Below are 117,781 nucleotides of genomic sequence, written 5' to 3'. Positions count from 1 at the left end.
TTGCATAAGTCGACTGACTTTCTTTTCAGTAGGGGCGGGACGTAGCCCAGTGGTACAGCGTTCGCTCGATGCGCGGTCGGTGTAGGATCGATCCCCGTCGGTGGGCCCATTGGGCTATTTCTCGTTCCAGCCAGTGCACCACGACTGGTATATCAAAGGCCGTGGTATGTACTACCCTGTCTGTGGATGGTGCATATAAAAGATCCCTTGCTGCTAATCGGAAAGAGTAACCCATGAAATGTGGACACAGCGGGTTTCCTCTCTCAATATCTGTAACCATATGTCTGACGCCATATAACCGTAAATAAAATGTGTTGAGTGCGTCGTTAAATAAAACATGCTTTTTATTTTCCTTTTCAATAAGTATTTAATATTTGAAAAATGCGATATTTACACCTAGGACGTACGATGTTAACACTTTTATTATTACATTCTGGTCCATCCCGTGTCCTAACGTCGGTACTTAAAATAATATTTAATTTAAATGATGTTTTTAAATTAACAACAACTAATGCAACTAAAATGGGTTAACAATCGAACCATAACATATTTCGCTATCTAGTTTCCTAAAAAAAATATTTGCGTTAATCACAAGTGATTATTTGAAGTTACTTTGAACTAATTAATTAAAGAAAGAAGAAGTTTTACAGTTGACGACAATACAATTTTACCGATCAAAATAAATCTGACGAATTACACGAATTTCCTAATTCATCGCTGATATCAAATCTGAACACTATTTCTTGTCATTGTATTGTTCATTTGTTTCTATTGATTGTCAAAGTTCACAAATTGTGTTTATAACCCTTTTGCTTAACGCTTCTTCGACTTGTTCTTGTAATACATCAGCTAAAATGGCGGCAGCTGTCAAAGTAAGAAAGTAACTATAAATGAATGCCGGCGATTCTGCAGTAATACCATGTGCTAGAAAACTGGCGAAATATATCTGTAAATAAGATTAATCATTGATGTATTGTTACTTTGTCAATTACCAAAACGTCTATCAAAAACATCGCTAACAATACAGTGAACGATGTTTAGTCCGTCCTATCATCCTACAAAAATATTTTTGTTTGTAAATTATTTCAGTTTAATTTCACGTAAGAAGAAAATTAAAAGTGTTTTGGAAAAAAAAGAGTATTGTTTTGTTATTTCCAAAACACTTTTAGTTTTCTTCTTACGCAAACCAAACTGCAATTATTTACAAAGAACAACAAACAAACAAACAAACAAACAAACAAACAAACAAAAACAACAACGTCTTCGTAGATTGGTGGCGCGGACTATAGGTGTGGCCACTACAAAATCAATCTGATTAAAATTAGCTCTACTGGTCTACCAGTAGATCTAACAACACTGCATGGACTCCCATGTTCAGGTGACATTTCATCTATAAATAACAATTTAAATATCGACCAATTACACTTCGCCTTTTATAGCGTTATTCGGGAGCATACAAATTCTAAAAATATTGGGCGAGACTATTTATGCAATAGGCGAACTTGTTGGTCTATTTAAACATTGAAAAAACAGTGGGGAAAAGTGCAGTAATAAACTCTGGATTGTACACTAGTCTAAACAGATTTTATGGCTATACCATCACGGGTTTTGGGGGGGGGGGGGGGGGGGGTTCGTTTTGAAACGAATTTTACATAAAATTTTATATTGAAATTAGTTTCCGGCATACTTCGTAGTTCACCCGAATCATTTCGTATACCCTCGGCATAATCCCGAATGTTTTAAAATTCTTTTCAAATCACTGGCATGATTTTGCAAGTAAGGTTTTGATTGGTCGAACGGGCTGCTGTTAGATCCACATGTAATAGTGGAGCTAATTTTAATTAGATTGTTACAAAATAATATTATATGCATATATATGGCGCTGTTCAACAATTATGTAACGCTTTAAAGTCCGAACCATGTTGTTAACAATTACAATAAATTACTCTCCTACTTTTAAGTACCAATCTATAGGCCTATTCCTCACACCTGCCTACACAGAAATCGCGGGGAAAACATTACAGTGACACAGATTCCACATACCAGATTGTAACCATGACATGTCATCTATATCGACTTCGCCGAGATCTCCTAGGACAAAAAACATGTAATTTCTCGCCATCTGCCATTTTATTGCATTATGCAATACTCTTCAAGAGAGTACGTAAATAATGTGACGTTATCACGATTGCATTATATCATAATCATCCTTCCATTCCGCCGTTCAATAGTTACGTAACGCTCGAAAGTTCAAACGTCATTGTTAACAACTACGATCAATTACTGACCTACATTTAATTACTGTTAGATTTCCCCCGCATTTTGTCCAGACATAAATCTTGAAAAAACTGATAATGACACAGATTTCACAGAATACTTTTCAAGAGGGGTGGAAGCCTCCGAACAGTGTGACGTAATTAATATAAAGAGTATGCGCATAACTCGTTCCGTCGGGTGGTACTAACTAATCACCCATACACCAGGAACCGAAAGTCCGTGGACAAATAAACACACACACACAACACACACACACACACACACGCACACACACGTAGGCTATTTATACAACGTATTTAATTTGTCTCTCATGTGCTCGCCTTTTGGTTTCACCTAGTTAATATTAAAATTATAATACAGATCATATGATTGGTCATAAAGCCAATCGTCTCTAACCATCTGGAGTTTGATAAACAGCAGGTAGATGTCCGACTGGTGCCAATGTTGAACAAGGAATCACCATCTCCAGACACAGTTTTATAGCTGACACAGCGCAGATGAGCAGCCTTACAAAGGACATGCTCAGACAGGTGCGGTTGTAAACATTATTGCTAGTCTTGTCTGTACCAAGCTCTGTCAACAGAACATTACTAAATAATGTAAGACAAAAAGTAATCTGATAATTGACAGGGGTGGTTCTACTGATGATGATGACGCTGTTGATGATGTCGAAAGCGTCAATGGAGGTTGAAATTGTAGCTTGCAAATGTCTATAGCTTCAGAATAATACAATATATATTTACATTATAATGTCTGACATTATCCAGAACATTTATGAAGTAGTCGCTGCATTTTGTATTGCAAAACTTAATATTTGAAACAACTTAAATACAAAAATTCCTCTCTCATCTTAGATCTCTGTATATGTTCCGGTTAAACATACAGCTAGATTATTTCTTTGATCTTTAATATATATTATATATAACTATAAATGTTAGAAATATGGGGGAATGTTTTAGTTCACGACACCTAAACACCCACCCACCCATCTCTTCCACTCCCTAAACGGCTATCTGGTGTTCATGGTAGTCTAACAAGTGTTATTGAAATGGTGAGAGGACACCCGCCTCCTTCGCACGACTGGTATATCAAAGGCCGTGGTATGTGCTATCCTGTCTATGGGATGGTGCATATAAAATATCCCTTGCTGCTAATCGAAAAGAGTAGCCCATGAAAAGGAGACAGCGGGTTTCCTCTCTCAATATCTGCGTGGTCCTTAACCATATGTCCGACGCCATATAACTGTAAATAAAATATGTTGAGTGCTTCGTTAAATAAACATTGTTTTCCTTCCGCTGCCTTCACACACATTACTTCTATCAAACAGCTGTGCCCAATGGATTTTCGTGATGCCCGTCCCGAAAGAAAGAGCAGTACATACCACGGGATAAATGTTTGTCGTTAGTAGCCTGCGTGACAGAAGCGGGTTTCCTATTTTTCTCTCCATCAACGAAATGTGAAAACTAGACAACCATCATTTAAATGGTGCATTAGTTGTCCGTAAACAATATTTGGTATTCGTCATAAGGCATCCATCAGAGGTGGATCTGGGGGGGGGGGGGGGCAGGGGTCCGTCCCCCTAAATTTTGCGATAGTCATAATTTTATTATATATTAATTTTCTTCTTTTTTTTACGATCCCCCTCCAAACCTCCCCCAAAGTTCCCTTGGCATTCCACCTCTTGTCACTGCCCCCCCCCCCCCCCCAATGGATGTTCTGGATCCGCCACTGTCCATGGTGTACATGTGTACATGTGTATAGAGACATGTGTACAGGTGTATAGAGACATAGAATCTTCTATTTTTGTGGATTTTCTGGATCCGCCACTGTCCATGGTGTACATGTGTACGTGTGTATAGAGACATGTGTACATGTGTATAGAGACATAGAATCTTCTATTTTTGTGCATATTTCCCCCCCCCCCCCCCCCCCCCTGAGAATATCACTTTTTTTTACTCCAGAAATTAGCATACATATCTCAGGGTTTAATTTGTAGTGTTTCATTTGTTTATAAAAAGTAGTTGCCCCCCCCCCCCCCAGGATTTTGATAAGCGTACGGCCCTGATTATAGAGAAAACAAATCACGCTAGGTTTACAAATTTCTGTTCGTGTGTAATTTTTAAATATAGGCGTACGGGCTCCCATTTGTGTAAGGGGGGGGGGGGGGGAGGGAGGGGGCATGCTGGCGTTTGCCGAATAAAACGAAAACTAGATAACAACATTTATTCATATTATCATTTTTACCAAACAGCTATATATAAGGTTGCAAACGAATCACTACGCATTTGTACATGGCTTATAACTATTTTTAAGTGTAGAATGATGGACATACATGGTAAAAAAAAGTCTCAGGTTAGAACATTTTCTCCGAATATCGATATAATGTTTGCCCGAATTTGAGGTTTTGCCCCTGCCTTGTACGCTTATGTTTTTAAATGCCCTATAATGTTTAATTAAAACATTTTTATGAATGTCAAGCACCCCTATGTTGATCAGTAAGATTCGTAGAATGTATTCAGCCTGGAAAACTGATTTTAACATTCAAATGACGACATTCGGCTGTTTGGCTGGTTCGCTAACTACTAACATAACATGAATGAGATAAAACCTATTACTGATTACTCTTATTTTTAGCATGCTTGGGTGAAGTTCCTCTCGGAAACGTATCCCAACAAAGAGGTATTTGTGTTTGTGTCCACCACTGGACTAAGAAGTGTGCTGTCATGTCTGGACGTGTACGAGCTGTCCTCCAAGGTTGGATCGCTTCTGAGAAAGGCGGGGATTAAGCCAGGAGATATCGTCTGCGACACACTTCCCAATTCTCCCGAAATGGTCGTTTGTGATTTTGGCATCTTAGCAGCAGGTGGAGTGATTCTCAACAAAATTGCTTATCACTCTGACGGACGTGATCTCTGTCATATGTTGAACACTTCAAAATGTAAAGTGGTCATAGCAGATCAAAACCAGTCACCTTGCGTCTGGGAGATCCTTAAAAAGCAAACTGATGAGATATCCAGTGATGGCCTGCTACAGTCTGAAAAGCTTCCATTCCTAGAGCATGTTATATTTGCTCCCATAACTAATGGGAACAACGAATTTATTAAGAGAATTAAAACAGAAGAAAATTACTTTTACACGTCTGGCTCGCCATCTGACGCGGGAATCATCTGGATGACGTCTGGAACAACAGGTCTACCGTTACTGGTCGTACGTTCACACGAAGCTCTGCTAATCAATGCTCGCATCTTTGCATCAATAACCAATGAGAGTTTCAGCACCGTACATTACAACGATAATGCAATGGGACACGCATCTTCGTTTGCAAATTCCTTTTTGGCATCGTGTGCGAAACGTGTTTTCATAGATCATAGATTCCAACTTCCAATAGACAAAGAAATGTGTATTTGGGAACTGGTGTGCTCAGAAAAAATGCACAACAGCCTTGATGCCACCTTTTGTCTTTAGAGGAATTTTAAGGAAACCAGAGCTGCTTAAAAAACAAAATTACCTTTGGATCTTCTGTGTGCCGCTGGACAACCCGAGGACAAAGACTGATTGGAGATACTGGGTAAAATAACGCGGTCTGCTTGTTTTGCATATGGCTTATCTGAAATGGGCTACTGTTGCTCACAAGTGTGTGTGACGTCATCGGACGTGCTTCCCTATGTTGTTGGTTATCCGTCAGCAGAAGGCATAGAGGTGAAGGTCGTAGATGAGAATCAACAAGAAACACCACCAAATACGCATGGCGAACTATTGGTGCATGCTCCTTGGATGTTTGATGGCTATTTGGTAATGAAGAGAAAGGCAAATCAAAATTCACTCAGGATGGATGGTTTAAAACTGACGACCTGGCCTACAAGGACAAAGACGGGTGTCTCTTTGTCATGTGTCGAAGATCTGACGCCATTGCCAGGGGAGTGTACACGTGTATCTGTCATACTTTGAAACGCCCATACGGTCATTGTCAGTCAGTGCTGATGTTATCATCGTTCCTGTTCCAGATAAGGACAGGTTTCAAGAAATGTGCGAATGCATCCGTCTGTGTAAAGGAATTGCCCTTAATGAGAAAGAGGTAGCTGATATGTGATTCGTTGTTTGTTGAAGGCTCCGACATGCCTGCGCCAAAGTATTACATGGTAATGGAGAACTTCCCGTACTTGTCATCAGACAAGCCTGACAAAACCAAACTGATCAGTTTGGCGAAAGAAAAGTTTAACCTCAATTAATAAACAGTTATAGGCAGAGAGATGATCAAGGAAACCAACGTAATTATAGGTTTAATCAGAACAAATATAGAAATCTGACGAGAATTTTTTTTGTTGTTACATCTGTTTGAGATGTTTTGCGACACCACTGCAGGACGCGACAGCTGATCAAAGAAATAATCTAGCTGTATGTTTAACCGGAACATATACAGAGATCTGAGATGAGAGAAGAATTTTTGTATTTCAGTTGTTTCAAATATCAAGTTTTGCAATGCAAAATGCAGTGACTACTTCACAAATGTTCTACATAATGGCGGACATTATGAAGTAAATATATATTGTATTATTCAGAAGGTATAGACATTTGCAAGCTTCAACCACCATTGACACTATGGACATCATCAACAGCATCATGATCATCACAAGAACTACCCCTGTCAATTATCATATTACTTTTTGACTTACATTATTTAGTAATGTTCTGTTGACAGAGCTTGGTACAGACAAGACTAGCAATAGTGTCTACAACCGCACTTGTCTGAGCAATCTTTTATTTCTTCCAATGCTTTAATAACTGCCCAAACTTGAGCACTCATGGAAAGTATTGTGTCTGATGGGAAAAACTGTAGCACAAGCCACATAATTCCCATCCCGTGATCCGTTTGTATACACAGGAATGTAATCGCGGTACTTGTCTTGAATTTCCATGAAAAATTGCTTGTGCACAACAGCATCTGTACGATCTTTCTTCAGATGCGAAAGATCAAACACAGTTTTAGGTGGTGTAATACACCAAGGTGGCAAAACAAAATATGAAGGAGTTTCCAAAGTGTCAGTTAAATCAATGTTGGAAAGCGACAAAAAGCGCTGAATGCGAAGACCAAATGTACGAATAGCATTTGGCCTTGCATCAAACAACTTCATATATTTGTTATCAAACACCGCATCATGTGTAGAATATTTCGGTAAACATTTAATTATGGTAGCATACTGCAGAGAAAGCTTGCAAGTCTAGCACCCAAACAAGGTTCGTGTGCATCAACGTACGGTTCGGGATCGAACCCCGTCGGTGGGTCCATTTGGTTATTTCTCGTTCCAGCCAGTGCACCACGACTGGTATATCAAAGGCCTTGGTATGTGCTATTTTGTCTGTGGGATAATGCATATAAAAGATTCCTTGCTACTAATAGAAAAATGTGGCGATTTTCCTCTCTAAGACTGTCAAAATTACCAAATGGTTGACATCTAACAGTTTTATCTTAATCATGTTATGTTAGTAGTTTTATATCAACAATTTGGACATAGCGAACCAGCCAAACAGTCAAATGTCGTCATTTGAATGTTAAAATCAGTTTTCCAGGCTGAATACATTCTACGAATATTACATAGGGGTGCTTGACATTCGTAAAAATGTTTAAGTAAACATTATATGGCGTTTAAAAACATAAGCGTACGAGGTAGGGGCAAAACCTCAAATTCGGGCAAACATTATACAGATATTCTGGCAAAATGTTCTAACCTGAGACGTTTTTTACCATGTATGTCCATCATTCTACACTCAAAATTAGTTGTAATCCATGTACAAATGCACAGTGATTCGTTTGTAACTTTATATATAGCTGTTTGGTAGTAATGCTAATATGAATAATTGTTGTTATCCAGATTAGGGCGTTTTCGTTTAATTCGGGCAAAAGCCAGCCTGCCCCCTATAAAAATGTGAGCTCGTACGCCTATGTTCAACAAGTACACACGAACAGACATTTTTAAACCTGGCGTGATTTGTGTTGACTATCATCAGGGCCGTACCTTGATCAAACTCCTAGAGGTGTGTGTGTGGGGAGGGGGGGGGCACTACTCAGTTCGATACCAACCATTGTTCTTTGTACTTTTGGATCTGTGGAAGGTACTGATTGAGGACCTGAAGAGTAGAAACTTGGCCCACTTTACCATTTTGAAATATTAAAGATGGCGTCCACGATGGCTGCCAGAACATAGAACTGAAAATATATCTGATACTTGGAATCACCAATGCCAAAACTGTCGCCTATGACTGGGTTTTAGGATTAAGAAATGCATTTTGACCTACTCCCAGCTCAGACCAAAATCACAGCATATCTTAAATCTGTATGCTATGAAGCCTATTGTTCATTAGTAATTTTGAAAATCTTCATGGAGCTAAAAATGCTTACGTGCATTTTTTTTTATACAAAAACAAAAGGGCATATGAAACTTTAGGGGTAAAATTTGGGGGGGGGGGGGGGCGTGTTGGATTGAAGGTTCCATAAACAAATGTGAAAACTAGAAGTAGATTGGCACAGTACAAGTAGTGGAAGCTCAGAATGAGACTCATTCGTGTACTGAAAAAAGTGAAGAGAACAATGAAACAGATCATATCAAGCACGGATCACTAATTACTGGAACATAACCAGAAGAATACTACATGTTTAAATGTAGCGCTAAAACAACGTTAGTACGCACTGAAACTAACGCGTGGGGTGCTACATACAGGGTCTACATTGTAGTGCTGAAGGGACTGTTATTTTGCAGAGGTGGGAGACCTAAAGTATACAGTAATACGCGGAAAACAGGCAATTGTTTTAGGTACAGTCTGTCATGAACATTTGCAGCAACATCAAAAGTGAAAATAGCCAGTTTTCCTCAAGCTACGATGAACACCAGATATTATATTGCAGTGTGTTGATATGTGTTACTTTGTTTGCAATGAATGTGTGTACCTGTAATAAATTGTGTACTGAGGAGTCGTTCATCATAAAAGTGAAGTTTAACTGGCTGCATACATCCCGGTAGAAAACTCCATTTCGTTGACAAAAATAAAACATAAATGGAGAATTATCCTGTCGAGCAAACGAAAGCACGTGCAATGTGCACAGGCGAAACGTGCACACATCTTGCCGCGGCGAGCTCCAGGTTGGGAAATAAATACAGAGACCAGTTTTATCAGTATATTACTGTCTCAATATATTTTGTTCATTATATACCATTTAGTGAAACATCTTAAAATATCAGTGAAATAAAAGTGTTATTAACCTGTATCCTAACCGGCCGCGTGCGACTCGAGCGATGCGAGCGATTATTTTAGAAACCATTGATTTCAATTGCCACATCCTAACCACACGCGTGCGTGCGTGCGACGCGACATAGAAATCTGTCGCGTCGCGCGCGTGGCGTTAGTATGCGGCAGTGGAAATATCAGTGAAATGCGGCGATGGAAATCAATGGTTTATAAAATAATCGCTCGCGTCGCACGCGTCTGGTTAGGATGGGACTTTAGTCACTCAGTGACGATCATACATTTCAGAGTGAAAATGTCACTATTTCACTCTAAAATGTGTTATCGTCACTGTAGAAAGTGTTATCTTCACTGTCAGAAAACCGGAGCTATTTTGCTGCTGGCATTTTAAAGATAAAGGTAAATTGCCAAAAGGTATATAACAAATAGAAATGTCCATGGTTTTTTGTCAAATATGATTTATATCTCATCTCGTGAAGTTTTGCAATCATATCACACACACCGGCCTCGGTGGCGTCGTGGCAGGCCATCGGTCTACAGGCTGGTAGGTACTGGGTTCGGATCCCAGTCGAGGCATGGGATTTTTAATCCAGATACCGACTCCAAACCCTGAGTGAGTGCTCCGCAAGGCTCAATGGGTAGGTGTAAACCACTTGCACCGACCAGTGATCCATAACTGGTTCAACAAAGGTGCTATCCTGCCTGTGGGAAGTGCAAATAAAAGATCCCTTGCTGCTAATCGGAAGAGTAGCCCATGTAGTGGCGACAGCGGGTTTCCTCTCCAAATCTGTGTGGCCCTTAACCATATGTCTGACGCCATATAACCGTAAATAAAATGTGTTGAGTGCGTCGTTAAATAAAACATTTCTTTCTTTCTTTCATATCACACACGTCGCACAAGCGCGACTCGTGAGATATGATTGCAAACTTCACTCGATGAGATATAGATCATATTTGACAATAAAACATGAAATATCTTCTATGTCTCAATACACATGTGAACCATGGACAGTGGCGGATCCAGAAAATCCATTGGGGGGGGAGGGGTGGCCAGTGACATGAGGTGGAATGCCACGGGAACTTTAGGGGAGGTTTGGAGGGGGATCGTAAAAAAAAAACTATCGCAAAATTTAGGGGGGGGCGGACCCCTGCCCCCCTAGATCCACCTCTGATGGATGCCTTATGACGAATATCAAATATTGTTTACCGACCATTTAAATTATGGCTGTCTAGTTTCTAGCATATGGTTGTTTCGACATTTCGTTGATGGAGCGAAAAATAGGAAACCCGCTTCTGTCACGCAGGCTACTCCTAACAACAAACATTTATCTCGTGGTATATACTGCTCTTTCTCTTGGGACGGGCATCACGAAAATCCATTGGGCACAGCTGTTTGATAGAAGTAATGTGTGTGAAGGCAGCGGAAGGAAAAAAAATGTTTATTTAACGACGCACTCAACATATTTTATTTACAGTAATATGGCGTCGGACATATGGTTAAGGACCACGCAGATATTGACAGAGGAAACCCGCTGTCGCCCTTTCATGGGCTACTCTTTTCGATTAGCAGCAAGGGATATTTTATATGCACCATCCCATAGACAGGATAGCACATACCACGGCATTTGATATACCAATCGTGCGAAGGATGCTGGTGTCCTCTCACCATTTAGACGTTTTATTACAATAACACTTGTTAGACTACCATGAACACCAGATAGCCGTTTAGGGAGTGGAAGAGATGTGTGGGTGGGTGTTTAGGTGTCGTTAAATAAAACATTCCCCCATATTTCTAAATATTTAAAGTTATATATAATCACATTTTACTCCAACTCACCCCTACCCACGATAGTCATCCCCGTATGATTAAAGATTACGATTGTGCTTACGTTATCAATCTACTTCGAGTCCTGGCTCTTCAGTTGATCTGTGAATGCTGTTCGGGTAATGTATTCCAGTACACATTTTATAGAGGCCGTACGTGTTGGTGAATCACGTCGAAGAAGACCGTCAAAGTTTCTTTCTTTTAACGACACCGTTAGACGCAGTTCGAGCACATTGGATAATTAGTCATAGTAATTTAAAACCCTCACATTTTCCCATGAGCACCAGACCGAATAGCACATACTACGGTTTTTAACAAACCAGACGTGGGCCGCTGATTCGCTAAACGTTCTGATGAATGAAACACCTCGAGCGAGCGCTAAATCAACTGAGCTAGACCACTACTACTACTATTACTACTACTACCCCTACTACTACTACTACTACTACCACTATCACTACTACCACTACCACTACTACTACCACTACAACTACTACTACCACTACCACCACTACTACTACTACTACTACTACTACCACTAATACTACTACTACTACTACTACTACTAATAATAATAATAATATGTAGTGGTTAAGCCATTGGACATAAGGCTGGTAGATATTGGGTTCGGATCCCGGTACCGGCTCCAATTCAGAGTGAGTTTAACTACTCAAAGGGTAGGTGTAAAGTCACTGCACTGACTTCTCTCTCATTAAAGCTGTATCCTAACCAGCTTATATCAGTTTTATTAGAAAACATTGTCAGCAATAGGAATTGATTTGGTACAACAAACAGGATAGAATGTACCACGGCATTTGATATACCAGTTGTTGTGCACTGGCTGGAACGAAAAATAACCCAACGATCCCACTTACGGGGATCGATCCCAAACCGACCGCGCATTAATCGAGCGCTTGGCTAAACTTACTCCAAATGTTCGCTTTTATTCCTACCTTAATAGCCTTAAATCGATTACTAAGGTGCGTAACCAAGGTAGAGAAATGATTGGCGGCGATTCGAAATCGAATCAATGCTTTGAAAACCGGATGAGTCCTCTTTTAAATACTCTGTTAACGTTTTTCTTTTATATATATTTATAAAATTATAATACAGATCATATGCTTGGTCATAAAGCCAATCGTCCCCAACCATCTGGAGCTTGATAAACAACAGGTAGATGTCCGACTGGTGCCAATGTTGAACAAGGAATCACCATCTCCAGATACAGTTTTATAGCTGACACAGCGCAGATGAGCAGCCTTACAAAGGACATGCTCAGACAGGTGCGGTTGTAGACACTATTGCTAGTCTTGTCTGTACCAAGCTCTGTCAACAGAACATTACTAAATAATGTAAGACAAAACGTAATCTGATAAATGATAGGGGTGGTTCTACTGATGATCATGACGCTGTTGATGATGTCGATAACGTCAACGGTGATTGAAACTGTAGCTTGCAAATGTCTATAGCTTCAGAATAATACAATATATATTTACATTATAATGTCTGCCATTATCAAGAACATTTATGAAGTAGTCGCTGCATTTTGTATTGCAAAACTTGATATTTGAAACAACTTAAATACAAAAATTCCTCTCTCATCTTAGATCTCTGTATATGTTCCGGTTAAACATACAGCTAGATTATTTCTTTGATCAGCTGTCGTGTCCAGCAGTGGCGTCGCAAAACATTTCAAACAGATGTAACTACAAACATTTATCTCGTCAGATTTCTATATTTGATCTGATTAAACCTATGATTACGTTGGTTTCCTGATCATCTCTCTGTCTATAACTGTTTATTAACTGAGGTTAAACTTTTCTTTCGTCATGCTGATCAGTTTGGTTTTGTCAGGTTTGTCTGATGACAAGTACGGGAAGTTCTCCATTACCATGTAATACTTTGGCGCAGGCATGTCGGAGTCTTCAACAAACAACGAACCACACATATCAGCTACCTCTTTCTCATTAAGGGCAATTCCTTTACACAGACGGATGCATGCGCAGATTTCTTGGAACCTGTTCTTATCTGGAACAGGAACGATGATAACATCAGCAATGACTTACAATGACCGTATGGGCGTTTCAAAGTATGACGGATACACCGTGTACACCCCCCTGGCAATGGCGTCAGATCTTCGACACATGACAAAGAGACACCCGTCTTTGTCCTTGTAGGCCAGGTCGTCACTTTTAAACCATCCATCCTGAGATAATTTTGATTTGCTTTTCTCTTCATTTCCCAAATAGCCATCAAACATCCAAGGAGCACGCACCAATAGTTCGCCATGCGTACTTGGTGATGTTTCTTGTTGATTCTCATCTACGACCTTCACCTCTATCCCTTCTGCTGACGGATAACCAGCAACATAGGGAAGCACGTCCGATGACGTCACACACAGTTGTGAGCAACCGTGGCCTATTTCAGATAAGCCATATGCAAAACAAGCCGACCGCGTTATTTTCCCCAGTATCTCCGACCAGTCTTTGCTCACGGGTTGTCCAGCGGCACACAGAAGATCCAAAAGATAATTTCGTTTTTCAAGTAGCTCTGGCTTCCTTAAAATTCCTTTGAAGACAAAAGGTGGCATCAAGGCCGTTGTGCATTTTTCAGTACAAACCAGTTCCCAAATAAAAATATCTTTCTCTACGGGAAGTTGGAATCTGTCATCTATGAAAACACGTTTCACACACGATGCCAAAAAAGAATTTGCAAACGAAGATGCGTGTCCCATTGAGTTATCGTTGTAATGTAAGGTGCTGAAACTCTCACTGGTTACTGATGCAAAGATGCGAGCATTCATTAGCACAGCTTCGTGTGAACGTACGATCAGTTTCGGTAGACCTGTTGTTCCAGCAAGATGATTCCAGCGTCAGATGGCGAGCTAGAAGTGTAAAAGTAATTTTCTTCTGTTTTAATTCTCTTAATAAATTCGTTGTTCCCATTGGTTATAGGAGCAAATATAACATACTCTAGGAATGGAAGCTGTTCGGACTTGACCAGGCCATCACTGGATATCTCATCAATTTGCTTTTTAAGGATCTCTCAGACGCAAGGTGACTGGTTTTGATCTGCTATGACTACTTTGCATTTTGAAGTGTTCAACATATGACAGAGATCACTTCCGTCAGAGCGATAAGCAGTTTTGTTCAGAATCACGCCACCTGCTGCTAATATGCCAAAATCACAAATGACCATTTCGGGAGAATTGGGATGTGTGTCGCAGACGACATCTCCTGGCTTAATTCCCGCCTTTTTCAGAAGCGATCCAACCTTGGAGGACAGCTCGTACACGTCCAGACATGACAGCGCACTTCGTAGTCCAGTGGTGGACACAAACACAAACACCTCTTTGTTGGGATACGTTTCCGCGAGGAACTTCACCCGAGCTTGAATTGTGGTTTGCATGCTGAAAATAAAGAGTATTCAGTAATAGGTTTTATTTAAATCATGTTATGTTAGTTTTATATCAACAATTTGGACATAGCGAACCAGCCAAATAGTCGAAAGTCGTCATTTGAATGTTAAAAGCAGTTTTCTAGGCTGAATATATTCTACGAATCTTACTAATCAACATAGGGGTGCTTGACATTCGCAAAAATGTTTTAATTAAACAATATAGGGCATTTAAAAACATAAGCGTACGAGACAGGGGGCAGGGCCAAAACCTCAAATTTGGGCAAAAATGATATCGATATTCGGGCAAAATGTTCTAACCTGAGACTTTTTCACCATGTATGTCCATCATTCTACACTCAAAATTAGTTGTAATCCATGTACAAATGTGTAGTGATTCGTTTGCAACCTCATATATAGCTGTTTGGTAGTAATGCTAATAGGAATAAATGTTGTTATGTACATTCGGGCGTTCTAATTTAATTCGGGCAAAAACCAGCCTGCCCAGCCCCCCCCCCCCCCCCCCCACCCCTACAAAAATGGAAGCCCGTACGTCTATGTTTAAAAAGTACACACGAACAGAAATTTGAAAAACCTGGCGCGATCTGTGTTATCTATAATATTTCCTGAACTAGATGAGAGATCAACAACAAAAAGTAACTAGATGTAAACTACACACAAAAGCTTTTTTTAAAAAGCTGATGAATATTTGATTTCAAAATATACACAAAAATACAAGATTTGTTCAATGATTTATGCCAATTACGAGACCTTCTCAATTAAAATTGTCTAGTTTAGCATAAACGGGAAAACCCGAAAGTGAAATACCATGTTCGTTCTTACACCATAATGTTTGCGTTCCATTACCTTAAATCACCTGTAATAAGCATTATTCGGAACGTACATTTGTTTTATACCTCAATAAATTACTTACCAATTGAAACGTAGCATGCCGTTGACATATATTTGGTCGGGGGGGGGGGGGGTAATGGGGGATTTCTCATATCTATCCCTTTATTCTGCATAAAAAGTGTATTTACCCGTTACTGTAACATGGATTTTAAAAATCTCGATCTGTTGGTCTCGCTACAACTTAAGTCCAATTCGAGGCGTAAAGTGTTACAAATTGACCCAAAGTGTCAAAATTTGTTCGGTCAATACAGCTGTTTTAGGGGGCTGCATTTTATAGTAACGGTCAAGGTCAGGTCAAGTTCAAAAGTGTTTCCATGTCAATAATGTCACAAAATTGAAACGTAACCTGCCGATTGTACCGTAGATCTATAAAGAATATCTTAATGTCTGAAATACCAACCATCGCGTAATAGCCGTAATGTTTGATTTCATCAAAATTATCCCGAGATAATGAAGGAAAATTCTGCTTGATCAGTATTTAAGATGTCGAATTTGTTTTAATGACATATTTACGATTTCTTTGTATATTTGCGGTATTTATGGCATATTAGGTTAATATATAGTGTGGTGGCTTAAGTCCAAGTTTGGGCGATATTGTGACACATTGACCCAAAGTGCCACATTTGGCACATTTATACATTCGGACAATACAGCTGTTTTCAGAGGGGGCTACCCGATTTTAGAGGTAACGGTCAAGGTCAGGTCAAGTTCAAAAGTCAAATTTAGATAATGTCAATAAAGGCACGTTTAAAGGACTAACCTGCGCACGATTGTACCTTAAGATCATAAAGAATAGCTGAGATGTTAGTCAGCCGAGGGCACTGAACTTTGCGGTTCGATACCAACCATTCGTCGCGTAAGAGCCAGAACGACTAAGTGCATCAAAATTCATTTTTAAAAAGCCGAGATAATGAAGGAAAACTGTTTTCCTTGATCAGTATTTAAGATGTCGAATTTGTTTTAATGACAATGAAGGCTGAACATATTTACGATTTCTTTGTATATTTGCGGTATTTATGGCATATTAGGTGTTTTAGTTATTTGCTTAAATAGTTGTAGTTACGACAATTATTCATGATTAAATTAAATGCGTCATTTACGACCAACAGTATATCAAGTAAATTTAAATATTTATTCTGAAAGAACCATCACTTCTAAAATATTTCAGTTTTGCAAATCACATATTTATTTTTAAAAAGGAGAAAGCTTGTAAATAGAAAATATTTAGAAGCAAACATTCAAAAAGGAATACAAGTAGAAGTACGTATTAATAAAATCACGGCTTAAAGAAAATATTACGTGAAAAAAGTTATTTTACTTTTGTTAATAATAATACGATAAATAAAATCACCAATTGAGTAAAATAATAATGTGAAAAAAAATTACCCTGACTCGTGAAATCCGTGTTTTCTTTGACCCACCCTTGATTTTGTGTGACCTTATCTGGTGCAGGGTTTCTGCCAGAGGGTAAAATTGGTATGGTACGATACAAATATTTTTGCAGAATTTTGTTTTTTAAGTTAACTTTTTGACAAAATGAATTACTCTTATCATTACTGTATGATTTTCTTAATCCTAACCCAAAATTTAACCCATTTTCTTTCTGAGGGAGGACCACCCATATCTCTATTGACTGTGGTTGCATTCAGTTCCATAGAGCCATACTCAAAAATTGTCTATCTGGCAGAAACACTGTGGTGGTAGTGATCCATGTTCGTTGTTTGATGATGGTGCATCAGAATCGGATGACTTGTCCATACAAAACTTCTTTTTCTAGGCAAGTATTCGTTCCTGATGAGTCATTAGAAAAGCTGATGTCATGTTGTGTGCAGTGTTCGTTCTGTGTTCTTTGCACCATGACAGTCCTTTTGCAGATAGTTCCTGGTTCTGCTGCCTCAGGGTGTACTTCACTAGTTTCAAGAATACCTGGTTTATCAGCTAGTGCAACAGACAGACCAGAATAGTTAAGCAAACTAAAACTGGTATCCTTTAATGAAGAAACTATGTTTAGCAGCTTATTGATTTGGGATACACCTGGTTCAAGTGAAGCTCATTCAAAGGATATAGGGTTTACGTTTCCAATGAGGGTGTGTACTGAATTTCAAATCCATGTTCACCTGTTGAGTATGCAGGATTCTCTCCAGGTTATATTGAGTGAACAGTAAACCCTAAGGCTTCTGCTGTGCGTTGGGTGTACTTTCCGGGTTCTGTTGTGTGTTCAGTGCACACTCCTGGTTTTGTTGTGTATTTGGTGATCTCTCCGGGTTCTGTTGTGTGTCCAGTAATCTCTCCAGGTTATAATGTGTGTTCAGTGATCTCTTCAGATTCTGTTGTGTGTCCAGTGATCTCTCCAGGTTCTATTGTGTGTTCAGTGATCTCTCCAGGTTCCGTTGTATGTCCGGTGATCTCTCCAAGTTCTGTTGTGTGTTCAGTGATCTCTCCAAGTTCTGTTGTGTGTCCAGTGATCTCTCCAGGTCATATCGTGTGTTCGGTGATCAATCCAGGTTATGATGTGTGTTGTGTGATCTCTCGAGTTCTGTTGTGTGTTCAGTGATCTCTCCAGGTTCTATTGTGTATTCGGTGATCTCTCCAGGTTCTGTTGTGTATTCGGTGATCTCTCCAGGTTCTATTGTGTTGTTCAGTGATCTCTTCAGGTTCTACTGTGTTCAGAGATCTCTCCAGGTTATGTATGATCTGTGTTCAGTGATATCTCCAGACTATGCCCGTGTTCTCTTCGTGTTTTGTTGAGTGTTAAGTGATCAATCCTCCGGTTTCTGTTGTGTGTGCTAAATTATTTTCTGCATCTGTTGTGAGTGATATGTCATGTTCAAGTTCTCTTGTGTGTACTATGTCATGATCATGGTATGTTGTATGTGTGTTCTGTCATGTTCTTCTTCAGGTTCTGTTGTGTGTATTATGTCACGTTCAGTTCTGTTGTGTGTGCCACGTCATGTTCAGGTTTTGTTGTGAGTTCTCTATTATGTTCAGGTTCTGTTGTGAGTGCTATGTCATGACTGGATAAAGGTCGTGGTATGTGCTGTCCTGTCTGTGGGGAAGTGCATATAAAAGATACCTCGCTGCATTAGGAAACATGTAATGGGTTTCCTCTGATGATTATGAGTCATAATTACCAAATGTTTGACATCCAATAGCCGATGATTAATTAATCAATGTGCACTAGTGGTGTTATTAAACAAAACAAACAAACTGTCGCAAGTGCTATGTCACGTTCATTTTCTATGGTGATTATTTTCTGTTGAGTTTATGTTGTCCTGTTGAGTGAGCTATGTTATGTTCATGTCCTAGTGTGTGTGCCATGTCATGTTCAGCTTATGTTGTGTGTGCCATGTCATGTTCAGCTTCTGTTGTGCGTGCTATGTTGTGCTAATGTTTTGATGTGTGTGTTGTGTCATGTTCACGTTCAACATTCTGTTGCTTAGCTTAGCTTAGTAACTGGTTTAACGTGTCCATAGTCCATATACCACTAGGGTTTCGAACACGCCTATCCCGAGTCCGGCCTCCGATAGGATCGGGTGTCTGACTCAAGACAGGGACATGGGCGGATCCAGGACATATTTTGTTTTTGTTGGGGGGGGGGGGGGGTAAGAAAAAAGGGGCACATTGGCTTGTTAAAAGTTTTAATATTTGCAGTTAATATGAATGCGTTTGTGTATATATCACAGTGTACGAACGGAAGTGTACACCAAATGACTAGCTGCGATTTTCTGTAGCGCTAGTTACATTAATAAAGATTATTATATGAGCGTTGAGGTCCGTTAGAGCATTTTTTAAAGTGGGGTGCGCTAATGATCAGGGTCGTTTCAGGGAAATTTTTAAAACTGGATGGCTTTAAACGCCTTTTCTTGGCATCTGAATTGCAAAATAACAATAATTTAAAAATTATTTTAAGCATTATTTTGCATAGTATTATAATCCAAGAATGTGGTTTTTTCCCTTGGCATCTTGATAGCAAAATTACCCATTTTCAGACAGTAAAGTTTTATAACCCAAAAATTATTATTTAGAATTGTTCAAACCCGTTACACTTAGATCTCAATCACTAAATCGTGAATTTTAGCGTTGATAGGGGGCGGGAGAATGGGGACGGGGGCCCGGGGGCCCGGGAAAAAACCATAGAATCAACTTTGCTTCGTATCATGGCTATCATATATTTCATTGTGATGTGAGTTTGATAACGTTTTTTCAAGGGCACTATTCTAGTGACGGATCTGTCTAGGTAGGGCAGATATAGCCTATAAACACACCCCCCCCCCCCCCCCCCCCCCCCAAGAAAAAAAAACCGATACAAAGGGGCACTTGTAAACACTTTCAAATTAAATCTTTAAAAGGCACTATTCTAGGGACGGATCGGTCTAGGTAGGTTATACATAAAAAGATACAAAGGAGCGCTTGAAAATTATAACTTTAACTGGACCTATTCTAGGGACGGCTCTGTCTAGGTAGGACTGATATATATAAACAACGATACAGAAGGGGCATTTGTAAATTATAGCTGTAAAGGGCACTATTCTAGAGACAGCTGTCTAGGTAGGGAAGATATTCATAAAAATGACAGAGGCTACTATTCATTAGTAATTTTGAAAATCTATATAATTTCAAAGCAAACTATTAGGCTATAATTAGGCAATTTTGATCACGCAACTTTAAGGCGCTCATTACTCACGTTTGAAAATGTGGTGAACCCCATTGAGACTCATTTCTCGCTCCAGCCAGTGCACGACTGGTACATCAAAGGCCGTGGTATGTGCTATCCTGTCTACGGGATGGTGCATATAAATGATCCCTTGCTGCCAATCGAAAAAACTAGCCCATGAAGTGACGACAGCGGGTTTCCTCCTTCAATATCTGTGTGGCCCTTAGCCATATGTCTGACGCTATATAACCGTAAATAAAATGTGTTGAGTGCGTCGTTAAATAAAATATTTTCTTCCTTCCCTTCCATCGAGACTCGGTAACACAGACACGCATCTGCAAGATTGCGCATACACGCACAACTTAACTTGATGCAGCTAAAAATGCTTACGTGCAACTTTTTTATACAAACAAAAAGGGCACTTGAAAATTTTGAGGGCACTTGAAAAATTTGGGGGCGCGTCCACCTGGTTTTCCCCCAAAGGATCCGCCTCTGGCGGTAACTCGTGGGAAAGCTAATATTCAGTGTGCATACGACTTGTACCAGTTTTCCTGTGACAATCTCCAGGAACCACAATGAAATAAATTCAGACGTCGTATACTGAGATATGTTGAAAGTATCCCGAGAAATAAAGTTCAGAGTTTACAAGGCTATTCGTAAAAATCGGAAGATTCATCAAGTTAGAGCAACGGCGAATTCAAAGCAGCTACTTATCAGGAGCTTGAAATGTTACATATGCGACAGTTGTAATGAAGGTTCCATAAACAAATGTAAAACCCAGAAGACGATTGGCACAGTACAAACAGCGGAAGCTCTGTTAGTGGAATCATTGGACTATTTCTCGTTCGAGCTAGTGCTTCACAACTGGTGTTACAGACCATGATAATGCAATGGGACACGCTCTTCGTTTGCAAATTCCTGTTGCATCGTGTGCGAAACGTGTTTCATAGATCATAGATTCCAACTTCCAATAGACAAAGAAATGGTATTTGGGAAAATGTGTGCTCAGAAAAAATGCCACAACATCCTTGATCCACCTTTGTTTTAGAGGAATGTAAGGAAACCAGGAGCTGCTAAAAAACAAAATTAACTTTGGATTTCTGTGTGTGCCGCTGGACAACCCGAGGGACAAAAGGACTGATTGGAGGATTACTGGGTAAAATAACGCGGTCTGCTTGTTTGCATAGGATATCTGAAAGGGCTACTGTTTGTCACAAGTGTGTGTGACGTCATCGGACGTGCTTCCCTATGTTGTGGTTATCCGGTGCAGCAGAAGGATAGAGGTGAAGGTCGTAGATGAGAACAAACACGAGAAACACCACCAAATAGGCATGGCGAACTAGTGGTGCATGCTCCTTGGATGTTTGATGGCTATTTGGTTAATGAAGAGAAAGCAAATCAAAATTCCACTCGGATGGATGGTTTAAACGGACGACCTGGCGACAAGGACAAAGACGGGGTGTCTCTTTTATGTTCGAAGATCCTGACGCCATGCCAGGCAAAAACAAAACAAAAAAAAAGGAGGTTACACGTGTTATCTGTCATACTTTGAAACGCCCATACGGTCATTGTAGTCAGTGCTGATGTTATCATCGTTTCCTGTTCCAGATAAGGACAGGTTTCAAGAACGTCCGAATGCATCCGTCTGTGAAAGGAATTGCCCTTATGAGGAAAGAGGTAGCTGATAGGTGATCGTTGTTTGTTAAGGCGCCGACATGCCTGCGCCCCAAAGTATTACAGGTAAGGAGAACTCCCGATCTTGTAATCAGACAAGCCTGACAAAACCAAATGATCAGTTTGGCGAAAGAAAAGTTAACCTCCATAAACACAGTTATAGGCAGAGAGATGATCAAGGGAAACCAACGTAATTATAGGTTTAATCAGAACAAATATAGAAATACTGACGAGAATTTTTTTGTTGTTACATCGTTTGAGATGTTTTGCGACACCACTGCAGGACGCGACAGCTGATCAAAGAAATAATCTAGCTGTAGTTTAACCGGAAATATACAGAGATTGAGATGAGAAGAAGAATTTTTGTATTTCAGTTGTTTCAAATATCAAGTTTTGCATGCAAAATGCAGTGACTACTTCACAAATGTTCTACATAATGGCGGACATATGAAGTAAATATATATGTATTATTCAGAATGTATAGACATTTGCAAGCTTCAACCACCACCATTGACACTATGGACATCATCAACAGCATCATGATCATCACAAGAACTACCCCTGTCAATTATCATATTATTTTTGACTTACATTATTTAGTAATGTTCTGTTGACAGAGCTTGGTACAGACAAGACTAGCAATAGTGTCTACAACCGCACTTGTCTGAGCAATCTTTTATTTCTTCCAATGCTTTAATAACTGCCCAAACTTGAGCACTCATGAAAGTATTGGTCTGATGGGAAAAACTGTAGCACAAGCCACATAATTCCCATCCCGTGATCCGTTTGTATACACAGGAATGTAATCGCGGTACTTGTCTTGAATTCCATGAAAAATTTGCTTGTGCACAACAGCATCTGTACGATCTTTCTTCAGATGCGAAAGATCAAACACAGTTTTAGGTGGTGTAATACACCAAGGTGGCAAAACAAAATATGAAGGAGTTTCCAAAGGTCAGTTAAATCAATGTTGGAAAGCGACAAAAAGCGCTGAATGCGAAGACCAAATGTACGAATAGCATTTGGCCTGCATCAAACAATCATATATTTTTATCAAACACCGCATCATGTGTAGAATATTTCGGTAAAGATTTAATTATGGTAGCATACTGCAGAGAAAGCTTGCAAGTCTAGCACCCAAACAAGGTTCGTGTGCATCAACGTACGGTTCGGGATCGAACCCCGTCGGTGGGTCCATTTGGTTATTTCTCGTTCCAGCCAGTGCACCACGACTGGTATATCAAGGCCTTGGTATGTGCTATTTTGTCTGTGGGATAAGCATATAAAAGATTCCTTGCTACGAATAGAAAAATGTGGCGATTTTTCCTCTCTAAGACTGTCAAAAATTACCAAATGGTGAAACATCTAACAGTTTTATCTTAATCATGTTATGTTAGTAGTTTTTTATATCAACAATTGGACATAGCGAACCAGCCCAAACAGTCAAATGTCGTCATTTGAATGTTAAAATCAGTTTTCCAGGCTGAATACATTCTACGAATATTACATAGGGGGCTTGACATTCGTAAAAATGTTAAGTAAACATTATATGGCGTTAAAAACATAAGCGTACGAGGTTTGGGGCAAAACCTCAAATTCGGGCAAAACATTATACAGATATTCTGGCAAAATGTCTAACCTGAGACGTTTTTTACCATGTAGTCCATCATTCTACACTCAAAATTAGTTGTAATCCATGTACAAATGCACAGTGATTCGTTTGTAACTTTATATATAGCTGTTTGGTAGTAATGCTAATATGAATAATTGTTGTTGCCAGATTAGGGCGTTTTTCGTTTAATTCGGGCAAAAGCAAGCTGCCCCTATCAAAAAGTGAGCTCGTACGCCTAGGTTCAACAAGTACACACAACAGACATTTTTAAACCTGGCGTGATTTGTGTTGACTATCATCAGGGCCGGCCGTACCTGATCAAACTCCTAGAGGTGTGTGTGTGGGGAGGGGGGGGGGCACTACTCAGTTCGATACCAACCATTGTTCTTTGTACTTTTGGATCTGTGTGAAGGTTACTGATTGAGGACCGAAGAGTAGAAACTTGGCCCACTTTACCATTTTGAAATATTAAAGATGGCGTCCACGATGGCTGCCAGAACATAGAACTGAAAATATATCTGATACTGGAATCACCAATGCCAAAACTGTCGCCTATGACTGGGTTTTAGGATTAAGAAATGCATCTGGCATTTTAAAAATAAAGGTAAATTGCCTCGTCGCACAAGCGCGACTCGTGAGATATGATTGCAAACTTCACTCGATGAGATATAGATCATATTTGACCAAACAAAAACATGAAATATCTTCTATTTCTCAATACACATGTACACTATGGACAGTGGCGGATCCAGAAAATCTATAAAAAAAATTCGGGGGGGGGGGGGAGGGAGTGACATGAGGTGAATGCTAAGGGAACTTTGGGGGAGGTTTGGAAAGGGATCGTAAAAAAAATTTAAAATTAATATATAATAAAATTATAACTATCGCAAAATTTAGGTGGGGCCGGGCCCCTGCCCCCTCCCCTAGATCTGCCTCTGATAGATGCCTTATGACGAATACCAAATGTTGTTTACCGACATCACAGCACCATTTAAATTATGGCTGTCTAGTGTCTAGCATACGATTGTTTCGACATTACGTTGATGGAGTGAAAAATAGGAAACCCGCTTCTGTCACGCAGGCTACTCCTAACGACAAACATGTATCCCGTGGTATGTACTGCCCTTTCTTTTGGGACGGGCATCACGAAAATCCATTGGGCACAGCTGTTTGATAGAAGTAATGTGTGTGAAGGCAGCGGAAGGAAGGAAAATGTTTATTTAACGACGCACTCAACACTTTTTATTTACAGTTATATGGCGTCGGACATATGGTTAAGGACCACGCAGATATTGAGATAGGAAACCCGCTGTCGCCCTTTCATGGGCTACTCTTTTCGATTAGCAGCAAGGGATATTTTATATGCACTATCCCATAGACAGGATAGCACATACCACGATCTTTGATGTACCAGTCGATCGAAGGCAGCGGGTGTCCTCTCACCATTTAGACGTTTTATTACAATAGCACTTGTTAGACTACCATGAACACCAGATAGCCGTTTATTATTAATTAATTTTATAATATTAGGTTTTTAGATCAGCCCGATTGAAAAATATATATGCACCTACTAAATATTAATAATAAATAATAGCCTGTATACTTTTAACTGGTGCCTTAATTTTATTATTTTAAAAAGAGAATAATATAAGTTTAGCCCCCCATTTATTTTTCTTTAGGGATAAGTGGTCCTACCACGTTTTGAAATGGTCCCCAACATATTACCACACCTCCCACTTCCCTCCCCCCCCCCCCCCCCCCCCCCCCGCCCCGGAATTGGTCACTGGCGAAGTCAGAGGCTAAATCCGGGGTGGGCGTGCCTGAACCCTTGTGGATAGGGGCACGTAAATAGAGTTCCCATTCCCATTCCCAGATAGCCGTTTAGGGAGTGGAAGAGATGGGTGGGTGGGTGTTTATGTGTTGTGAACTAAAACATTCCCCCATATTTCTAAAACTTAAAGTTATATATAATCACATTTTACTCCAACTTACCCCTACCCACCACAGCCACCCCCATATGATTAAAGACTACGATTCTACTTACGCTATCAACAGATGGGACCTCTATCTACTTCGCGTCTCGGCTCTTCTGTTGTTTGTGAATGCTGTTCGGGTAATGTATTCCAGTACACGTTTTATAGAGGCCAGCAGACCGAATAGCACATACGCGGACCGCTGATTCGCTACACGTTCTGACGAATCGAACACCTCGGGCGAGCGCTAAATCAACTAACCTAGACCACGCCCCGAACTACTACTATTACTACTACCTCTACTACTACTACTACCACTACCACTACCACTGCTACTACCACTACTGCTGCTGCTGCTACTACTACTGCTAATAATATGTTCTGGTTATGCCATTGGGCATAAGGCTGGTAGATATTGTGTTCGCATCCCGGTTCTGGCTGCAATCCAGAGTGAGTTTATCACAGATAGATACTGACTTTTACTCAAAATTTTCATTTGTGCTGTATTGGCCATTCTCAAAGAGAATGTTACACCCCTGCACTACGGTGAGGTTACAACACGCGCAGGGGCGGATGCGAGCAATGCGATATTTGTGTCTCAACCAGCTTATATCAGTTTTATTAGTAAACATTATTGGCAATAGGAATTGATTTGGTACAACAAAACCGTATCAACACGGACACTGTCCAGACATTCTTCCAGCCGGATTTTCACTAAACGTTTGAAGACTAAATCCCGAAGTGGTCATTCGGTTTTAATGTGTAGGTAAAAACCAGTGTATCAAGCGTTAGACAAAAACTAAACTGGCTAAACTTAAAAGATGGTTTTGTTTAACAACACGACTAGAGCATATTGATTTATTAATCATCAGCTATTGGATGTCAAACTTTTGGTAATTTTGACAGTATTAGAGAGGAACCTCGCTACATTTTTTTTCTATTAGTAGCAAGGGATCTTTTATATGGACTATCCCACAAACAGGATAGCACATACCACGGCCTTTGATATACCAGTCGTGGTGCACTGGCTGGAACGAGAAATAACCAAACGGGCCCACCTACGGGGATCGATCCCAAACCAACCGCTTGGCTAAACTTGCCCCAAATGTTCGCATTTATTCCTACCTTAATAGCCTTAAATCGATTACTACGGTGCGTAACCAAGGTGATGAAATGTTTGGCGGCGATTCAAAACCGTATGAGTCTTTTTTTTATTCTTTTTTTTAAAAATGGTATTATATACTCTATTAACGTTTTTTTTTTATATATATATATACTGAACAAAAAAAGAAACTTCCGATTTGTACATATAGTATTTGTTGTGTTAAAGAATTCATTGTGTAATGAAATTATATAGGTAGTATTAGCCTTGAGCTGTATTATCAGGATTCATGAATTTTATCGGTTATTTTTGTACTGTTAATCGTCGACAACGTGAAATTCAATTTGCACGTGCATGCATGGTTCGACATGTCCCGTGTAGTATTCGGTCAATTTGTTTTACTTGTCTTACTGACATTGTTGTCAAGTGAACGAAAACGCTTCAAAATTTGTAAAAAAAACTTAACGTTTTTTACATTGTAGCATTTTTAGTCTGCCAAGAATACCCAATAATTAACGCGAACGGGCGATTGGCATGCTTGATGCTGGCATGTCGACAGAAGACGTTGCAAGGCATGTTGGGAGTTCTAGTCGAGCGATACGAAATCTTCGCGTAAGATTTCGAACGACGACGTCCTTACGTCGGATGCGTTTTAACGCAACGTCATCGTCTAAATCGTCTTAATTGGGCACGTGTACACACTCGTTGGATACGGCGACGCTGGAATACTGTTAATTTTTCGGATGAATCCAGATTTTCTTTACAACGTGGTGATGGCAGGGTGCGCGTCTACCGTAGGAGAAATGAACGCTATGCTGATTGTTGTGTTCTTGAACGAGATCGTTTCGGGGGTGGGGATTGTATCATGGTCTGGGCAGCCATTGCCCATGGTTATCGTTCACCACTAGTCGTCATTGATGGCAATTTAAATGCTCAACGTTACCGCGATAACATTCTCGCTCGTCACGTCATTCCTCTGTTCCATAACAACGCCAACATCTCGATTTTTCAACATGATAATGCCACCTCTCATACAGCTAGAGACACTGTAAATTTTCTTAGGACAAATAACACTGATTTCATTGATGACTGGTCCGCTAAAAGTCCTGATCTCAACCCCATCAAGCATGTCTGGGATAGTCTCGACAGACGATTGAGGCGCCGTCCCAACCCACCCGCTAACGTCAACGAACTTCGTCAAGCGCTCATTCAGGAATGGAACAGTATTCCCCAGGCAGAAATCTTTAGTCAATTCTATGCGCCTGCGATGCACTGCAGTGGTCAATTCAACAGGTGGCCATACCCGTTATTAAGTGGGTGTTTTTATTTTTAACCCCTACCACACTTGGTCAAAATGTCTCCCAGTTTCTGTTAACCTATGGCCATGATTTTTGCACCAAACGATGCATCATGGAACACTCTTTAAACGCATATATAACAATTATTCCCCCGGTTTGTTTTCATCAAGTTATGTTCAAGCAAAGTTAGCGGAAGTTTCTTATTTTGTTCAGTATATTTATAGCGAGCGCTTATGACACGGTCAAATAACCTAAACAGACTGACTTCCATATGTAAGGCTTAGAAAATTTTGTCGAAATGTCAAAACGAAAGTGAAATCGCGATAAAAAAAAAAGAGAGAAAGAAATGTTTTATTTAATGACGCACTCGACACATTTTTTATTTACGGTTATATTGCGTCAGACATATGGATAAGGACCACATACATATTGAGATGAAACTCGCTGTCGCCACTATATGGGCTACTCTTTCCGATTAGCAGCAAGGGATCTTTTATTTGCGCTTCCTACAGGCAGGATAGCACAAACCATGGCCTTTGTTGAACCAGTTGATGGTCGTATACCCTCAGGATAATTTGGAATGTTTTCAAATTATTTTTAAATCACTGGCAGGATTCTGCAAGTAAGGTTTTGATTGGTGGACATGAGCTCCAACTGGCTGGTGTTAGATCCACATGTAATAGTGGAGCTAATTTTAATTAGATTGCAAAACTTGATATTTGAAACAACTAAAATACAAAAATTCCTCTCTCATCTCAGATCTCTGCATATGTTTCGGTTAAACATACAGCTAGATTATTTCTTTGATCATCTGTCGTGTCCAGCAGTGGCGTCGCAAACCATTTGAAACATATGCAACTACAAACATTTATCTCGTCAGATTTCTATATTTGTTCTGATTAAACCTATAATCACGTTGGTTTCCTTGATCATCTCTCGTCTATAACTGTTTATTAATTGAGGTTAAACTTTTCTTTCGCCATGCTGATCAGTTTGGTTTTGTCAGGTTTGTCTGATGACAAGTACGTGAAGTTCTCCATTACCATGTAATACTTTGGCGCAGGCATGTCGGAGCCTTCAACAAACAACGAATCACACATATCAGCTACCTCTTTCTCATTAAGGGCAATTCCTTTACACAGACGTATGCATGCGCAAATTTCTTGGAATGTGTCCTTATCTGGAACAGGAACGATGATAACATCAGCAATGACTGACAATGACCGTATGGGCGTTTCAAAGTATGACGGATACACAGTGCGCACTCCCCAGGCAATGGCGTCAGATCGTCGACACATGACAAAGAGACACCCGTCTTTGTCCTTGTAGCCAAGGTCATCCGTTTTAAGCCATCCATCCTGAGTGAATTTTGATTTGCTTTTCTCTTCATTTCCCAAATAGCCATCAAACATCCAAGGAGCACGCACCAATAGCTCGCCATGCGTATTTGGGGATGTTTCTTGCTGATTCTCATCTACGACCTTTACCTCTATGCCTTCTGCTGACGGATGACCAGCAACATAGGGAAGCACGTCCGATGACGTCGCACACAGTTGTGAGCAACAGTAGCCTACTTCAGATAAGCCATATGCAAAACAAGCAGATCGCGTTATTTTACCCAGCATCTCCGACCAGTCTTTGTCCACGGGTTGTCCAGCGGCACACAGAAAATCCAAAAGATAATTTCGTTTTTCTAGTAGCTCTGGTTTCCTTAAAATTCCTCTAAAGACAAAAGGTTGCATCAAGGCCGTTGTGCATTTTTCAGAGGACACCAGTTCCCAAATAAACATTTCTTTGTCTACGGGAAGTTGGAATCTATGATCTATGAAAACACGTTTCGCACACGATGCCAAAAAGGAATTTGCAAACGAAGATGCGTGTCCCATTGAGATATCGTTGTAATGTACGGTGCTGAAACTCTCATTGGTTATTGATGCAAAGATCCGAGCATTGATCAGCACAGCTTCGTGTGAACGTACGATCAGTTTCGGTAGACCTGTTGTTCCAGACGTCATCCAGATGATTCCCGCGTCAGATGGCGAGCTAGAAGTGTAAAAGTAATTTTCTTCTGTTTTAATTCTCTTAATAAATTCGTTGTTCCCATTGGTTATGGGAGCAAATATAACACGCTCTAGGAATGGAAGCTTTTCAGACCGGACCAGGCCATCACTGGATATCTCATCAATTTGCTTTTTAAGGATCTCCCAGACGCAAGGTGACTGGTTTTGATCTGCTATGACCACTTTGCATTTTGAAGTGTTCAACATATGGCAGAGATCACTTCCGTCAGAGCGATAAGCAGTTTTGTTCAGAATCACTCCACCTGCTGCTAATATGCCAAAATCACAAATGACCATTTCGGGAGAATTGGGAAGTGTGTCGCAGATGACATCTCCTGGCTTAATTCCCGCTTTTCTCAGAAGCCATCCAACCTTGGAAGACAGCTCGTACACGTCCAGACATGACAGCGCACTTCGTAGTCCAGTGGTGGACACAAACACAAACACCTCTTTGTTGGAATACGTTTCCGCGAGGAACTTCACCCGAGCTTGAATTGTGGTTTGCATGCTGAAAATAAAGAGTATTCAGTAATAAGTTTTATCCGAATCATGTTATGTTAGTAGTTTTATATCAACAATATTTATTACAAGACTCTATGGTTTTAAATAAATATTAAATTCAAGTAAGTATTGTATTATAAGAATATAATACTGAAGCAAACATATATCAATATAATCAAATCAAATACCAGTACATTGTAGTCAAAATGGCTTACCTAAAAACAAGAACAAGAGATGAGTCACTGTGGGTCCACCGTTTATTTCTGTCAGATGTGTGTGTCTGGATCTGAGCTGTACCCGGTTTATATGAGACCCGACTCAAATCGGTTACGTATGAATTAAGTATGTTATAGGTTTTAATTGCCTACTATTTCTTTATGCCGTAATAGTTTAATTAGCTTCTGGCAGGTTTGTCACGTATTATATTGCTTATTGTTGTTGGTAGATCGGATTTGCCCTTAAAACCTATTGTAAATTATATTCTGTATCCCATTTATTAGCTGGTTCAGATGATGCTGGCAGGTTTTAATGTTTAGTCGTCCTTCTTAGCAGGTTTTATGTTTAAACTGTAATTAGTGTCATTCATGCTTAATCGTAGCCAGCAGGATGTAACATCTCGCGAAATGCGATTTTAAGCTACGCCCTTTTTTCGTAAGCCACGCCCCCAGCCACAAAGGAGTCTAATGTTTCCGCGGGAAATAAACATAAATATGAACGAGTAGGCCTAATTCCCTACTATATTGGTAAATTATGCCAAATATAGAGCTGTGTTATTGTAACGAGCATTTATTAAAATATTAAGTAATACAAATCAGTTTTATAACTGAGCGTTTTTCGATGTGGTTTTTTTCTTCTAATCTGTATTTCCGATGTTTTGACGTACCTACGTAGTCCGATACACCTGCCGCCAACTCAGCAACTGGGTTTATGACAGATGTATCGGACTACAAACAACGCTGCATAGTTAATCATTTGTAAACGTGACACAATATTAATGATACGTGAATAATATAATATATCGCATAGTTGTAAGAGAGCTAGACGGACATTTGGATATAAATACGCTCTCATTACAGTCAGAGACCAAGCTATGTAATTTTTTTGGCAATCGCCGACCACCAAAAAGTAGTCAAAGATTTCCGCTCTAATACCACAACAATCCTATGTTTGACGTCAAATACATTTACATCGACCATTTTCGAGTTCCTTGATTTAAAAAAAATCAGATATTAATCACTAATACACACACAACAGAAAGAAACCCGACAGCACCCACATTCAGCTAAGCTTAGGTACACTCAAGACAGCAGAATTCTACGTTCGCCGACCTATATCGTGACGTTGCGTCACATGATCGTCCACTCAGCCATTCCGTCTTCTAGGGGCCGTCTCATACAATAATACGACAAGTGCCCGACAATCACCAAAAAAAATGTTTGTTTTGTGTAACGACACCACTAGAGCACATTGATTCATTAATCATCGGCTATTGGATGTCAAATATTTGGTAATTTTATCATTGTGTTAGAGAGGAAACCCGCTACATTTTATCATTAGTAGCAAGTGATCTTTTATATGCACCATCCCACAGACAGGACGGCACATACCACGGCCTTTGATATACCAGTCGAGAGCGTATTTATGTCCAAATGTCCGGATTGTGGTGGGCTGTAAACTGTCTGACAAGATTGAATCCTAGGTGCCAGACCGCATGACACGCTAATGACACATGCTAGCTCTAAGTGTTTACATCCAGCGATGGTGTTTTATTTAAACTATCTCTGGCTGGATGTTTTGGCTTACAAAGAAATAGCAGGTAGCTAGAATTAATTGTTTACGCTACACGATGACCAGTCTGTTGGTGATAATCTGAGATGGGCTGCAGACAATGGGGGGGGGGGGGGGGGGGGCTGGAAGTGTTTAGTTCTTAGACATCTGGAATGTGGTAAATGTGAGTTAACTAGTTGCTGAATAAATGTCGGTTATGTAAATAGTTTAATTAGAAGTGATTGCAGAGTTCATTTATCTCTACAGAAGAAACACGCAGTTGAGAAAATATTAACTGAACAGAGACATAGAGAAACTAGTTAAAAAGGAAAGTTATTTTCCCTTATTTAGTTTGAATAGTTACTATGTGTATTAGAGAAAAAATAATATGACTAAATTAATTTGCCGGGGGCAGGATGTAGCCCAGTAGTAAAGTTCTGGCCTGATGTGCAGTCAGTCTAGGATCGATCCCTGTTAGTGGAATCATTGGACTACTTCTCATTCCAGCCAGTGCTTCACAACTGGTGTTACAGACCATGCTATGTACTATCCTGTCTGTGGGATGATGCATGTATTAAAGATCCCTTGGTGCTAATTAAAAAAAAATAGTTGCCCATAGTTTCCTCTCTAAAATATATTTATGGTCATTAACCACATGTCTGACACCACATACCTGTAGTTGTGTTGATTGTGTCATTAAATATAAAATTGTTTTCTTTCTTTCTTTCTTTCTGTTTTTTAAACATGGCTCCCATACACAACAACCTTAGTTAAAAATTATGAACTAGCTATGTCTGTATTGCGTAGACAATGTGAATATTATATGTAAAAAATAAAAATAAGGATGCTGGCCCAAAGATGGTAAATATTTTATGACTACGCAATAAAATATTTTAATTTACTTAGCATAGAGGGAAATTAGTTTATATTATTTCGAAGGCATTAACACAGGATTTTAACTTTTCTAGTCATTGTATATTTTATAGACATTATATAATATTTGACACATACTGTAAAACGGGTATTATTCGCGGCAGTAAATTTTCGCGATATCAAAAATGCAGGCAGTTTGCGGTTTTTAATTTTCGCGGTGTTATGGTTTTTGTTTTTTTCTTTTTTGTTTGTTTGTTTTTTAAATTACTAACACGTACAAAACTATACTTTGGTACATAACATTAAATCGATACTAGAGTGGTCAACAGAGGTATACGTAATATTATCCCTTTCTGAGCGACTCCGCTAAGTGCTGCAGCCACATGTCCAGCGGCGACCACACTGTGTATACAATTAATGAAATTAATCCAGGATGTGGTTCAATCAAATCTCCAGAAAGTGTGAAATAAAGACAAACACTTGTACTAGTAATCTTGTTTTAATGTATAAACATCGGTTGTTAAAAACGTCTCACCTCTTTTGTTTTTGTCACTTGTCGACGACGTTTTCCCGGAAGTTTACAAAACCATTTGTGTCCCTTATTTTGATTGGCCAATTAAAAATGGCTCATTATACTAATTTCTAAATGTTTATTCATAGCTTAACAATACCAGTAAGAATGTCTGTTCCAAAAATCAACTACATTTAGCGTTATGGCAGGTTCAGTTTTGCAGTGGTTAAAAAAAGCTCGGACAAACCTGAAATACATATAGTAGTTGAAAATGAATTAGTAGATAAAGGTCAAGCATTTTTCTTTAAATTAGAGTCCGTTCATATTATAACTAATTGGTTAGAAGAAGCGACCCCTTTATGTAAATGACATAACATAAATATGCATAGTACTAATAAATATTGTTCATTGTAGTAGTTGAAATGTATGCACATTCATATTTTCTGGGCTAAAATATCTAGATATTACTACACTAATTGGAATAATTGTAACATTTCAGATGTTCCAATGATGGGGGATCTCTGGTCATTATAACAAAGTGGTTACTGCTATAGTGTGTTTAAATAAATAGTGTGTGTGTACATGATTATCATTGTACGAGCGCATTAGACAAACATTATACTTAATCACGCACCAGATCAATGCTGACGACGAATGCATTAAACTGTATTTAGATATTTTTTTACGCCTGATCTCATTGTACTTAATCGCATTCACTGTTATCATTATTATAATATCAATTTATTAAAAATTTTAATCAACAATTTTTATTCAATGAACAAATTAAAATGTTTCAAAACATTGACAATCAGAACATGAAACTATACCTGAAAATGTGTCTTATTTTTTATCTACAGTTACCGCAATGTATTTGCAATTTATATATAATAAGACTAGTAGAGAAGTTCATTCCTGTACACGCATACAGTATATCACCCATGTCAGCATAGTTCAGTGGATATATGAGTGATTGCCCTTAGTGGACCCATCGGCTTTTGTCTTACTTCAAACAGTGCCCAGGACTGGTACATTAAATTAAAGATTGTGGTATGTACTTTCTTGTCAATGAGGAAGTGCCTACAAATGATACCTAGTAGCTGTTTTCTTGGAGCAGCTACTATGCTGGTGACAATTTTCCTTTTCCATTTTATAGGCCAAGTGTCGAAATACCTCACAGAGAGGACATATAAAAATATGTGCTTGCGTGCCATTAAATATTTCTTTCCCATCCATGCCAATATCCAACTAGTTAATAAACCTTAACGGCGCAGATATATATTAGGGTAGCCAGGATTTTATACTTGGGGTGGAGTGGGGATAGAGGGCACTGCTTTTACACATGTTATGGGGCAACATGCATTATAAAAGTTGGTATTGTGAAAAAAAGAGGTATATTTGAGAAGGAAAGGTCCTCTTGTACCCAATCCCTGGCTACCCGGATACACCAGTGCATATCTGTGCAATTTAAAGTATATCAATCAATAGATTTTGGTTTCAACACAGTTATCTTTAGTAGTATTACTTGCATATTTAAAATATACTCAACAAAATGAATTAAGGACCAGTGTTAATCACAGATAACTTGTAAACATTGTTTCAATAATATCTGATCCATGTTACATGCAAACATCTTGCACACAATGAGTTTTTTTGTGCATTTTTGTAAAACCTATGAAAATGCGTATTCTGCTAGAAATCATTACACGTTGATTGTAAATATATTTGTCATTTTATTCTCTTTAAATTGCTGTTTAAATATTAAGTTAAAGAACATTTGTTTTAGAACATGTTAAAACGTAGACACTTTACAACGAATGGAAACTTTTAAGAAAAAAATGCCGAATATAGTTACTGGCCCTGTATTCATTCTGAATCGTTAAATTACTGTGTATCAAAATTCATTAAACGTATTAACTTATCTTAACTGTTGAATTAACATTATTAATTCAGTCAGTACCTCAACACTACAGATATGGTGCAGTTTACTCTGATAGCTTACATTTCGTGTTTAATTAGTGTAATAAATATATCTGTTATAACTGGTATGATAGCTTACATTTCATGTAATAATTAATGTAATAAATATATCTGTTATAACTGGTATGATAGCTTACATTTCATGTAATAATTAATGTAATAAATATATCTGTTAAAACTGGTATGATAGCTTACATTTCATGTAATAATTAATGTTTTCAGGATTGGCTTTGCTTAACAAATTGTTTTTCTAAAGTTTTTAAGTGCTTCTAGCAACCTGCTACAATACCAGGGAACCTGATTCACCATCTCAGTGTAGGATAAGGTTACTGTGCACACAGATGGAAACACCCATGACCCTTGCCAGTGTCTGCCATCCAGAGATAATTTGTTATTGTTTACAATTACTTCCTGCCTCCAGTACATTTTCAAAGTATTAACAACACAGGCCCAATTAGGTGTTTCAGAGCTGCTGCAAAATTGAACGTTTACAGTATGCCATGTGGACTCACTGCAAGATAACGTTATTCTTCACTTGAGATTTCACACAATTTGTCACATGCTGGGCTGTAAGAAACACTGTTTATAAAATAGCTTGCTCTGGCATGCTTGTTTGGAGCTGTTTGTATTCAAATTCCAGGCGCCAGAATAAATTAAATATTTCTTCATCTAATTACACCATGATCTATTATTATTAGCAGACAAAACTTTTAAGTTTTATACTAACAAAAATAACTGCTAGCATCTAAAAGCAAAATGTTTAGCAAAAGTTAAGTTTCCGATTTTTAAGTTCATTCCAAAGTTTTCAGTGCAGTTTTCTCAGATTGAAGTGGGAAGGAGATAAGTGGTTCTGGCACTAACCCCTCGATATATTAAAGGTAAATGAACCCCCAGTGGTACTTCATTCAAATCTATTTAAAGGGACATTCCTGAGTTTGCTGCAATTTTTAAGATGTTATCGACGAACAGAGACTTTTTAACGATTGTAATTACATATCAAATATATTTATCAGTGACTGTATATTAAACGTGTTTCTGATCGTTCTAATATTTGTACTAGGTCAAATTTCATTTTATTTCCTAAAATATATTTGTTCGTACGTACGAAATTATTTGAAGAAAAAATCCAGTTTGTGCTTCTTACAAATAGTAAGACGACCAGAAACACATTAAATATACAGATAATGCTATTCTAAAGAAGAAAATATATTTAATATGTAAATTTAATCGTAGAACTATTTTATTTTTCGGAAACATCTTACAATGCAGCAAACTCAGGAATGTCCCTTTAATAAAAATCATACTTTAAATAATAAAGAAATAGAAATCTACCCTGACCACTTAGATAATTGATTAAGTTTGTGTCTACAAAAGTAGATTTTTATTTTGAGGAAATAGACATAGCCAAGAAGTGTGTAAACTGTTACGGCATAAAGAAATAGTAGGCAATTAAAACCTATAACATCAGTGGATGACTTCATGTGTACTTAGTAGTAATGTATTTATAATCCAACCTACTGAAATCTTAAATTTATCATTTTCCAAAAAACTACCGTAACTACTGTTGTGTTGTTGTTGTTGTTATTATTTTTCTTTAGGACAATTGTTATTACAAATAATTATAATTAAAAGTAGTGGACAACATTTTTCTAGTCGGTTTGACCTGTACTCATTTATACAGTAATTATTTTAAATTATATATTCTGTAGTTGTTGGATGATTTTTGTTGTTGCTGTTTGTTTATTTGTTTATGAAATTAAGTTGTACAGACGTGCATTTGTCACGTTTAGATAACCGTAACCACTGGTGTAAGATTCATCAAAATATCGGCGGGATTATCCCACAGAAGAAGAGAGTAGGAAAACAACAAACAACGACATTGATATACGCTAAGGAACATTCAGTTACACAATTTATTAACCACACTGTATATTATTCAATACTTGTTATTAATATCTACAGTTGGAATAATTTTTATATGTACACTAGGACATTACTCGATGTCGTAAAATCTCGATGTCGATCAACCGTTTGCTCATGAATGTTCAGTAGACGCCCACTAGCTGACGACTCTCAGGGCCGATTTCATATGTCTAGGTTATTGGTGGGTTTTGGAAACATGGTTTAAACCTAGGTTAAACCCTGGGTCATGTTTACTGTGCATTTCACATGTCTGGTTTTCAGTAATCCTAGTTTAACACTGGGTTACAATTGTATTGCTTGTTTAAACCTGCCTTTGAGGTGGTTTTTCGCTGGGTTTGCTCAAAGTAACTTTTCTTCATGGATAATTTTGGCAGCAAAATCGTATTTTACGTCAGTATTGCAGAGCCATGAAATGTGAACGTATTTTAGAGATCATTTGAAGCCACTACAGAAACAGTGGCGTAGCGAGGGGGGGGGGGGGGGGCAGGGGGTCATGCCCCCCTCCCAATCCCGGCAAAATTAGGGGTGATCAGTGGCGTACTCAATATCACTGTTTACTTGGCTGTCAGGTGCCCCCCTCCCAATACAAAATCCTGCCTAACTCACTGTACAGAAACGAATACAGGGTGGGGGTAGGGGGGGTTCGAACCCCCTCCCCCTTTAGACAAGATGCCCTTTTGCCTGTTTTTTTTAGCACGACTGTATAATTAGATTCACCCCTTCACCATGTTCGTGGCGAATGAACAACAAAGCGCCTGAAATATATAGAGGATAATAAACGAGATACCAGTTACTATCAAAATTATGTCCCGAATCAAATAATTTTAGTTGTCGCGAGCTTTAGCGAGTGACAAATGAAAAGTAGTTCACTCGGGACATACATTGATAATAACTGGTACTGAGTTTGCTATTCTATTTATTACCCCAGCTATGTTTTCTCTAGAAACAATGTAAACCACTTTACACACTGTTCTGGGTATTGCTATAAGTTTGCATTTTAATCACGTTCACAGATAATTTTCAAAAACAAAAGTTATCGTTATTCTGCTAAAAATATAAATAATGATTTGTGTTAAAATGAAATTTTGTTATAAATTTAATATTAAAACAGTCGTGAACGCAAACTCATTAAAGTACATGACGTCATTTTGTGTGTTTGCCAAATCGCGATGATGTTATATTTAGTACCGACAAAGTCATTGGTTTGTAAGCGTCAAATCATCCAGTAATATTGTACGTCACAACACTACATAATATTTCTCATTGAGAAAATACGGAAAATATTTTCCCTGTTATGAGTGGTCACTGGGGGTAATAATTATAGTTATTTACTAAATTAGTAAAAATAAACATTTTCTTCATGGTGTATGAACTGCACGATAACAGAAAGTACCAGTAATGAAAGTTGATCGGTTACCACCGGTATCCAAGCAATAAAAGTCTATCATAGACTTATAAAGACATACTTTCGTGTTTGTCTCGTCTTAATAAAGGGGGGAAAAGGTGGTACAGGCCCCCAGTTTTGAAATTTTGAACATACGTTATCTCGGTGCCCTCGGGCGTACGCATCCCATCTTTTGTTTTTTAATATTGTGTTAGAATTAAAGGGAAATGCCAATAACAAAACGTTTATTCATATTTGCATTATTACCAACAGCTATGTAGGGTTGTGTAAGCATTTGACATGGATTATAACTAATATTGTGAGTAAAATGATGGAAATACATGGTGAAACGTTTTCAGGCCAGCTCATTGTTCCCAAATATGTCCATAATTTTTGACAGAATGTGAAGGTTTGCTTCACACTGGGGGGGGGGGGGGGGGAGGTATCTAATCATCCATCTCGAACTCGAATGTTAATAATATACCGGTAACGAGTTTCAACTACAAAGTGATGAAGTGTAAGCTATTCCTCGCTTATGTCCCTTTCTAAATCTGCGGGTAATCCATGTAAAAAGCGTGGTTTTGTATACACGGGTAAAACACACACGTGTATGTCTTGGTCAGGTTTTTCAGCGTTTTACGTAAACCAGTGTTAAACCTAGATTTTGATATAACCCGGTGTTTCGAAACCCAGACATATCAAATCGGCCCTCAGTGTCTACGATTTAGTTTCTTCCGTTCTATTACGATTCTTGTTCAACTTGAATATACTAAGTTTGCCACTATGACAGTAGTAATGCAGTTGTTAACCAGATTCTGACATTTTCGTTTCATTCGGGCAAAAGAAAAATCAGCCTACCTCTCTCCCCCACCCCCCGCCAAAAAAAACACCCCAAAAAACAAAAAAACCAGAAGGGAGCCTGCATGCCTATTGTGACCAAAACTGTCAGGTGTAACAGTGCCATGAGTACTGACTACTCACGATATACGGAGTTATTGGTAATAATTAGAGTTATCTTTCCTTGGGAACAGATATTTCGTTTGCATTCCCATTCTCAAGTCGAGCAAACAAAAGCACGTGCAATGTGCACAGGCGAAACAAACTCGTCTTGTCGCGGCGAGCTCCAGACTGGGAAATTAATAGTGCGGAGGGACGTAGTAAGTGTGGTTTTTACTACGTCCAGATTTCCTTAAATACCCTTAATATAGCTGGTATTCAAAACTGGTGTCACCATGTTTCAACCGTTTCTCAACCGAAATGAGTGCAACAAATGGACACACAAACCAAAAATGTATAGCATACCCTACTCACAAAATTCCGATTGAAGTACTTGCATCATTATTAACAAAATGAATCTTCAACGACAACCGTAACCAATATCCCCGCCATTTTAAATTTGCTGCATACAGGGAAATAACTCGCCGTGCAAGTTAAGAAAAGTATTGCCTTAATGTGCCCTGTGCACTAAGAAATAAATACAGAGACCAGTGTTTATCAATATATTTTTTGCTCAATGCACATGTACACAATGGATGCCTTATGACGAATACCAAATATTGTTTACCGACCAAGACCAAGACCAAAGTATTTAACTTGCACATTCAGAGCAAGCTGATGTAGCGCACGCCTATTCTGGGCACAGGTGCCGGCCTCGGCCGACTCCTACGTCCAGGACAGGAACGGGTTGGGTGGGAGGAGGAGGGACCGTCTGCGCTGGCAGGTGAAAGGGATCACCAGCAGTCCGACCGTAGTCGGTAACGGGCGGAGGGTGGTATTGTGCTATGTAATTTGGAAGCTCCCGTAGGATTAAGCCAAAAGGGAAATGAGTGCGCGTTTTTGATGAAGGAAATTAGGCGCAATGTGGAACGGTCGGTCTAAATACAAAGGTATGGAGCTACGTATAGTTTTGGAATTTTAGTGGGCCGAGAGTAGCTCGGACCCCTGTTTACCGACAACACAGCACCATTTGAATGATGGCTGTCTAGTGTCTAGCATATGGTTATTTCCTCATTTCCTTGATGGAGCGAAAAATAGGAAGCCCGCTTCTGTCACGGAGGCTACTCTTAACAAGAAGCATTTATCCCGTAGTATGTACTGTCCTTTTTCGTGGGACGGGCATCACAAAAATCCATTGGGCACAGCTGTTTGGTAGAAGTAATTTATTGTATAGGATTTAGTGAAATATCTAAAAAATATCAGTGAAATAAAAGTGTTATCAGTCACTCACCGATGGAGACTGGACACACGCTCCATCAGCCAATCCACCGGTTGTTGTTGCTGACGCAGCGCGTGAACCCAAGAAACGGAAAGTGTCGTAAAAGGACCCACCTAGACCTCAGACCGAATCTTGGAAGGTCGCCTGCGACAAGCTGCCACCTAGATACCGCGGCGCTGTGAGGCGGGGGGAGGGGGGTATACCCACCTCTCTCAGCTAGGCCCCTACAAAGATGCAAGTTGGAGACCGACACCACAGGTCAGGGGCGGTACCAGCTGCAGCTCTACGCACTCAGTGACAATTACTACGTAACATGTGAGCGGAACGGGGTGTATTGGCAAGAACTCCTGCAATCAGCAATGGACAATGCTTTGATTCATCTCATCTTCAAGCTGATCTTCCCAGAGGACTATCCAGCAATACAACGGGAGTGTTACAACGACCTAGTCAAGGCCTTTCCGAAGCTCCTCACTGAGTTCCGCTGCCAACCTCTCCAAGAACCTTCGCCTCCAGGTAAGGGGTTAGTCGGACTTTACATTTTTTGGCTGGTGTTCAAAAATATGTGTTTATTTTTTTGTAAACAGTCCGACGCACTTTATTTTGGCAGCCCTTCTAAATTGCTCAAATCACAATAAAACCTTTTCGGCCGAGCTTTTTAAATTTTATGTTTGGACTTAAGTTTTTTTTATTCCAGACATGAGTAGAGTGAGGTACCACACTTTTTATTGCTATACTTCCTGGGTGTATATCAGTTTTATTAGTAAACGTTAACATTATCGGCATTAGGAATCGATTTGATATATTAGAACCTTAAGGTAAACACAGCAGGTAGTACTCCACCAAATAGCATCTGGGCTGGGTCAAATTTGGAAGTGACCAGAACTTTTAATGGAGGAGTTAAAGCCGTGAGTCCTGCCATTTGTGATAAATGTTGCAGTGGTTGCTTTGCATCAAGTATAGTTTTATGTAGGCAATAAATGCATGCAATTTTATTTGATGCAGTACCAATGTGTCAAATACATTTGTGCTTTAAACATGCATGGGGTGCCTGTAAATTAAGCACTACCATTTTGTGCGGAATTGACGGGGCTTGTAACAACATCCTGTTATCTCGAAAATGTTTACTTGTTGTAAAATGGGTATAAAAACGGGAGCCGTGCCAATTCATTATAGTCCTTCCCACAGGGAACGCCGTTTTTCATACTATGGCATGTACTACAAATTATGTATTTCTGAGCCGATTGTTTTCTAAATTGCATTCAAAAATAGTTTTAAAAAATAGTTTATTTCCAAAACACTTTTACTTTCTTCTTACGTCAAAGGAAATTGAAATTGTTTACCAAAAAATATGTTTGTGGGACGATGGGGTAACTGTGTTTAGGATAAACTGATCTCGAGTGGAACACATTTTTTAGATGTTACACTATAACTAGGAATATATAATAAATACTACACAAAGATTTGCATTATTTTCGTTTCCGGAAGGAATTGTTCGCAGTTTAAATTATTAAATTGCCTAGCCGTCAATAGGCGTGATAAAGAACAAAAGTTAGTTTGTTTTGTCTAACGATACCACTATAGTACATTCATTTATTAATCATCGATCAGTAGGATGCCAAACATTTGGTAATTTTGACATATAAGTAGTATAAGGGCCTGTATAGGGTCATGACCTACTTTCCGTGACGTTGAACTACTTTCCTGTGACCTTGATGACGTCACGGTCTTATCACGTGACCCGGCTCCGTCCTGCTTATACCGGCCACGTTCTACTAGCACCGATCTACTTAGGCCAGCCCCAACCTATTTAGACCGGTCCCGACCTACTTAGACTAGTCCCGACCTACTTAGACTAGTCCTGACCTACTTAGCCCGGCCCCGATCCGTCCTACATAGCAACGCCCGTGCTATCCTGTCTGTGGGAAGTGTAGGATCCCTTTCTACTAATGGGAAAGTGTAGCGGGTTTCCTTTCTAAAACTGTCAAAATTATGTTTGACATCCAATAGCCGATGATTAATAAATTAAGGTGCTCCAGTGATGTCGTTAAACAAAACCACTTCTAAGGACTCAGCCAATGTGTTTAATTTTACCGCGCTGAATGTTGAATCATGAATGGTTATAACTGCTTACATCCGGTAAGTGATAGTATCATGTCTCTAAATAAAATAGTCTACGGAACTTCTAGAAGTTACATTCTCAAAGACGTGAAATATGAAATGATTTAAATAGGTGTAAAGGGGAATTCTCGTCCCACGTTGTCTGATAAACGTCAATCATTAAATTCAGTTCAATCCTATATTTCTGTATATGAATTATACAGACATGAATAATAATATCAACATTAAAAAAAGAAGAAGAAAACAAAATATAATGGTTACAATATTCTAGCATACTCATAATTAATATAGTAGTAACAATATTTAACAAGTGACAATGTAAATAGATAGGATGTCTAGCAAATGAAAGTAGAAGACGTCTTTGCCACTCTCCACTCACCTCTTGGACACAAAACAAGTTGTTTTTAAGGGGAAGCTGCAAACTAATTTTTTGGATAAAAATAAAATAAAATAAAAACCCATTGGCATATGGGTTCATCAAACTCAGTATTTCCCCCAAATCAAATCTGGTTTGAAATATCAAATTTGGTATGAAACATCAAATTTGGTAAATGAATCATGGTACATTCAATCAAACATGGTATATCCTACTCAATCTCCTACCTCCTCGTCGGTGAGTAGGGGCAACATTTCTGACTGGCTAACAGGAGAAAGTATCATATTTATTTTTGCGATAGAAAGGCACACACAGCGACATACAGGGCCACACAGGGCCACAATGGGCCATACAAGGGCCACATACAGGGCCACACCAGGGTCACACAGAAGGCCACACCAGGGCCACATGAGCCACGCAGGATCACACCAGGGCCACACAGGCACACTCAGGGTCAAACTAGGGCCACTCAGAGCCACACCAGGGTCACTCACGGTCACACTCAGGACCACACTCGGTGCCACACATAGCCACATCAGGGCCACACCATGGCCACTCAGGGCCACACCATGGCCACTCAGGGCCACATAAGGGCCACTGTAATAGCACACTAGTGATTTGCACAATAGTTTAGTTTGACAGATACATTTTCTCTACGGGTCATGTCAGAAAAGATTGTCCAGTTCCTGGATGCCAAGTCAAAAATGTGTTGAGACTTCCTAACCATCTGTCTCAAGTACACCATTTGGAAATCAGAGTACCGTGGTTGAGAAATGAGCCATTTGAAGAAATGAAACCCACTTTTCTAAACAGTGCCATTTCGTGGAGTCCAGGGCCCATATTTTCGAAGCTATCTTAGCCTACGAAATCGTGAAATCATCGTAAGCTATGACGTCACTATGGCGTGCGCTGTAGTGACGTCACAACCTACGACGGTTTTACGATTTCGTAGCGCTAAGATGGCTTCGAAAATAGGGCCCCTGAAGTGGTGGGCGATCCCTCACGAACTTGGTGGGAAACGTAGTTTGGCTCCTTTTACACCTTGTTCAAGTATCTGTGAGTCTGGTCCGTGAGGAAAACTTTTCAAGAATCTTGATGGCATGTACGTCAAAGATCCTTCAACACAATAACGAAGAAAAGTCAACTTAAAACGTTTCGTTTTTCAATTGTAGTAAAATCTTTACATTTTCCAATGTAATTAAAATTATCTCCACAATTACATGTGGATCTAACACCAGTCAGTTGGAGCTCATGTCCACCAATCAAAACCTTACTTGCAGAATCCTGCCAGTGATTTAAAACTAATTTGAAAACATTCCGAATTATCCTGAGGGTATACGACATGTTTCGTGTGAATTACGAATGCCTTAAAACATGTTTTATTTTATAAAATAAATAATTTGTAATGTAAAACTGAAGACTGATTTAGTTGGGGGGTTTTATAAATAAATAAATAATTTTTAATGTAAAATTGAAGACTGATAACCACCCCGTACATATTGGTATGGTTCGCTGTACTGCGGCCACTAAAATAGACTCGCCCGATATTTTTAGAATTTGTATGCTCCCAAATAACGTTATAAAAGGCGAAGTGTGATTGGTCAATATTTAAATTATTATTCACAGACGAAATGTTACCTGGACATTGGGGACTACGCAGTGTTGTTAGTTTTAAATCACTGGCAGGATTCTGCAAGTAAGGTTTTGATTGGTGGACACGAGCTCCAACTGGCTGGTGTTAGATCCACATGTAATTGTGGAGCTAATTTTAATTAAATTGATGCCGCGATATCGTGCGCAAGGAGTATACTTGTGGAAGCCTATCGGGATGCCATGAAGACCCCTTTTAACTATCTGGCGGTGAACATGTCGCTTTATACCGATGACAAGCTGAGACTGAAAACCCAGATATTCCCCAATGAATACACAGTTGTCTGTGTGCCGAGAGTATTAAAGGGACATTCCCGAGTTTGCTGCATTGTAATATGTTTCCGACTAATAAAATATTTCTACGATTAAACTTACATATTAAATACAGTTTCTTGTTTAGAATATCAGCGTCTGTATATTCAATGTGTTTCTGGTCGTCTTAATATTTGTAATCTGAAGCCGAAACTGGATTTTGTCTTCAAATAATTTCGTACGTACGAAAAAAATATTTTTTAGGAATTAAAATGAAAATTAACCTGGTACAAATATGGACCCAAGTCAACAGCGCCCCTGGTGGCCAGGGAAGATCTACAAATGTATCCCACCCCCTTTTAGTTGAGCAGCTAACAAAACAATTGTGCACTTTTGGTTAAAAGCATAAAACTTGGCACACACATACTTTGACCCATTACAAGCATTTTCTGATGTGAATTCAAGTCAGCAGCGCCCCTTGTTGACCATGGAGGGTCTACAAACGCCCCTTCCCCCTTCCGTGTAGGGATTTCTTAATAACTTGCAAGTTCCTGCATTGAAATGCATGATTTCACCCATTGTTAATGCTGCATCAATTCTAAATGTAATTGTGACTAGATGAGATGAATGCAGGTGCAGATTTGGGGTGTGGGAGTGCAGGATGAGCAATATTTTTGGTGTGGAGGATTTGTACGTTTATGCCATGAAGCAATCGTATGTAATATACACACCAATTACATTGTATAAATAATGAAACTTGTACGCATAGATACAATGATATATATACAAACAGTCAACAGCAGATAATAAACATTCCCCCACCCTCCTATGGAGGAAGTTCTATTCAAAATATCTCTCGATGAATATTTATAAAACTGAAAAAATATGGAGACAAGATATCAAGTGGAAAAGCTACAGCATTTATTGTGAGTATTACCAGCTTTTTGTTTTGGTGTCATTCTGTTCCAGACAAAGCAAAGTAGTTTGAATATAGGGTAATGTAGTCACAGCATAGATTCACCCGATTACGAATTGCAATATATAGTGCTAATGCATGCAGTTTCTATTGGACATGTCAGATCAGTGCATTTCCAATGGATCTTTTTTGCATGCACGTCTAGTGCCACATCCTTTCAGAATCTTGCAACCACAGGTATCCAAATAACAGCAAGCTTTTGGTGCCACATGTACAGTATACATGACTGGCTGTCTTTAACAATCGTCCATCCCCAACCTCTGGAGTAGATGCATTGTGTTCACTCTGTTAATTGGCGGACCATGTGCCAGCTTGGTATGTAACTCTGAGTGCTGTAATGAGGCATCCTGGGTGGGTCGAATGGTTTCCATTGTCTTCCCTTATAGCAGTACATCACCTTCCTTGCTTTGTCAATATGTTTTAGGTTGCTTGTCTGTGAAGCATTCCAGTAGCTGGAAGTATTGAGCATCTTTAAGGTGCACTGCCAATCGCCTTCTTTGCACTTAGCAAGGATCTTTCTGTGCTCATGTTTTCTCGACTACCGTACACACATCGTCAGTCATTGATACTAATGGTTACATTCCCACCAAAATATTGTTCACCCTTGTATCAACCCCCTCCCCTCATCTATTCAAACGTACATTTGGAATTGATGTAGGATTAATGAGTGATGATCATACATTTGAATGCAAGTACTTGAAAGTTATTAAGAAATGTCTACACTGAAGGCAGGAGGGCATTTGTAGATCCTCCTTGACCAACAGGGGGAGCTGACGATTTGGGTCCACATCTGAATATATTTGTAATGGGTCAAGGTGTGTATGTGCCAAGTTTCATGCTTTTAACCAAAAGTGCACACTTTGTTTTTAGCCGCCCAACTAAAAGGGAGTGGGAGACTTTTGTAGATCCTCCCTGTCCAGAAGGGGGCGCTGCTGACTTGGGTCCATATCCAGAAATGTCTGTAATAGGTCAAGGTATATATGTACCACGTTTCATGCGTTTAACCAAAAGTGCACAATTCAGTCAAATATTGGGTATTAGCTGTCCCACTAAAAGGGGGTGGGGTCATTTGTAGATCCTCCCTAGCCAACAGGGTGCTTTCCTGACTTAGACCATATCTGAACATGTTTGTAATGGGCCTAGGTATATATGTGCCAAGTTTCTTGTTTTTAACCAACAGTTCAAAACCCTTTTGTCAGCCGCCCGTTAAAAGGGTGTGGGAGACATTTGTAGATACTCCCTGGCCAACAGTGGGTCCATATCTGAAAATGTTTGTAATGGGTCATGGTATATATGTGCAAAGTTGCATGTTATTAACCAAAAGTGCACAATTTCTGTGTTGTCTACTCCACTATATACCAAATAAAAGTATATTATTTTTTGGCAATGGATATTAGTATTTGCACAAATAATCAATGTCAAATATTACTACCGATTCAATCAGAGCCGGGGCTGCTTGCACACCGTACATATTTGCACTTTGAACTTTGACTCGGAACTCTCTTGTTTGCTACATTGCAACCATAAACATTTCACATACTTTTCACTTTTATATAGGCCACATCTTACAATTGAATCGTGTTTCGACGTGGCGAATTCTTATTAGTCATATTCATGTAATATTGGATCATTCGCTGTGTGTTTTGTTCCAGGTCAGTTTTATTTTATACATTTTAAAAACAATTACGTGCTTATTGTAGGCGGCAGCTAAATAATAGAATTACACGGGCGTAGGAATACATATAAATACAAGTACATGTATAAATATATTGGAATTCATATTGTTAAAACTACGGATTTCGACTAAAATAAAATTCTGTGTAATTTATAAAAAAAAAAAAAAAAAATGTTCATAGGCTGCGAAACAGATGTCTAATATACTGGGGGATTGGGGGGGGGGAGGCGTTTTGAGTGAGATATTGGAACAGGATTCATTAAAGGGACATTCCTGAGTTTTTTCGACTAATAAAATATTTCTACGATTGTCTAGAATAATAATGTCTGTATATTCAATGTGTTTCTGGTGTCTTACTATTTGTAAGGAGCCCAAACTGGATTCTCTTTTCAAATAATTTCGTACGTACGAAAAAAGAATATTTTAGGAAATAAAATGAAATTTAACCTAGTAAATATATTAGAACGATCAGAAACACGTTTAATATACAGCCACTAACATTTTATGCAGAAAAATTACAATCGTAATTACAATCGTTAAAAAGGCTATGGTGATGGTAGAATAAATAATTTAGTTGAATTATGCATCATGGCCCAGATTTTCGTATTTATCTTAGCGCTACGCAGGCGGAAGCACGTCGACATTGCGGAGCGGGTGGGGGCGTGTACTGACTGAGATCGAGTGCGCAAAGCAAAGTTTCTAGGGGGTTCGGGGGTATGCTCCCACCTAAATATAGTTTCTTGTTTAGAATATCAGTGTCTATATATTCAATGTGTTTCTGGTTGTCTTAATATTTGTAAGAAGCCCAAACTGGATTTTGTCTTCAAATAATTTCGTACGTACGAAAAAAACATATTTTAGGAAATAAAATGAAATTTAACCTAGTACATATATTAGAACGATCGGAAACACGTTTAATATAGAGCCACTAATATTTTATGCACAAAAATATATTTGATATGTAATTACAATCGTTAAAAAGTCTCTGTTAGTCGATAACATCTTGAAAATTACAGCAAACTCAGGAATGAGTGTTTTGTGTTACTTTGCTTGTAAGCATATGGTCATTTCGTTTCTAAAAAAAAGAAGATTTTTCTATTATATATTGTGACGGAACATGTTCTTATCTTTTCGCCTGTGGCGATGCTAATTGTTTTAGAGGGCTGTGTGCAGCTTGGTTACGTAATACCCACGCGCGACGGTGGTAGTCTTGTGTCCCAATATGCACTTGGATCAGGTGGGCACTTGGTTACGTAATACCTCCGCGCGACCGTACCCCCTAATACACACTTAGACCAGGTGTGGAGGCCATGTGGCCAGTAGTTACGTAATACCTTCGGTAGTTCGGTTTACGATCGGGGTATTGCTAGCGGAATGGCGACAGTAAGTCTGACCATCTACGAAAAAAATACCGTTTCTGGGAGTTGTGGCAATATCACATGATAGGTGAGGTACTGCGTTGTGCCCCCAGGCGATATTCGCTGTCTCTGAGATTTTTTAATAAATAGCTAGGATTTTAGATATATCGGGGAGCAACATTGGAAGTATCCAGGGGAAACGGACGTCGTCCACTGAACGATCTATATAAGTTCAGTCCGGACGTGGTAAATATATTTTTCTGCTCTGTTGTATAACATTGATGTGATTGATGTGACTTTAAATATTTTAATACTGTATTATACCAATATTATTTAGACAGTGTCTCCGGCTCTGACGAAGTAAATTGTAGGTTTCACAATTCTAAAAAGATAAAGCTTAGCCGGTCATCCTAGAGGACCTAGGTAAACTGTATGTTATTGTCTTTATTGTGATAGGTACCAGTATTAATTCTGTATTACAAGGTTACTGAATGAGTAGTTAAGGGTTAATTAAAAATTAACCAGTTAGGAATAGAGTTGTAATTTCTTTATTAATTAAGTTCCCCTGGCAGCGTTTCTCAATTATCACACGCGTGTGGATTGTATCACCGTGAAGTGATTAGAATATTGTGTAAACTAGACACCTAGTGATTAACTAATTAAGTGATTAGCTCTGGGTTGTTATTATATTGTTGTTGTTAATTAACTACTGCAGCAAGTACATTTGTCAGCGTAGGTTAATACAGAGTCCAAAGAGTATTGTGTTTTGTTGTGTTTTCTAGTGAACTAAACGTGCTATATATATATACATATCAGATCTTATCTTTGATCTACCTAGAGCCGAGCCACTCGGGTATTAGACTGCCCGATTCAGAGAGATCTAATAGATATACAGTTAGGAGAGATATTTGGATAATCGTGTTTTATTCAGTTACGGGTATTATAGGATCCCCGTGACATATATACAATAATACATCTATTTATTAAAATATATGCATATAGGCCGGTGGCTTTGGAGTACTCTGAAGGGGTAGCACAGTATCTGGTGTGACTGGTAACAGGTCGTTTCGCCCCTGTTACTAGATCGCCCGTGTCGTTTCGACCGGGATCCATTTGTACTGTTAACTGAGTCGGTTCGCCCACATGTAGGGTCGTTTCGCACTATTTTATAATTTTGTTAATAAAAACATTTATTCATTGCTTTATCATATATGCATGGTGATTTTTTTTTTTTTTTTTTTTTTTTGGGGGGGGGGGGGGTACACATTGCCGTCGATAACCACATAGTTTGGTCTAATAGTAATACGCGGATGGTTTATACTAAAATTCGAGCAGATCTAATTAATTTTTCTTTTCAGGAGGACACATCTGCTAAAAAATAATCCCCTAAAACAGTGTCATACAAGACGTAAACTGAATAATAAGTACATCTTAGCATGTACTATATTATCATAAAGAACAGGATTAAAAACAAAATATTTTAACTGAAATGCCAAAATGTAATTGGCGAATACATATTTAGATTGGCGAAAGAAATTGAAGATTGGCGAATTATTTGGCGAACAAAAATAGTCACCCAGAGCTAGCACTGCTAACCACTAACCAACTAACAACTAACCCACTGTCCTGGACAGACAGCTCAGATAGTTGAGGTGTGTGCCCAAGACAGCGTGCTTGAACCTTAATTGGATATAAGCACGGAAATAAATTGAAATAAATGTGTGCGTGTGTGAAAATACATATGTAAACACTGGGTTTTTTGTTTAACGACACTAGAGCACATTGATTTATTGGATGTCAAACATTTGTTAATTCTGACATATAGTCATTAGTAGCAGGTAATCTTTTATATGCACCATACCACTGCTTTTGATATACATGTACCAGTTGTGGTGCACTGGCTGTAATAAGAAATAGCACAATTTCAGCTAAGTAAACACCTTATGTAGACACTATGTGTGATAGATTGGCTGTAATAAGAAATAGCACAATGGTTCAATCAAAATGGATCGATCCTAGACCGACCATGCTTTACCACTGGGCTACGTCCGGCCCCTCCAATTTATGTAGACACTGAAAATTAAATATGAATATGAATTATTCATCAACTATCTAACTGATCAGGGTAGATTTCCATTTTATTACGTATGTGCATTTACATTTCCATTAAAATTATATTATTATTTTTTAAGTAGATGTTGATAATCTTACTGTATGTTTACTACCGATGCCAGTGGTAGTTTTCAGAAAAACAGACACGTAACATTTCAAAAGGGTGGATTTTATGGTACTTAACTACCGAGGGTACATGGATATCATCCACCGAGGGTACTTTTCCTTTAATATGGTATATTGCATTGCATATATGTTGGCTAATGTATATTTCAGCTAAGTAAACACCTTCTACTGTAGACATGACAATTCTATATGAACATGTTGGCTTAATCCATTATCTAACTGATCAGGGTAGATATTGTTTTCATATCTATAATTTTAATTGTATTTTTTTTTTTTTTAAATAAATAGATATGAATAACCTTACTGCATATTTACTATCCATATCAGGAGTACTTTTCAGAAAAGGGGATCCTTAACAGTTCAAAAAGGTGGATTTTACCGTATGGTACCTAACTACCGAGGGTACATGGATATCATCCACCAAGGGTACATGGATATCATCCACCAAGGATTTTGCCAATCTGATTAACATTAGCTCTAATGGGTCCGCTAGTAGATCTAACAGCATCGCGTGGACTCTCATGTCCAGGTGACATTTCATCTATAAATAACAATTTAAATATTCACCATTTCACTTCGCCTTTTATAGCGTTATTCGGGAGTATACAAATTCTAAAAATATTGGGCGAGACTATTTATGCAATAGGCGACCTTGTTGGTCTATTTCAACACTGAAAAAATAGGGTGGAAAGTGCAGTAATAAACTCTGGATTGTATACTAGTATAAACAGATTTTATGGCTATACCATCACGGTTTTGTTTTTTTGTCTTGAAACGAATTTTATATAAAATTTTATATTGAAATTAGTTTTCGGCATACTTCGTAATTCACCCGAATCATTTCGTATACCCTCAGCATGTTTTCAAATTCTTTTCAAATCACTGGCATGATTTTGCAAGTAAGGTTTTGATTGGTCGAATGAAAGGTCAACTGGACATGAGCTCCAACGGGCTGCTGTTAGATCCACATGTAATAGTGGAGCTAATTTTAATTAGATTGCTATTTTGCTCAATATCTCATTAGTAGTAAAGATATCAATACAGATTTAAAACCTAGACTGACATTTCAGGGGTCTAAGAATCCAATGGTGACATCGAATGTATGGCTGTCATCTTGAAATCCAAGATGGCCACCATCCACAAGCTATTTTTCTCAATATTTCATAAAATATAAAATATATCAATACAGTTTTAACACCTATAATAACATTAATCATCGGCTATTGTCACTATAGGTACTTGTGTGATCATACATCAAAATGACAAATCTTGCAATAATAGTGGTCATCCTGTTCTGTTATAAAAACAGGCTGCAGGTTCTGAAATCAAAAGTCTCAAATGAGAGGCAAGCAGTGTGGACCATACCACTAACAAGTCAGCAGGTGTGCAGGCAGAATTAATGGAATTTTCTGTAAGGAGACTGGAATTTTAGGTGATGGTAAAGATCTTGTCACAAAGGTAGTGTTGGACAGCTCAGTATTTTATATAGCGCAACTGACAGAAATAAGCGGGCACTTATAAACAATGGGGAATGGGGAAAGCTAATGAAACATGAAACCCAGAGGCATCAATGGCTTCACTATGAGAGCTGACTGATTTCTTCAAATGCACTTGCAAATTTATGGCTCATTAATAGGAGATGGTATAAATATAATATACAAAAAACACCCAGAATTACAGGTAGTGAAATGTTTAAGCAACACTTTGACAGCAAATTAGAATTTACATTGTCAAACCATTAACAAACATAACTGAACACATTTCATTCTGACTGAGCACATTGAGTTTGCATCTTTTAATGTCAGGATACCAACTTTTAAGTACATAAATACTGTCTGAGTTTCCAATAACAATTACATTGTATCTAATCACATTAAATATTTATTATAAGCAATTCCTTATTTTTATAAACCATAGTCAAACATTTAAAACAACAGAACATGTCGATTAGATTTGGATTTATGTCCAAAGATATGTATTTCAAAATCTTCTTGTGGCCATTTTGAAAAATATGGCACCACTCCACCCATTGCCCACTAATTTTATATAGTACCTATCATAGCATCTATATATACACAAAGAAAAAAGTTAAGCACCCCTAGATGTAATTAGTACTGAAATAGCCCAATTCGTAACAACTGCAAATTACGTGACGAATATGTCAAGAAAGGTGTTCCATTGAAATAATAGGAGAGTACAATGACAACTACGACATCCCACAACAGAACGACATGCACGTCCATCATGCCACCCATGCTTTGCTCAAAATGCAGTATCAATACACTGCAATTGTTGCCATTTGACATCACTGTCTTGCATTGTTGAAGTTTAATCGTTGAATATGGCACGTCAACGGTTATCAGAGGTCCAAAGATGGCGTATTATTGGTATGCATGCGACCGGCATGACCTTCAAAAGTATAGGACGTCAACTGGGGTATCATTACACCATAATCAGCAGACCGATACGAAAACACGGGCGTACCTATGCTGTAAAGGATCTCCCACGATCAGGGAGACCGCGCCTGACGTCACAGCGCGAGGGCAGTGCCCTGCTTCGGCTCGTACGTCATCAACCCTTTGCTACGTCTCCTGTTCTGAAGAGCCAATGGTTACCCAATAGACGATGTCAGCCAGAACAGTGAGGATTGAAGGACAGATGGGTCATCAAGCGTCCCTTTCTTGCTAATCATCATGAGAGACGCCGTTTAGCGTGGTGTTTGGTTCAGGGAGGTTGGAATCAGAGGTCCTGGCGAAGAGTCCATTGGTCCGACGAAAGCCGGTTCCTGCACCATGTCACAGATGGCCGACCGAGAGTTTGGAGACATAAAAATGCTGTCTACACACCCAGGAACATACGACCTATGACCTTGTATGGTGGAGGTTCAGTAATGGTTTGGGGTTGCCTATCACATGATTGTAAGCTGGATCTTGTCACCACCCAAGGCAACCTCAATGGTGATCGGTACATTCGTAACGTCCTGCAACCAATTGTTGTGCCGCATTTTGACAACCATCCACTCGCCACCAGACCTCTGTACATGGATGACAAAGCTAGGTCACATCGTTCCCGAGCAGTAACAGTGTTACTCCAAACTGAAACTGTGAAGACCCTGCCCTGGCCGGCCATGAGTCCTGACCTAAACCCGCTAAAGCATGTTTGGGATATCTTGGGGCGTTGAGTACAGGCAATGACCCCACCTGTACAGACTCTGGCACAATTAGAGGCAGCTTTTCATCGAGAATGGCAGCAGTTGCCCCATGCAGCAGATCAGACGACTGGAGGGATGAGACGAAGGGTGGAAGCTGTCATCCGGGCACGTGGTGGATTTACCCGTTATTGATGATTTGTGTCATGAATGTCATCTGTGAACTTCAAATGACATTTTTCATCATCAATCATGATGTTGACTTGTGATTCTGACTGCACCTCCATACTTATTGTGCCTCAGTTTTTGGCTCAAATACAGCACATTGGAATTCTTCTCAGAATCATGATTAAAATTTCAAAATTGGATACACTTGTTATGTTTTCTTACTGTCAAAGATGTATTCTTGCAAAACACATTTGTTTTTCCGAGGTTATGTTATCAGGCTTTCAACGCCAAACCTCGTAAGACAAGTCATTGTGAAAAATACAGGGGGTGCTTAACTTGTTTCTTTGTGTGTGTGTATATATATATATATATATATATATATATATATATATATATATATATATATATATATATATGTGTGTGTGTGTGTGTGTGTGTGTGTGTGTGTGTGTATTTCATTCTTCTCTACACTGTAAGCCTACAGTTTATGAGAATAAAGGTAATTGTCATTGTCTTTATGACAGTCTCGAAGAATTACCACTTGGGTGTGCAAAATTTGACACATAGTTGTTATCTATGGATTCTGACACTGTTGGGGGATGCAGCGTTCCTTACCCTTCATGGTTCAGCAGAATCATGCATTGCACGTGCGTTGTAGGGTATAAATTGGACACTATAACCGGCACTCCTCATTGCAGTAAAAATGCCTCCACGACAATACCGGACAGAGGAACAAAAATGGCAAGCAATTGGGATGGTGCAGGCGGGACAGTCCCAGAATCAGGTGGCTCGATTCTTTCGTAAATCAAAAAGCGTGATTTCCCGGCTTGTGACGTTACACCGCCAGACTGGTAACATTACAATGAGGAGAGGAAGGGGACGACCCAAAAAGACAACCGTCAGACAAGATCGGCTGAACGGATTGTTGCTCTCAGGAACAGGTTCGTCACTGCACCGGAGATTAAGAGGGAATTCCGTACTGCCACGGGAATACGACTGTCCAACTCTACTGTGAGGAACAGACTTTGTGCTGCTGGACTGAAGGCAAAGACGTCCATTCAAAGGCGTGATCATGACTTTGAATCACCGACGTCAACGTTACCGATGGGCTCAACACCACCAGACACGAGATTTGCGTCACTGCCGTCATGTCATGTTTTTCGACGAATCCAGGTTTTGTCTGAGGTTCACAGATGGACGTAAACGTGTTTGGCGGCGGCGTGGTGAGCGTTATGTCAGAGCAACCATCATGGAACACGATTCTTACGGAGGTGGTAGTGTCATGGTCTGGGGTGGCATCACCTACGACAGGAGGACTGATCTGATTGTCATTCGTGGTAACATGACAGGGCAGCGATACGTTAACGAGATCTTACGACCTGTAGTTGCTCCTATGGCAAACAGGATTGGACAGAACTTTGTCTTCCAAGATGACAATGCACGTCCACTCAGGGCACGTGTTGCTACCGACTTCCTCACACAGCAATACATCGCTTCACTTCCCTGGCCAGCCAAATCTCCTGACATGTCCCCAATTGAACATTTGTGGGATGTTTTAGGCCGATCTGTTCGTGCTAGACAGCCTCAACCAGTCAATCTTGACGATCTTAGTGTTGCACTTCAGGAGGAATGGCGGCGCATTCCAAGGGCGACAATCTGTCGCTTAATAGCCAGCATACCTTCTAGATGTCGTGCATTTGTTGCTGCACGTGGTGGACACACAAGATACTGAGAACATTACGTAGTGATTCTTTGTTTGCCTGTCAAATAAAGTTAACTTCCAGTAGTAAATCTGGGGTTCCTTTATTTTTTGTGCCACGTATATTATAATGCAAAGGTTGTAATAACCAACTGCAAGCGCGGCAATTGTTGGTCCTTTTCGGTGGTTTTCCATTTGATATTTGATGTATCACCAGTTCGAGGGAAATATAGCTAATAACACAGACGGGACCGATAATTTAGTTCGAGCGAAGGTTTATAGTCGACTCTGGACGTATTCGACCCACCATCAGTTAATATAAGGGTTTACCGGACAAAAAACTCGGGACTTCGTTTTTGGTTCGAGCGTCGCGGTGTGATTGACCCTTCCGAGGTCGAACCAACGAGATTCTGCTGTATTTAAGGTTGAGTATGCATATCCTAAACACCTAAACATGCATAAACACGTAGACAATATTTATTTTTGTATATATATATACAGGTACATATCCTGCTCTTTCAGAGAAAACTGATTTGCACCCACTAATCTTTGCTTTCAAAATCTTTAATATATGATGTGGGTGTACAAAGTCTTGACGTCATTAAAGTCGTAAAATGCTCCACATTTTGGAGATTTGCCAATTTTTATTCGAAGGTTAGAACACATAGAGAAAGAAAAAAAAGAACGAAGCCGTGTTTTTGGAAATAAGTAAAATGTTCTATTTTTATGTTAAGTATGTATAAACATTGGTCAAGGTATTAACAAAAATGTCTGATGACGTAGACAATGTGTGGAACAACAGACTGCTTTACGAAATATTAATGTTTCACCTCACTGCTTTTGGATTTTATCATATCCAGATTATTTATATAAAACTATTAACATACAATGATTCACATAAAACTTATTACTGAATACTCTTTATTTTCAGCATGCAAACCACAATTCAAGCTCGGGTGAAGTTCCTCGCGGAAACGTATCCTAACAAAGAGGTGTTTGTGTTTGTGTCCACCACTGGACTACGAAGTGCGCTGTCATGTCTGGACGTGTACGAGCTGTCCTCCAAGGTTGGATCGCTTCTGAAAAAGGCGGGAATTAAGCCAGGAGATGTCGTCTGCGACACACTTCCCAATTCTCCCGAAATGGTCGTTTGTGATTTTGGCATCTTAGCAGCAGGTGGGGTGATTCTCAACAAAATTGCCTATCGCTCTGACGGAAGTGATCTTTGTCATATGTTGAACACTTCAAAATGCAAAGTGGTCATAGCAGATCAAAACCAGTCACCTTGCGTCTGGGAGATCCTTAAAAAGCAAATTGATGAGATATCCAGTGATGGCTGGTCCGGTCTGAAAAGCTTCCATTCCTAGAGCGTGTTATATTTGCTCCCACAACCAGTGGGAACAACGAATTTATTAAGAGAATTAAAACAGAAGAAAATATCTTTTACACATCTGGCTCGCCATCTGACGCGGGAATCATTTGGATGACGTCTGGAACAACAGGTCTACCGAAACTGGTCGTACGTTCACACGAAGCTCTGCTAATGAATGCTCGCATCTTTGCATCAATAAGCAATGAGAGTGCCAGTACCGTACATTACAACGATAATGCAATGGGACACGCCTCTTCATTTGCATACTCCTTTTTGGCATCATGTGCGAAACGTGTTTTTGTCGATCATCGATTCCAGCTTCCCGAAGACAAAGAAATATTTATTTGGGATCTGGTGTGCTCTGAAAAATGCACAACAACATTGATGCCACCTGTTGTCTTTAGAGGAATTGTAAGAAAACCAGAGCTTCTTGAAAAACACAATTAATATTTTAAATGTTCTGTGTGCCGCTGGACAACCCGTGGACAAAGACTGGTCGGAGATACTGGATAAAATAACGCGGTCTGCTTGTTTTGCATATGGCTTATCTGAAGTAGGCTACTGTTGCTCACAACTGTGTGCGACGTCATCGGACGTGCTTCCCTATGTTGTTGGTTATCCGTCAGCAGAAGGCATAGAGGTGAAGGTCGTAGATGAGAATCAGCAAGAAACATCCCCAAATACGCATGGCGAACTATTGGTGCGTGCTCCTTGGATGTTTGATGGCTATTTGGGAAATGAAGAGAAAAGCAAATCAGAATTCACTCAGGATAGATGGTTTAAAACTGACGACCTGGCCTACAAGGACAACGACGGGTGTCTCTTTGTCATGTGTCGAAGATCTGACGCTATTGCCTGGGGAGTGCGCACTGTGTATCCGTCATACCTGGAAAAGCCTATAGGGTCATTGTCAGTCATTGCTGATGTTATCATCGTTCCTGTTCCTGATAAGGACAGGTTCCAAGAAATTTGCGCATGCGTCATTCTGTGTGAAGGAATTACCCTTAATGAGAAAGAGGTAGCTGATACGTGCAATTCGTTGTTTGTTAAAGGCACATGTGCGCCAAAGTATTACATGGTAATGGATAACTTTCCATACTTGTCATCAGCCAAGCCTGATAAACTGAAACTGATCAGCATGGCAAAAGAAAGGTTTAATTTGAATTAACAGACAGTTATAGACTGAGAGATGATCGTTGGAACCAATGTAATTATAGGTTTATGCGAAAGGCATATAGAGTTTTGATGAGAGGAATTTTAGTAGTTTGACAAAATGTGCACATTTGGCAAAAAATAAGAAATCAGATAATACTATATGAGTGGCCGTTAGATATAATTTACCTTACCAATTGTTTTAAAACGTATTTAACGAGTGGGGCTTCTGTCATCAAATGGAACTTTTAATGAAATAAAACGCCACAGCATATACAAGGACATTTAACAGACAATCGATAGATAAGTTGCCCTTCCGGTTTTTATTATTATTGCCGAATCTCATACTGGGGAGTATACTGTTAACAGCGATGTTAGTGAACTACCTGTTTCAAGCCAGTCGTTAACTACCATGTTTAAACAATCTGATTAAAATTAGCTTCACTGGTCTACCAGTAGATCTAACAGCATTGCGTGGACTCCCATGTCCAGGTGATATTTCACCTATAAATAACAATTTAAATATCGACCAATTACACTTCGCCTTTTATAGCGTTATTCGGGAGCATACAAACTCTAAAAATATCGGGCTTGACTATTTATGCAATAGGCGAACTTGTTGGTCTATTTCAACATTAAAATACAGGGGGAAAGGTGCAGTAATAAATTCTGGAGTGTATACTAGTATAAACAGATTTTATGGCTATACCATCACGGTTGTTTGGGGTTTTTTTCGTCTTGAAACGAATTTTATATAAAATTTTATACTGAAATTAGTTTACGGCATACTTCTTAATTCACCTGAATCATTTCGTATACCCTTGGCATAATCCCGAATGTTTTCAAATTCTTTTCAAATCACTGGCATGATTTTGCAAGTAAGGTTTTGATTGATCGAATGTACGGTCAACTGGACATGAGCTCCAACGGGGTGCTGTTAGATCCACAGGTAAAAGTAATTAACCAGTGGAGCTAATTTTAATTAGATTGATGTAAAAAAAAAAGCGCTTGAAATGAACTTTATTTAGAAAACAGTTTCGATAAAGAATTTTTAAAAACCTGTAGCATTCGTTAAGGAACACGTAGAGCGTATTAACGAGACACTAGAGATACATAGAGGAATACTCGAAAATCACGAAGCTAGAATTAAGAAACTAGAAGATTATGTGGCAAAAGTGTGCACTAACTTAATTACTGAGTTACAAAACACGGTTGCAAAGGTCCAAAGAGAACTGATTAGACAATAAATTCACGATAGACAGTACAATCTGCTTCTGTACGGCATTTCTATGTCTACCGATGGTTTTGAACTGGCAAAAATCACAGAGCAAACTGTGCGCACTTTATTCAAGGACAAACTCCCAATTGATGAGAAGTGTATACGGGAAATAATGCTAAGGAATGTACATAGGCTCAAAACATTCTCAACAGATCCAGAAATCCCTCCAGCAATAATTGTACATTTCGTAAGTATGCGAGATAATCTGGAGTTGATTTTGAAATGTATTTAACATTATGCCCTATGTTCTATACTTTACACACCGCAAACATAATAAAGTATTGTATAATATACATATTTTAAGTATGGACTAACAAATATAATGAAAGCCGTAAAGTAACTAACTGACGGTGGCGTTGTACAAAGCTACTAACCCTAGTGTTAAGTTATTCCCCTGGACTACACATGTATGCGGTACAATTATATTTCATTTTATTATTACTATTACTATTATAATAATTATTATTACTATTATTTTTATTTTTATATATATATTTTTAAATTAATTACTTAATTCATTATTATTTTTATTTATTTATTAGTATTTTTTAATTTTAATTTTTTGCTTACTAATACTGTGGTGTACTTGGAAAGGAATATGTAGGCTATAACCTGGTATTGTTCATTAGATGTGTACACACTGTAAGTGCAGGTGTGTGTTTATTAATTATAATTTATTATTATTGATATTAATTATTATTATTATTACTATTGTTTTATTAGTTTTAAAACAAATATTCCCTCCCCCCCCCCCCCCCCCCCCCCCCCCGTTCATCAAGATAACGTGAGCGCAAACGTACCATGCGCTCCACGTTTAACTTGATGAACTACCCTCACCCCCTGCTACTTTGTATATACATGGATAGGAGCATGTAGGATACAGTAGTATTCATAGAAGTGTACACTGTAGGTAGTGTTATTTTATTTTACATGTCTCATCCTGGGTCACAAATCTCGTGAGGAATTTGGCTGGATCAGCCTGAAAATAATCCTAACGTTTCCTCGAACTTTCCATTCTGTCCAACGTTTGATCTGGTGTCAGCATTCGGGGTAATTTTTAAAGGGCATCACGTGCAAAGAAATGACGACAAACATTTGAGTTTTTTGTGGACAGTGATATAAGGCTTTATAGAATACAGTTATGTCCCAAAATGGGAGTTACGCCCCTTATTTCCGTGTGAGGCCGAAAACTTTTTGAAGTACCTTCGTGTATATATATATGTGTGTGTGTGTACCTTCGTGTATATATATATATGTGTTTGCGTGTGTGTGTGTGCGCGCGCGCGTGTGTGTGTGTGTGTGTGTGTGTGTGTATATATGTATATGTATACACACACACACGTCCCTCCAAACTTGAACCATGGTAATAACAACAGGTACATGTATAAAATATTGTGGATTAGAATCGTGTTGATAGGGATGTGTTCCTGTAACTGGAAATTTATTCATGTAGTGTGTACATATTACTGTTCCTTTTTTCATTACGTCTATGCTTGGGTACAATTCTATATATGGTGCATGTATGAATACGTTTATAGGTTTATTGCTAGAAGTACATTCAGGACTATACCATAGATCTCACTACTTTGGGCACGTTGATAATATATGTTTTATTATTCTGACCAAAGCGTAATTTTTAGTGGAAATTGTTTGATAGTCAGTATGTTTATTGTTTACTTGGGCACCATTTTTTTTTTTTTTTTTTTTAATTAAGATAAACGTGGAGCGCATGGTACGTTTGCTCTCGACGTTTATCTTAATGAACTACCCCCACCTACTACTTTGTATATACATGGATAGGATCATGTAGGATACAGTAGTATTCATAGAAGTGTACACTGTAGGTAGTGTTATTTTATTTTACATGTCTCATCCTGGGTCACAAATCTCCTGAGGAATTTGGCTGGATCAGCCTGAAAATGATCCTAACGTTTCCTCGAACTTTCCATTCTGTCCAACGTTTGATCTGGTGTCAACATTCGGGGCAATTTTCAAAGAGCGTCACGTGCAAAGAAATGACGACAAACATTTGAGTTTTTTGTGTACTGATATAAGGCTTTATAGTATACAGTTATGTCCCAAAATGGGAGTTACGCCCCTTATTTCAGTGTGAGGCCGAAAACGTTTCGAAGTACCTTCGTGTATATATATAGTCAAACCTGTACATAACGGCCACCCAAGGGACATAACAAAAGTGGCCGTTATAGACAGGTGACCCTTATATACAGGTATATACACACACACACACCGTCCCTCCAAACTTGAACCATGGTAATAACTACAGGCACATGTATAAAATATTGTGGATTTGAATCGTGTTGATAGGGATGTGTTCCTGTAACTGGAAGTTTATACATGTGTGTACATATTACTGTTCCTTTTTTCATTCCGTCTATGCTTAGGTACAATTCTATATATGGTGCATGTATGAATACGTTTATAGGTTTATTCACTCCGAGGTAAAAGTAAAGTTTGTTTTATTTAACGACGCCGCTAGAGCACATTGATTTTTTATCTTATCATTGGCTATTGGACGTCAAACATATGGTCATTCTGACACTGTTTTTTAGAGGAAAACCGCTGTCGCCACATAGGCTACTCTTTTTACGACAGGCAGCAAGGGATCTTTTATTTGCGCTTCCCACAGGCAGGATAGCACAAACCATGGCCTTTGTTGAACCAGTTATGGATCACTGGTCGGTGCAAGTGGTTTACACCTACCCATTGAGCCTTGCGGAGCACTCACTCAGGGTTTGGAGTCGGTATCTCGATTAAAAATCCCATGCCTCGACTGGGATCCGAACCCAGTACCTACCAACCTGTAGACCGATGGCCTGCCACGACGCCACCGAGGCCGGTCACTCCGAGGTATGCCTTCGATGAGGAAAGACGTGTCGCTCTTGTCTCTCGAGTTGCCCCCATGGCTCCTCCCCACCTGGGGGACTTATTGCAAGCTACGGCTCTTTGTTGGAGTACCGCGTCGCTTACATTGGCTCACGGGCAACCGTGACTTTGGTGTAACGAACACGACGAAGAGGAAGGGAAGAAGAGGAAACCTGCACCAGGCACGGCTCAGGGGTGGGGGACCTAAACTGGCGGCTCAACCGCCAGCGGCGGTCCTGTCTGCGTCGCCGCCAATACCCCCGGGACCCGACCAACCAGTGCCAGTCGACGCAGATACCTCTGAACAGACTGAGCCAGTGGACCAGTCGACGCCGCAGTTAGACACAGCAATCTGCGAGACTGCACGGCGTGCGTCTCCCGTTCCAACCCCTTCGAGGCGGTCGGCGTCGAGTCCCCCATCCCCGGGGGGCTCCGCCAAGACCCCTATGGATGGTGCTGCTGCGAAGCGGAAGGCCGTCACCCTACCTAGTAGTGACCAGCCAGTCAAGGCCCGGCCTTCCGCGACCGCCCGGGGCAGGGACGCCGCCTGGAGCCTAGCCATCTCCAAGATCAAGGGCCAGTACGCTCGATACTTGGTCGGGGACACCTCGGACACCAGCTCACTGCCGGAGGCATTCTTGAGGGCAACATTGAGACGTTTCCTGACGGAGTTGAGTGTGCCATCCACGCCATGGAACTACGAGACGGGAAGTTTGGACTTGTGATGACGTCGCGCCGAGATGATCTCTACAGACAGGGAATACTCTTCGAAGACATGGACAACTACACCATCCACAGAGTACTGAAGATCATCGCCGGCGCCCATTACGTCGAGCTAGCTAAGACCTTGCTAGCCCACCTTTGGAGGAAACTGGTGCCACAGTTCAACGCCAAGCACTTCATCTCGTCCCCGTAGTCGCCAACCGTTCCAAGGGCTTAGTTGGACTTTAAATTTTTTTATTATTATTATTTTATATAAACAGTCCGACGCACTTTATTTTGGCAGCCCGACTAAATTGCTCAAATCACCTTAAAACGCTTTCGGTCGAGTACTCTAATTTTGTTCTTTGGACTTAAATTTTTGTCCAGACATGAGTTGTATGAATGAGCTCATTTTGGCTTTAGGTCTTTGACCTAACTACTAAATTCTTATTCCAAATTCCGCCCACCTAAACCTCGGCCGAGCTGTCAATTATTTATATTTTTGGCTTGTAACTTTTTATTTTTTTTTTTTTTTTTTTAATTCTATTAACTTTTTTACTAATAGCTATTTTCAAAATTCTGCCCATTTTCAACTCTATCCTCCCCTCATCCCGAGTCAGGCCACCGATCTTGTCGGAGGTCGGACACTGGATGGGCGTGTTCGAAACCCTAGTGGTATATGGACACGTTAAATTGTTATCTATCTATCTATCTATAGGTTTATTGCTAGAAGTACATGCAGGGCTATAGATCTCACTACTTTGGGCACGTTGATAATATATGTTTTATTGTTCTGACCAAAGCGTAATTTTTTAGTGGAAATTGTTTGGTAGTCAGTATGTTTATGGTTTATGGCACAATTTTGGGGCATATTATTATTGTTTTTATTGTTGTTGTTTTTTGTGGGGGTTTTTGTTTGGGGTTTTTTTTTTTTTTTGGGGGGGGGGGGGGGGGGGACTGTGTCACTCCCTTTACTTTAATGCAGTCAAAAGCCCCGACATGGATACAGGCATTTAGTAGTTTTATAATATTTATGTGTAATATTCATATACTTTTAGATACATCTTTTAAACTACTTTAATATTGTGTGCACTAAAAATAATGACACCCCCCCCCCCCCCCCTTCCCTTATTTTGGTTCCTTATTTATGTTTGCCCTCTCCCCTGTAATACTACTCCACTTTTAAACAAAAATATATCCCATTCTTACCACGTTTAAAAACAATTCTCGCTTCTCTGACCCATTTGTTCACAAGGTTTTCTTTGGAACATTTAGTTGATTATTTTTTTGTGCTATAAATTTGTTGTTTAATATCATAAACATACAGTTACACAAATCTTTAAATATATATATATATAAAAGAAAAAAGAAGTTATTCGGCCATTTACAAAATTCAATGGATAATAAAATAAATTCTATGAATTGTAGAGGCTTACATTACACTTTTAAAAGGAATCAAGTATTTTAGTTTTTAAAGAATAAGAAAGCTTCAATTTATTATTTATTAAAAAAATTGAGCAAATTGTTAAACAACAATGGGGTTACTCAGAATGTTGCTTTAGCTCTTACAAAACAAATGCACGAGGACCAGCAATACTGTTTAACAATAATTTTGAATTTAAAATGAAAAATGGGTTAAATTATAGAAATGGAAATTATTTAGCATTAAGTTTGGAAATAGATCGTGAATAATACACATTAATTAGTGTGTATGCTCCAAATTTAGATACCCCATAAGTTTATGATAATTAATTAATATCTAGTAATTGAAAATCTAGACAGTAAATACGACATTATATGTGGAGACTGAAACCTGGTTCAAGAGCCAATTTTTTATTTCTTTAATTATAAAACGATTAATAATTCTAAGGCTCGTGAAAACGTTTTGGAAATGAAAGAAAAATTATATCTTAGAGACCCATGGAGAGAAGAGAATCCAGATTTAAAACTGTTTTCGTGGAGACAGTCCACACAATAAAACAACCGCGTTTTGATTTCGTTTTAATATCACACAACCTATTATCTTCACTCATTGGTACTGATATACATCCTAGTTTTAAATCAGATCACTCCCCTATTGAATTAATTATGAGCAATTAATGAACTTGAAAGGGGAAAAGGTTTTTGGAAGTTTAATAATTAATTACTTGAAGATAAAGAATATGTAAAATTAATTAAAGAAACTAAAACTGAAACTGCTGATCAATATAAAAATATGAATGATGATAAAAATGTAAATCCATATACAATGAATGATAAGTTATTATAGGAAACATTACTACTTATAATTCGTGGTAAAACTAAAGTTTATTCATAAAAAAGAGAAAAACTCTACTAGACAAACAGAAGGAATAGGATATTGAACTGATTGAATTAACAACAACATTAGACAATACTGACGAGGTTAGTGTTAAAGAAAACATAATAGAAATAATATAAAATTTTAAATATTTAATTAAAAATATTAGTAGTATAAAAGCTACATGTAATTTTATTAGAACAAAAGCTAAATGAATTAAAAAAGAGGAACAAATACACTAAATATGGGGTTTTTTTAAATTAGAATCAAGAAATTTTAATAAAATATTAAATTTTTACTCAAAAATAAAACTGTGTGAATTTTATTTTGTAACGTTATAAAACAAGTGTTATACGAGACCCTAATCCTCGAAGGATTTCAATATTAGTAACATATTTGAATTCGTCAATCCATTACCTACCAACTCTTTAAGTTTTGTATTCCTACATGCCTTGACAAATATTTTACAACGCTTTTAATAAAGTCACCCTTTAGCAATTTTGTAAAACTTTAACTGTTGTGGAAATGGGGGTAGGGTCACAAAACGGGTCGATACACACAGAACGTTGTTAGTCCTGCAATGCTATCATACTTTTTTCATCCGTAGAGATGTACATGTAGGCCTTGACAAAAACCGCTATGAGCACCCGTCCCCTCAAGGTGGTACCGATTGGTCAAATTTTAGTTATCCCTACCCCTAATTCCTTCATGGCGCAGGTGTCAACACTGTTATTAAAAACATCAATAGTTTTTAAAATTGGAATAGATTTGGCAACTACGAAACCCCATTCCATAAACTACATATATCAAGGTATTAAAAAATACCCTCAAGACTTTTTGGACGTTTCCGGTTAAATAAACACCGCCCCACCCCACCCCCAAGCTCTTGGACTAATTCATTTACGATTAAACCTAATTAGCTTACAGGCCCATAGGACGGATTTTCAAAGTGTGTGTGTGGGGGGGAGGGGGGGGGGGGCTAATTTGTATGGTTGTTCTAACGTCAGGTTTCCGTATTACAATTATAAGACATTTTAAAGTCCCGAAATAAAAACTGGCTTATTTTCTATATTGTTGGGTCATATTCCGAATTGGTAAACAGCAGTGCAAAAACAGTGAAAGTACATATTCCGAATTGGTAAACAGCAGTGCAAAAACAGTGAAAGTACATATTCCGAATTGGTAAACAGCAGTGCAAAAACAGTGAAAGTACATGTGTATAAGTGATACACAGTCACATATACTTCGAAACCAGGATTCTCTCAAAAGCGGACATTTTTCGCGGTCTCTTTTTTAAATATCAGTACAGAACAGAACCAGCAATTACAACTTTAGAATGTGAAAGCTGTGAAAGCTCCGTAAATTATTCCCTCAAACATGGCAGAGGGTTCATTATTTTTTTTTTTTTTTTTTTTTTTTTTTTTTTTTTTGGGGGGGGGGGGGGGGTATTGTAAATTTTATGATTTCTGTCTCTGACGATAATTAAATATGAAATTATCACTCTATCCCTCAACAGAAATCTATAAATTTCCATGAACGATCATCACTTATAGTTTACTAAAATGGGTAGTAATTTCTTAGTTCGAGTCATGCAATGAATTTGTTTCAGAAGTTGGTTACTGAATGTCTGTCTCTGAACATTATAGCAATTTTGAACACGACCCTATATTGGTTAATTATTCATTGTGGGGAGTCGGCATACCATTGTCATGTAGACTCTCTTGTAATTAAAACTGTAAAACGTTTATATTTTACAATAAACGAATTTTGTTTGCCATGATGTTATGTTTTGTAAATACTACAAAATATATAATGCCAAAAGGTAGTCAACGTTTAAAAATGTCTTCTTTTTTAACCATTCATTTTTATTGCATGTATTGTTATATATATAGATACAAAAGAACACCTGCTAACCTGTTCTGTCCAACTACAACAAAAAAGTCCTATGTCAACCTAAAATGTGCTGTGATATCTTAACACTGTGTAAAACATTATCATAATCAACATATTCACATATGAAGAACGGGTTTCTCATTTAATTGCTGCATTAAAGCAGAATAATAAAAGTGTGTTTTAGCTTCCTAATCCAGTATGGTGGATTGATATATGACCGTGAACAAAGCGTTCTGTATTTTACGTTTTAATACAGACCTCATCCAATCTGATTAATATAGATCTTACTGTTCTCGCGATCTCTGACAGATTCATAGATCTCACACAAATAAAGCCAGTTGAGATTTAGGTGACCTTCCATCATGAATGGTCAATCTAATGGATATATTCCATATATATCCCTAATCCGTATGTGTATAGTGATACATAGTCCACAATGCACAGAGTGGTAGGATGCACACATGCACACCGAGAGGCCTGAATGGAATCTCCGTAACTAGTTTGCATAGTGATTGTTACACATTACGCATTGTGCATTACAGGATTTTGTGTGTTTGTTTTATTTAACGACACCACTAGAGCACATTGATTTATTAATTATCGGCTATTGGATGTCAAACATTTGGTAATTTTTTATATAGTCTAGTAAAGGAAACCCGCTACATTTTTCCATCAGCAGCAAGGAATTTTTTATATGTACCTTTCCACTTACAGAATAGTGCACATCACACGGCCTTTGGTATACCAGTCGTGGTGCACTGGCTAAAGCGAGAAATAGCCCAATGGTCCAACCGACGGGGATCAATCCTAGACCGACCGTGCATCAAGTGAGCACTTTACCACTAGGCTACGCCCCGCCCTCACACGGAATGAATGAATGAATGAACGCTTAACGACACCCCAGCACAAAACAAAAAAAAAACGAAAACCATTAGCTATTTGGTGTGAAACTAAGGTATATGATCGTGCATCATGGAATAACCATGGTGGTCGTTTTGGTTCTCTCTGTGATAGAACGACATCCGATCTTAAACCATTTTAACATTTAAATTATTTTGTGCATAGAAGTTAAATAATCCGTTGGTTACCAACTATTCGAAACCTCTCGGATAACATGCACTCATGCATCGCTGTCGTAACAGTGATGACATCAGGTACTCGCGAAAACGATGAAAAAATAATGCATGTGAAAGGTTTCACCAAAACGATGAAATAGTAATGAATGAATGAATGTTTAACGACACCCCAGCACGAAAAATACATCAGCTATTAGGTGTCAAACTATGGTAAATGCAAACGTATTAATAAACAACATCAATATAAAAATGCAAGAATTAAAAGATAAAATAGTATGCACTATTTCCAAATATGGAATAGCATTAGCCATCATTTTGGTCAATAAGTTAGCCTCTAACTGTCTACAATAAAAATTTAAAAAAACAACACTGAATGCCCTCAGGTTTGGACATAATAACTCTGATGGAACAAATTATATTTGAATGATATACCGGTAGTGTTGTTTGAAATCTGCATTGTGGGCCACACATTGGCTAAATGTGGCAAAAAATGGCTGCATTGATGCGACTGTTATTTTTTGGCGAGATCTAGACAACAAAATATTACTATAAAATCTTCAGATTCTTATTAGATACGATATTTTATTACACACCAGTGTAAGATATTGCTCATGTCATAACAATCGCTCAATATTGGCGTGATGTAGATCATTTGCTGACCAATTCGTAGAAAAATAACGTGTAGTAGGTCTCGACATCTGCTTGGTTCTTTGTTTCGGCTTGTTTGTAGTTGGTTTGTAATAAATAAAATACTAAACTAGCTTGCAATGTCATAGCTTTTTTTTATATAAAACTCGTGAACAATGTTGGTATCTGACTCGCTTTCGCTCGTCAAATACCAAAACTGTTCTCTCATTTCATAAAAATAGTATGACAGGCAAGCTCGTTTAGTATTCTACATGTAACGTCAGACCAATCATATAACAAATATATGATTTTTACCATTTTGGGCCCAAAATATGGGTAATTTGGTCTCAAGTGGGGTCATAAGGATTGCTGGGGTTTTTTAATCAGCATTACTTTTTACATAAAGTTGGCTTGTCAAACCTTCATTACCAAACATTCTGGTTAAAGCCAAACCAAACTGATACTAATGTTGGTCATCGCATATACTTATTACTTCAATATTTGATGAAAAAAAAACAGAAAGAAATTTGTGGTTTATTTTATCATCCGGTAATCGAGCATTTGTGGTATTACCTGGCACAATTTTGTGGGTTATGTTCTAAACAAACTAACACACGCATACACACACAGATATATACACACACATACACACAGATATATACACACACACACACACACACACACAGACACACAGATATACACACACACACAGTCGCCGTCCCTTAAGTCGGCGGTTCTTGCATCGCCAGGAGCGGCTTGAGGGAGAAAACCAGCACCAGCGGTCCAACTGCCAGTGGCGGTTTCTACACCCACAAACGACTTCCATCTCTATGCACCGATGTCTGCCCAGGGGTCAACTAGGACAGACCACGGCGAACACGTGAATCGTGTGAACGAACCGGCCAGCCCTGATGCTCCCGTAGAAGTTGCGGTACCATCGGCTTCCGCCACCAAGGGCTGGGTTGTTGTTAGGGAGGAAGGAGGGAAACGTTTTATTTAACGATGCACTCAACAAATTTTATTTACGGCTATATGGCGTCAGACATATGGTTAAGGGCCACACAGATATTGAGAAAAAAACACGCTGTCGTCACTTCAAGGGCTACTCTTTTCGATTAGCAGCAAGGGATCTTTTATATGCTCCATCCCACAGACAGAATAGTACATACCACGGCCTTTGGTAAACCAGTTGTGGATAACTGGCTGGAACGAGAAATAGCCCAATGGTTCCACCGACGAGGGTCGATCCTAGACCGACCGCGCATCAAGCGAACGCTTTACCACTGGGCTACGTCCCGCCCCTTGTCAGAGAGGATACGGCATCTCACCCGGACAAGAGACGCAAACTTCGTGACAACACCCAACATCAGCGTGCAGCCTACAGGTCAAGAAAATCCGAGCACAGTATTACAAGTTATTAGTAGTAAAAGTTTAAAGTTGGTTTTGTTTAACAACACCGCTGGAGCACATTGATTTATTAAGCATTGACTACTGGATGTCTATCATTTGGTAATTTCGACATATAGTCTTAGAGAGAAAACCCGCCACATTTTTTCATTAGTAGCAAGGGATCTTTTAAATTGCAACACGGCCTTTGATATACCAGTCGGGTGCACTGGATGAAGCGATAAATAGCCCAATGGGCCCATCGACGGAGATCGATCCCAGACCGACTGCACATTAAGCGAGCGCTTTACCCCTTTATTGATAGTAAATCTTAAGGCAGAGATGAATTTTACTTGTTAAATGCAGAAAATTGCATTTCAGGAAATCTAGTTTTCAAATTTGTACAGGAGAGCATACCCCCGAATCGCCTAGAAACTTTGCTTTGTGCCCTCAATGTCAGTTAGCCCCCCCCCCCCCCCCCCCCCCCCCATCTCCCAATGTCTACTTGCTTTCGCCGTGCCTGTATATTAGACCTCGGACGTCTCCCATCTGATATATAGGTGGCTACTGGAGGGACAGCTTCAAGGGAAATTAAGGCGAGCAGAAGATCACTCCCCTAAAATTGTTCTAGATGCGTATTCACATGAACTTTCAAATAAAACATATTTAAAAAATGTATTGCAAGGCGATCAATTTGCCACTCTCCTAAAACTTTACAGGCCACTGTGGAGGGGAGCGGGAGCGACCACTCGCCTTTCCTGGTGAAGACTGCATGAGGCTTCCCCTCTGTCCTGGACTCATTCACTGACCTACCCAGAGGTTGGGCCCAGGGTGGACGTGCCTGAACTTTTCACAGGATAGGGGTATGTTAATAGAATTCAGGACCAGGTTTAGTTAGAATGACGGGACACTATTAAAAACACCTTGCGAGTGCGAATAATTTTTAACATGCTCATATACCACTAGAGTTTCGAACATGTCCGTCCCGGGGCCTGTCTCTGGATAGCCAGTGACTTGCTCCGGGACAGAACAAAATTAAGGGGATCATTTTGAAATTTACATCCAAAAATTAAATAGTGGGCATTTAAAATGTTGATGCGCATGTCTAATTAATATAATTAATAAAGAAAATTCCACTCATTAAATTTGGTCGCTAGATTAGATCGGGCGGTCAAAAAGAAATTAGATAGATAGATATAACACGCCTGATTTGGGATGGGGGTTGAAAATGGACAGAATTTTGAAAATAGCAATTAGTAAAAGAAATTAGTAGGATTAAAATTAGAAAGAAAAAGGTTACAAGCCAAAAATAATTGAATTGACTGCTCGGCCGAATATTTATATAATTTGGAGCATTTTAGAAGGACAGTCCAAAAATAAATAAGAGAAAGAAGAGAGGATCGGACTATTCAATAATATTTTTTTTAAAAAGCATTAATTTCGACATAAAATTTTGAACGAAGGTCTAAAAGTTTAAAGTCCGATCTTATGGTCCGGGCCAGGGGGGGGGGGGGGGGCGTAAGTTTGAGGTGGGCGGAATTTGGAATACGAATTTAGTAGTTAGGTCAAAGACCGAAGACCAAAATGTGCTACAAAAATTTAAGTCCAAACAATAAAATTAGATTGCTCGACCAAAAAGGTTTTAAGGTGATTTGAGCAATTTAGACGGGCTGCCAAATTAAACTGCGTCGGACTGTTTACAAAAATTGAACTGCGGCCAAAAAAGTCCAACAAAGCCCTAAAAAAAAGTACATGTCCTAGGAGAGGTTCCGCTGCGGAACTCATGGCGAGTTGATGGGATGATCGGCTCGGAACTTCGGGAAGAAGTTCGGCAAGTCGATGTAGCACTCTCCCCGAAGTATTGCTGAGTAGTCTTCCGGAAGTATTGAAGTATCAGCTTGATAATCCGATGGACGATTGGATTATCCATGTCTGATTTCAGCAAGCCTTGCCAGTACATCCCGTTCCGATCCGACATCAGGTAGTAGGTGCGACTTCCTGATACCGCCCTTGACCAGTTGGTGTTGGTCTCCAGCTCTTGGTGACGAAGGGGCCTGGCAGCTGAGAGGTCGCAGTGAACTCCCCCTTCACACAGTCGCGGTACCGTCCAGGAAGCTTGTTGCGTGCGATCTGCCAAGTCGTGGGCTGGGTGTCGGACAAGTCCTGGACCGACACCTTCCTCTTCTTGGCTTCACGCTCAACTCGTGGAGACGCCGGTGGATTGGTTGGTGCGGACGACACTTTTCCTGTTTCCATCGGCGTTGGTGCTGCAGGGGGAGGGGCCGCCACTGCCGGTTTAGCTTTGGCTCCCCCTTTGCCGCTCCTGGCGTCTGCTGCTTCCGAGTAGTAATATTATATTACAGATTGTGTCAGTTCGTTGTGTATAGGCCTACTACAACATGTCAGATATATTGTTAGACGTCATCAAAACACCAGGTCCTGAAATAAACGTGACCCTCTGCTTTGTAATTTGTAATCAAAATGTGACTGCTTACTATACCTGCCGCTCGTGTCAGCGACCGCTACTTGTATAATAAGGACTATATATATATATAAAGAATGATACGTACCACGCGGAAACATAACCCTCGGCTGTTGTGACTTGGAATATATTCAAAGGTAGGTGTTGTGCCAGTTTATATTAATAACTTAAACTTAGAGCTTTCTGATTTATGGCAGGGGCTGGGGGCAAATGCACCCCCGCCCCCCCCCCCAAAAAAAAATTAATAATAATAATAAAAAAAAAAATAAAAAAAAAAATAATAATAATAATTAAATAATAATAATAATAAATAAATAAATAATAATAAGCAAAAAAAATATTGAAATATTCGGGTAAAATGAGCTTGCCTGAAACCTTTTCACCATGTATTTCCATCATTCTACCCACAATATTAATTGTAACCCGTGTAAACATGCGTAGTGGTTCGTTTGCAACACTATACAGCTGTTTGGCAGTAATGCCAATATACATGTATAAATGTTATTCAGATTGAGGCATTTTCGTTTAAATCGGGCGAAAAAAAGTCTGCCCCCTACAAAAATGCGAGCCCGTATGTATGCCTATGTAAATATAGTACGGTACGTTTTGACCAAACTAGGGGTACGTTTTATGAAGCCAGTGCAGCCGTACTGCATATGCGCGGTCGGTTTAGGATCGATCCCCGCCAGTGGCCCCATTGGGTTATTTCTCATTCCAGTCAGTGCTCCACAACTGGTGTAACAAAGGCCGTGGTGTGTACTTTCCTGTCTGTGGGATGGTGCATATAAAATATCCCTTGTTGCAGCACAAAAATACACATCGGCTGTTGGAAAAGAAGGAAGCCAGGGTTCGACCTTGGCGGTAGCCCGGTGTATTTTGGCTACCGATTTCTCACTCGGACTACCAGTTGTCTAGCCCCGGTAGTCCGCCGGGCTACCAAATGTTTTGACATGTCCAGTTACTCCACAATCAGCAACACGTTTAAGTCATCTACTAGATTTTATAACCTGGTAGCCCGGTGGGTTACCACTAAAAACACTTAAGGTAAAGGACTGGAAGGAAATGTTTTATTTAACGACGCACTCAACACATTTTATTTACGGTTATATGGCGTCGAACATATGGTTAAGGACCACACAGATATTGAGAGAGGAAACCCGCTGTCACCACTTCATGGGCTACTCTTTTCGATTAGAAGCATGGTTTTTTTTATATGCACCATCCCACAGACATGATATCACATACCACAGCCTTTGATATACTAGTCGTGGTACACTGGCTGGAGCGAGAAATAGCCCAATGGGTCCACCGAAGGGGATCGATCCCAGACCGATCGCACATCAAGCGAATGCTTTACCACTGGGCTACGTCCCCCCCCCCCCCCCCCCCCGGCTATTGGGTGTCACAAAAGGTAATGATATAAACATAGTATTTATATATTTATGTAAAACAACAGTGTAAGTAGATGTGAGGAAAAGTAGGCCTATAATACAATACATAAATTTTTCAAGGTAAGTATATTTTAAAACCTTGTATATAAATCAAAGTGTTTCAAAAACTTCAAAATTAATTCTGGGTGGAATTTAAAAGATTCCAAAACATTTCTGTTGCCAAATATATCATTTCTCGACGGCTTCAGATGATCACCACTAGCGTAGCCAGGATTTAATATTCGGTGAGCAACCCGTATTGGAGGGAGGAAGGGGGAAACCAACACTATGATTTTTTTTTAAATTTAATACAGTAAACCAAAAAAACGTTTGACTGGGGAGCATGGATCCAATCCCCCCCCCCCCCCCCCCCACCTCTCGCTACGCCACTGGATAAAATTCCACCACAATGTGGCGCACAGTCGGTATACATGCATGGGCGTACATAGGATTTTGAAAAGGGGGGTTCCAATACATAAGATTTTGAAAAGGGGGGTTCCAAAATAGATTGCAGAGATATTGGGCATATATTTCTATGTTGAGTAAATATAATAATGTCAGATATATTAAATTATTAAAAAAAAGCGATTTCGGGGGGGGGGGGTCGATCGAACACCCTCCCCCCCCCCCCCATGTACGCCCATAACATGGAGGAGGGTCTTTTATAATAAATGAATGCGTCAAATATGTATGGCCGATACGGGTACAGCACAAGACTACTTTATCCTTCCTGCACCGCCTGTAAGATGACTGCCACTCGCCCAGGACTTGCTTGACAGAACGAAGCTTGTTCGCGACCGCACCGTCATTTTGCCAAGTCGAAAAGATATAATTGATAGTTAAAATCACTGTAGGGGTCACCGACACCGACATGGAACAAATTCAAAGTAGACTTGGCAGCAAAGTAACATAGCTGGGTACCCAACAAAATATGTAATCTTTATGAAAAGGCACACTTTTGTATAGACCACGCAAAGCTTGGAGCATGGTAGGGGCGGCACAGTATAAAAAAAAAATAGTGGTATGACTTGAGCTTGCCTGACTCTCCTTTCAAATACACTTGTGAAGAGCATTTTCAGAGATACAACAAATATAACACGAAAATAAAAAAGTGGTACGGCCATGATCATGGCCGCCCCTGCATGGTGTATCAAAGGTCTCTCTTAAGATTTTTACTAATTATGTCAGAATTACCAATGTTTGACATCAAATAGCTGTTGGTTAATAAATCAATGTGCTCTAGTAGTGTCGGTAAACAAAACAAGCTTGAACTTTAGTACGTTTTGTTTTGAGTACTTTTAGACAGATCCCACTCAACTGAGGAGTTCCCATTTGTCACGTGATCATTATATATCACGTGATTGGGCAAGTCCTTGTAAAACGGAAATAGTCTTCAGTTTACTTCCTGTCCACATTTAATCATTCCTAGTTATAAACAAAAGAAAGTAAATCGAAACAGCAAGTTGAATCACAAAGTGTGGTAAGTTACGTGGCCGTTTAGTAATATTGTTAATATCATATGTTGTAGCAAAGCTACGCAACACTTCATTTGGTTGGTCTATTTGGATGAGTTACACTGGATAACACCAGGCACATGGGGGGGGTAGCCCGAGTACTCTGACTGTAAGAGAGCTAGACGGACATTTGGACAGTTATACGCTCTCATTACAGTCAGAGACCAACCTATGTATTTTTTTGGCAATTCCTGACAACCAAAAAGTTGCCAAAGATTCCCGCTGTACAGTGCTGTCCGGTGTATCGGCGCACCTAAGCTTTCAAGGACCATTTTCTATGTGAACATTGTAAAATATTTAATAAAATGCGTCTCTCACCAATGAAGAAGTGCATAATCTGAAATACACTACAAACTGTTTTATGTCTGTAGTAAATAAACATTTTAAAATGGTGCATAAATATTGGCACCCCCTTGTATCCAAAACGATTTGCATGTCCGGTGATTCGGCGCAGTAGATGTAGATCGTTGACCCCGCTGTTTATAAATCGCCCATGACCTCACCTTTAGCACATAAACGCTACACTATTGTCCCAGAATTATTTTAGTACTTTTTTGTTTTGTCTTGTTAAAAATATTACTATGAAAATGAACGATCACATATGACCCATCTCATGATCAGTTTCGGAATTGTTTTCTTGAGTGGCACAGTACTGCAGATGCATACATGTTCATTGTCATGCATGGCTAAGATGCCTACATGGATTTTATTTTTCTCGGGTAGATTGTGCACACACGTGGATCTTATTTCGCTTTTATTTTTTGTGACAATTGTGAACTGGAATGACTGTCAATTAAGGTGTAAAATTTTCGTTTTGTTTGCATTTGCCTGTGTTTTCTTTTTCGGTTTAAATAAAAAAATAACCGAACAAAAATAATTACATTTATACTGTTTACTATAATTTTTAAAATGCGGGAAAGGTGTTTTTAGACTGGTTTTAACATTCTTAATATCAATAAGGATGACCTACTTCGCGTTTATAAACACGAAAACAGGTGAATTATTTATTTTGAAATTATTATATAATTATTGATAATTCTAAAAAAAAATATTTAATTGCACCCTTAACAATAAATATGTTGATACTTGATTAACCATTGAAAAAGGAATTGAACTTTAATTCGTTAAAAACTCCGACAACATGACAACTTCCTAAGTATACTCAAGCAAAATACCAAGTGCGCCGATACACCGGACACGGTTGTAATACCACACCAATCCTATGTTTGACGTCAAATACCTTTACATCGATAATTTTCGAGTTAACTGATAAAAAAAATTCTACATATTAATCACTAATACACATACTACAGAAATAAATCCGACAGCACCCACATTCAGCTACGCTTCGTGACACTCCGTTGCCATAATTACAAAGCTCGGCGATCTATTTCAAGACGTAGATCACGTGATCGCCCACTGGGCGATTCCGCCTTGTGCAGCAGTTACAGGGGCCGTCTCATACCAAGCGACGTTACAACATGGATTAGTTTCGTTTTGTGTTTCTGCGATGGAATGTGCATGCTGTAAAGAACGTTTCAAGGATAAAAGTGGATGGTTGCGTAGAACAGGAATTTGTACACAATTCAAAGGTGGGGCCCAGTGCTGCACAGACATTAAGTGATGTTTTTGATGTAACTGTCACTCCCGAAAAAGAATTATTCGTCTGTCTCCAATGTAGTTTGACGATTCGTTCCTTGGACACAAAAAAAAACACAATTGTCAACTGTGGAGATAAAATTTAGAAAAGCCAGGCTCATACATAGCCACCCCAAGTGCCCGACAAACACCAAAGCGACAGAGAGTGGTACACACGCCAAGCAGGCATACCAGTCGTAGATCAAAGACTTTTTCACCTGGAGAAAAGGTGAATATAATATTGTTTCTGTGTGTGTGTGTTACTTTTACGAGTTTTAGATTAGTGTAACTTCATTGTAACGTCGCTTGGTATGAGATGGCCCCTGTAACTGCTGCACAAGGCGGAATCACCCAGTGGGCGATCACGTGATCTACGTCTCGAAATAGATCGTGGAGCTTTGTAATTATGACGACGGAGTGTCACGAAGCGTAGCTGAATGTGGGTGCTGTCGGATTTCTTTCTGTAGTATGTGTATTAGTGATTAGTATGTGGATTTTTTTTTATCAGTTAACTCGAAAATTATCGATGTAAAGGTATTTTACGTCAAACATAGGATTGGTGTGGTATTAGAGTGGGAATCTTTGCTAACTTTTTGGTTGTCAGGAATTGCCAAAAAAATACATAGGTTGGTCTCTGACTGTAATGAGAGCGTATAACTGTCCAAATGTCAGTCTAGCTCTCTTACAGTCAGAGTACTCAGGCTAGGGGGCTGGGGTGATGGTGAAGCCTGAAGGGATAGTCTGAACGGACATATAAAGTTAAAAGTGTAAAAAGTATTGACTTAATGTGTGCCCTGCATTAGTGATGGGGACAACATACACCCCTTATTGCCCATAGTTGTTTTGTGCAGGTACCTGAGTAGGGTTGGTCATTGGTGCAGAAATGCAGGGGGCTGGGAGCCTATTTCACAAAACATTATAAGTTTACGTCTGCCACTAGCAGTTATATCAGGCTTACATTTACAAGTGTTTGGCATCTATTTCATGAAGAAATTTACATCATTACAGAAAATGGAACATTTTAAGTACAAAAGAAAATGAAATATTTGTATACTTTTAACTATATTTGTTTTGTGAAATTGGGCCCTGATCTTTTACCAGAAGTATTGTTAGTTTAATAGAACTCGAAAACTATCGTGGAGTAATCAATAGTCGTGCACGTCACACTTTTTCAAAAGCTCGCAAGCACACAAGAACCAGTGACATCACCTTATCAACAAATGAAAAACCAACACTTCTTGGTCCGCTATCAGAATGCATGTATGTTTAAAATGAAAAATATTTTGATACGTGATTTACATCATTTGTTTTTTCATCAATGAAAAGTCTGTTTTCTCCGATACCAAATACAATGGTCCAGAGATGAACATGTAACAAGAATGGAGTGCACAACTTAACCAACTATTCGTTCCATTTTATGTAGTATACATGCATACATTAGGTTCTATTTAAAAACTTGCTTTGGCAGATGAATTCGGCAGTAGATAATACCAGGCACAGAATACAGCACTGGAATAAGTAGTTCAGTAAATAATAATTATTTTACTGCTTTTCAGTTACAGGTATTCAGGAGTACAAAAATGGAAAATGTTTTACTAGCCTGCCGGACCAAAACCAACTAAAATTTACTGGCCCACATGAAATTTTACTTGTTCGTCAGCCTATAGAACAATATATTATTGTTTAACTTTTGAAATATTGTGATAAACACAAAGTATTTCACATTTCTTTCATATAGATTACAAAATTCTAGTGACACCTGCAAGTATTTTTAAACAGGATGCAGTACATGTATTGTTAAATGTATGTCGTCATCACTCAGAACCATTTGGAAAATTGGCATGGCTTATGTACATTCGATGGAGGGGGGGCGGGGGAATTACTGTCAGTTAAAAAAAGACTGATCGCCCATCAGACTAGTAGTTTGCATTTTTTAACTCATCCGTCAAAAGTTTTTACTCACACTTAGCGAGCAGACGAGTACTCTTTGTGCACGCCTATTGATTACTCCAGGATACTTATAATACTTTTTAAAGTGGAGCATTTAAAAACAAAGCCGTGCAATGTCGACCACTGACGTGACAACGTATGTATGTACTTGTTTTGGGAGCATGTGTTTTTTTTTATGAATAATAAATGTGTAAATGCAATAATTTACTGGTATTTATACATTTTAAATTTAACAACGAAAGATTTGGATTTTTTAACACTTGTTTTATTTTTTTTCAATTTTAAAACATCTAATACTAAGTGCCATGTTTTGCTACTGACAAATCAGGGCTTCAAGAATTTGTATAAAATCCACTAGCCATGGGATCAGTGATTTAAAAAATTTACTAGTCACGATTAAAAATTCACAAGCCCTACTTTACTTTAAAGTTAATACAATTTTACTAAATAATAGTAATAATCAGATATGTCACCCAAAGAGGGAGATAGAGCTTAAAACACTAACGTTGGGGTTTGGGGTGGGAGCAGGATATACATATTTACAAAATAGACAGCTGTAACATTTGACAAATGTTTTTCACTAGCTGTCTGGCATGGCAATAGTAGTTATTTACTAGCCCAATGTTGAATATCACAAGCCATGGGAGTGGGACTACCATAATCTAGAAGCCCTGCAAATTAATGTGTATATTATAGTATAATTATATATCAGCAAGTGATGTGTGGTGTCATTAATTTTAGTGAAAAAAAAATGCATTAATTGATTGAGCCCTTGTTTTTGTTTGTTTTCTTGCATTATAATTTATATACATGTAGATATGGAGTTAATTATTGTTTACACTTATCTGCTTCTGAATTTTGGTTACTATATATAAATGAATACACAGATTACGTGTATGTTTAAAGAATTCATAATAAATTATGACTCTGTTTACAGCCCACTGTTAAAGTGCTCACTAGATGCACGGTCAGTTTGGGGTCAATCCCCGTCAGTGTCTATACAACATAAATTTTGTTCAGAACCTTAACAGAATGGAATGGCATGAAATACATTACTTTCATATATATACTGGTATATAACCTGAATATATATATATATATATATATATATATATATATATTATATATATATACTTGTGGAAAAAAGTTCCTGTGCACCAAATAATTGCATATAGAGTATAATTTACTTGAAATCTGGTCATAAAAAATTCAGTAAATAAATGTGTAACCACTTCCTTCCATATCCCAGCAGTGCCCAGTCAATTGCACGAGCTATTCATGCTTTGTGATCATAAGTTGCATTACTAGCATTCTTGGTCACATGCTCATTTTTGACGTCATTTTTCTTATCATTGAACTCTAAAACTATTGTATGGATTCTCATCACTCAGAAAAATACTTTTGTTGGTATCTGATCGTCGTCACAGTGTGATGCCACGCCTCCAAGAAAATTAACTTCTTCAAAAGATGGGCATGATTGCAGTTAGAATGGCACAAACGTTGTTGAAGTCATTTTGGTGTTTATCAGAACACTATGCAGTGTCTGCAGAGATGTTCTCGACAGTTTAGGAATACTAGGGATCTTCCATGTTTAGTGAGTCAACACGTGACGTTACGTTAACCAATCGTCAATATCAAGTGGGTACACATGTGGAATCATTTGGAAATGACAAGTTTAACATCCCAATACATCCCTGTGTTAGGGCCAATCAGTGGAAGAACTTTACGCAACCGATTAGGTGATTACAAGGTACGACCATGACATGATGTCAATACGTTGTTCTGTTATATCGTCACCGACGGCGCACCAAGCATTGTGTAGACCGTATTTCAGGTTCAGAAGACAGGAGGGGATCACTGTACTTTTGACAGATAAATAGTACATCTATGTAAAACACAATATTTAAAAATTTTATAAATATACGTCTCACTGAAATTTTAATGATGCACAGGAACTTTTTATTCCATGAGTATATATACACCCACATACACACACACACACACACATATTTTTTTAAGGATGCTTTTTTTCACAAGCTACACCAAGGATGCTTTGATATCTGCTATTTTAATATGCCATTTGTCTTGTCTTATAGCTAGGATGTGTAAAAATAAATGTTTAACAGGAAGGATGTCTACATATTCATCACACATCTGTATTTTTAACAGGTTTCCTTGGTGACTCATCATCGGTCACAGTATTTTTGTATGTACAGTGGAGCCTGCCTAAACTTAGGCCTCAACATTTGCATATTGGTATTATCCAGCCAGGGTTGGCATTTTCGTCACCATTATACAATTTTTATTTTATTTTATTTATTTAAAACACACTCAGCACATTTTATTTATGGTTATATGGAAGGAAGGAAGGAAATATTTTATTTAACTACGGACTCAACACATTTTCTTTACAGTTATATGGCGTCAGGTATTTGGTTAAGGACCACACATATTGAGAGAGAAAACCCGCTGTCGCCACTTCATGGCCTACTCTTTTCGATTAGCAGCAAGGGATCTTTTATATGCACCATCCCACAGACAGGATAGTACGTACCATGGCCTTTGTTACACCAGTTGTGAAGCGCATTATACAAGTACATTCTTGTTGCAAATACATGTATGTCAAGATTCAGGTTAATCATTGTGAAATGTCCCAAAGAAAAACCTATATTACACTAATAAACATTAATAAGAATTAATTAAATATAGCATTTGTTATTAAATGTAAAACAATACTAAACATATATGTTTACTATGAGCACATGTTATATACAAAATGACTACAATTTAACTGTAGACCATGAAAAGTTTCATAATCGTAACAGATGATATAAAATTTGAAGTGAATTTGCTGTTCATGTTGTGTGTGTATGCATGTACATTGTACATGTATATGAGCTCTATTTTGTTCGTTTTGTGTTAGAGTAATCAGATATATATGATTATCTTATTTGGCATATTAGGCTGTAGGTTAGTAAGTTGTTTTAACAGTAATAGACTGTTTTATGTATAAAATTAGTGTGTGTATATATAGTGGTTCAATTAAAGTTACCATTTTGTAACGTTTTAACAATCCGTGAGTACTTGACAGGCAGTACACACCTCTTTAAGAATACAGTTGATAACAATCAAGCATTACAAAATATATTCTTAATAGACCTCTTTCACATTCCACTGCGCATGTGCCCGTTGCGGGGTAACTCAAGGAAGCAGACCGCGAACTCACGCGAGATCTCACAAAAATAGACCTGTGGACAAGTTGGGGGGCATAGACAATGGGAGGCCACACAACAGGAATGTGAATATCTCCATGATTAATTATTCTATCAGTAGGGAACCTGAAAATTCTGTCGACATCCAACAAGACTTAATTGGAGACATTTATGAATTATTGTTTATCACGAAAAATAAAAATTATTTGGTTGTTAACACCCAACAAACCATCGGTTCGGATTCGTATGCAATAAATATCGGATATGGGCTGAAATAATATTAATGTGTGTGCGCGCATGTATGTATGCAGATATTTATTGTATTTAACATGATTTAAATATTTATAAAGCATTATACAGATAAATACATTCAGGATTCTTGTCGGGATTTCTTTTCACCAAGTTATTTTAAAATTTTGTTCAGTATTTGGAATAAAATTAAATGATACATATCAAATTTGAGCTATGGTATATAAAACATTAGAATCAGGCCCATAGGAACGATATCTGGAGTTGGGTGGCAGGGGAGGGTGCACAATCTGTAATGGAGGGACACAGTCTAGTTGGTGGTGGAGGGGGGGAGGCAAAAGCCATATTTTAAACTGGGTTTATAAAAGTGGGGCTACATGTATAGTCCCCCCTCCGACTTCTCGGTTGCTACCGACCTGAGAATGGTCAGAAATGTAACTCTATTGCATATACAGCTATTTAAATTCGAAGCAAGATTATTTAACCTAAGAAAGATGTAAGTTTTATTTATAACAGATTAGACTAGCCGACAGCTTGATAATATAGCTACAAACTCAGGATGGTCTCTTTATTATAAACTCATGAGGGTTTATTATGCGCAGTCATAAGGTACTTCGTTTGAATGTTTGGAGCAAACATATTAAGTACCATGTCAGACGATCCCCCCACACAGGATTGAGAGTTCCGCTCAAATGAAGAAAAAAAAATATGGATTTTACATATAAAAGTCCTTGTCCCCAAATGACCGGAATAAGTTAGCAAGAATGTCTGTTTGAGGTTCCATTTGCTGAAGGTTCGATCCTCCTCAGTGGGCCTGTTTGATTATTTCCCGTACCAACAAATGATCTATCAAAGGACATCGTGTATGCTATCCTGTTTGTGGGATGTGGGAAGTATGCCATGTATCATTTATTATAAATACATTGGTACGACTGAAAACAAACAGTTTCTTGCCGTGGCTCTGTGATCAGGCCATTTTACATGCATACCACAACTTAATGCAACGTATATTCGCAACAAAAGTTTGTGTATTATTCTCGAGTGTAATTGGCGTCATCTCATTGTTTGGCAAGGGGTTCTATATATATATGATGAGTTCCGTTTACATGAAATTTTGACACACACACCCTGCTGATCATGCTGGCTACAGACCTGCATGTCTCGGATGATGGACAATCAACAAAAGTAAACAGGCCAAGTCTGAATTTAAGCCAAAATAATTAAAACTGAATGAAAAAGAAGAAATAGGGCCTAATAAATAAATAAATAGTTTTAAAACTTTGTAAATACTATATATTTCATATGAAGTTGTTGTATATGGTTAATATAACTGATGGTGAAGTGAAAATAAAGAAAGAATCAAACAAACAAAGAAAATAAATTGAATAATAAATAAATACATGTAAATAAATTTTTTTAAATTGTAACATTTGTAAATACCAGATATTTCAAATGAAGTTGTATGTGACTGATATAAGTGATAGTGAAAAGTAAATAAAAGAAAAAAATAAATAAAATAAATAAATGAATAAAATAAGATAAATAAAATAATAAATAAAGTCACGGCGCCACACACACACACACACACACACACACACACACACACACACAAAACATATATGAGCCGTTACATGGGAAAACCTACAAAAGTTTGTCATATTTTTTTGTAAATACCAGGTAATAACCTTACTAAATCTCAGGTATTTGGCCTCTATCTTAATTATATCTTGTAAAAATACAGCATTAATGACATCACGTTTTTAAAATCAAAGGAGACGGCATAAAAATGAAATTTCAACGTTATTAACATACTCTAGGTTACTTCCCCGCCCAGTTTCAATGAAATCAATCGATTTGGAATCGGTACTTTTTTCATTTTATTTTAACCCAGTATTTTAAGTTATATATTCCAATTATTATTTGTTTGTTTTTAGGCGATATATTCAGATTTAATTTTTGAAATAGTGGTGTTGATTGTAGTCCGCAGAACAGGTACAGGTAGGCCTAACTGAGTGGTAGATCCATGCAACCTGATATGATCCTAATTTGATGTTTGGTCTAACTTATGAATATTGTATATAACTTCTGGAAAAGTTGCTGAACTTCATGTTATGTATAAATTATAATCATGTACGTTATAAAAACGTTTGATACTTGCATACCATATCGATATATAGGACTTCTCCCTATGCTTGTAAATGTGTATCAAAGTACTGATGGTATCACTAATGATCTCGACCAATGTTCTCAGGTACAAAATACAAAATAGTAACCAAACACTATTGTACATACAGATATATGTTTACTTCAAACTGATCTTCATGTAAAGAAGAAGATGTCATCTTCTAAATTCTTGAAAACAAACAACGCAAACAGCATGCCAACTTTTACTTTCGCGTTTACATGTGATGTCAAACTGAGCCGTGTTTACTCGGTTTCTGGCGTCATGCTAAGTTGTAGGTTTTCGCGTGTGACGGCTCATATATGTTTTAAAACTTAGTAAATATCAGATATTATTTTATGTGAAGTTGTATATGTATCTGATATAAATGATAGTGAAAATAAAATAAAATAATAAATAAAATAAATAAATCAATAATTTGTGGATAGACATGTAACATTGATTAGTAGTTGTACAACTCTCTTTTTTTTAATGAAATGATAAGGGAAAAATAGAGCTGTGATAAAGGTCTACATGTATGTGAGTTAGGGGTTTTTTTTAGGGGGAAGGGGAGGAATATTTTATTGAATTTTAAATACTGATACATGTGGAGAATTAAACATCACTGGAAATCTGCATGAATATTTAACTATAATTCTAATTGTTAAATGTAGCAAACACATTCCACTAAAGTTAATTTTATTGTATGAATCTTTTTAATTTTGCGTTGTTAAAATACCCTTGACAGGCGGCTCCAGAGACTTCGTCTAAGTTAATGTTTCACTGCTTTTGGTCTTAAACCATTCCGATGTAAACTTTAGTAGACCGTTTTTCACAGCCATTTTACCATCTTATACGAAATATGTACGTCAGTCGCTAGAGATTCACAGCTCCTACGAAGCTACTCCCGATGCTTATGACAACTGTCGATCATGCCCCCCCCCCCCCAATTTGTATATAGCCTCGATACTGTCCAATCCAGCAAGGGTTGGTACTCTTCGCACACATGCACAATGGAAATGTGAAAGAGGTCTATTACTGTGGCAATGGAATGTGTTGAAATAGACAGTGGAAACATCGACTCTTCACATTGACTTTGTCTTTCTAGTCTGTCGACATTGTGGCAGTATTCAGGCCTGAAAAAGTAAAAACAAATTCAGGGAATGTGCTATCCTATCAGGGAATGTGCTGAGATAAAATTTACATTCCCTCCCATGAGTTTATATGAAATGGCATGGATGGATTTGTTTGATCTACATCATGTTAATAATAAAATTGAAAAAAAGTAATAAACTGAATTTTTTGGGGGGAAAGCTCTTCTGGGTTTTTTTGGTCTGAGACTAAACTTTACAAAGTAAAGAGGCAACATTTAGGTTAATGTATTACCTTTCCAATGTCAGGTTTGCATTAAAGTTTCATATTTAGTCATTTAAATCCATTGCTCACAAAATACATGTAAAAGGCCAAGATTATTTATTCGTAAAACTTGGTTTGTAGTTACATCCATGGATGTTCATCACTGCAGTGCACTGTAAACGTTTTATTTAATTGCGCAGAGTTTTTGTTTAAGTACAGTGTGTGGTCGGGTATCTGAAAACTTACAATGTTTTGTTTTAGGCCTAATTCAGATGGTGGTCAACTTTATTTTCACCAGTCCTCATTTTTACACTATATTTAATCAACAGATTCATTTTTTTCTTGCCAAAAATCCATACAGTTTCTGGAATGGAAAAGTTAGTTTATTCAGAGTTTTAAAACTTTGAATACATGTACATAGGGAAACATTTGGGACCGAAAAATGTAGCAAGTTTAAAGGGATAGACCCTAGTTTTTAAACACTACAGCATATTTTTCACTATTAGAGCCATTTGTCATCACTGAAATCAAACATTACTTATATTTTATTGTTTAGATTATCCATTTCCGTACAACCGAAGTGTTTCTGGTCATCCTGTTGTTTCTAATACCAAAAAATGCATTTTTCATATTTTTAAAAATGCATGTGCATCGATCGATCTGAGAAGTAGCAGTTATTGATTCAAGTTCTAGTATATTTTTAAAGGATATTTTCTGGTTTTAACGTCACAGACTCTTTTTTTTTTACTCTGTTGTAACATTATTCAAGTGTGTTAAAGGTTTGTAGATTAACTAAACTTAGTGTTAATTTTTACAAGTTGAAACTAGGGTCTGCGTCTTTAAATATAATCATGTTTTAATAATCTCCAGTTTTAGTTTATAGGCAGGATCCACTGTATACATATATCTTTTATTTCACTTGTCACTCAGTGTCAGTCTGGTATCCAAGAGTCATCATAGTAGACCTATTTAAAGGCATATTGTCACAGACCACTGACCTATTTAATGGTCTAACAAAGTATTACCATGCTGTTGTGAGCTCATCTACCCTCTCACTGACTGTTCACTACTATAGCTTTAAACTCCACAGGGCTTCTAGAATATTTTTTAATCCACTAGCCATGGGATCAGTGATTAAAAAAACTTGCTAGCTACATTTAAAAATTCACTATAGCCCTACTTTACTTTAATGCAGTTTTACTAAATAATAGTAATAATCAGATGTCGCCTAAAGAGAGAGGTAGAGCTTACAAACACTAACATTGGGGGGGGGGGGGGGGGTCAGGATATTTATATTTACTAAATAGACTTAACTGCAACATTTGACAAAACAAATTCACTAGCCATCGGGCATGGCAGTAGTAGTTATTTACTAGCCCAACACTGAATATCACTAGCCATGGGAGTGGGGCTACCATAATCTAGAAGCCCTGAACTACATGTATTCACTGAAATGCAGTGGATACTTTATGTCTAAGTGAATGTTTTATGTAGCACTGTTTATTTAAAATTAATCTTTTACAGGGTTTTATCACTATAACATGAATTCAAGTGATAAGTATGTGTTCTCGCCATCGGGCATGGCAGTAGTAGTTATTTACTAGCCCAACACTGAATATCACTAGCCATGGGAGTGGGGCTACCATAATCTAGAAGCCCTGGACTACATGTATTCACTGAAATGCAGTGGATACTTTATTATGGCTAAGTGAATGTTTTATGTAGCACTGTTTATTTAAAATTAATCTTTTACAGGGTTTTATCACTATAACATGAATTCAAGTGATAAGTATGTGTTCTCGCTATTTGTATATTAGTATGTTCTGTATTGAATGAATACATCTTTAAAAAGCATTTTGCCGTAGTTATTAAAAAAATCCTAATATCTGTATATATATTTTTAGTTGTTATAATATTAAAGGGACATTCTTGAGTTTGCTGCATTGTAAGATGTTTCCAAAAAATAAAATATTTCTACGATTAAATTTACATATTAAATATATTTTCTTCTTTAGAATAGCATTATCTGTATATTTAATGTGTTTCTGGTCGTCTTACTATTTGTAAGAAGCACAAACTGGATTTTGTCTTCAAATAATTTCATACGTACGAAAAAATATATTTTAGGAAATAAAATGAAATTTGACCTAGTACAAATATTAGAACGATCAGAAACACATTTAATATACAGCCACTGATATATTATGCAGAAAAATATATTTGATATATAATTACAGTCGTTAACAAGTCCATGTTAGTCGATAACATCTTAAAAATTGCAGCAAACTCAGGAATGTCCCTTTAACTTAATATTTGAATTTGGAACAATTATGTAAAAAAGAAAACCAAACCCAAATAATCTATCAGTTGTGTTTGGGAGGTTCCCAGGTATGTTTTGAGTTTAAAGGGTGGGACGTAGCCCACTGGTAAACCAGTTGCTTGATGCACGGTCGGTCTGGGATCAATCCCCATCGTTGGACCCATCGGGCTATTTCTCGTCACAGCCAGTGCACCACGATTGGTATCTCTAAGGCTGTGGTATATTCTATCCTGTCTGTGTGGGATGGTGCCTATAAAAGATCCCTTGCAACTAATGGAAAAATTTAAATGTAGAGGGTTTCCTCTGGTGACTATGAGTCAGAATTACCAAATGTTTCACATCCAATAGCCGATGATTGATTAATCAGTGTGCTCTAGTGGTGTCGTTAAACAAAATAAACTTAAACAAACTTTTTTGATCTGTGTTTGAGTACACAGGATGTGTGACATGTCCTAGGATTAATCCTATAACATGGATGAACCTATTAATTATGGGCTTTTCCCATTCCAATCAGTACCCGAAGCTGGTGTATGAAATGCCATGGTATTTGCTATCCTGTGTGGAACAGTGCCTAAAACGATTGTTAGGAGTCACTGAGTGATCTCTGTGTTGGCACTGTTTGTCCCTGTCTAAGACAAATGTATACGTACAATGTACAGATACATGTATGTCCTGCACATGATTCCATCAAATATTCCGGGGCAGGACGTAGCCCAGTGGTAAAGCACTCGATTGATGCACAGCCAGTTTGGGATCAACCCCAGTTGGTGGGCCATTCGGCTATTTTTGTCGTTCCAGCCAGTGCACCACGACTGGTATATCAGAGGCTGTTGTATGTGCTATCCTGTCTATGGGATGGTGCATATAAAAGATCCCTTGCTGCTAATCGAAAAGAATAGCCCATGAAGTGGCAACTGTGTTTCCTCTCAGTATCTGTGTGGTCCTTAACCATATGTCTGATGCCATATAACTGTAAATAAGCATCGTTAAATAAAACTGTGCATCAAGAGCACTTTACCACTGGGCTACTTCTTAGTCCACATGTAGCAATCCATCAAACTTTAAATTCTGACAGACAGGACAACACATACATGTAGCATGGTCTGAGATCGTCTGTAATATACCATTCACCATGCATCATTTGAGAATGTGGGGAAATCTGGTAGATACAATGTACATGCTCTACCAGTTTTATGCAGACATGTTCTAAATTCAAATATTTGCATACTCTATAGTAGTTTATGATTAACATATTGTCTATGTACATGACGGTGTATATAATATAAAATGCATTTTGTTGAAATAATAAAGAGTAATCTTTTAGCTGAGCATGTGTATGACCTTTGTATGATTATGATATGTCTTTTACCCTGCAAGAACTTAACTGCATGGGCACCTTTAATGGCTAATCTGTTTCCAGGAAGAATCTACAGTGCATGATGTCAACACCTTTTATGACTTTGTATAAACCAGATTCGATTTTCAGTCTCCAAAATGCTGTTACATGCCTATATTATATATATACATGTATTTACCTTCAAAACAGTACATTATTTCCATAAAACATGGATGACAGTATATTAAATAACAAAGCATTTAATTATCATCAATTAAGAAAAGTATCAAACAAGGATTAATGACAGTTGATTTCATTTTGAAAATTGATTAGTAAATTGTATTTAACACTTCAGAATTATATATTAATGATCTCTAAACCTTGAGTAGTGGATCACAATGTGATACTGAATACAATGTTCATTGTGCAATCATGTTAATGGTATCATTGATTATGTTACTTATGCATATACTGGTTACTGTGTTTGATAATATGGTACGAGGAGAGTACAGGCTACATGTAGCTGCATTCTTTCTGTCTCCTCTGATACCGATTGGTCTTGATACCTGGCAGTTACTGTGATGACCATCCTCATAGCTCTCTCCTCATCCTTTATTATGTGTCTGGCTTTTTCAATAATGATTTTTGCATTTATCATAGTTTGACACCTAAGGAGCCGATGTATTTTTCGTGCTGGGGTGTTATTAAACATTCATTCATTTATTCATTGTTCAATATTCATATCACTTTCCAAGAAAATAGTCTCTCTACGCAAGGAATTGCTTAAATTAAATTTATATATGACAGCTAGTGTATATACAAGCTTACGTTTAATATGACTATTATTTGGAATTACTTATATATATGTAAGTAAAATTCAGAGTATTATTATTAGCCTTTGTCACTCCATTACGATATCATATGGTCTGTAAAAGATGTGTTCTGTAATCATTCATTTCACTTAAGATTCAAACATTCATTTCACTTAAGATTCAAACATTCATTTCACTTAAGATAGCGTGTTTAAGATTCAAACACGCTATCCTGGGCACACACCTCAGCTATCTGGGCTGTCTGTCCAGGACAGTGGGTTAGTTGTTAGTCAGAGAGAAGAGAGTGGTCTTACACCTACCCACTGAGTCGTTAAAAACTCGCTCTGGGTGCGAGCCGGTACTGGGCTGCGAACCCTGTACCTACCAGCCTTACATCTGATGGCTTAACCACGACGCCACCGAGGCCGGTGTTCTGCAATCAGTTATATTAGAATCCAGTGAATATTACATCTTGTCTGTAAGGTACGTTTTTGTCTGCTTGGTACGTGTATGGCCTTGGAGTTTTGAATGCAGTGTAATCTTTAAATTGATGTCGCAGTTGGAGGCTGCAGCTGTGGATAAGAAAACATAATCTCGGGACTTGCTCCTGAACATGCAAATAATCCTTACATCAACAGCACATCAGCTTGCTGTGAAGCAGCTTTCACTGGAGATAGAATCAGAATAACTCATCTCAAATTATGGCTTTCTTTTGACTGCTATAAATAATAGCACTGATAACAGTAAAACCTGAATATTTAGATCTCACAGCTAAATGTACATACTTACATAATTACAGAGATTTTAACAGTCAGAGTACTTTGCATTACAACGTGTTGGTTTTTCTTTTAATGGTTGCCTTATAAAGTAAGTTATAATAGTAAATGAAAAGTTGTTTCAAAATGTGGGTCAGCATTTGTTGAGGTTTCATTGTAGAGTTCACTATCACCTTTGAGAAATTGTTAGTTTAAAAAAAAAAAAAAAAAAATGAAGTCTGATAAACTACAGGTATGTTACATGTTAACTTGAGAAGAAATTTTTTGTGTACATGTACAACAGAAAAGTGTATAATTTTACATATGTGATACTATAAAAGATTTAAAAGCATAAAATGACTATGTTACCTGTATGTGGTATACATGAAGAAATCAAGTGGTTATATTCAAACAAGTAAGTACGCACAGTGTATATAGTGCTATACATGTACATGTATGTGGTATACATGAAGAGATCAAGTGGTTATATTCAAACAAGTAAATACGCACAGTGTATATAGTACTATACATGTACATGTATGTGTTATACATGTACATGAAGAAATCAAGTGGTTATATTCAAACAAGTACGCACAGTGTATATAGTACTATACATGTACATGTATGTGGTATACATGAAGAGATCAAGTGGTTATATTCAAACAAGTAAGTACGCACAGTGTATATAGTGCTATACATGTACATGTATGTGGTATACATGAAGAGATCAAGTGGTTATATTCAAACAAGTAAGTACGCACAGTGTATATAGTGCTATACATGTACATGTATGTGGTATACATGAAGAGATCAAGTGGTTATATTCAAACAAGTAAGTACGCACAGTGTATATAGTGCTATACATGTACATGTATGTGGTATACATGAAGAGATCAAGTGGTTATATTCAAACAAGTAAGTACGCACAGTGTATATAGTGCTATACATGTACATGTATGTGGTATACATGAAGAGATCAAGTGGTTATATTCAAACAAGTAAGTACGCACAGTGTATATAGTACTATACATGTACATGTATGTGGTATACATGAAGAGATCAAGTGGTTATATTCAAACAAGTAAGTACGCACAGTGTATATAGTACTATACATGTACATGTATGTGGTATACATGAAGAGATCAAGTGGTTATATTCAAACAAGTAAGTACGCACAGTGTATATAGTACTATACATGTACATGTATGTGGTATACATGAAGAGATCAAGTGGTTATATTCAAACAAGTAAGTACGCACAGTGTATATAGTACTATACATGTACATGTATGTGGTATACATGAAGAGATCAAGTGGTTATATTCAAACAAGTAAGTACGCACAGTGTATATAGTACTATACATGTACATGTATGTGGTATACATGAAGAGATCAAGTGGTTATATTCAAACAAGTAAGTACGCACAGTGTATATCGTACTATACATGTACATGTATGTGTTATACATGAAGAGATCAAGTGGTTATATTCAAACAAGTAAGTACGCACAGTGTATATCGTACTATACATGTACATGTATGTGGTATACATGAAGAGATCAAGTGGTTATATTCAAACAAGTAAGTACGCACAGTGTATATAGTACTATACATGTACATGTATGTGGTATACATGAAGAGATCAAGTGGTTATATTCAAACAAGTAAGTACGCACAGTGTATATCGTACTATACATGTACATGTATGTGTTATACATGAAGAGATCAAGTGGTTATATTCAAACAAGTAAGTACGCACAGTATATATAGTACTATACATGTACATGTATGCTTAGTGATTAGTGATTTCCATAGAAATTTGGCAAGGCATGGTGGACCAAACACTTTTGGGACATTTTCACTATTTTCGAGGCACTTGTTTTTCATTAAAAATACACAAAAATTAATTGAAATAAACATTAATGTAATTTATGTGCTTGCTATAATAAATGAATGGCAAAAGATATAAAAGGCATATTTTATTAATTAATAATACCTTTTTGGGTGTTTTATATAAAGGAAATTTTAGAATTAATTAGTGAAAAAGGCTTGTTTAATCTCAGGCCAGCATGGTGCTGATTGAGGCAAGATGGTGCTAGACTACTGAGGCATCGTGCCACACCATGCTAAAACAAGCTAGGGAAAACACTAGTGATCAAGTCATTAATAGCACATTTTTGCATCAGATCACCTTTCAATATTCATATTATGATCATGTTCAGCAAATTGTTATGCAACGTTAACTGAACATTACTTTAATTTGTATGTCAAGGTCAGATACCTTAATTTTTCAAATTTTGAAATATTTACTTCTACAGTGGTTTGACATTAGTTTTGTCATCTCCATTGCTTCAATATGTAAAATATAATTTTAGGCACAGAGAAAAATAAATGATATAGCTCAATTGTGTTGACTTAAATAAAATTCATCTATGCCAATAATATTTTTAAACCTCTATATTTATTAACAAAATGAATCCATTCAATTTCCATGCTTGTATGTCATTCTGAACAAGTTAGCTTGTTACTATTTTGGCTTTAATGTTTATGAAGTTGACGTAAAAGTTCCTGGTTTATATAAAAGTGTAACATTTCCATGTCTAGTCAACTTTCACGTAACCTTGCTAAGTTACGGAATTTCACCATTTAGTTTAAATACTCTTACATTAAAATTGTTACAAACTGACATACATTGTGTAAATGTTCCTATACGTGTATATTATGTTGTGTTATTTTGTGGTATATTGTGTGTGTAACACATTTGTAAATATTTATAAAACCCAATTCAATGTCATGTTGAAAACTATTTTAATAGGTAGTGTGTGTGTGTGTGCATATGTGTGTGTGTGTGTGTGTGTGCACGTGCGCATGCATGCATGAACAAACATCTATTTTAAAATGATGTAATATTTTTTAAATATGTGTTTTATTTGTTTCTTTCAGAGTGGCCAATATGGCCACAGGGCTGCCAAACTATAAAGTGATTTTGTGTGGAGAATACGGGGTTGGCAAGAGCTCTATTTTCCGCAGATTCATGAATAATACTTTTGTCAATCAAACGGGAAAGAAGTCAACAATTGGCCTTGACCAGAGTTCTCGGGTTTATGTAATTGGAGGCACAGAGGTCAAGGTATGTATATAGTTCTGTTAGGAATATGTTCTGGCCATAACACATTTCAGATGCTGTGTAATTTTATTGGAACCGAAATACTGGTTTCCAGTTATTTGTTTAATTTGAAAGAAAGAAATGTTTTATTCAACACATTTTATTTACGGTTATATGGTGTCAGACATATGGTTAAGGACCACACAGATTTTGAGAGGAAACCCACTGTCGCCACTACATGAGCTACTCTTTCCGATTAGCAGCAAGGGATCTTTTATTTGCGCTTCCCACAGGCAGGATAGCACAAATCATGGTCTTTGTTGAACCAGTTATGGATCACTGGTCGGTGCAAGTGGTTTACACCTACCCATTGAGCACTCACTCAGGGTTTGGAGTCAGTATCTGGATTAAAAATCCCATGCCTCGACTGGGATCCGAACCCATTACCTACCAGCCTGTAGACCGATGGCCTAACCACGACGCCACCGAGGCCGGTTTGTTTAATTTGAACAATAGAATATTATGGGTTGACAGTTAAGGTTACATGTAGTTTCAGTGTTAGAATTATAGGATATTAAACAAGCTTCCATTTCATATCATGTTTATGTCCCGAAGGAAATAATTTTCAATTATCACAAGCTTTAGCGAGTGATAATACAAATTATTTCACTCAGGACATAACATTATACGAAATGGTAGAAAGTTTAATATCCTATTTATTACCCATAATTTATATTAATTTATATCACTCAACTTGTTTGGTTGAGTTCCTGTAAGGTTGTAGTTTGCCAGTCGATGATGTCATTGTGCGAGGTCGAAATGTTACGTCCCACTTGGCGTTCTAGTGGGACGTATCACTTTGATATACAAAGATTTTTTTAACCATGTGGTAATAAAGATTCTGGCATATTTTATATATACAATAGCCACTATATTTTTGTGCAGGGGTGTCATTAAACATTCATTCATTTATGCATTCATTACATACGTACACAAATACATGTAAATACACCATGTAAAATATGTGTACAAATTATGACTAATACTATTAGGTTCGAGATCAGGTTAGGCCAACTATACCATCTGCAGCATTGCTTTTAAAAACAGTATGTAACAAATGTTATTATAATGATACAAATGTTACATCATAAAAGTGCATTTTCAGCTTGTCTAATGCAGTGAGTGGATTTAGTAATGTGATGCTAGTAACCTGCTTGTTCCTCAGATATATGCAAGTGATTTTAGGACTTTGCTTGTAGATGGACTTCGATTTCATTTTATATTACATGTAGTTGACTGGGGTTTTTTTTCTTCTAATTTGTATCCAGTGCCCTGCAGTTGGAACAGTTCATGTGAGTTACTAGTAGTTCACTGAAGGTTTACAGTTCACTTAAGCTGGTTCTCTGAAGGTTTACAGTTCATTTGAGTTCTTTTAAGGTTTACAGTTCATTTGAGTTATTTCAAGGTTTACAGTGCACTTGAGTTAGTTCTTTGAAAGTTTTACAGTTCGCTTGAGTTCTTTAAAGGTTTACAGTTCACTTGAGTTAGTTTTCAGAAGGTTTACAGTTCACTTGAGTTACATGTGTAGTTCTCGGAAGATTTACAGTTCACTTGAGCTAGTTCTTGGAAGGTTTACAGTTCACTTGAGCTAGTTCTTGGAAGGTTTACAGTTCACTTGAGTTAGTTCTCGGAAGGTTTACAGTTCACTTTACTTAGTTCTCGGAAGGTTTACAGTTCACTATAGTTAGTTTTCGGAAGGTTTATAGTTCATTTGAGCTAGTTCTCTGAAGCTTTACAGTTTATTTGAGTTGGTTCTCTGAAGGTTTACAGTTCACTTGAGTTAGTTCTCAGAATGTTTACAGTTCACTTGAGCTAGTTCTCTGAAGGTTTACAGTTCATTTGAAGGTTTATAGTTCACTCGACTTCTTTAAAGGTTTACAGTTCACTTGAGTTAGTCCTAGGAAGCTTTACAATTCACTTGAGTTAGTTCTCGGAAGGTTTACAGTTCATTTTGAGTTGCTTCTCTGAAGGTTCACCTGACTGTGTCATTGTTTATTTTCCAGCTGACATTATGGGACACTGGTGGGATGGAGAGAATGAGCTTCATTGGTTCCAGCTACTACCGTGGTGCCCACGCTGCCCTACTCTGCTACAACTACAACAACAGAGAGACGTTTACAATACTGTCCCAGTACATCCTCGACATTGTGATGAATGCTGAGGGAGCTAAGATATTTCTGTGTGGCAACATGATCGAGTCGACAGGGGACCACGATCCGGTGACGGAGGCCGATCTCGACAGCTTCATGGGTGAGTGTGCGGACGTGCTGTCGGGCGTGTACAGGGTATCGTGCCGGGACAACGTTGGCGTGGACGACATGTTTGAAGACATGACCAGGGTGTTGCACGATGATGCCGTCAGCCGCATGACGCTGAGAAGAGACTTTGTGATCCGGCCCGGGGAAACACCTGAGGTAGAGCCTTCAAAGAAGAGGTGTTGTTGATGTTCATCGGGCAGTAGACGGAGACATTTTAGCTTCTTTTATTTAGGGATCAGGGGCCTAATATGATATACTGGCAGATAACACCCGAGGTAGAGCCTTCAAAGAAGAAGTGTTGTTGATGTTCATCGGGCAGTGGAGAGACATTTTAGCTTCTTTTATTTAGGGATCAGGGGCCTAATATTATATACTGGCAGATAACACCCGAGGTAGAGCCTTCAAAGAAGAAGTGTTGTTGATGTTCATCGGGCAGTGGAGAGACATTTTAGCTTCTGTTATTTAGGGATCAGGGGCCTAATTCACAAAGCAGGGTTTCTGCCAGAGGGTAAAACGGGTATGGCGCCATACCTAAATTTGTTTGTAGATTTAATTTTTATAAGTTGTCCTTTTGACAAAATTATTGACTCTTATCATTACTGTATGATTTTCTTAACCCTAACCCTAAACCTAACCTATTTTCTTTCTGGGGGAGGCCCCCAATACCCCCTATCGACTGCAGTTGCATATAGCGCCATACCCAAAAATTATCTTAAGCTCTCTTAGGCAACATTGTAACATCCTTTCAAGTCTTTTTTTACCTGCATTAAGAGATTGCAAAGTTGTGAGAGTTTAGTTAATTAGGTTCCAGGCATTTAACAAACAAACACTATGACCGGATGAAAAATAAAGCATTGATGAGGCGAATAAGCCGTATAATTGGTATAAATTTATTATAGGTTATGTGTATTTGCCCATCAATTTTATAAGTAAATTATTCTTTTATTCAAAACTCCCCTACCCCCACCCATCTTTCTACAAGATGTCGGGTTTTTTAAATACATCTTTTCAGCCCAATTCCTTTTTTGGGGTATGCTTGTAAAAATGGGCAACATGTGTGATCTTTAAAATGTCTCAGTTGGAATATATACATTTTGTAGTGTACTGGGATTATTGTTATGTTAAGCTTTAACTAACGACTGGATTGTGCCAGACATTTTTATAATAGTGGGATTTTGTATGTACCTTTTAGAAGTATTTCAAATAGACCATACATTTTAGTCAGAAATCTCTACATGTATGTTGTTAAAGGACAAAGTATCTTTTATGAAGGAGATTCAGATTGTAACAATCCAATGCTGAATGCCAATCAACTTACAGTGCCACAGTTAAAGCGACATACCCTAGTTTTTAATAATGCACGTTTGTCTAAGAAGTAACGGTTAATGAGACGAGCTCTAGTTATTTTTGACAGTATTTCCCTGTTTAAACATCACATACTTTAGCTTCTCTCTGTTATAACCAAATGTGTGTTGCAGGTTTGTAGATTAACTAAACTTTGTGTCTATTTTTACGAGCTGAAACTAGGGTCTGTGCCATTAATGGATGGCTCAGTGATCTACGAATATAATTGTTAATTCATACAGCTAGGTTTCCCAAAACCCCACACTTGTATGTGTTAAATATAATCTGTATGCAGACCACTAACAACTAACCGCAAAGGCCATTTCAGATGTATCACTTGGTGAAGGCAGGAAGCACAACTTTTGGTATACCCACCTAACCAGGTACCCATAAAATAAACTTATTTAAACCAAGGAAGCATGGAGAAAGCCTTACTACAGAAAACTAATTGGGCATAAAATAATAATTTGAGTACCTTCCCCTTGTGATCATTTGTGTAACAGCCCTAACTGCGTAACCCACTGTCCTAGACTGTCTACACAGCGTGTTTGAACATTAATTGGCTTTAAGTACAAAGATAAATAATATGGATAAAAATCCAGAGTATATGCATACATGTAGGTAAACAGTGTGGATAAATAGGCAATCTGTCATTGTGTACTTGCGTATTCAATCTGCACTTTATATATCTCGTGAATGAACAGGCACTTGTTCGGGCTGTCATGTTACAGGTACGCAGTGTAATATCAAGGATATTGTATAGGGGAGGTTGTATATTTATAATGATGCAGTTACCATAAATACTTGATTACAAGAGGGTGGGGTGTTTTTGTTGTTTTTTACATGTGTTTAGATGTATTGTTGCCAAGGGTGCTACATGTATTTTCAGAATCTTCCAGGGTTCTAGGATCTTAAATGTGCTTGTCCCAGAGGCAAATGTGTGTGTTAAAGAGACAAGTAATTTTGAACTGGTCTCTTGTATAAGGCAGCAAAACATCCATGTGATATACTTAAAACATCCAACATATCACAGTATAATGTATAACTGATCATTTTGTAAGTTTACTGTGGTTTTCAGTTGACTTCTCCAATCCAGGTCTTCTACAATTTTTATAAAAATCCACTAGCCATGGGATCAATGAGTTCAAATTCACTAGCCCTTCTTTAAGTAAATACAATTTTACTAATCATCAGATACATCACCTAAAGACGAGAATGAAGCTTAAAACCCTTTGATTTAGTGGGGAGGGGGCAGGATATTCACATTTACAAAACTGACTTACATGCAGCATTTGACAACTTTGTTTTTCACTAACCATCGGGCATGGAGCTAGTAGTTCTTTACTAGCCCAACATTGACTATCACTAGCCATGTGAGTGGGGCTACCATAATCTAGAAGTCCTGCAGTCGGACAAGTTCTTAGAACAGTTTACTTGTCCTACACCCAAAACTACTTGACTCGGAAAAACAGACAAACCATATAGCGTACATTTTGGTACATGTAGAGCCCTGGCATGGTTCATCTTGTTATTCTTCAAAACCAGGATGATTTTGAAAAGGCTGGCAGTGATCAAATATATGTGGTAATTTCTTTAGTAATAATTTTCAACCAGCCTGTACATACCGTAATACATGTGTGCCATACAAAGCATCATATTGATGTTGGCTAATTTTAAAGGGACATTCCTGAGTTTGCTGCAATGTTTAAGATGTTGTCAACTAACAGAGACTTTTTGATGACTGTAATTACATATCAAATATATTTTTCTGCATAAAATATTAGTGGCTGTATATTAAACGTGTTTCTGATCGTTCTAATATTTATAGTAGGTTAAATTTAATTTGATTTCCTAAAAATAATTTTTTCGTATGTACGAAATTATTTTAAGACAAACTCCAGTTTGGGCTTCTTACAAATATTAAGACGACCAAAAACACATTGAATATACAGACACTGATATTCTAAACAAGAAAATATATTTAATATGTATGTTTAATCATAGAAATATTGTATTAGTCGAAAACATCTTACAATGCAGCAAACTTAGGAATGTCCCTTTAATGTAAACTTCTTCTACCGACATACAAATGAGTCAATGTTACATTTTGTTTTTAAATTGTCATTCAGGCAAGACTATTCATACACACAACGTTCCATACATGTTATGTATAATTAACCATTATAATCATTATATAGGGATGTGTCTGTACATAAATTAGTTGTTACATTATTATGCAATATACCTTTTTATGTACAAAAGCCGAATGTTTTTAAACTTCAGTAATGGCATTGATAATGAAGTTTTTATTCCACTGAAAACATATCAGGGGCTGTTCAACAATTACTTAACACAAACAAAATGGTATTTTAATACCCCTTCCCTGCACATGTAAAAATTTTATAATGACATGGTCACTGTCCCCTCTAAAATTACGTAACGTCCATGGTTCTCCCCGAGTGTTATGTAATTATTGAATGGCCCCTTAAATGTTGTTAACAGACATAGACATGTTAGTTCGATTGCTACTGGAAAGTTAGAAACATGTTTGAGATAACCATCATGTACTTTGTTTGATTCCCAACGGGTCACAGGTCAATTGATTCTAGTCGTTGGTATGAAAGAGATTTGTAATGCAGTATATATATATATACAAGAGGTTATATCATGTGATATATATATATATATATATATATAATTATCGTATTGTACCTATACATTCACCATTTATAGGCAAACACTTCTCGAGTGTTTTATTTCATGGGTGCTTTATTTTTAAATTCCTTCTTTTTTTTTCTTTCCTTCAGCTATACAATTGTATGTGTAAATATATATATATATAACAGTGGCGGATCAAGAAAATCCATTTAGGGGGACTCAGTGACATAAGGTGAAATGCCAAGGGAACTTTGGGGGATATTTGGAGGAGGATCGTTAAAAAAAATTGAAAATTAATATATAATAAAATTCTAACTGTCACAAAATTTAGGGGGGGAGCAGGCCCCTGGGGCCCCCCCCTAGATCCACCTCTGTGTAAATGTATGATCTCAGTCTCTGTACATAATACACACATTATTTAATGTTTTCTATCTTCCATATCTAATTGTGATGGGTCCATACAGTAACTACCTACCTGGTAATGTAGAATTGAGCAGTTTCATTCCCCAGCCTTCATAGCATGTTGTATCTCTAACATTGTGATGGGTCCATACAGTAACTATACCTACCTAGTAATCTAGAATTGAGCAGTTTCATTCCCCAGCCTTCATAACATGCTGTATCTCTAACATTGTGATGGGTCCATACAGTAACTACCTACCTGGTAATTTTATCTAGAATTGAGCAGTTTCATACCCCAGCCTTCATAGCATGTTGTATCTCTAAAATTGTGATGCTCTTGTGATCCTCCATTAGAGCATTATTTAATTATTGAATTATCCCAATAGGACAGTGGAAGCATTTTCAGAAGTTGGAATTATTTATTATATATGGAAATATTAACCATACTACAGATAACTATTTGCAAATCGGTATTTGAAGTGTATGGTGGGATGCTAAATAATTACAAGTTTGTGTACATTTATGTAATTGTGAGGATGTCAGAATATTCAGGACTAAATAATGTTTACTGTTGGTAGACATTTTCCAGGGGGTTTTGCAGGCAAAAAATGGGAAACACAATTCATTTGGGTCACCCTAAATGTTAACTCCCTGGACATTTTTTTTTTTTAATTTAATTAAACAAGCATGCTAAGAGTACTGCTAAAGCATCACATGTCCCCTACCAGGCCCAACTAATTTTCGTATCTCCTAAATTCAAGGGTCATAACTCTATGAAAAATTTGTAAATTGTCATCAGAGTTAAACGTGATCTATAACTGCACATGATAAAGTTATATACAAAATTTCATGTCCATATCTGCGGGCATTGCAAAAACAAGTCTGAAAACACATGTTCTAAGTTAAAAAAGGGCCATAACTCTGCAAAAAATAGGAGAATTGCCATGAAAGTAAAACTTGATCTGTAGCAGAACATGATAAAGCTATGAATACACAAAATTTCAGCTCAGTATCTGGAGACATTACAAAAATTAAGTTTTTGTTGTAGGATCGGCTCAAATAATACTTCTGATATATTTTGACATGCATCTGCCATACAGACAACTTACATTTAGTAGAAAATTACAGTAATGTGCAACTAACTTGTTGTTGCTTATAGTTTAACCAGTAGCATGTAACCATTGTTGTGTGTTCAGTTAATCTCTGTGAAAACAATCACACTAGTTTTTTGGGAACAGTTTACTTTATATATCTTTAAACTTAGCATCATAAAATATTAACGTTTTGTATTGGCCTTGCTAAATTCGCATGTGTGTTATGCTCGTCAACATTTCCTGATTTACAGTATATGAATATTTACATAATGTTGGTTCATATTTACTTATTAATAAGAACAGTGTATTACTGGGTACATGTAAAAATTAATTTCCATCTTAATGTGCAATCCACATCATAAATGACATCTAAATACATGAATATTGTCGTAATTTCAGGGGCGTAGCGTGATCTGGACCTGGGGGGTGGGTTCGAATACGAACCAAGTGGACCTTTTTCTATTTTGTTTTTACACCACCAGAAACTCCATATGTGTAAACCTGTATGTTTTAGTTATAAAAACGGACCATTTGCTTCAGTGGGGGGGAGGGGGATTCGTCCGAACCCCCCTAGCCTACGCCCCTGAATTTTAGTTCATACTTAATGAGAACAATGTGTTAGTACTGTTACATCTAGTTTGTACTATTAATAGCTTGGAGCCTTGTATTCAATTTAACATTTATATTGCTTACTTGTTTGCACACATATTTTGTGACTGATACTAGTATTTAGTATGCATATGCTGTAAATGCTTACAATCTTAAAGACAATGTCATCACTATTAAATACTTACAGTCCATCCCACATGGAATGCCTTTTTTTCATTCTATAGAATTTACTACAAGTTATTTATGTCTGAGCCGATTGTTTTTTAAATTGCACACAAGAATAGTATATTTTTATCATTTCCAAAATTTAGCTTTTCATCTTACGTCAAAAACTGAAATTATTTACAAAAAAACCCACACGTTTATAGAATGCTGGAACGGACTATAGTTTTCAGCTGAAAGATCATATGGTTTTATAATTGTGAAATTAGTAAATAATTGCATAACAAGGTAAATCTTTTAATGCAGAATAACTTCAAGATTGAAGCATTATATACGACTATTACAAGTAAACAACATCATGTTAAATAATGTTTATCAGATTTTATCCTACATCTTATTAGGAAAGGGCCTCGTAAGTTGAATAGCTTGTGCCCAATCCTTTTGTGTATTATATACAATAAAATATGTTTCAAACAAACTTACCATGATATCCATGTCATAAACTCATGCGATAATTTAGAATATTAACCTGTGTAATAATGACATGCAAATTTGCAATGTCTTTAGGTAATAATGTATGGCTGTCAATGAGTCATTTAGGTCTCACTACACAGATGCCATCTGCCATTGAAACCCATGTTAAATTGCCCAACTTCAAACGAAGATTGCCAGTAGAACGGGTTCTCGTTGGCACTAACAACATACACCATTGCGAACATATATTATATAAGCATTTATTTTCACTCCAAAATTAAGAACATTTTCGTCACAGTTTTTTGTTATATGACCACATCTGGCTGTAGTACCAGTCCGAACAGGTGGTTCGTTAACCGATTCACTCCAGCTGTCACTTGCGCTGTATAGCCATGTCTCAAAAGGTCGATGCACAATATTACAAAATAACATGGGAAAAATACAGTCAGAAGGCTTACCATTAAACATACATATTGTTTTAATTCTTCACCATTTCCTAGAAGTGAATATGTGAACCATAACGTGTCACAATTAGAAACTATAGTGGACCGTGGTGAATGAACTCTCACCCGGAAGTGATCTGTGTAGTGAGACCTTATTTACAAGCCAAAAAGACCTGTGTACATGAATGTAACGTTTTCAAAAAAAAAATTGCTAATCATGATGACGTCATATTATCGATGGAGGCGAGTTTAAGTTTAGTACTGTGATTTACTAAATATCAAATGGAAATGTTACTTTAGAAGTGTTATAGGATAAACAGAATTCGCTACTCATGTTTTTTTAATTTGTAAAATATCAACCTCGTCAAGTTAATCGCTATTTGTCATGGAAGAGCCTCGACGAATACTGATTAACATAGACTCGGTTGATATTTTCCATATTAAAAAACACTTGTGACGAATCGTCTATTTATCAGGGCCGTAGCTAGCAGAAATCCGGAAAGCATTATAGAAACTTAAAGAAAATTCTCTTCTTAACTGTTTAAGTTTTAGACTATTAACTACTCAGTTGCCCCCCCACCCCCCCCCCCCCACCCCCCCCCCCCCCCCCCCCCCCCCCCCCACCCCCCCCCCCCCCCCCCCCCCCCCCCCCCCCCCCCCCCCCCCACCCCCCCCCCCCCCCCCCCCCCCCCCCCCCCCCCCCCCCCCCCCCCCCCCCCCCCCCCCCCCCCCCCAAAAAAAATCCTAGCTGCGGCCCTGTTTATTACACTTGCATCAAGCTTGGCATTGCTCATCACAAGATACTAGTAGATGGTTCCGAGTTACCTTGTAAATAGGTTTAACAGTATTCCCTTAAATGGAATATATTTAGTTTATTAAAGTACAGGTAGCTAATAGTGCATGTTTGGGGTTTTTTGTTCAATATTGCAGTACTAAATACAACTATCCATTATTAAAGAACTTGTTTGCAGTAAGATTTCTTAGTTTGACTTTTGCCATTCCAAATTCTAGAAAATAAATAATGACACTGTATTTAAAAACATAAGAAATAAACTTCTTTTTTTTAACAATTCAAAAATAAGTTCTGTTATTACAATGTATGTTGTGCTCTAATTTGTACCACTGTACAGTAAAAGTGTGAGAAAATTTCATCTGTTTTAATGAGGAAACGTAAGTAAAATCATAGAAATGTGGTATTTATGCATAATACATTTTTATTTTCTTAGTTTAGCCAATTGAATTATGTTTCTAAATTTGAAAGGGTGTTTAAGTAACCAATTATTATAGAATTATATTGAACTATTTCACCTTGTGATAAGCGTGTGCCATTAATGTGCCTTTTTTCATATATTATTAACGTCAGTGTATGTATTGTGTAGATATTGCAATCGCACAACTATTGATTTGTTTAAAAACAAAAACAAAACATTAACTATTGGTCAGATAAAAAATAATAATAATAAATTTAAAAAGAATTCTGGTTCATTTTGAAATCCAGTACATGGCCATCGTCTTCATCAGTTCGCAATCCTTTGCTGCAGTGTTGCTTTTATGTGTTTGAAAAATTATAACGATTGAACAAAAAAGCTCAAGTTAGTGAAACGATATTAAACTGTGTGGCTGACAGAAGACATGCCTTTAAAGGGACATTCCCGAGTTTGCTGCATTGTAAGATGTTTCCGACTAATAAAATATGTCTACGATTAAACTTACATATTAGATATATTTTCTTGTTTAGAATATCACGTGTCTATACATTCAATGTGTTTCTGGTCATCTTAATATTTGTAAGGAGCCCAAATTGGATTCTGTAATATTTTAGGAAATAAAATTAAATTTAACCTAGTAAAAAAATGACCAGAAACACGTTTAATATACAGCCACTAATATTGTGTGCAGAGAAATATATTTGATATGTAATTACAATCATTAAAAAGTCTCTTTTAGTCGATAACATCTTAAAAATTGCAGCAAACTCAGGAATGTCCCTTTAAGTTTGGCAAGTTGATTCCGAAATAACTTTTGGAAGTGCATAATATCACAGCATGCCAAAGATATCATGTTGTCTGACCTCAGGAAATAAAAGTGTAGAATCAGATCTGCTTCATTGAAATATTCGAAAGTATCTAAGATATACATTGTCCATTATTTTTATAATGAATTTTTGTATTCATTTGTCGTGCTTTTAAATATGTCATTTCAGTTGTTTATTAAGTATGCACCCATATTTAAAGAAAAAAAAAGACATGTATCTTTTGTATTAAAATAGTCATTTGTACTTTGTTTTTCTTTTTGTCATTCTACAGTATTAGGGACCAGAATTTAGCTCTACAAACTCTACAGTTTAAACCTTAAAGAGACGGTTCTGGGTTTGCCACCATTGTTATGACGCTTTCCACTAATAGAGCCCTTTTAAAAATAAAGTGTTTTGTTTAATTGCACCACTAGAGCACATCGATTTATTAATCATCGGCTATTGGATGTCAACCATTTGGTAATTTTGACGTATAGTCTAAGAGATGAAACCTGCTACATTTATCCATTAGTAGCACGACCTTTGGTAGCCATTGGTGTCTGTTTTTTCTTCTTCAATATTCCCCCGGATTCCCCTGAGCAACTCGAGCGCTACGCGCTCTTGTGTAGTGCCTTACCATAAGCCTAATTGACCACCCCCCCCCCCCCCCCCCCCCAAGAGAAAAAAATGTAATATAAAACAACTGCATTTGCTAAAATAATACTCAACTGGACACATATTTAACAATGACAGGAAAGTCATTTTTTAAGGACAGCTACTGGATGTCTGAGAATCAAAATCTGCTGACATGCGACTTCATAGAGGACTAGTTCCACGTAGCGGTTAAGGGTTTCTAAATATGCATTTTCTGACGAATGGATAGTCTCACCATTTGATATATTAATACTACTACATCAGCAGATGGTTTAAACTTGAAATAACCTACATGGGTGCAGAAATGGAAAATATATTTCTGGTGCACCAGACTAGTACCAGTCAAAATATACCAGTTCACCAGCATTTCCATTAGACCACCAGTCTGTAGTATAGACGTATTGTGTTACAATACAAACAGTAACTTCACTTGAAATTAGCATCCAGTGACATATATATTATTGTTTGAGCGCGAGTGCCAATGAGTTTGAGAATTATTTTTAAAAATTTTATTCTCTCGGTAAAAGCAACGGGTATAAAATATCCCAAACAAGTTCCATAAATTTCGTGTGGCAGTTCAGGAAATATTTGCTGTCCTGGATGAAGGACCTGACGAAAGTCGACACCTGCATCCATCACACAATAATGTATATGTGCTTTGAAAGCTCAGTTTCTTTTCTATATTTTTTATTTTGGAAGGATTTTTTGTGGTTTCTGTATCTTTCCTTGAAGTTACCTCCTGTTATAATATACTCTTCAAAAAAAGAAACGCAAAAGGGTACAAATGGGTTATAACTCCGATTTTATGTTTCCTACCGGTTCATGCTTTGTGAATATAAGGTCATTGCATGTCCCAAACACATTCCCACGGTTACATTCGATAAAACGCAGCTACTGTACAATAAAGTTCCAAAATGTGAATATTCGCAAAAACGCAGCCACGTGCAAACCATGTCACCACTGCACGTGCGTTGTCTGCACGTGCAACATGAACACCGACAGTATAAAAGTGCAGGGTGTTCGCTTGCCTGGCCTCTGTATCTGGCCGACAGTTGACAATCCAGGACATGCCACGTCTCAGTGAACCGCAGAGAAACAATGCCATCGGCCGACTAGACGCAGGCGAATCCAGAACGGCCGTTGCCAGGGCATTCCATGTGTCCCCAAGCACCATCTCCAGACTGTGGGACCGTTACCAGCAACATGGATCAACACGTGACCTCCCTAGATCCGGTCGACCACGGGTCACTACCCCCGGGCAGGACCGTTACATCCGGGTACGCCACCTTCGGGAACGATTGACTACTGCCACCTCCACAGCCGCAGCAATACCAGGTTTGCGCAGGATATCCGACCAGACCGTACGGAACCGCCTACGTGAGGTAGGAATTCGTGCCAGACGTCCAGTTCGAGGTGTCATCTTAACACCACAACACCGTCGACTCCGACTGCAGTGGTGCCAGATTCATCGACAATGGCCTCAACTGCGATGGAGACAGGTGTGGTTCAGTGACGAGTCCCGATTTCTGCTCCGACGTCATGATGGAAGATGTCGCGTATATAGGCGTCGTGGTGAACGTTATGCGGCAAACTGCGTGCAGGAAGTGGACAGATTCGGCGGGGGTAGTGTCATGGTGTGGGCAGCCATCTCACACACTGGCAGAACTGACCTGGTCCACGTGCAGGGCAACCTGAATGCACAGGGCTACATTGACCAGATCCTCCGGCCACACATCGTTCCAGTTATGGCCAACGCCAACGCAGTGTTCCAACATGACAACGCCAGGCCTCACACAGCACGTCTCACAACGGCTTTCCTACAGAACAACAACATTAATGTCCTTCCTTGGCCATCGATATCACTGGATTTGAACCCAATTGAGCATCTATGGGACGAGTTGGACCGACGCCTCCGACAGCGACAACCACAGCCCCAGACCCTGCCCGAGCTGGCAGCAGCCTTGCAGGCCGAGTGGGCCACCATCCCCCGGGACGTCATCCGTACTCTGGTTGCTTCCATGGGCAGGCGGTGCCAGGCAGTTGTCAACACACGCGGAGGCCACACCCGGTATTGACTCCAGATGACCTTGACCTTGGTGGTGTGTCCTATCACTTACTCACAATGGACTAGAGTGAATTGTGAACAATCCTGCAACATTTGGTAATTATCGGACTCACCATTCAATAATTAAATCAATTCTCCAAATGTTACGACAATGTGGTTTTGCGTTTCTTCTTTTGAAGAGTATATATATATATATATATATATATATATATATATATATATATATATATATATATATATTATAAGTACGAGTACTAGAGTAAATCCTCCAGGTCGGTCAAAAACGATAGATATTCGGACAAAATGAGCTTGCCTGAAACCTTTTCGCCATGTATTTCCATAATTTTACCCACCATATTAGTTGTAATCCATGTAAAAATGTGTAGTGATTCGTTTCCAATCCTATATAGCCCTTTGCCAGTAATGATAATATGAATAAATGTTAACCAATTGATTGGGCAAAATGTAACAGATACCAGTGATGAGAAATGATTAAACTGTAAAAGAAATCAATCATAAGAACTGTAGAAGAAACCAATTTTCTTATACTAAATAAACTACAACAAGAATCCAACATAACAATCAGGAGAACTGAACAAAGTGTAACATACACTAGAAATGCGAACTGAACAAAGTGTAACATACACTAGAAATGCGAACTGAACAAACTACATGCCTAATAGAAGTCAACAATGCGAATTGACCAAGCTATTACAAACCAATAATTCGAAATGAACAACCTTTAAAAGACATCAATAATAATAACGGAACAAACTGTAACATAAACTAAATTTGATAGCGGATCAAACTTTTAACAGAAATCTGTAATCAGATAGGCCAAACTGTAACAGAAACCAAAAATGAGAACTGAACAAAAAGTAACAGAAATCAATAATAAGAACTCAACAAATTGTAACAGAAATCAATAATGAGAACTGTAACATAAAGCAGTATTGAAAATTGAACACGTTATATTAAAAATAGCCAACTAATAATGCGACCGAACAAACTAATAGAAAAAAAAGCGAATTTAACAAACTAACAGAAATCAATAATTTAGGAGATATGAGAAAACCTGTAACAGAAATCAACTATCAGAACAAACTGTAGCAGAAACCATCAATGGAGAACTTAACAAACTTAGCATAAATTAATGAGGAGAAATTAACAAATTGTAAACATAAACTAATGAGATAAGAACAAACTGTAAAAATAAACTAATGAGAAATGAACAAACTGCCACATAAAGTAATGCAAAATGAACAAACTGTAAACAGAAATTAATGAGAACTGAACAAACTAACAGAAACCAATAAGAGAACTAAACAAACTGCAACAGACATCAATAATGAGAACTGAAGAAACTCTAACAAACCAATAGTGCGAACTGAACAAATGGTAACATAAACTAATAATGAGAAAAGAACAAACCTTAAACAGAAATGAATGAGAACTGAACACATTAACAGAAATCAATAATGAAAACTAAACAAACTACAACAGACATCAACACTGAGAACTGAAGAAATTGTAACATAAACCAATAATGCGAACTAAGCAAATGGTAACGTAACTTAATAATGATAAATGAACAAACTAAACAAAAACGAATGAGAACTGAACAAACTGTAGCAGAAATCAATAATGAGAACTGAACAAACCGTAACAAACGAATGAGAAATGAACAAATTGTAAGAGAAACAAATAATGAAAACTGAACAATTTGTAACTTAACCTAATAATGAGAAATAAACAAACTATATATAAACAGAAACGAATGAGAAATGAACAGATTATAGTAGAAACTAATAATAAAAACAGAACAAACTGTAACATAAACCAATAGTGCGAATTAAACAAATGGTAACGTAAACTAATACATGTAATGAGAAATGAACAAACTGTAAACAAAAATTAATGAAAACTGAACAAACTGTAGCAGAAACCAATAATGACAACTGAACAAATTGTAACATAAACTAAAGAGAAATGAACAAACTGTAACAGAAACAAATAATGAAAACTGAACAATTTGTAACGTAACCTAATAATGAGAAATAAACAAACTATAAACAAAAACGAATGAGAACTGAACAAACTATAGTAGAAACTAATAATAAAACTGAACAAACTGCAACATAAGCTAATAATGAGAATCGAACGAACTGTAACAAATGAGAAGTAAACAAACTGTAACAAAAGTAAACAATGCGAACTGAATAAATTATGATGGACAAAAATAGAGAGAATTTAATCAGAAATGCTAATTTAACAAAATACAGGCCAAACAGAAATCAACAATGTGCACTGAACAAGTTCTAACATAAACCAATAATGCAAACTAAACAAATTTTAATAGACATCAACAATGAAAACAGAACAAATTGTAATATAAACTAATATTGGCAATGGAACAAATTAACAGAAATCAGAACAAATTAACAGAAATCGGTAATTAGAACAACCGAACTGCAACAGAAAGCAAACAGGAGAACTGAACAAACTAACATAAACCAATAATAAGAACTGAACAAACTGTAACAGAAACCAATAATGAGAATTAAACAACTGTAACATAAACCTGTAGTATAAATAAATTATAAAAGAAACCAATAATGCAAATTGAAAAAACTAACAGAAACAAATATTGCGAACTGAACAAATTGTAATAAAAATTAATAATAATATCTCAGCAAACTGTAACAGAAATAAACGAACAAAACAAACTGTAGTGAAAACCAATAATGAGTTAGAACTGAACAAACTGTATCATAAACTAATAATGAGGACCGAACAAACTGTAAACAGAAACAAATGAGAACTGAATAAACTAGCAGAAACCAATAGTGAGAACAGAAGAAATTGTAACATAAAATAATCAGAACAGAAGAAACTGTACAATAAAATAATGAGAAATGAAAAGACTAACAGAAACCAATAAGAGAAATAAACAAACTGTAAAACCAACATAACAATATGGCCGGTTCAACTAAACTGCCAGATGCAGCTACTTTATTTAATAATTTCATTGGTTGTTCGTTTGTTTTTTTATAGCAGTAATCAGTTATATCACAGGGTCAGGTCAGGTCATATGTCATGGTTATAAAATACAATGGTTGCATGCATTATACAAACTGCAACAGACCTTAATAATGAGAACTGAACAAACTGTAGTAGAAACCAATAATGAGAACTAAACAAACTGTAAAATAAACTAAAAAGAAATGAACAAACTGTAGCAGAAACCAATAATGAGAACTAAACAAACTGTAACATAAACTAAAGAGAAATGAACAAACTGTAACAGAAACAAATAATGAAAACTGACAATGTGTAACATAACCTAATAATGAGACATAACAAAGTATAAACAGAACCGAATGACAACTGAACAAACTGTGATAGAAATCAATAATGAGAACTGAACAAACAGTAACAGAAACCAATAATGAGAAATGAATAAACCGTAAACATAAACTAATGAGAAATGGACAAACTTTAAAAAAAAAAAAAACTAATAAAAAATGAACAAACATATATCAGTAATGAGAACAGAACAAACTGCCACATAAACTAATGCGAAATGAACAAAATGTAAATAGAAATGAATGAGAACTGAACAAATTAACAGAAATCAATAATGAGAACTAAACAAACTGCAATAGATATCAATAATGAGAACTGAACAAACTAGCATAAACAAATAGTGCGAACTGAACAAATGGTAACGTAAACTAATAATGAGAACTGAACAAACCGTAACATAAACGAAAGAGAAATGAACAAACTGTAACAGGAACAAATAATGAAAACTGAACAATTTGTAACGTAACCTAATAATGAGAAATAAACTATAAACAGAAACGAATGAGAAATGAGCAGACTATAGTAGAAACTAATAATAAAACTGAACAAACTGCAACATAAGCTAATAATGGGAATCGAACGAACTGTAACAAACTTATAATGAGAAGTAAACAAACTGTAACAAAAGTAAACAATGCGAACTGAATAAATTGTGATGAACAACAATAGAGATAATTTAATAAGAAATGCTAACTTAACAAAATACAGGCCAAACAGAAATCAACAATGTGCAATAATATGAACTAAACAAACTGTAACAGAACAGAACAGAACAGAACAGAACAGAACTTTATTACGCTCAGGCCGTTACACAACGGCATATGAGGAACATGATATATAAACTGTAGTGACAAGATAGGGTTTACAGGAGACAATAGTACAATAGTATTAATACAAATGCAATAAAGTAATAGAGACAATAGTATAATACAAATGCAATAGAATAATAAGGAATAATATAATACAATTAGAATAAAGTAATGTAATGTCACATTATTGTAATTCCTACCAAATGTGCTAATCAGACATGCGCATACATATATACATGTATACTTGGGTAGTAATAAGACATTGTACATAATTCATATACATATATTTTAGGGTTTACTGCATTTATTAATAATTTCTTTTATTAATTTACATAATTTCTTGAGAACACCTATTTTGCTATTCGTCATTAGTTGTTTAAATTTCAGCGTACTTGGTTTATTATAATAATATGGCTTAAGCAAATTTTTACGGGAGTTAGTGAAATAAGTACATGTGAATAAATAGTGAAATTCGTCTCCAATATCATTATTGTTACATAATGTACACGTTCGATCTTCCAGACATCAATAATGAAAACAGAATCATCTGTAACATAAACTAATCTTAACAACAGAACAAATTAACATAAATCGGTAATTAGAACGACCGAACTGCAACAGAAACCAAAGCGGAGAACTGAACAGACTAACATAAACCAATAATGAGAACTGACAAACTGTAACATAAACCTGTAATATAAATAAATTATTTAAAAAAACAACAATCGACCCCCCACCGGTGACTTTTTTTTTCAATATGCCCCCGGACCCCTCCCCCAAGTAATAATGAAAAAGTAAATACGGTAATAGTCTGGGCTACGATAATTTGAACTAATTTAAAATAAATATTTATACGACACACAATATGAAATGGTGCAGGATAGGCAATTTGGTCCCTGTGTTGACACCCCTGCCTCAATATATAACACTTGGGTCCCAAACATAGGGGTAACGAGCTACTCTCGGCCTACTAAAATCCAAACCTATACGTAGCTCCCTACCTTTTATTCTTTAGAACGACCATCAAAATTGCGCCAAACTTCCTTCATCAAAATGCGCATCCATTTCCCTTTGGCTTAATCCTACGAGACATTCCAAATCGCATAGCACCATACCACCTTCCGCCTGTTACCGGCTACGGCCGGACTGCTGGTGTTCCCTTGCACCTGCCAGTGCAGGCGGTCCCTCCTTCACCCACCCCAACCCTTTTCTGTCCTGGAAGGAAGAACCGGCTGAGGCAGGTACTTGTGCCCAGGACAGGCGTGCGCTACAACAGCTGCTCTGAATGTGCACGTTAAACAATTTTCCATTTCATTCCAACATAGGGGTACCAGCTAAAACCATCTAAAAGGAATAAGTACATCACACTGAGTCTAAAAAAAACCCATGACAGACAGTATCACTCTTGCACTGGCTCTGCTAGAAACCCCCGGAAGGGACAAATTCCGTTTTCCAATAGTCTGTTTTTCCGTTTGGTTGAACAATATTCCTTGTGCTCCAGCTTGTGATATTTACATATTACATCTTCTGAGATGCATTTGGGTATGGTCATTACGATTTTGAAATAACTTCGTATCATTCGGGAACAGAATTTGTTCCAACATGGTTATGATTCCTGGGGATTTCAAAACGTTTCAGGGTGGACAGCGAGGTTATTTTTCAATATGACGTATGATTGACAAACATTTATGTCTGATGTTATATACTTTATTTCAACCTTGTATATATTTGTTTCATCTTTTCGATGAAAATTGTCTTAATTATTGTTTATATAAAAACAACAGAGTTGACAGTTATTGGCTGTGCCCATGACTAGAGCTACCGGTGGGGTAGAAATTTTTTTTCCTTCCACACACATCTGATAACACAGTGTTTCATGAGTTTATACTCTCTTAATTGTCTTAATTGTCTTAATATCCACTAAGCTTTGTGTTGTGCAGGTGGTTTTGACTGCTCTTCTTGTATTGGAGTTGTGGTAGGCCCCTATAGCTCATAAGAAGAGTACTTGTCCCAGGTGTAATGGGTTATAGGAGCCATTGCCCTCTATAGACCTGTCAGTTTTATATAAATGCCCATAAAGGAATATCAAAGTTGATGTCCATGGTGTTTGCATTCCTGGTTTTTTTGGTAAAGCGTATATGCTAAATACCATATTTCCATTCAGTAAGAATAGCATTTATTATTACACACGTCCTCTCTCGCTATCTCGACCAAGTTTCCAAATAACTTCATGTTAGATATCAAGAAGACATATAGTTCAAAAACACGTTGTGGGGTATCACTAAACAAATATTCCTTTCTTTCCATTGTTTTGTCCGTTTTAAAATCTTAGTTCTGTTAGAACCATTTCAAACAGAGAAGACAATAAAATAAACGAAAAAGCAGGTTTCAACTTCAAATATAATGCAAATAAAGGTAATGCATGCAAAAATCTGATGGCGGCCACTTCGGATTATGACATCACGTAGCCAAACTAAGACAATGTACGGTTCATCTTATATCAACTTTTACTCTGTAAAACAATAAATGATAAAAGTAGACATCATATTCCATATGCAACTTACACTTCCATGATTAAAGAAACAATGCATATATTCACTTTTGTCGTATATCAAAAAAGGGGCGTGGCTTATTACATTCTGGATGTCTATCGGGGGGTTCCCCATATGGAATACATAGTAATTTGGTAGGTACAGGCATGCATACAGGATTATCCCATCATTATGTGGACTGCAATAGTTTAAAAAAGGAATACATAGACAGCCTGGACCATCATAAATATCGTCCAAAATAATGGGGTTCCCATTATTTGATTTTAGTACTCCCACCCTAGTTTCATTCAGGAGATATGTACAGATAATAAAATAATGCCAAAGCTTCTGCAGCTCGCCGTGTCAGATCCAACCAGAAATAGCGCCCTTACAGAATCTGGAGCTAGGACTATTAAGAAAAACTCACCGATCTTCTATTCCAAGTGATTCCATAACATACCGTAATAATCATGTGACGTCAAATCATTGATGACGTCAACAATGCTGGTAGTCAAAGGGATCATGATCAGCAGTACCTCCTAACATCTCAAAAAGATTTCGTTTTACATAACACCGTTCAATCTTATTTGTACTTATAGTCCGTCCCATCCTCCTCATGGGCGTACATGACCCCCCCCCCCCCCCCCCCGAAATCGCTGTTTTTAATAATTTAATATATCTGACATTGATATCTGACATTATTATATTTACTCAACATAGAAATATATGCCCAATATCTCTGCAATCTATTTTGCAACCCCGCTTTTCAAAATCCTATGTATTGGAACCCCCCTTTTCATAATCCTATGTACGCCCATGCTTCTCCTACACAAATATTTTTGGTAAATAATTTCAGTTTGGTTTGACGTAAGAAAAAAAGTAAACGTGTTTTGAAAATTAAAACAAACACGCTTTTTGTTATGACTTCTGGGGATTTCAAAAAGTTTCAGGGTGGACATTTTGAGTAGGCCTATATGGCGTATGATTGACAAACATTTATGTCTGATGCTATATACTTT

The 117,781-nt window shown here is 37.8% G+C and overlaps 6 protein-coding genes across 7 annotated transcripts; 4 read left to right on the top strand and 2 right to left on the bottom strand.

The window, feature by feature from the left end:
• Positions 1-854: 854 nt before the first annotated feature.
• LOC121389119 (2-succinylbenzoate--CoA ligase-like) lies at positions 855-6,506 on the top strand. Its single transcript, XM_041520732.1, is given in 5 exon segments — positions 855-872; positions 4,912-5,677; positions 5,963-6,067; positions 6,070-6,243; positions 6,385-6,506. Coding segments are annotated over 5 exon segments (1,185 nt in total).
• Positions 6,507-13,403: 6,897 nt separating this feature from the next.
• On the bottom strand, positions 13,404-14,144 carry LOC121389118 (4-coumarate--CoA ligase-like 7). Its single transcript, XM_041520731.1, has one exon. The coding sequence runs from the start codon at positions 14,142-14,144 to the stop codon at positions 13,404-13,406; it is 741 nt and encodes a 246-aa protein (XP_041376665.1).
• A 14,771-nt stretch (positions 14,145-28,915) lies between these two features.
• LOC121389117 (3-[(3aS,4S,7aS)-7a-methyl-1,5-dioxo-octahydro-1H-inden-4-yl]propanoyl:CoA ligase-like) lies at positions 28,916-30,529 on the bottom strand. The gene has a single exon (XM_041520730.1). The coding sequence runs from the start codon at positions 30,527-30,529 to the stop codon at positions 28,916-28,918; it is 1,614 nt and encodes a 537-aa protein (XP_041376664.1).
• Positions 30,530-48,127: 17,598 nt separating this feature from the next.
• LOC121389491 (crotonobetaine/carnitine--CoA ligase-like) lies at positions 48,128-58,444 on the top strand. Its single transcript, XM_041521144.1, has 2 exons — positions 48,128-48,197; positions 57,763-58,444. The coding sequence occupies exon 2, from the start codon at positions 57,764-57,766 to the stop codon at positions 58,196-58,198; it is 435 nt and encodes a 144-aa protein (XP_041377078.1). The 5' UTR covers positions 48,128-48,197; position 57,763; the 3' UTR covers positions 58,199-58,444.
• Positions 58,315-61,319, top strand: LOC121389115 (3-[(3aS,4S,7aS)-7a-methyl-1,5-dioxo-octahydro-1H-inden-4-yl]propanoyl:CoA ligase-like). Its single transcript, XM_041520729.1, has 2 exons — positions 58,315-58,422; positions 58,628-61,319. The coding sequence occupies exons 1-2, from the start codon at positions 58,315-58,317 to the stop codon at positions 59,369-59,371; spliced, it is 852 nt and encodes a 283-aa protein (XP_041376663.1). The 3' UTR covers positions 59,372-61,319.
• Positions 61,320-73,861: 12,542 nt separating this feature from the next.
• LOC121388984 (ras-related protein Rab-35-like) lies at positions 73,862-101,261 on the top strand. 2 transcript variants are annotated; one of them, XM_041520551.1, is made up of 3 exons: positions 73,862-74,119; positions 95,657-95,843; positions 97,883-101,261. In XM_041520551.1, the coding sequence occupies exons 2-3, from the start codon at positions 95,667-95,669 to the stop codon at positions 98,321-98,323; spliced, it is 618 nt and encodes a 205-aa protein (XP_041376485.1). In that variant the 5' UTR covers positions 73,862-74,119; positions 95,657-95,666; the 3' UTR covers positions 98,324-101,261. The 2 variants fall into 2 exon arrangements, with proteins under 2 accessions (XP_041376485.1, XP_041376484.1); XM_041520550.1 differs by lacking the exon at positions 73,862-74,119 and adding an exon at positions 76,804-76,892.
• The last annotated feature ends 16,520 nt before the right edge of the window (positions 101,262-117,781 follow it).

Source organism: Gigantopelta aegis, chromosome 14 (genome assembly GCF_016097555.1).
Source record: "Gigantopelta aegis isolate Gae_Host chromosome 14, Gae_host_genome, whole genome shotgun sequence".
Lineage (NCBI taxonomy): Eukaryota > Metazoa > Mollusca > Gastropoda > Neomphalida > Peltospiridae > Gigantopelta > Gigantopelta aegis.
This window is presented reverse-complemented; position numbering and strand designations above follow the sequence as displayed.

Bases quoted from the DNA above. Each gene is read 5' to 3' on its own strand.
- LOC121389118 (XM_041520731.1), bottom strand. From the start codon at position 14,144: ATGAATGCTCGCATCTTTGCATCAGTAACCAGTGAGAGTTTCAGCACC.
- LOC121389117 (XM_041520730.1), bottom strand. From the start codon at position 30,529: ATGCAAACCACAATTCAAGCTCGGGTGAAGTTCCTCGCGGAAACGTAT.
- LOC121389491 (XM_041521144.1), top strand. From the start codon at position 57,764: ATGCAAACCACAATTCAAGCTCGGGTGAAGTTCCTCGCGGAAACGTAT.
- LOC121389115 (XM_041520729.1), top strand. From the start codon at position 58,315: ATGACGTCTGGAACAACAGGTCTACCGAAACTGGTCGTACGTTCACAC. The intron at 58,423-58,627 runs GTACATTACAAC...TAAGAAAACCAG, and splicing joins GCAATGAGAGTGCCAGTACC to AGCTTCTTGAAAAACACAAT.
- LOC121388984 (XM_041520551.1), top strand. From the start codon at position 95,667: ATGGCCACAGGGCTGCCAAACTATAAAGTGATTTTGTGTGGAGAATAC. The intron at 95,844-97,882 runs GTATGTATATAG...TTTATTTTCCAG, and splicing joins TTGGAGGCACAGAGGTCAAG to CTGACATTATGGGACACTGG.